Consider the following 122207-nt stretch of genomic DNA (forward strand, 5'->3'; position numbering starts at 1 on the left):
ATGAGCTCGGGCCCAGAGAAGCCGGCAGCGTTTCTGGGTGTTGTTGATAAATGGCTTATGCTTTGCATAGTAGAGTTGCAAGTTGCATTTATGGATGTAGCGCCGAACTGTATTTACTGACATTCATTTTCTGAAGTGATCCTGAGGTGGTGATATCCTTTACACATTGATGTCGGTTTTTGATGCAGTGCCGCCTGAGGGATCGAAGGTCACGGGAATTCAATGTTGGCTTTCAGCCTTACCGCTTACATGCAGTGATTTCTCCAGATTCTCTGAACCTTTTGATGATATTATGGACCATAGATGACGAAATCCCTAAATTCCTTGCAATCGTGCGTTGAGGAACATTGTCCTTACACTGTTCGACTATTTTCTCACGCACTTGTTCACAAAGAGTTTGCTTGTGAATGACTGCGCAATTCAGGGAAGCTCCTTTTATTCCCAATCATGGCACTCACCTGTTCCCAATTAACCTGTTCACCTGTGGGATGTTCCAAGCAGGTGTTTGATGAGGATTCCTCCACTTTCTCAGTCTTTTTTGCCACCTGTCCCAGCTTTTTGGGAACGTGTTTCAGCCATAAAATTCCAAGTTAATGATTATTTGCTAAAAACAATAAATTTTATCAGTTTGAACATTAAATATCTTGTCTTTGTTGTGTTTTCAATTAAATATAAGTTGAACATGGTTTGCAAATCATTGTATTCTGTTTTTATTTATGTTTAACAGAATGTCCCAACTTCATTGGAATTGGGGTTGTAGTTCAAAGTAAATGCAAAACCTGAACATCAAGGCATTTAGCTGCTAAATATGACAGGAGAAAAGGAGATTAGAACTCACAGGACGGGAAAAGTAAAAACACAGACAATGAATACAACCAAACCAATTGCACCACATGCAAGAAGAAGAGCCTATTTACACATAAATTGTGCAACAGCAAGAAACTCAGCCCAGTGTTATGTTCACTAAGAAAGATTGCTACAGTAAAGTCCACCCCGGCATTTATGAAGCAATCCTGTGGACGTATGTGTTAACATCAGTGCTTTGAAAGACTTCCTCTACTGTCTGGTGTCACATTTACACAGACAACCATACATCACGCACTGTACTTCTGTAACTCACTACTGTAATTGGCTTAACATTCTTTTATGCCTTTTAATCCCAATGCAGTTTATACAAAACAATGGGGTGCAGTCGTTCTCAAATTCCTGAAAAATGTGCAGTGCACAGCACAGCAAAGGTGCCAAGCGAATAAAAAAAAAAAACAGGGTGTAAAACATGGACATGAGCTCCATCGTTATTTATGTACTTGAGCTCTACTTCAGATCTGCTTTAAACCAAAATGTTGAAGACATCCTATCGAAATAAAAAACAACAACAACCACCGTCACTTCTTCAGCTGTGAAAACTGCCACCACTTTAAATGTACGGTGACAATCATGTCACTATGTGAACAACACCTATAATTTACCTGTCACTAGCAATTATTCAAACTAAATATGGGACTATTGTGTGACAGTTCTACTTAATTACTGCTCTCAAGTAACTTTATTGCTGTCGGACATACTTTGCTTTCATGAAGAGAGGAACGCCTCAAAGCATCATTGTTGACACATACTTGTGTCACGAAGCTAATGGGAGCAATTAACTTCCTCACAAAAAATATACACCTGCACAGGGTGGGAAAGCTACATCGTTCCTTCAAGTCAAGGAGGTAACGCAACTTAAGTAAAATAGTTTAAACGCAAGCTCACATGCAAAAGGTTCTTCGACAGTATGGATGTGGATGTGGAAATCAATACATTTCTATCGAAATAAAAAGTTTAAACGCACTAAGGCGAGCCAAAATATTCATTCTCAGTGTTATCATGAATCTCGAGAGTGCACTTTCAGCCTTCAAAAAAACTGACTAGTATGTATACGTACATACAATGTAATCAAAGTTTGCAATCATTTTTCAATGGAAATGCAATCAATTTTCAATAGAAATGCACAAATTTGAATAGCTCATTAGAATCAAACAGTGTAATGCATTCACCTGTACAGTATTTCTACACCAGCATATTTAATATTTTCGTTGTAGTGTTTTGCAGCCTATATTTTACGGTTAAGACATTGCCGATATATTCTGACCTTTTATTTGTAGCTTATGACTTGATTGGCAGCTGCTTGTTTTCAGAGTTTCCTGTGATAATAACAATAAAAAACATTTTTGAAAAAAAAAATAATGTTTCCCTGCAGCAGCAAGGAAGTTCGCTTTACGCACCAAATCTCTTGTCTCGATGAAATAAGCCTTTTTGAGGTGACAGTGCTGTCTCATCCAAGTGTGCCACTGTACACCCCGCTCCATTGGCATGCTATAGGCCAATCAGCGGAGCTCAGGGGGCAAGGCTTCTACTTGCAGAAGAGGAGAGCAGAATGTGGAAAAAAAGGTGAGCATGTATTTCAACATCAATTACGAGAGGACCTTCAGTAATTACGAGAGGACCTTCATAGTAGTATCAAAAGCTGATACACTCCAGGAACCTTTGCCAATTTTTTGATTTTTCTTTACCTGGCTTTAAAAGGGGAGTTTTTAAAACATTTTCACTTTTTGTCATATTTTTTTAAAACTGTCAGCATAAAACTTAAAGTAGTACATTAGTAAAAATGATCTGTTAAAAAAAAAGAAATAATCATTCTCGGGCCCCATTTTGACCTCCAATTTGATTTTTAAGAAACCACTGTGATCGACGAAGAACAATCAATCAGAGACAGAAGGGGTGACCAACGAGGTGTCAGTCACACTCATAGCAGGGTTTTGTCATAGCGGGCACACCCCCATAGCCTCGCACTGACCTGATAGCTTAGGCTTCAGGAGCTTTGTTGAAATTATGACAGAATAAACACCTCTGTGAAAATGCACATCTCTTGTTTGCTAACAACTGGGCTTAAGAATAACAAATCGAAGCAGAGCAAGGGACCTCAGGCAGTTGAAGATTCAAAAGTGATGCAGAATTAGCACCAATTCTGCTCGACACATAAATTTTGCATCTTTTTTTTTTGAGTAATAATTGATAGTGCATTTCAAAGGAGCGGCATCATCAGCAAGTGTAGCAGAAGCACACATAGTATAGTTTCGCCAAAGATTTAACTGAACTACTGGGTGTAAACTGGTGATGCTTTAACATCACATTCAGGTAGAGCCAGGATTTATTCACCAGTGCCTCTCAGACAAGATTGGCAGAAGTGTGCATTCACACAGCATTCGCTGTTTAGCTCATTAACACAATTTGATGCGTAGCAACATCAGGAACTATTACTTTCGATACAAAGAGGTGTGGATAGAATGTCTCGGTGTTGAACTTCACTCTCTTCACTCTCCTTCTGGTACTTCTTTTGAAGCCAGCAAATTCCTGGGTCGACTTCAATCCACCCTATCCTGCATCTACCCCTTATACACAGTACAGCGAGCCATAAAAAAAAAAAAAAAGAAATGAATGTGAAAGACAGTTTAGATGGACAGCTTTATAGAGGCTTGCGCTAGCCAAACGAACTCAATTAATTTCTGCATGTAAACATTATAGTAGGAGCAAAAGAGATGCAAAGTAAAAGCAAACTACTGCAAGGCCATGAACAGTTGGAAGTCGAGAGTGATTTGATGTGGATTATATTTGGCACAAAATGAAAGGTCGTGTAATATTTTAAGAGAAAGTTATATGTGTGTGCCTTCTTTTGATCGATGTGGCATTAAAGTACAGTATGAGTTTGAAGAAGAAGTCAGAGAAGGGGGAGTTGAGTTGGAGCTGCAGGGAAACATGATTTATATTGTGGAACTTTGATCTGCTAAAAGTCTTTGGGCTTTTACACAACAATAATTCCACTTGGCCTCAGTTTGAATGAATGAAGTGCTTGCGGCAGTTATCCAGCGGAGGTTTAAAATTACTGTTGGACACTGAAACAAATGATTTCTACACTACGGCCGTGCTCACCATTATTGGAACGACTTCATTTATTTGCATAACCTATATAATATCTTCAGAAACAAATGGAAATCTACCGAAATTACAGTATGTCATCAGGATCTTTTAATTGGAGGTCCAAAGTAATTTAACAAAGATGGGTTTTTTTAAACTAAGATATTGTAATTTCAAAGAAATAATATCCCACAGGAAACAGCATGTGCAGCAATATTGGCAACTCTCCTTAATTTGGTTGCACACCCTTTGAAAGCGATGCCCCCAAATGTTTCTTGTATCCATCTATAAGCTTTTTGCACTTCTCATGTGGAATTTTTTCCTACGCTTCCTTTGCAATTTGTTCAAGCTCTTGAACCTGGCAGGGTTCTTTTCTTCAATGGCAGTAGATTTCAGCACCCCAAATATTTTCAATTGGATTGAGATCAGGACTCATTGCAGGCCATTTTAAAACTGCATTTTTTCCCCTTTTCAACCATTCCTGTGTGCTTTTGGATGCATGCTTTGGGTATTTGTCTTGCTGAAGGACCCATGATGTGCACCTCAAACCAGGTTTTCTTACACTCGGTAAGGCATTTCTCAATAAAATCTCTTTATAATATTCTGATTTCATGATGCCTGTCATTCAGTCGAGGCCTCCAATACCAGATGTAGCGAAGCAGCCCGACAGCTTTATCGATCCTCCACCATACTTGACTGTTGGCAGGGTTTTCTTTTCCTCAAAGGCTTCATTGCGGCGTCCTGTAAACATGCTATTTGTGTGCATTGCTAAAACGCTCTATTTTTGTTTCATCTGTCCATAATATATTGTTTATCATTTGCTTTTTTCGTATGAAACAAGTTCTATATACAAAAATGCTGTTTCACTTGATTCATTTTGTTCAGGTGATAGTCCACATTTAGTACTTAAACTTCATGGGTGCCAAAAATGGTGAGCAAAATGGTGTGCATTTCTGTCTCTCCAATATAGCAGCTATCTACTGTATCTCTTTTACCTCTTGATCTACTGTATATTTGGCTGTAATAAATGGCATACTTTTTAAGAGGCTGCATTTATTTCAAGTAAACTAAGTACCGTATTTTCACGACCATAGGGCGCGCCGTAGTAAAAGGCGCAGTCTCCGTTATGGAGTCTATTTCTGGATTTAACACACATATAAGGCGCACCGTTTTATTGGGCGCAGGCATGCTAAAACATACGCTATCTTAAAACATATGGTAGCATGCATGCATGCGAAAACAATGTTTTTTAAAAGGCAGCGGGAGCAAAACTGAGTTCGGTTGTACTTTATTGAAGTATTTAACAATGTACTCACATTATTTTTTTATCAATCCTCATCCACACATCCATCAAAGTCCTCATCTTCTGTATCCAAAATGAACAGCTGGGCAAGTTCTCAATCAAACGCGCCAGGTTCGAGTCAGTCTTGTTGCCGTGCGAAAGCTCGAACAAGCATCCACAATCCATTCACAAATTGTGGCGTAACTCGCCCGGCGATGCCTCCTAGTCTTAGTAAAGCTGTGTTCGCCATCTGTCATCCATGGCTCCCACCTCGCTCACAACTTCACTTTGAACGCCCTGTTTACACCGATGTCCAGCGGTTGGAGTTCCTTCGTCAAGGCTCCCAGAATGATGGCAAGCTCCGAGTTATTGCACTCAGTCGAATGGTGACTTGAGACGCTTCTCCCGGCTGTTCTTTGATCATTAATCCATCCACCTCGCCTTGTTTCCGCGTTTTCGTTTTCTTTTTTTTTCCACGGAAACTCAGCTTGATCTTCTTGACTTGGCGAAGCTCGTTTTCCTGCTTCCTCCACTTGCGAACCATGGATTCGTTGATCTCTCTAAAATTGCTGGGATTGATTTTAGGGGTGCTTGAGCAAACCCAAAAATGGGCTAGAAATGTCTGTGTTCCAGTTTGCATGAATTGTAAAAGATCTTACACAAAGATAAATCTGCACATTATGCATGTTGTGCTATATTTCTATTGTGAATATGTTTGTATTCTGCCATTCCATTCATCACACAGCACTGCTAATTTGGGAGTACAGTAGTTACTGCATGTTTTTCAGCTTCCCTTTATTCAGTCCCCCACCAACAATGCTTTGTGGTCTCCTGTGACCAACTGACTTACCAACAGTGCAGTTTGAATTCACTTGAGTGAAGATTTTAATGACTTACCACCCTTCAGGACATTACACAGAATCAAACTGTCCTTTTCCACACAGTATTCCAGCATTCACCATGAATAAAGATGAAAAAGACACCAACGCGGTCGTCTAAGAGAGTCACACCTTACCGTCTTTCACTGAAAACGGATTCCAAAAAAGTGTCACTTTTTGTTCATTTACATAATAACAGCGTTTTGAAGCCTGAGCTCAAACATTTCAAATTGGACATTTTTTTAACATAACACCTCTGCATTTTCAGTGTTCATTTTGAATACTGTTGACAGTGAAAAATAATAGAGGACATGCACATGCGTGTCAAGTCAGTAATTAACAACAAAAACAACAATGGTAGACCACAATGTGATTGAAGTGTTTGTGCTTTTAACACTTCGCCAACAAAGCGTGCATTTACAGCACCACTACAGCTTCCAGTGAAGTTGCACTATGGACGTACAGTATTTAAATTCTAAAGTCGGATATATAGTATGTGACCAGCTCTGGCTAATAGAGCCTCAGGGGTTAAAAAAAAAAAATATCCAAATTGAGATATTCATATTTTCCAATTCTACATTTAATTTCCTTCAAAATTATGTACTGTATAATACGTGTACATTGAATTAGCTCCAAACTTTGCAAAGTTACAGCAATTTTAATGTTGTCAAGTTGGAATCCCTAGTTTTGAGAAAACGTTTTTAAAGTTTTGATTCATACATCTTTCAAAGGTCCATAGCAACCAGTACCTTGTTAAAAAGATATGGACCCCAAACTTTTATAAACTGTTGAAAGACCACTGGAAAGTTTATTCCAATAGCAGGAAAGGACATCATCAGAGATTTTAACCCGATAATAGCTGAGGAAGTTTGACCTCTCAACAGATGACATATGGTCGGATTAAAATGGTAATTGCAGCTTCAACCAAAACAATTATGTACTTTGAAAATCCCACTAAGCTTTGTAATTAATCTTCTGAGGCATCATCATCATCATCATCATCATCATCATCATCATCATCATCATTACAGTCTGCGAGACAATAGTCCCCCAGCATCTGACGTACCGTATGTCACCGTGTAGCAGTGCACTCATCAATGTATCGGCCACCTTTTTGGCATGTTTTTCACTTTTTGGAGGCCATAATGAATTGTTACCAACAGTTACGAATCATCCAACGGTTGATATCTTCTAAATATACTCGTTAGCATTCGTTAAAAAATAGATTACATGAGGGTGTCCAAACTTTTTTCTCAGAGGGCCACATACAGAAAAAAACCTAAAGATGAAAGGGCCACTTTGACATTCCAGCCATCCATTTTCTGAACGAAAACCACACATTATTCGCCTTACCACTATACAGCACTACTGATGATGTAGAAAACGTATCCTAGTTTTAATCACCACATCGCAGCGCAAGTACACATGTTACAATTCTGGGACATTTCCTTCCTGAATTTAGAGAAGAGAAACCTCCCTCAAAAACATCTAGTTGAGTAAGATCATTTTTAAAATCCATATGATAATCTGTATTCTGTATTTTTGTTATGTTTCTAACAAATGTGATATAAATAGGTCACTTCACACCGACATTTGACGGATCCTCTGCTGTCCAGAGCCCTTGTGCTGTTACTCTCACCCGCCATGATGGCTCATATTTTCCGTCGCTTCCAATGTTGATTTCATGAATATTCCATCCATCCATTCTCTTCCGCTTATCTGAGGTCAGGTCGCGGGGGCAGTAGCTTTAGCAGGGATGCCCAGACTTCCCTCTCTCCAGACACTTCCTCCAGCTCTGCCGAGGGGATCTCGAGGTGTTCCCAGGCCAGCCGAGAGACATAGTCTCTCCAGCGTGTCCTGGGTCGTCCCCGGTGTATCCTCCAGGTGGGACGCACCAGGAACACCTGACCAGGGAGGCGTCCAGGACGCATCCTAATCAGATACCCACGGCACCTCATCTGGCTCCTCTCAATGTGGAGGAGCAGCAGCTCTACTCTGAGCTCGTCCCGGATGACCGAGGAGGCCTGGACACCCTGCGGAGGAAACTGATTTCGGCCGCTTGTAACCGGGATGTTGTTCTTTCGGTCACGACCCATAGCTCGTGACCATAGGTGAGGGTAAGAACGTAGATCGACCGGTAAATTGAGAGCTTTGTCTTTCAGCTTAACTCCTTCTTCACCACAACGGACCGATACAAAGTCTGCCCGTAGGTGTGAATATGAATGCGAATGGTTGTTTGTTTCTATGTGCCCTGCGATTGGCTGGCGACCAGTTCAGGGTGTACCCCGCCTCTCGCCCGAAGATAGCTGGGATAGGCTCCAGCAGCCCGCGACCCTACTGAGAATAACCGGTATAGAAAATGGATGGATGAATGTTTGAGTGCCACATTAAACCCCACATCACCTGATTGCCATCTGCAAACTTTGTTTGACACGAGACCATTATTTTGTAAACTTGGGACCTTTTAGCTTTCTAAAACTACTTAAAGCGTTCCAATGATACTAGCCTTTTGGAAATAGGATAAAGATTAATAAAGTTATAAATGTTTTAAACTTGGATTCAACAAAAAGGTGGGCCGAAAAATGTTATTTTTAGTACATGCTGGGGCCACCCGAAAATGGACAGTGCGCTGGAAATGGACCGTGGGCTGTAGTTTTGACACCACTACAGTACAATGTACTTGTTTTTTTGGTTTTCTTGTAATACACGCTCATGGAATCCGCTCACGACTTTGAACTCCCTATCTTAGCGTTGCCGTAGGCACACAACTACTTACGTATTCATATCTGTTCTGCAGCGGCAGCGAGCTGATTTCTTTCATTGTTTATTTGTTTTGATGGGATTATACAGAAGCTGCACCCTCTCAATGGAAGCATTTTTTCAAGGCATTAAGGTAGGAAATTCACATAGATTCCAACTTATTTTTTCCTTTGGTGTTTGAATCTGAAGATCAGTTGTTTTTTACAGGCTCAAGCTCACAACAAGGCCATGCTAGTTCCAATTGGTTACATGCTGGAGGGTCACATTATGGCGTATTTTGGGCTTTTATTGGTTGCAATTTGCATTTATATAAATAATTTATTAAATGACGTCAAAGGCAAGGAATCCCCAGTTGTTTTGATATCAATTTGACTGGGGGTTCCCCAGACCCACTCGCTACGAATCAGTGAAGAGACATTTATCATGCACATTGTTTATGCATTGTTTACTACTCACTTATTTTCATACACTTCGGCTACAATTTTACCTTTGGGCTGTTGGGAGATGAAATTAACGATCTTAAGGAAGGTATTTTGGGAGAAATCTCAAAATCAAAAATATTCACCAACTGCTCTATTTTTTGACTCTTTAGCCAGAACGGGTCACATATTATGATGAAGTTTAAGACCCGAGAGGACAGGGAATGAGTGCCTGCACGCATTCTTTATGATAGTATATCACCAACTGCTGGTCCCGTATGCATAAAAACATTCCAATGTTTTTGTTGCTTTTTTCAGGTCCGTTCCTCAGGTGTAAGGGAGTGTGTGACAATTTTGCCGGCAGCAAATCTCATGGAAATGGGCATTATTTTCCCAAATACTATTGGTGTTCACCTTCAAACTCTCTGCTTACCTGGTGAAACAAGACATCACTGCAGACGCCACGTGTTAAAGAACTTTCTGGCTTCCTTTTTACTGGCAGCTGGAGGTACTCTGAGTCTGACACGGATCTTGAAATAGCAATCAATGCCTTTATAATGCTGGGAGGGCTCGTAAAAGTGTCGCTGGGAGGAATATATGAAGTCGTATTTCATCCTCCCCTCCCCATTTTCAAAGACTGAGTTATGGCTGTAGAAATGTGCACCCATTAAAGGTGCTATGATGTATATTCTGCCTTGTTCGAAAACTCATTCATCACCCTGGATGAAGAGGAAAACTGCACTTACTCTTTTGCTCCCTCTCCTTCCTCTCTAGCCCCAACGTCCTCATCCCACACACCCTCCACACCCCGCCCTATTGTATACTGTCTCAAGCCATTAATGTTGCTTCGAGAACCTTCGGGCAAGAAAGGGACTTTCTACTTTCTCTCACAGGTAACTTTAAAATCTTTTGAAGAAGAAGAAGAGAAGAAATGTCTTAAGAACCTAAATGGCTGTGGACATTTTAGCTTTTAGAAGAGTAAATAACTAGCATCTAACTTAATCAAGAGAATACTGAATTTGTATTAGCTTAAATTTAACTGTCTTTTTTTCAAACTATCAAATATACTGTTCTGATAATATCTGTATTAGCATTTCTGTTTGAAATCTAAATAAAAAGTAAACTAGGGTATTTTCACTAGACAGAAGGTGAGTGGGATGTGTTTGTGTATATATTCTATTGTTCATACACTTTTAGTTGCAGTGATGAATCACTTATGCTCCTCAGGCTTCCCCGCTGGCGCATCTGTTTTGGGGATTTATAGCGCTTCTCCTTTTCGAGATAACAGTCGGTTTGTGAATTATGTCAGCGAAAGGAACAAATGTCCTTCAACTGTTGCCGCCTTTTCCCTTACCCTCCCATGACCCATCAGACTTTTGCCCTTGTGCGCAAGCCCTCGACCTTCTCACATGCCCCTTAACCTTTTGGACCCACTCCTACACATATACTGTGGAAAAGGAGAGGCCACTAAACAGTTTTAATGATACACTTTGAAGGTATGTGATGGGGTTTGGAGCACACACTTTGCTATGTCAGCGCTGGAATGATATATGATAATGATTATATGAATACATTAATAATTAATGTGCGTGCGTATGTGTGTGTGTGTACAGACACGCACACACATCTGATTCTAATTGATTTTCAGGGTTCTGTATTTTTTGGTATCAGACTTTCATGTATAAACCCTAAAATTGAATGAGTTGGCAATTTGCGTTTTCATTTCCATATGTGCGTGCATTTTTATGCTTTCCTGCCTGCGCCACACTTATCAAGTACCACTGGAATAATGCCGGAGTAGATGTAATTATCACTACCACCACAACAAACCTGCATTTGTGTTTTGCAGTCACTAGAGTTAGCATATATGTATGGCCATGTGTGTATGTGTGTTTTACAGTTTGCTCCGATAGTGAATTAATCATACTCGCTGACTCAGTTGCTAAGGTCAGCAAGGAAAATATTTCATAAGTGTCAGCTTGGCCAGTAGCCTGTGTGACAATACACGTTCATATAACCCACATCTGTATGTGACTTTTTTTTATATGTGTGTGCGCGTGTGTGTGCGTGCGTGTGTGTGTGTGTGTGTCTCAAGAGGGTTGTTTGATATATTACCTTGCTTTTATGCATCCATCTGAGCCAGTGAATTACTGCCAGGGACAAGCAGGGTGCTTTGTCATCACAAGCATCCAGTTGAGGAAAATATTTTGGCCACTGTATGTGGAATGTGTTATCCATGACTGCCAGTTCTTAAAGCCTTCTTTTATGGAAGGTGGATCATTTTTAAATATATAGTCTCGACGTCAGCTAAGAAAGGGCAAGGTTTTAAAAATCCACTAATGTGTTGTTTTTCATTCAGTCTGCACGACAGGTTTATGTATTGCCTTTGTCAGATTCACTGTATCCACTCTTTTCCCGTTTTGTAGGCTTTCATACTCCCACAGAGAGATTAACAGCAAAGGTGGACAGCTTCAATAAATGTTTGTTTGATGTGTCGAGTTTGAAAGATTGACCTCCATTGATTTGTTTTAAAGTTAGTGAGGCTCTCTCATGTCTTTTTACAGACTTGGCAGCTTACATGGCCCAGTTTCACTTCAGCCTATTGACGACTGACTGTTGTTGCTAAGCCCCAACTCCTCCTCATCGTCTCGGATCATGTTTGGCGGGAACTCTGAAGATTGTACCTCCTCTGTTACCTTCTGTTGTTTATGTGGCAACAAATGGCAGAGTCATTCACACCCCTGCCAGAGAGGGTCAGCCATATCAGGAAGCAGCATTGACTGTGACAAGCATGATCTAATGTGCTAAGGAGAAGCTTGTCGTTTCCTCAACTACACCTATCACTATCTCCACCTTGTAAATATTTAAAGGGAAGATGAGAAGGATCGTCTGAAATATACGTCTCGTGAACAACAAAATATGCTTTATTTGGAGATGTAAATTATCAAACAGAATTACATTGAATTATTCAAAAGTTTGTCACGTTTTAACTTTCAAATCTGCCGCTCCACGGTGGACGACTGACTGACAAATTGATACAGTAGACTCATGGTTAACTATTTATCTAGCATGTTGATGAAATTATGATATTGATATTACAAGGTACATTCTTATAATTGATTGTCTGGCGACCAGTTCAAGGTGTACCCCGCCTCTCGCCCGAAGATAGTCGGGATGGGCTCCAGCAAGCCCGCGACCCTCGTGAGGATAAGCGGTACAGAAAATGGATGGATTCTTATAATGTACTCATGCAAGCCGCTTATATTATACACTAGGTCACAGGAGCGAGGGGTGCACGTGTGTGTGTGTTTTCATAGCAAACAAATACTCAACTACAACTGGCATTAGTTCACAGTTTGTACACGAGCACCTAAAAAAAAGATAAAACTCATGATCACGTCCCCTCCCTCTGGCTAAAGCATTCAACTGCTGACGTCACAACATGGGAGGTGCATTTTGAGCTGTTTTTTTGAATGCCATCAGGTATGAAAAAAAAAACATTGACTTTCGATGTCATCTGAAATTTCACACAACAATATGGGACAATCAGACACTGTCGGGCAGAACAAGCCAACTCTCCACCCAACTCCTCCTCCTCCTCTCTCTGTGCTCTAAATAACTTCTCCATGTCGAGGACAACAGCAGCTTTTGTTAGACCGCGCAGAGAGAGAACTTGAGTTGCGCATAATTTGGGCAATGTGCAGCATGCGCATCTGCGAATGTGTTTCAGGTGCAGCGGGTGCACACGGGCGGAACGCAGAGCATTGGAGGATTCGGAAATAAAAGTTCCATTCTGTGACTATAGAGGGGAAGCTATTATCCCGGTGTGATTATATTGCAGACAGATAGACGACAGGGAGACAGGGTGGATAAGAGCGTTAGCTTGTGAGTGGTGACAAGCCGACAAGAAAGACAATCTCCTTACTAAACTGAAGCGATAAGGTTGTCAGGTGTAACGCTGACACACACACACACAGAGATACAGCATGCGAACAAACGACAAAAAAAAAACACACACTCTTGTAAGCTTTCGTAACATGTGGCCCGTCATTTTTGTTTGTCTGCAAAGGCTATGTTTTCACATGTGATGCGCTATACAAGTATGTGCAGGTCACAGAGGCAAGCACACAAACATAAATGACGATGAGTAAACGCATTAAGTACACTGTCTAGATAGTCTGTGGACCTTTTAGCGCAGGGAAATCCTTATTTCAACTGTCTTGAATGGAATGTTGCCTGCAAGGTTGCTTTTAAGTATTTGGGTCTAAATGCCATGTCTGCTACACCCCATGAAACTGTCTTAATCCACTTTTTCCCTTCGGTTTTATTGCTGCTGGAGAAAACATGAGGGCTAAAGCAGGGCCCCAGCCTCAGGCCTCTATCCCCATTCCACACACCCCATAAGTCAGTCACAGATAATTAAATAGGAGTTATTTACACTCGTTCCCGCTGCTCTGCCTCCCTGGCACTTTTATCATTTCTCTCTCCTTCTCTTTGTGCCAAAAAACATTCAGACTCTGGCAGTGTCTGCATGACACCAGTGAATGCCTTTAGAAGTAATTTTAGCTTGGGAAAAGAAAGAAATTGGACTATTATGAGCTTGTGTCATTGAACAATCACAAGGATCTACACACGACACTAATCCCCATGCGTAGCACAAAATGTCTGGGCTTGACCAAACATGGTGCAAAGACAAGCAGATTTTCAAGAGACAGGCTTGAAGGCTTCAGCTGCCTAATGTCAGTGTTATACATATATACTGTGGAGTCAGGCAAACAGGAGCCTTTCAACACCAGGATGAATTAGGGCCCACCACAGAGCTATGGCGTCCATTACAAGCCTCGGCAGCTCTATAAATCTTAGGATCACAGGGACATGGAGGGTCCGGCCCCCCTCACTCCTCGTGAGCCTCAATCAGCCTCATCCTGGGGGTTTTGTTTGGTCTCTGTCCCGGCCAAACACATTGCTTTGATACGACCCTAGAAAAGCATGGAAATGGCCCGAGGGCCGGCGAGGAACTGAACATGCTGAGAATCCTCTTTAACTCAGAGGCTGTCCCCTTTAAAATATCCACAACAGGAAACAGTCATCCGTCATCAACACGCCAAAACAGCTGTTACCAGCCTCCATGAAAGGAGCTGCTCCCTGTTGTTTGAGCCCTCCCCTTGTTTCATTCTCTCACTGCCTTTGTCTGGCTTTTCCCAATCCCCACTTCTTTGGTCTACTTTTAAACACCCACCTCAGCCCCCTTTTCTTGCATGTGCAACCCCACTGCAGCCACTCACCCTTTTAACAAGGGGGTGACTACATGAGTCGGAAAGCTCACACATTAACTGTCAGTCTTACGTCGTAAAAAAACGTGTTTGAAATTATCAAGAAGCTCTCAGGGTAAATCTCACTTTGAGGGTCACCTGTTTACTTGTCTCAACAAGGCAGCGACAGACAATGTGTGCACTAAATCTGGCATGCATGTTTTCTGCCCTCACAGTTTCTTGGATCTCTGCAGGTCGCTGAGGCGTGAGTGGCGACGTGTGGGTGATGAATGAAGGCTAAGTCCAATGATGACAGGTCGAACAGTGACGCCGCTGAGTGACAACCAAGTGACGGAGCCTCGCCTCTCAGCTGCCGATAAACAGTCGTGCCGTTTATAATAAAGAGGTTGTCTCATACCACAAGGATTCTGTATGTGAAGACTAGACAGTCAAACCAATTTACCTATTAGAATTCAAAGGAAAGGTGATGATTCGTAGTGCTGCTTTAGACACTGAATCGGAATAAGTGAGTGAAGTAGATGTCCTATAACAAGAATAGAACTCTATTAAAAAATCTGCTTGTTCTTTGAGGAAAGTGAATGGGGCCATTCTTTATGTTTAACCGATGAAAGCTTAAAAAAAAGCATATTGTGCCATTAAATGGGAGATTTGGGAGTGTGTGAAGACTCAATATCACGAGAAAAGAAAGTTGAATCATGAGGATTTGCTGGAATGCATCCCGTTTGGTGAATTAAAAGCTCCAAGGCATCTTGTTATATTGATATCCCAGATATGTCCGAGTTAATCGAACACAGTAGGAATGATGAGAAACAGAACATGAACTACAGTGCAAAACAGTCTTGAGCAATAATTCTCAAAGTGTGGGACGAGTACCACAGGTGGTACGTGGGCACCCTCTAGTGGTACGTAAAAGAATCACTGCCAAAATACAGTTCAGTTGCATTTAACTTTTGAGTTCCATACATTTGAATTCAATCTTTAAGAACTGTTTGTTTTGCAATATTTATTTAGGTACAAGTCTGACTTAACCTTTTTCTGCTATACATTTCAATTAAAAAGCTATTTAAGTCCAGTTTTTAAAATGTTCCTATATTTAACCTTTATTTGGTTTAGTGTTAATGTTAAAAATGCATACTGTTGCAGTTGCTTAGAATAATATCCAATGTACTTCATAGGAATAAAACCTCGTTTTCTTTTATGAACACTTCGGCATACCAGAGATGAAGGGACTCGAGTCGACTCGAGTTGCCAACCTGGCAACACAGTCTGTATTTTTGCGTACTTGCCAGTGTGAAGTAGCCACCTGCAAGAGCTCCAAAGATGATAACATTTGGATTCAAGGATTATGTTGTCGAGGAAGCCCGCAAAAAGAAGAAGGCAACCTGCATGGTTTGAAACCCACGCATTAAAGACACAACAACAACGATGTCGAACGTCATCCGTCACTACAAAACTCACAAAGACAGGTACGCTAATTGAACAGTTTAGCTAGCTGGTCAAACATTAAGTTTCATAGACTGGGTTGACGTGATTGTGGACATTTTAGTACAGCTAAGTAATGTAACTAGGGGTGGCACGGTTTATGACAATTGTCCGAACCTTCGTTTTGGTTCATAGGCGCGCAAAATTCTCTTTTTTTCTCTCTCTCTCAATCATTTACTAATAAGGCGAAGTGGTGTGCACTCTAGAAAATACTTATTTTATATAAATAGATTTCACATCACAAAAAAAAACTGCCATTTTAACAGGGCTGTGCAGACTTTTTACATATCCACTGTAAATACTGTACAGCGACGTGCCAGTCTTGGCTTTTGTTTAATGGTGTTCTCTCGAGAGCCGTAGGAGTTACGAGGCTGTCACCGCAAACTACACTGTGTAGTTTGTTCGGAAAGTTGAGTTAAATTGAAACTTTAAAACAATTCAGTGCAATAAAGTCAATCAATGATCATCTCCGTTGTTCATTTGGCGAGAGGTAGACACAAATGTTTGCATATCAAACTGCTCACACTGGTGTTCATGACAGTTTTTTTTTGTTTTTTTGTCTTGTTTAGTTTAGTTTAGTTTAGTTTTGGGGAGGGGGGCAATTTCAAATTTGTCAGACTCACAGTATGGAGTGTAATTGGATAATATCCTCACAGTCCTCATGCTATCACGGGATGGACATGTTTAGGTTCTGACGCATTCCTGAAGTATCATAACATAATTTGGGGGGGACTTTTTTCTTGTAAGAAAAATTGTTACTCCTACTTTTTAGGTATCGTGTGTTATGCGTGTGGTATGTTGAGGTCACACATTTTCGGGGAGGGCGAGGCCACGAGGCAAACCACGCCCCTATTGAGCAATGAAGCATTGTGATTGGGCGGCGGCAGCCTGCTTAAAAATAGCAGCCGTCCCCTTGGAGATGTGCGAGAAATTGCAAAGCGACGAGCCGCAGCAGAAGTCAGACGGAGACGCGCGCCTCACAGCACCTTCGCCTGCTTTTTTCCTCCTCGGGACTATTCCTCACACAAGTGTCTCTTCCTGGTGCTTTTCTATTCTGAGAACTGGATCGAGGAATACAGAGACAGTGAAGAGCCTGTTAAAGGATGTCATTTCTTTCTCGATAGACATTGCGTGGTTCCGCACTGCGCACAAGCCGTATTCGGATTATCAAACTCAGTTCGGAAGAATTCCATCGTCGCGAAGCGTTCTGGTAAATGCATTTTAGTTCGGTGTCCACCCATTTTTTGACGCGTCTGGACCCCGATGAGAGATCCCACCAGTGGCTCAAGATCGTTTTTACGCAGCCAATCCCCGGATCGCAACGTCGCCAGTGGTAGTCCTCGCCGAAAAGCAGTGGAAACCCCGTCCGCGTGCAGAGCCAAGTCTCCGTTAGATCCGTCACGTCAGGCCAAACGGCTCCCCATCAGGATTGTAAAGATGTTGACGGCGCACGGCGGCCACTTGCTCCACCCGGAGTACCTTCAACCCCTTCAGTCCGCGCCAGTCAGCATCGAGGTAAGAGAGAGAGAGAGAGAGAGAGAGAGAGAGAGAGTAACTATACTATGACCTTAATCTGATGTAATTTATCAAATATTGAAGAAAAAAAACTGTAATAGAATGGAAAACTTTACTGTATCAAATGTATTAAGTGGAAGTTTAAAAAAAATATATATATATATATATATATATATTTTTTTTTTTTTTATTTGTGGATATATTCATAAATGAAATAAGGTATTTTTCTTTTTTCATTGATCATGATTAATTTCAGTAATTTCCTATTGCATGTTTTCAGAATATACACAAACAGGATCTATTCACAACTCTTCAGTTGTGTTTCTTTTAATATACGGCGTCAATACAATTTATCTGTATAGTACGGCTTAATAGTGTAAATTAAAAGTCTTACTATCGTAAAACATTGTGTGTGTGTTTTTTTTTTTCTTCCCCTTCTTTAGCTGGATGCCAAAAAGAGTCCATTAGCTTTGCTGGCACAGACATGCTCGCAAATTGGCAAACCGGACCCTCCCTCCTCTTCCAAGCTGGCCTCCCTCTCCTCAGGCAGTTTGGGAGACAAAGAAGCCACAAGCCGATCATCCAAGCCTGGAGAGCAGCACCAGTCTTCGGAGGACAAGTCCAGCTTCAAACCTTACGCCAAGTCATCAGGTGACTGCCGTAAAGAAGTTCAAGTGTCCAAGGGGTCTTCAGATAAAACTTTCAGAGTGGCCAATGGAAGCGCGAGCGGTGGCAGTGTTTCTTGTCCATCTTTTCCACCTCATTCCAAATCACCAAGCTCCCCTCAGCTCCACACTCAGAGCCACCCTCCGATACGAAGCCATTCCCCGTCCACTCAACCGCTGCCACACTCACAGGCCTCACACACGGACAACAAAAGTGGCAGTTTGGAGCAGCCCAGCTCGGACATCAACAACAGTGGAGACAAAAAAGACTCAGACACAGCGAAGTCAGTCATGGATGGGGCGCAGTTGGCCAACTCCAGCCACATACGAGCCAGCGCCAACTCCAGTAATGCCAGCTCTGCCAGTAGTCCGCGTCCTGAGAGCAAGGCCGACACACAGGTCTCTCAGGCTAACTTGGTCTCTGGCCACATCGCACCTGTCTCCCCTTTTAAACCAGGACATTCTGTTTTCCCTTTGCCTCCTGCTTCAATGGGCTACCATGGCTCCATTGTGGGAGCCTATGCAGGTTACCCCTCACAGTTTGTTCCTGGTTTGGACCCTACCAAGTCTAGTCTGGGGTTAGGACTTCCAAGTAAACACCCTAGTTCCAGTCCGCTCACCGGAGCCTCTCCTCCGTCCTTGATTCAGGGTTTGTGTCGGGACCCTTATTGTTTGGCCTACCCCAATGCACCCCACTTGGGAGGAAGTAACTGTTCCACCTGTGTCCATGACCCCTCAAGTCTCAAGTCTGGCTTCCCCCTGGTCTACCCTTCGCACCACCTGCACTCCTTGCACTCTAGCGCCTTGTCTTCCAGCACCACTCCGTCCCTCTCGCACCCCCTCTACACTTATGGTTTCATGCTCCCTAACGAACCATTACCCCATGCCTGTAACTGGGTGTCTGTCGGAGGCCCCTGTGACAAGAGATTTGCCACTTCAGAGGAGCTCCTAGCCCACTTGCGTACCCACACAGCTCTGCCTGGGATGGTGGACGGTAAACTCTTGTCAGCGTATCCGTCATCAATTTCATCAACATCCTCCTGCCATCTTCATCTACCCCCACACAGCAGCCCAGGCTCCCTGTCCAGCTCCTTCTCTCTTCGAGGGTCCCCTGGCCTGGGCCTGGCCCGCTACCACCCCTATAGCAAATCCCACCTACCTGGAGCACCTGGGCTTCCCATGCCATCCATACCCTCATCTTCAGCTTACTACTCCCCGTATGCTCTCTACAGTCAGAGATTGGGCTCAGCCTCAGCCCTCGGATACCAGTGATATCACAAATAGCAGTGACATTCACGGACTGCAGGCACCAGCTTGAACTCTCTGGAGCAATCCCGAAGAGAGACTGATCGGAGAGGAATCTTCAGCAGTCAGGATTCCTGATGGTCAGCCTGTCGGGAATACCAGCTGGCGCTCCAAAAGGGAAAATATCTGTGAGAGTTGGATAGACTTAAAGCTATTAATGATACCAATAAACAAAGCTTGAAAACGCTGAAATTATTGAAATTAATTTTTTTTCATCTGTCTTTATTTTTTTATTTTTTTTAAATTTACATCGTTTTTATGTGTCACCGAAAACTGAAATTAAGTATTTATTTTTCACACAAGCGCTTGCTTCAAATCTGGGAGATTTCCTTTTCCTGTCTAAAATAAAGTGTTAATTGAAAATCAAGAATGATTTAAGTATATTACCGTAATGACTATTACACACTAAAAAATAAAACTCTTGCACCATGATAAAGATGGACTATGATGCTTTATTCTGAATTATGTCTTTAGGTCTCCTAAGGTTTATTTTTCTTCATCTCTAGAGGCCTATTCAGACTCTGGATATGTGCATGTCAGTGAAAATTATTTTTATTTGTAAATATGCAAAGATGTAATATTTTTTCAAGCCCATGCGTGGGGTATTGATTTGGGATCACAAATGGTACAGAGGTCAAATCTGTTAATAATGACTGTAATATTCAACCAACTTGGGAAAGTCTTATTTTCTTAAATAAATGATACTTGATTGCATTTAACTTGTTTTCACTCGTTCTTCGGTATATTTCTACACTCTATAATGCAATTGAACAGCTGTTGAGCAGTCAGTCTCTCTTCGCTGCACTTACTAGGTCTCTTCATAATTCCAGCTGTTCTTCGTGTGGCAGTGTGTAAGTTTTCATGGCTCATATCAATTGACAGGGCTGTCCCAGAGAGGGCATCCCGGGTCACATTAGCCCTATTAGCTAGTCACTGAGGACTTCCACCCCACCTCCTCCTCCCTCCATCACCGACATTGCTTTTGTTGATGTGAGTGCAGGCAGCTTTTAATTGCTGATTCCTATTTGTGAGGCCTAAAAACAGCCTTCTCAGCAGACGAGATGGTGGTGCGGAGTGGCCACTGGGACTTCAATAATGACTTGAGGGCGGTGGCGACCCAGGATCGCCTCACACTGTGATGGATAGACCTGCAACACAAAGGCCATAGCTGACACAGAGATGTAGTTATTAGAGAAATATTCATCAAAGTCAAGATACCGCCCCTGGGGAAATTGGACGCCCTTACTGGAGTCTCCAACACTGAGGCTTTCTTCCTGTAGTGGGGAACCATTTTCTTGTTGCTTTTCTGCACGTCAGCAATACTGACTCGGTTCTAGCAGAGACAATAATTCAACAGGAAAGATCCGGTCCATCTTCTATTCGAGTATTTGGGTGCTGATAACGTATCTGTCCCTCCACTCTATTTGGCTGACATGCTGTCGCTGGCACAGTGCAAAGAGTCTACGAGGTGGCTATTGACCCCGACTCTCAGACTCCTCCACTCTCGCGGTTCATTAGCACTCCAGACAGGGAAAGGCAAGCACAGGTGTCACTTGACAGGACCATTAAGAAAATGGATGACCCTCCCAAACCACATCCAGCCCCTGCCTCATCAGCAAGGTCACAACGCCCAGATCACCAGCCTTGGCGGTTCTTTGGGACACTACACTTATTTTTCTTATTTAGAAAGTGGAGAGACCCACTCCACTTTACACGAAGAGTCCATCTGCACTCTCCTCCAGCTACTGGCTCTATTTTGATGGAATTATAAATGTGGTGACGACAAGCTAGCGCAAATATATGAGATGTAGCGCTTGTAGTGCCTTTTTTTTTTATATTCCTTTTTCCAAGTTGCTCATAGTGATGCCACTTTAAACACATTGGATTGTGTTGCCCCCTGTAGTCGTGCTGCAGAAGTACAAGTAGACGAAGCGCAGTCGGAAATGTAGTCAACATATGTACTGTACATTGCTATGTAGGTTTTAGAAAGGAATGTCACAAATTGCAGGTACATCTGACGAGCTGAGCTGGCTGGAGACGGTCTACAGCAGAGGTCACACAGAGGGGAGAACTTTCAATCATGTCTGGAGGTGGAATTAATTTCACTGTTGCCAGTTTGCACTCGTTCATCTCCCTATTCCCTTGCTCATCAGTCTCCGCCATCTATCTACCCCCACACACTCTCTTGCAGCTGAGTCAACACCCACACACTCCATTTATGTTGCCTGATGTGTGGGGCTGTGTGCATGTGGAAGTATGTGTACTCAGTCTCAAACCTTTGTCCGCAGTAAGTGACACAAGGCAGGACTAAGCATTTCTGTCGTTTTTAAAACCATAAAACACCACCCTTCATTTTTAATGTTTTTTTTTTTTAATTTTTTTTTTACTGTTGCTGTGGTGTCAGTGTAGTAAGTATCAAGTTGTTCCATTTCTGAACTAAAATCTGATCCTAATTTAAGTACATAAATTCTATTTAAATAATCAGCTTCATTTTTATTCATACTTTTTTTTTATTTTGGAAGATTAATAACTCCCTCTGAGATTGGCTGCGAACCAGTCTCGCCCAATGTCAGCTGCGATAGGCCCCAGGACACCCGCAATCCTAATGAGGACAAGCCGTAAAGAAATGGATGGATGGATAATACCATTATGAATGTGTGCCATTTAATATGAAGCTGTGAAACTGAGGATGCTCGAGAGCATGTGTGTCAAACTCAAGGCCCAGGGACCAGATTTGTCACGCTACAACATTTGATGTGGCCCGCGAAAGCACATCATGTGCTTTGATAATTTTGAGAAGACACACAGCAACCATTTTTGTTACCAATCCCCTTTTTAAACACATTGAATAGTAGTTGAACAATCACTTAACATCTGATTTCAAAACTAGTTATAAATCCATTTGTTGTGTATTTGTAATAATATGAGACAATTACAGTATGTATGCAATGGTATGGTTTCACAGTCATAATTGCAATCTGGCCTAAGATAAAAATGAGTTTGACACCCCTGCTTAGAGTAAACCAAATAAAACTAGAATGACCTTCTTCAATGTTGAAGAAACACCACTTTATTAAACAAAAGTGAAAAAAGGAATTGCGCGCCATATTTGTGTTCATTTGTGCATCTGTATACATTAGCAGATTACCTCCTCGTTTAAGGACGATAACATAAACTAAAGGGACCATACCATTTTTTTCCGATCATCACGGGAAAAAAAACACAACCATTTTTGTGCACTGCTGTATGTGTTTATTAGGAATAGATGAATTGGACTAACTACCTCAATGGCAAAAAGAGAAATTAAGTTCATGTATTCACATTTGCATCCAGTGTCTTGTGTCTTCCTCTGAATGGTGCCACCCATCCACAAACTTTTACTGTGAAATGCCTTGCAACGAACAAACTTAACCAAACAACAAACAGCAAAAAATATCCCTCACCTTTCAAACTTGCCAGAGGTCATAAATATATCATTCAATAACCTCTACCTGTTATGAAGAATGAATGGCATCGCCGGAGTACAGGTAAAATTGATAGTCAAAATGAAAGAAGTAACCGTGACAGATGGCGATGGGGAGGACTAATATTTTCCCCCCTGTGAGATGCCGGGACAGTGCACAGGGCCACTGTGAGGTCCTGAGCAGCCAGTTGACAGCGCTGGTGATTAATGACGACAGGGTGTGGAGCTGCTCTTCAATTAGAGCCAGCTCTTACTCAGCTCACCAATGCTGCTGACAGCCAGGACAGAGCCAGAGAGAAAGAGAGAGAGAGACACAGACGAGGGGGCTCGTATTTTTCTGTCTATGTCTCACTATCCGTGTCTCTAAAACAAAACATTAACCTCAACTCCATGACTACCACCTCTGTGTTGAACATCAGGACCCAGTACAGAGCTTTTGGCATCAGACAGTGACCACAGTGTTAAAGCGGGCCAGATGGCGTGAATACATCCCTCGTCAGGCTCTGTCACACAAAGTCTGTTCTGTCTCCACATAACTCTGCAACTGACTGCTTCAACTGCTCTCGTATGGTCCCATCAGCCTCTTGTACTGCTGTCTTGTTATACCGTATGTACATGTTCACTGTATTGTATATATACGGAAAAAATACGAGAGAATGTACGGAAATAAACTTTTTAATGAATTAATGTATTTTGAGACAAGCTCGAAGTCCCAACAACTGTGTGCCTGAGCTGTGTGCCTTTAAGGGGCGTGGCCTACGGCGTGACATCGGGAACACGGTGGTTAGTTTCTGTCTGGATCAAAGACCGACTGTAGTTGCTTGCTAGTGTTCTCATTTTGTATTTGTGGGTTTGACTGTTTCTCCCATTCGATAAATGGCTGAAAGGGCATTGGTGATAGTAATCTCTGGGTTTTTTTCCCACTACACTCTATCTGAAGCTTACTCGTAACTCCAATTCTGGCTTGCGACACAGGGCAAAAAAATAGACCAAGCAATTGGTTGTAATTAAAAAAATAATAATGGAAGTTGGGGCAGTTGTGCGTAAAGTACACTGCAATGCCTTGTTTATCGCGTGGATTAGGTTCGACACCACCCACGAAATAGATTAAATCCACGAAGTAGCGAGCATGCGTTCACATAATTCATTTTTCACCAAGCACTACATTTCAATTCATTTTGGTACAGTATACGGTTTTATGTTTCCATTGCCAAAAGGTAAGAAGGCTACAAAAATGGTGTATACAGTACATTTTGGCAACTTCTGCAGCCTTTTGGGGTATATTTTATTGCCGTCTTCCTTGTAATTGTTAAAACATTTTGTTTTGTCACAGATATGTTTTAAATAGAAGTAATTATGCAGTGAAATGGTGTCCTTCAAAATGCCATCAAGACAAAGAGAGGAAAAAGTGAGCTACAGACACAACAGAAATGACATCATCATCAAGTTAATTGCCCTGAACATGGGTAGACTTAAGGTACAGTAAGTCTTTTCTTCTGTTTTTCATATTTTTTCAATGTTTTCAGCCGTCACTGAGTTTTTCACTCAACCCCGATTAAACCTGTTGCTTATATTATCAGAAAAATACATCAATATCAAAGTTTCGCTTATTTTTAAATTGTATAGCTAAGTTTGTTCTTGACCAAATACATTCAAGCAAAAAAATACATGTTGGGGTTTTAAGCGAGTGGGAGCCAGAACGGCCACCGCGCTACCACCAAGCCATAGAAATAAAGTATATAAAGCATAAAATAACGTGTTTTACAACACTATTATTTCTAATGTGCCTGTGGATGAAAAAGCAAAGCTTGTGGCCAAAATGTACACCTGCCTCTTTTAAAATATCTCCTCTCGCTTTTACTCTCACTCATGTCCACTCTCTTTAGCAACTTGCTCCATAAAAATTAAGATGAATATAATATATAATTATTCATTTTAATCTGTATGGTTTGATAAATGTAATACTGCAATATACTGTATGTACAGCATTAAACGCCTATACAGGCTCGCCGTTTAGGGCGTCCGTATAGCAAATCGCTCAACGTGCAGGGGTGAGTCGGCCACTGTCATTTTTTGCGATGATCAGGTCCAGGCCGTCTCAACCGCATGGTGCTGTGTGTGGTTAGGCTTAGCCTACGATGTAGTGGTTTTGGTGGTAAAGAATATTTTAGTTTGTTTGTTTGCTTGTTTTGCTCCAGGGTGATTATGCTATTGATGAAAATTAAAAACATGAAATAATTAATAAAATAACAAGAAAATAAATCACTTTCAGATTGCGGTAGATAATCAGTGGCTGTAAACATGCATTTTATGGACAGATGGTGAACAGTCGGTCTATGATTCCAATGAGTATACTGTATACTGTACGCATTTAAAAAAAAAAAAACCTCATCAGTTATAGTTACAGTTTATATAAAAATGTCTTTTTAAAAATGTATCTTGTCTAAATAATTTCAAATGTACTTTGCTTCAACATTGTTGGGGTTGCTCCAAATTGCAGCGGTACAGCGACGGTACCTGTCCTTGCCCAGTTTACCGGGGTAGAGATCAAGTACTGTAAATTATGGTAAAGTGCATTGCTAGCGCCACTGTTTATCCATCTGGATTCCATTTATCAAGAGATTGCAGCAAGTCTTCGGAAATGAGCGTGCCCTGGCAGGAAATGAGGGGAAGTTCTGATCGTTTTTCGGACAGTCTGCACCTGTAAAACAGTCACTTTATTCAGTACAGGTCATAGGTCTGTTTTAATTCTCTCCTGAATAGATTCGGGGTGAAATTATGATCACGATCATCTCATCTGTTGAACAAGAGGGCAAACCGATTATGTGCTTTATAATTCAATCTGAGAGTATCGCATTAACATTCGAAGAGGATAGCATAAGGCAGAGATAGACATGTTCCATTCACCTGGATTGGGATTGGGTGTATTCTCCCCATGTCCTGTTAAATCGTTTGCTCATAGTAATGTACTGTTAGGTGGAATGTTGGACGACTGGTTAGCACATCTGCCTCATAGTTCTGAGGACCCGGGTTCAAATCCGGCCTCGCCTGTGTGGAGTTTGGATGTTTTCCCCGTGCCTGTGTGGGTTTTCTCCGGGTACTACGGTTTCCTCTGACATCCCAAAAACATGCATGGTAGGTTCATTGAAGACTCTAAATTGCCCGTAAGTGTGAATGTGAGTGCAAATGGTTGTTTATTTATATGTGCCCTGCGATTGGCTGGCGACCAGTTCAGGGTGTACCCGGCCTCTCGCCCAGAGTCAGCTGGGATAGGATCCAGCACATCCGCGACCCTGGTGAGACTAAGCGGTACGATGAATGAATGAATGAATGAATGAATGTAGTGTTACATAATCACTAAAACCATGTGGCTTTCCTCTGTCACACACAAGCAACTGACTGGTGGAAGGAAGTAAATGACCTCATCTGCTTGTACTGTAGTGTCAGCTGGGTGGTCCTCCTGGATCATAACATGTGTTTCTGTCCCTCTTGCAAAGTCATACAAGTAGTTGCCTTACCTTCATAGCAAATGTGTTAAATCAAGCCTTTGACAAAAAAAAAAAACCTTTTTGATAGAAAAGGGAAAGGACATATTTCAAATATAAGTGTGATCTCTTTAGGGCTGAACCTAACAACTATTTTAATAAACGATTTATCTGTCGAATATTATTCAGATTGATCAATGAATTTGATAAAAGAAATTTGAAAAAAAAATGGATTTTTTTTTTTTTTTTTTCAAATTAACAGTGCAGAAAATGCAAATGTCTAATTTTGATGAACACAAAGATAATCAGTATGCTTTCATGGAGGACCACAGAAATCGAAGAATAGTTACTGCTGAGAGACTGAAATTCCGAGGATTTGGACAATTTTAAGTTAATCGAGGTCTCTCAACGATTAATCGTTTAACAAATTAGTTGTTGATTCATTTGATAATTGATTAGTTGTCAATTAATCGATTAATTGTTGCACATCCAGTTATCTCTAGATATAAATATATCATATCCCAATGTGATAAAATTGATCAACTATGAAGTCGTAAAGTCAATAGTTCTTTAGCATTCAGCTTCATTTATCTTTAATGGCGCAAAGACTCTCCATGATATTCTACAGTTCTAATCACTTATTTCAATTTTCTTTAGTAATTTTAGTAAGACAATATTTACTTTGGGCTTAGTTTATTTGATAACATTTTCTCCGTGTTCTCTGATTAAACAGGATTCTCATATCAAACATTTTCCACAAAACGCCATGTTTATAACAACTGTTGCACACTAAAATGTTGGTGGTTGTTGTCAGTGATTCAGGGCCATCCAAGGGGATCTCTTTGTTCACTTTAGCTGAAGATTGACTCACGAGTACACACATTCACACTCAAGTTTATATTAGCAGAGGCCTTGTGGTTTCTGGAATAAGAGTGAGGAGAATAAGTTCCACAAGACAGTGTGATTATTTTTACTCTTTTGGTGAACCCTTTTAGATGTACAGAGAAACCCCTCCTCACCTTCACAGCCTCGTCCTTCACCTTTTCTTCCATTATTGTATGCTACCCACAAGCCCCCCCACAGTAATCATAGCCCGTATGGTATGAAACAAAAGAAGAAAAAACCCCTCCTGATATAGTAGGGGAAGCCAATGAGAGGGCGGGAAGGGAAGCGAGCTGATTATCCAAATACAGTCATTAAAGGGAAAATGTGTTTTTTAAACTGTCAAGATGATTAATGGGCGAGAGCAAATCCTCACAAATGCTCTTGTTTAGTCTAACTGGCAGACACGATCCTGGCCATTGATTTATGGCAGGCCTACTGCGTGAGACCACAGTGAGGTTAGAGGGAGTGAGTTTGTGAGTGTGTACCTAATGGTGTGTGCGCGCGCCTTTGAGTGCTCACGCTTGATTGTGTGCATATGTGCGGCTGCCTGTGCATGTAGGTCCTGATGGTAAATTGTGGATTTGTGTGCACGTGCATATGTAAGCATATACAATACTGTGCAAAATTCTTAAGTCACCACTGGCTTTGCTTTGTATAATGACCCTTTTTCACAGCAGTCAGTAAAACATTAACGAATAGCACACAGCAAGTTTAGACAAATAAATACAAATGTCATTGTCCATATAACTATGTGAAGGAATAGTGCAATCAATTGCATTTTAATTATATTTTAATCCATTTGGGTGATGACCTGGATAAGGGTGAATAAAAAAATAAAAAAAAGTCAATATGGTACCATTGTAGCCATCTAACCTCCATAATCATATTGGCACATGCTGTCTGTTTTTTACCCTCCATTAAACAGGCAGTCGCCTTCTCGCTAACAAACATGGACATATATAAATGCAACGCTCTATGAATTGATTTCACTTTTATCAATTGTTTACCCTTGGTGAAGGTCTGTGCGCTAGTGCGTTAGTGGCCTTCTAGTTCTATATGATCATTATGACATTGTTTAAACTACAAATCTCATGATGGCCCAAGACTTTTGCACAGTACTGTATGCAGAGGTAGGTCGTAAACGCGTTACATTTATTCCGTTACATTAATTAGGTTTTTGGATCAATTGTACATGTCGGAGTAGTTTTAATGCAACATACTTTTTACTTTTACTTCAGTAGTTACAGTATATTAAGAAGAAACAGTACTTTTACTCCATTACATTTAGCTACACTCCACTCGCTCCTTTTATTTTTTTATCTGTCTATTATTGCTTGCGCAATCTATTTCTATTGGTTTGTCAGCAAGACTTCTGGCTCAGCCGTTGTCGCCTGAGTCTGTTTCACCAATGCAACATCACCACGAATCATCTTTGGCTCCGTTTCGCCAATCAAACGGAGCCAGGCATTCACATGACCACACGTCTTCCCGAGCCCGCCGAAGTGACTCATCTACAGCACGTGAGGCTTGGCAGAAAAAAATTGAGGATAAAGTGGCATGCGACTCATTGCCACAAGAGGCAGAACACCCCTGGCCTCACATTCATTGCATGTTTACATTCTAGGCTATGAAAAGCTTTGACTTTATTATGCATTCTCATCTGTGCACACACACACACACACACACACACTAACTACAGTTGAGGTGCAAGTGTTGTACTTTATCAATAAACCTAGTCAACAAGCAGCTTCTTTGTTCCGTCATTTCACTGAATAAAGCAAATTTACAAATCATCTATTTGTGTTTGTATTAGAGGATGTGCACACCTGTGCAACCATATTATCTCGGTTGTTTGGGTTTACGTCCCCTCTCGAAAAAGTTTTTTTTTAATTTGTATAAGTTTTAGGTCACATTCATGTTTAAAAAAAAGTTTTAAAATTATTTATCTTGGTCTCATATTTTTCATCACGAAAAAACCTGGTTTTTGTGCATAGACTTTTTATATCTACTGTAGGGCGGCCCTGTTCCTGTTTTTGTCATCTCTGCCTCGTGACAAAATACAAAATACTACCTCGTGACAAAATACCTTAATTTGTTATTTTATAAAGACATTATTTATCATTGTTTGTTATTTTAAAAAGAGTTTATTTGTTATTGTTTTAGTTAGTGTTTTTTTTTTTTTACATTCATGCGCTGATTAAAAATTAAATCAGAAGTTAGTAACAGTTACTCAGCACTTGAGTAGTTGTTGTTTTTTCACTTTAGACAGTACTTACTGTTACTTGTAATTATATGGAGGACGCCTTTTTCGAAGAAGAAGAAGAATCTTATTATTCTAAAGTAACAGTACTCTAACTTGAGTGCAATCTTTGTGTACTCTTCCCACCTCTGACTCTATGTTGTGATATATAAAAGGAAGGCAAAAACACAATCTTAGTACTGCCATACAGAATTTTGGCCATGATGAGAGCAAGATTATTTGTATGATATACTGTTACAGCACGTAGACAAATGTGTTTTAATTTACTGTAATGTGATTTATTATACTGATTAAAATCTTTCAAGGGGAGTTTCTTGCCTCACAGTTCTGAGGTTTTGGGTTCGGATCTCAGCTCCAGTTGCTTCCTTTATGGAATTTGCATGTTTTCCTTGAGCTTGGATGTGTTAGCTCTCGATACCCAAGCTTCTTCACACATTCCCAGACATGCATGTTAGGTTAGACGAAGTCTCTGTCCATAGGTGTGAATGTGAGTGTGAATAGTTAATTGTTTCCATGCTCCCTGTAATTGTCTGGCGACCAGTCCTGGGTAATAACCGAATGAATAAATACATAAATAAATAAATAAAATGAGTAGTAAATGCATGCATTTTTCATTATTATCATAATTATTATATGCCTTTCCAAATGTAATCAAGCTATTTGCATCTCAGATTACATTTTCAAAGAGCACAGTCCAGTTGTTCTAAAATTAGCAATAGCATTACATACTAATTAACAATCCATATGTCTTTACACAGGCGGCACGGTGGTCCAACTGGTTAGAGCGTCCCCCTCACAGTTCTGAGGACCAGGGTTCAATCCCCGGCCCCTCCTGTATGGCGTTTGCATGTTCTTCCCGTGCCTGCGTGGGTTTTCTCCGGGCACTCTGGTTTTGAAATTGATACCTAAAAACTAACTTTAACTGGAAAACAAATTGGAGTTGTTGTTCAAAGGAATTCTTGTTCATACATTATAAAAGTTATTGCTTGGGACATTTATGATGTGAGAAATTTTACTCATCTGCCATTCATTTTTGTGTCTTCCTTCACACACGCACACACACGACAACTTGGCTCTAAATGTAACGTGCAAACCACTGTCTTCACGGCAAAAACAAAATCCACACATGTATTATATATTATATTTCTTCTCAGAAGGAAAGTTTCTCATCCCAAGAAGGTAAAGAATAAATATTTCATCGCAGTCTCGTCAAGCTCTCCTTGGCTGGTTTCAGATGGATGACTAGCAGCTGTTGGCCTTACAACCGACTCCCTCAGCACCACCATTAGGCCTATCTGTCTGCAATTTCCTCATTCTTCCTCAGTTCCCTCTGAAGTCCACTGTGATCGCTTTCCCACACCCCCACAGCTCAGCACAACACTGTACTGTAAATACACTGCAACACAGATTCAGCCTCAACAGACCAGAGCACATTCACAAGAACAATTTCCCTGTCCACCCACACCGAGGAATACACAATACACACACTTAATCTCACACGCACACATGCACACACACACCCCTCCGCTAATATTTCTTCATAAAGCAACACTAGGCAGACAACCATGAAGATGATGTTGAAGGTTGATTTTTGCAGCCAGAAGATTAACGTAGCACAACAGTGTGAGGCCAGTTTTAGAAGATTGTACTGGAACCTAAATCTCCAACGCTGTGGGCATTGGGCCATATTCTCCCATGTGCGTATGAGGGAAAACCTGCCCAATTGCGTACTTTTCTGGCGAGGCAGATTTTTCCATCGACTTGTTGTAAGTCTGTCATTTACACACCTTCATGCCAGATACGCACTCTCAGTGGAGCAACCCTAAAATGTGACCGTTCTCTATCAAATCTTGCCTTCCGCGTATTCTCCTGTCGACCTAATCACTTTTCCTCTTGTGCACTTCAGAAGCTGTGTAAGTATATACGCCATGCGTACTAATATATTGTAAAAGAGACTTCCAGAAAGCTATCAAACTTATTTGAACTGCCACTGTCATGAAGTTTTTTATTTTTATTTTCCATCTTTCTTTTTCCACCGCATTCTTATGCAGTATGTCAGCATTGGCATACACCAGGGGTGTCAAACTTATTTTTTTTGCGGGCTACATCGTAGTTATGGTTACCCTCAGAGGGCCGTTATGACTGTGAAACCATATAATTGTTTACATAATCGTCTCATGTTATTACAAATACACAATAAATGGATGGATAAGTAGTTTTGAAAACAGAAGCTAATAAAGTGATTGTTCAAGTACTATTCAATGTATTTTAAAGGGGGGAGTGGGAACAAAAATGGTTGTAAAATATAATCTGATATCTAATATCTATCAAACACTATTGAAGCACATAATTTGCTTTCGCGGACCACATAAAATGATGAAGCGGGCAAGATCTAGCTCCTGGGCCTTTAGTTTGACACCCGTGGCATACACCTATATTGACGTGAAGGCTCACATGCCTGACCGATGCTTAAGCAGGGGTCCCCAACCACCAAGCGCTGCCACACAGAGACTGAACCAAAAGATATTGCATTTAGTTGATCAAAGAGGCATTGTGAGTCAACGATTACAGTGTTTTAGTTGGGATATATTTAAAATATCGGTGCTTGCAGACTTTTTCCGCTGATTGTTTAAATCGCTCACATACAATTGCAAAGATCGATTCCACTTCAAACATCGTCCTGGCCGGCATTTTTGCATAAAGTAGTGGACATGTTTTGATATACTGTATAAGGATTAAAGACCTGATTAAAAAATACATGTCTTGATACAATACAAAGTTTTTCCTAACAGGTAACTGTCATGCTCTGTGTTTTAGTTTCAATGACATTTTGTTTTGTTTCATGTTGTTCGTGTCTCGTGTGGGTGCTCGTTCGGTTATTGTCGCCACCTGGTTGACGTCAGCCCGCTACCTTGTGTCAACCAATCAGCTCCCTCCAGCCACTCATGTCCTGTGCAGGTGTTCCTCCTCGTCTTGTCAGTTTGCTTGTATTTACCGTATTTTCACGACCATAATGCGCACCGTGTTCAAAGGTGCAGTCTCAGTTACGGGGTCTATTTCTGTATTTAACACATACATAAGGCGCACCGTATTATTGGGTGCAGGCAAAACCTACACGAGCTTAAAACATACGGTAGCATGCATGCACGCTAAAACCATGTTTTTAAAAAGGCAGCGGGAGCAAAACTGAGTTCGGCTGTACTTTATTGAAGTATTTAACAATGTACTCACGTTATTTTTTGATCAATCCTCATCCAGAAATCCATCAAAGTCCTCATCTTCTGTATTCGAAATGAACAGCTGGGCAAGTTCGCCATCAAACACGCCAGGTTCCCTCTTGTCATTAACGGAGTCAGTCTCGTTGCCGTCCGGCTCCTCAGAAATGATGCCGGCTTTTACGAAAGCTCAAACAACAGTGCAAGCAGACATGTTAGCCCAAGCGTCCACAATCCATTCACAAATTGTGGCGTAACTCGCCCGGCGATGCCTCCTCGTCTTAGTAAAGCTGTGTTCGCCATCTGTCATCCATCGCTCCCACGCCACTCGCAACTTCACTTTGAACGCCCTGTTTACACCGATGTCCAGCGGTTGGAGTTCCTTCGTCAAGCCTCCCGGAATGATGGCAAGCTCCGAGTTATTGCCCTCAGTCGAATGGTGACTTGAGACGCTTCTCCCGGCTGTTCTTTGCTCATTAATCCATTGCTCGAGTTGGTCTTCCAACTCGGGCCACCTCGCCTTGTTCCCGCGGAAACTCAGCTTCGTCTTCTTGACTTGTCGAAGCTCGTTTTCCTGCTTCCTCCACTTGCGAACCATGGATTCGTTGATCTTGAATTCTCTCGCGGCTGCTCGATTCCCATGTTCCTCCGCGTAACTGATAGCTTGCAGTTTAAACTGCAATTGTGGGCATCCCGCGGCTTGACGTCACGAATGCTTGTTTTTGTTAGCTTTAGCAGCTAGATTTGTGAACAATCACGCAAATAATTACACGTGATCCGCTGTCTGGGCTTCCCGTACATTAGTCTGGTTTAGTCAGTGGAGTATTCTCAAGAATCAATCTTGTATTGTGTTTCTTTTTTTAATTCGCTTTATTTACCAATCGATCAGCACACTACATTTTTCTTCGTGTCCTATTCTTTGCCTCTTTTTGACGTCGTTACATAGTGCCCCGAGTGTTCTGACTGAGATACCACAGTTGGATAAAATTGTACCTTTATAACAAGATGACAAACTTGTTCCTTTTTTTTTAAATTAACACCTTGTTTTTTTATATTGACAAGAAATGCCAATTTTAAACTGAAATCTATTTATATTTGTTTGAAATAGCCTCACTAGAAATGTTTGTAGACAATAAAATGCAGTAGCTATATGCACTACATGAATTTAAGAAAAATACTGTTGATTATCTAAGAGGAAACCAATTGGTCTTTCATTATTAAGTGAACTGTCTCATATGCTCGTATATTCATAATTGCTCTTTCACCAAGCAAAATTACATTTTATCCTTATACTTGATTCTTCCGATAGAATTGTCAGTGGAATATGCGATTACTAATTGCAGCACGACGAATTCTTATTTGTGACAGGCCTGTTTAATGTCACTTACGAAATAAAGTGAGGAAAAAGTCATAGCATAGCATTTTCATAGAATAACTGAAAACCTATCGATCGGTGTTGAAAGGGCCAATAAACTAAGCCCCCCGCCCCCTTGACGATTGACTCTGAAGGTGCAAAAATTTTGATCAGCCCCCGAGTTTTCTTATAAAGGTTCAAAGCACTTGTTGACCCGTTTGGCCATCTATCCGGGACATGCGCATGTGCGGCTGCCACCCAATCCTCATCCCTGGTTCCTGTATTGCCGTTTAATCTATATTCATGGCCGTCCGCCTGAACAACCCACTCAAAACGCTTGTGCTTGGCGTCGTGGCCGACCTGAATGTCCCAGCCAAGCACCGGGCGTCTGGCGTCCTGGACAGCCACCAGACTGGCCCTAATGGATGACTGTAAATTAAGAAATTCTAATAAATGAATTGTAAATAAGGTTGTGTCATGCGTGCTGTGGATGCAATGGGCAGATGATGTAATTTTGCATCTCACTGTTGAAATTATCACAGGGTACTATTCAAATCATTTATCAATCCATCCATTCTCTGAACCGCTTAACCTCACTAAGGAGCCTATCCCAGATGACTTTGGGCGAGAGGCGGGGTGCACCCTGAACTAATTGCCAGCCAATCTGTTTTTGGAATGTGGGCGGAAACCGCAATGAATTTGAAGCTGGGACCTAAGTTTTCAGACGCCCTTACATTTTTCACTCTTTATTATATTCCAGCCATTTCTTAAAATAATTTAAGTTCATTTTTTCCTCATTAATGTACACACAACACCCCATATTGACAGAGAAAAACGGAAATTGTTGAATTCATTAAAAAAGAAAAATCAAGTATCACACAGCCATAAGTATTCAGACCCTTTGCTGTAACACTCATATATTTAACTCGGGTGCTGTCCATTTCTTCTGATCATCCTTGAGATGGTTCTACACCTTCATTGGAGTCCAGCTGTGTTTGATTATACTGATTGGACTTGATTAGGAAAGCCACACACCTGTCTATGTAAAACCTTACAGCTCACAGTGCATGTCAGAGCAAATGAGAATCCTGAGGTAAAAGGAACTGCCTGAAGAGCTCAGAGACAGAAATGTGGCAAGGCACAGATCTGGCCAAGATTACAAACTAATGTCTGCTGCACTTAAGGTTCATAAGAGCTCAGTGGCCTCCATAATCCTTAAATGGAAGACATTTGGGATGATCAGAACCCTTCCGAGAGCTGGCCGTCCAGCCAAATTGAGCAATTGGGGGAGAAGAGCCTTGGTGAGAGAGGTAAAGAAGAATCCAAAGATCACTGTGGCTGAGCTCCAGAGATCCAGTCAAGAGATAGGAGCAAGTTCTAGAAAGTCAACCATCACTGCAGCCCTCCACCTGTCGGGGCTTTATGGCAGAGTGGCCCGACGGAAGCCTCTCCTCAGTGCAAGACACATGAAAGCCTGCATGGAGTTTACTACTACTACTTAAAAACACCTGAAGAACTCCAAGATGGTGAGAAATAAGATTCTCTGGTCTGATGAGACCAAGATAGAAATTGTTGGCCTTAATTCTAAGTGGCATGTGTGGAGAAAGAAAACAGGCATTGCTCATCACCTGTCCAATACAGTCCCAACAGTGAAGCATGGTGGTGGGAAGTATCATGCTGTGGGGGTGTTTTTCAGCTGCAGGGACAGGACGACTGCTTCTACTAAATACTGAGCAAAGGGTCTGAATACTTATAGCTGTGTGATATTTGAGTTTTTAATTTTTCATAGATCTGCGAAAATTTCAACAATTCCGTTTTCTTTTCCTGTCAATATGGGGGGGTGCTGCGTGTACATTAATCTAGAAAAAATGAATTTAAATGATTTCAGCAAATGGCTGCAATATAATAAAGAGTGAAATTTTTAACGGGGTCTTAATACTTTTCGTACCCACTGTATGTACACAAGCGTGCGTATGTATGCACATTATAAACATGTTAGTTGGGTTCATTCCAGCTGAATGCTCAGTCCCCAATCCCCAACCAAGTGTGTGTACGTGTCAAAAAGTGATGATTGATGGCCCACACTCTTCAGCTTCCTTTCTCTCCGGTCCAGTTGTGTCACACATATCAACACACATCACCATAATGGATGACGGCAGACAGCTTTAGTAGCTGCTGCTCAGGCTCAAACATGCAAATGGACCATAACTTCCTCCACATGCAAATAAAATCATCGTCACAATGAAAAAAAAAAAACACTAAGACTTTGTGTTTCAGTCATCTTTCAATAATCTGCTTATGACCTTCAAGCGGCGCACTCATGGCAAAGCTTAAAGTCGAAGGGGTGCAACTTGCCTGGCTGCTGCTGTCGTTGGACTATAATGCACTGTGAAGTAGCGAAATGTCCACACGACAAGATGACGCATTCTGCATACGTCAGCATGGGTCCAAGAGTACGACAATAAGGTGGTTGTGGATGAGAATAGCAGTTAGCGACGCAACCTTTGACTATTCCAATCGCCGCTAGTCTTACCAGACAAATACAACTCACGGTGAGTTGTATTTTTATTTGTTTTTGTTTCTATGCTGGTCCGTCGAAAAATGTATTTCGGCCTACGTCAAAGCGGACCTTGGCACAAATATGGTCGGGGACCACTGTACTGTGATAGAAAAAAAATATCAATGATGACTTGGACAAAATGTTCATCACATTAGCGTCGACTGCAAGAAAATCTTGTTCAAACCTTTATATGTAATCAAACACGTCAATTTTGCCGAGACAGAAATGATTGAACTGATACATGAGTAGAACCAAACCCGCCGAGGCCACGCAACATCCTTTGAGTGATAGAGCCAACAACTAAAGATGCTGTCAGCAAGACGGAGTGGCAAGCATCTAAACACGGGCGTCCCCCTGAGGAGATAGAGAACGCAACAATTATATCTGAATAGGACAACTTTCCTTCTGTGAAAAAGGGAACACTGGTTTGTCAAGATTGTACTTTGCTACTTTTTGATCTAATCTAATCTGAAGCTCGATAGTCCCCCGTCCCCGTCCCCGCCCCCTCCTCGCAGAATGTGTGCGGAACATTTGCTGCAAATAGGAAGGGAAATGTCTTCCTTTGAAAAGGTTAAGAAATCCCACGCGTTCCATGCCATGTTCACTGTGTGCCCCCTCTCAACTCAGATTGGCTGTGTTCAATAGAAACGAGCGCTTGATTTGTTCACCCAGACGTACGGACAGCAAAGTCTCTTACGTCGCTGGATTTTCATTTTCATTCTTAGATTGTTTTTTATCGGCGCTATGTTGATTGTTATCGGATTTATCGACATAACGTGATAAGTCTTCAAATCGGCCCGATAATTGTCGTGCATCCCTCGTACCGTAGCGTGATAAGTGTTACTTCTATATAGACTATATTAACAGAGCAGGCTGAACAAACTAGACACAGGCAAAGTACTGCAGTTCGATCATTCAATAATCCATCAAATTACTTCAGATGTTACAAAAGAAGTCCTATCGAGGCACACAGGCATGTAGTATACACTACATACTGTATATCCTGTTTATATACAGTATATGTGACAGAGCGAAAACCTAAATTTAAGTGTGTTCATCCAAGCATAATCCTGAGCTGTCTGCGATCAAGCCGCAATGAGCTGAGTGAGACTGAGAAGGAAAGACATATAAAACCAAAATCTGGGGAGTGGTACCAACAAAGAAAGAGAAGGGAGTGGGAGGATAAATAGAGGAAGGGAGAGTGGTGGAAAAAGAAAGAAGAAAAGAGAGCAGGAGAGAGCCAGAGCACAAGCGAGTCCTGCATGTGTGTAAGTTCCCAGCCCTGTCAGGACCCTGTCAGCCTGTGATTTATGGCACCGAGACTGGGAGCAGTCTTCGCTGCCAGCTCAGTATTGTTACAACTGACAGCTAATGAGGCCAGACTGGCTTTCAAGCACAGCACTTAACAGAGGCCTCCATCTTCCCCACTCACCAGTATTCTCTAACACTCTATTTCTCTCCTCCATTTATTCCTTCTTCCAGGGTGGCGGCATGCAGCGTGCGGAGCTGCAACAATGCTTCCGGGGGTCCAAGCAGAAACTTGTCAGGCAGACTTAGATATATGAGCGGCACTGTGTAATTACCATATTTTCTCTCTCGCTCTCTCTCTCTCTCTCTCTCTGTCTCTCTCTCTCTCTCTCTCTCTCTCTCTCTCTTCTGTTGGCTATTCGGCTCAGCACAAAAATAAATGAGGGTGAGATCAGCTTCTCTACTCTTTGACCTCTCAACTGATTGGTAGGAGTATCATTTTTTTGGCAAGGTTTTCCTGAACTTTACAGCATTCAGCAACCCAAGTCCGTACTGCATGAGACCCTTACAGACCCTACAATAATCACTAGCAGTCTCTGCCTCCTTTCCACCATCCTCCCTCAGCCCCTAGTTTCATGTCAGTCGTGATTAATGGCACCAGGGCCCCAGCACGGCTTACGCTGCCAGTTCCAGCGATGTTCCCTTGATACTTAATGAACTCTGACAAACTTCTTTTCCCTTGCTTTGTTGTTCCCCTTCCCTCCAAACTGTTTAAAATGCAAAGCACGGAGCTGCCACGGACAGCACACCTTGGGGTTAGCTCTGCTCCTCTGTGAATTTCTCAAGAGGCTAATGTCTAAAAATAAGGTGCCACGGCGACTTTAAGTCAAGACCCTTAATTAGGTTTGCAGGTGATAAATACATAAAATCCAACATGTTTTTCTTTCTTTTTTTTATTAAAGAAAGAAAAAATGCACTTTCTTTTTAGTAAGTCAGCACTTCCATTTTGTTGTTGATCAGATTCAGGTGTGTGCAAACACTTGGTGGAAGTGAAAGTTTGCAATGAATACACAGGCAAAAAGCACTGTACAGTGAATTGTGGCTCCTACAGCCGTAGCCACATGACATAATGTTGTCCGGTCTTTGCTGCCATCTGCTGCTTTTAGTGGGTAAAGCATTTGCAACGAATTTTAGCAGCTGGTTGTTTCTTTAGTCACTAATGGTGTCGTGGTACATTCGCCTGGCTTTGGTGCGGGCAGGTTTGGTGTGTAATGTAATTTTCCTCGCAGGATAAATAAAATCTATCTATCTATCTATCTATCTATCTATCTATCTATCTATCTATCTATCTATCTATCTATCTATCGTAGTATTGAACTGGCAATGTAGCTGTTCGTCCACTAGAGGTCAGTAGCGCGCCTATTCGTCGTTTGAGTCATTGTGAGGAAGAAGTCTTAGCAAGTGCTTGCGAGCTCTTTTAGTGTTTAGCATCGATTTGTACCAAATTGAAGGTAAGAACTTCACAGAAAGGACACCACGCGTTGAAATATACATACCGTAACAATATGCGAAGTAACTACCATCTCAATGGCAACTTATTCTGAAGACATTGCATGGTATCGTTCGCAAAGCTCAAAGACCATTTGCCCACATTTAGTGTTGTAATGGTGACGAAAAGACAAGGTTGTGACACCACGATAACTTGCGGTATGCATAACAACGTATTTTTAAAATACGGTTTTCGTTACAGAAGAGATAAAAACAATAAAACTTCAACCACGCAACCCCTGCTATATATCCCTGGAGACTAATTCCATTGATTGTTTTCGAGATTGTTTGTTAACTAATGCAAAGCCTGTTTAGTAGTCTTCCAGTGGGAGCAAATGCTTTAAATTATTACCATGGTTCGGCAGAAGCTTTATTTTAGTCAAGATCATGTTAACTTCAAATTCTTGGGTATTTTATGGGCGTACTAGTTCAGCGGACACGCGTGCAAATGCCTCTAAAGTCCACTTGCGGTGCGCTATCGCCACACCGTAAGTACGTTTTGGTAAAACACAGATGGAAATTGAAATGCACGCCGTTTTGTTTTTAAACCTTTGGCTAATGAGACCAGTCAGCTGCAGATTGATCAGTTTATCTCTCCGTGTCCCGAATAAGAGGTAAAGCAACATATCCACAAGCACCACAGTTCGAACTCTGTCCAGAGGGATTCCCCATATGAAATTTTTTCAATACATTTTATAGCCAGAGATGCTCTATAGCCAATCCTCTTTAAGGGTGACAAGGTTATTGAGTCCCAGCTAATGTCAGGATAAGCCTTAGCTGAGTGGAGATAAACAGTGCATATGTGTATGTGTTAGTTACGGTGTGTTGTTGAGTGGATGCAGGTCAGAAAGACAATTTTGGGGGGAGAGTTTCTGGTTCTGTCGCCTTTTTAATTTGGACACCACAGTTGAACTGGCCACTCATTGTCACATGCTGTCTGACTATATTGCTTTCTAGGATGGCACAGTGGGGTGCCATATTCTCAATTATTGTGGCTCTTGCTGGAGCAGCGCTTTTATCTTCGATGCACAAGATCGATGAAGGTCACACTGGAGTGTACTACAGGTGAGTGAGCACTCCAGCACGCTTGCCTGTTCTGTGTGTGCAAAGCAGTTAACCTGCTTAGCTGTAGGACAGCCATCTGTTTCAAATCTGTTTGCCAAAGACATCTTAATAAAATCTTTATTCAGACAGTTTACATTGTTGCATTCTTAGTCACATTCATGTGAGAATGAATGAAGAAATAAAAAAAAATTAAGACTTGACAACAAGAAACATTGTTTTTTGACAGAGTATGACTGATGTTTTTCTCTTATCATAAAAACCCCTCTTGAGACTGGCCCTTGTTTTGGAATCAATGGTGCCAAAAAAATAAATACATAAATAAATAAAGCAAATCACACACACATGCTGGATCCTCATGCCTGTTGGTTTCAACTTTTTTCGCTCCTCACAACTTGATGCTTTGAAAGCGACAGGGTTGTTTTCACGCCACCATATTAAGGATATAAGTCTAAGTCTGTGGCACTGCTCAGGTGTTATGAGAGCCCAGGTTGCTCTGATAGTGGCCTTCACCTCTTCTGCATTGTTGGGTCTGGCGTATCGCAGCTTCCTCTTCAATATACCCCATAGATTTTCTATGTGGTTGAGGTCAGGGATGAAAACAGGGATACCATGGTCCTTAAACTAGGTACTGGTAGCTTTGGCACTGTGTCCAGGTGCCCAGTCTTGTTGGAAAATGAAATCTGCATCTCCATAAAGTTGGTCAAAAGCTGGAAGCAGGAAGTGCTCTAAAACCTCCTGGTAGACGGCTGCATTGACCTTGGACCCAAGGAAACACAGTGGACCAAAACCAGGACAAGTCATGGCACCCCAAACCATCGGTGACTTTGGAAACTTCACACTTGACCTCAAGCAACGTGGATTCTGTGCCTCTCCTCTCTTCTTCTAGACTCTGGGACCTTGATTTCCAAAGGACATGCAAAATTTACTTTCATCAGAGAACATAACTTTGGACCACTCAGTAGCAGCCCAGACCTTTTTGTCTTTAGCCCAGACGAGACGCTTCTGACGCTGTCTCTTGTTCAAGAGTGCCTTGACACAAGGAATGTGACAGCTGAAACCTATGTCTTGTATATGTCTGTGCGTGGTGGTTCTTAAAGCACTGACTCCATTTGCAGTCCACTCTTTGTGAAGCCCCCCCACATTTTTGAATGGGTTTCGTTTCACAATTCTTTCCAGGGTGCGGTTACCCCTTTTGCCTGTACACTTTTTTTCTACATCTTTTCCTTCCCTTTGCCTCTCTATTAATGTGCTTTGAGACAGAGCTCTGTGAACAGCCAGCCTCTTTAAGCAATGACCTTTTGTGTCTTGCCGTCCTTGTCCAAGGTGTCGATGATCATTTTTTGGACAACTGTCAGGTCAGCAGTCTTCTCCATGATTGTGTAGCCTACAGAACTAGACTGAGAGACCATTTAAAGGCTTTTGCAGGTGTTTTGAGTTAAGTAGCTGATTAGAGTGTGGCACCAGGTGTCTTCAATATTGCACCTCTCCACAATATTCTAATTTTCTGAAATACTCAATTTGGGGTTTTCATTAGTTGTCAGTTCTAATCATCAACATTTAAATATAAAATATATATATATATATACATTATCCAAGTTTCAATGAATGGAATTTTTTGAATGGAATTACTGAAATCAACTTTTTCATGCTATTCTAATTAAATGACCAGTGTGTGTGTGTGTGTGTGTGTGTGTGTGTGTGTTTGCTTGTAAAGAAATGAGATTTGGCTACAAAGTTACCGTACTTTAATTTCTGAACTGAGGTGTAGTAAAGTGTGCTCATGTCGAGCTGACTTTTGAGCCATATTTTTCCTTGTAAATTTGGTTGTCTAACATTGTTCGGATTTAAGGCCATTGGGTTTTAATGGCTTCAGTGTCTTGCTTCATCGCAACTGAAAAATTTGTTACTTGTTTGTTTTATAATCTTTCACAAGATTCATTGAATGAATGCCCATGTGTTTGTGAAACAGGGGAGGAGCTCTCTTGTCCACCACGAGTGGACCTGGTTTCCATCTTATGCTTCCATTTATCACCTCCTACAAGTCTGTCCAGGTGATTCAAGTGAATTTATATTTCTATGATCATGTATTGTGTATTGCATCATTGAAAAAAAAACATTACAAACTCTAAATTAAAACCTCTATTTTCTGTGCAAAACATGGCATTATCAACACAACGCCAATATGTGATTGTTAAAGAGGACTAGTGCTGGGAAAATTCTATCACAATATAGGCCATTTACATCATGATAACATAATAGTTAGCCCTGTCACGATAACAAACTGTTTAGGATGATATATTTTCCCCAAAACTTTCACAACAAACAATAATATTGTTGTTTTTTTATGGCACTGATATAATGACATTAGAGCATAAGAACGCAAGCATAATAATTCAGTATAAATACAAATAAACAGACTCAGGCTCTGTGCACAAAAATTGCGCTTGAACAAATATTAAATATTTGGCACAGAGATCTAGAGACGCAATACCTTAAAAGCCAATATACTGCCAATCAACTTCCTGGCTGGTTCAAAAAAGTGCAAAGTAACTAACAGCTCAGCAACCAGAATAAGCAACCTATTTTGCAATGATTTGTACTGTCTTCAGCATTTCATTAAACAAACACTGCTTTCCCAACATGTTGAATAGCTGCATGCCTTTTCCTGTGAAGCGAGTAACGCTATACTATATATGTGAGCGTGCGCTATATATGCTGTCATGTTTACATTTGCATTGTTGGGCAAAGGCTTGCAAGCCGACAGGAAACGGGAAATGCCCCTTTTTTTGTTCTCAGCTAAAGAAATCAGGTGGGATGGTTGTGTTTTCAATTGATTTTGTTACGTTGAGGTTTATGTTGTTTTTGTTACAACTTCATAAAATTCGACATACCAGCTCATTGTCGTTGATATTAGCGGACTCGCCAGTCACCGCGTTCATCTGGCTTGAATTTAAGATATTCATAAAACACTGCTGTGGCATTAGACTTTGGAACTAATTCCATTTATGCCACTCAACTTGATGTAATTGCACAGTTGCTGACTAGCCGTCAGAAAACATAGCTTCGAGTACGCTAATTCTTTCTTTCAGTCTGCTTCTGAATGTCGATGACGTATGTAAACAAACACTCATGTAAATCTGTTTTTATCGAGTCCAGAAAAAAATATCGTGTCCATTTATAGTTATTAAATGATAATTCGATATAGTAATTATCGTAACAGGCCTGGATATAGTACATTTTCAGTTTTTATTTATAAAAATTCTATAACATGCTATGACTGCTAACTATTTCTCAGTTTATTTGGAAGTGACATTAAACAGACATTGTGTGTAATAATGTAAAATGACACAGGGGAAAAGTATTGAACAAGCTAACTGGTATTCATTTAATACTTTGTACAAAAGCCTTTGTTTGCAATGACAGCTTCAAGACGCCTCCTTTAGGAAGAAACTAGTGCATTGCTCTGGTGTGATTTTATTCCATTCCTCGACACAAGCAGTCTTCAAATCTTGAAGGCTTCTTTCCTGGATGTTGATTTTCAGTTCTTTCCATAGATTTTCAATTGGATTAAAGTCAGATGATTTGCAGGGCCATTCGAGCAGCTTTATTTTTTTTTCTTTGAAAGCAATTGAGAGTTTACTTGGCAATATGTTTTGGGTCATTATCCTGCCGAAGTGTACACCCTCGTTTTTCATCATCCTCGTAGATGGCAGCAGATTTTTGTCAAGAATGTCTCGGTACATTTGCCCAGTCGTCCTTGCTTCAATAATGTGAAGTTAACCAGTACCATCTGTTGAAAAGCAGCCCCACACCATCATGTTCCTACCTCCGAGCTTCACTGTCGATATGGTGTTTTAAGGGTGATGTGCAGTGCCATTTCCCCTCCAAACGTGATGTGTATTATGGTATCCAAATAAATTAAATTTAAAATTAAATTTAGCTCTCATCAGACCAGACTATATTCTCCAAGTATTTTACTGGCTTGTCCAAATGTTGTTCAGCAAACTTTGAATGAGCTTGGACATGCTTTTTTTTTTTTCAGCAATTGGGTCTTGTGTGGTGAGTGTGCATACAGGCCATGGCGGTGGAGTACATTACTCCAAATTTATGTTGGTATGATTCACTTTACACTTACATATTATGGCCCCAACCATGGTCACTGGAACGTTCAGAAGCTTAGATATGTGCCTGTAACCCATGCCATCGTTATGTTTAGCAACAATTACTTTGCGATGATCTTCAGACAGCTCTTTGCTCTTACCCATCATAAGATGTCTTGACTCACACCTGGGCAATGAGACCTTTTTGTAGGCTATCAATTAGGACTGAACCAGCTGATATTCATTTGCACTGACAAGGAGCTGGATTGCTGTTTATTGATGGATTTTAGGTGTTGTCTTGGTTTTCCCATGCCTTTTTTGCACCTCCCTTTCTTCATGTGTTCAATACTTTTTCACCGTGTCATTTCACATTTTCACACACTCAGCTTATTTGTTCTACTTTCTTTTTATATGTATGGCTTATTTGGGTTGTTCCCAACATCTGGTGAAATTTTCAGGTCAATAGCACCTTTGGAAGTACAACCCCAATTCCAATGAAGTTGGGACGTTGTGTTAAACATAAATAAAAACAGAATACAATGATTTGCAAATCATGTTCAACCTATATTTCATTGAATACACTAGAAAGACAAGATATTTAATGTTCACACTGATAAACCTGATTGTTTTTAGCAAATAATCATTAATTTAGAATTCTATGGCTGCAACACAGTCCAAAAAAAAGCCGGGACAGGTGGCAAAAAAGACTGAGAAAGTTGAGGAATGCTCATCAAGCACCTGTTTGGAAAATCCCACAGGTGAACAGGCTAATTGGGAACAGGTGGGTGCCATGATTGGGTATAAAAGGAGCTTCCCTGAATTGCGCAGTCATTCACACGCAAAGATGGGGCGAAGTTCACCTCTTTGTGAACAAGTGCGTGAGAAAATAGTAAAATAGTTTAAGGACAATGTTCCTCAATGTACAATTGCAAGGAATTTAGGGATTTAATCATCTACGGTCCATATCATCATCAAAAGGTTCAGAGAATCTGGAGAAATCACTGCATGTAAGCGGCAAGGTCGAAAACCAACATTGAATGCCTGTGACCTTCAATCCCTCAGGCGGAACTGCATCAAAAACCGACAGTGTGTAACATGTGTCACCACATGGGCTCAGGAACACTTCAGAAAACCAATGTCAGTAAATACAGTTCGGCGCTACATCCTTAAGGGCAACTTGAAACTACTATGTATAGCAAAAACCATTTATCAACAACACCCAGAAACGCCGCCGGCTTCTCTGGGCCCGAGCTCATCTAAGATGGGCTGATGCAAAGTGGAAATGTGTTCTGTGGTCCGACGAGTCCACCTTTCAAATTGTTTTTGGAAATTGTGGACGTCGTCTCCTCCGGGCCAAAAAGGACCATCCGGACTGTTATGGACGCAAAGTTCAAAAGCCAGCATCTGTGATGGTAATGGGGCTGTGTTAAGGCCAATGGCATGGGTAACTTACACATCTCTGAAGGCACCATTAATGCTGAAAGGTACATACAGGTTTTGGAGAAACATATGCTGCCATCCAAGCAACGTCTTTTTCATGGACGCCCCTGCTTATTTCAGCAAGACAATGCCAAACCACATTCTGCACGTGTTACAACAGCGTGGCTTCGTAGTAAAAGAGTGCGGCTACTAGCCTGGCCTGCCTGCAGTCCAGACCTGTCTCCCATTGAAAATGTGTGGCGCATTATGAAGCATAAAATATGTCAATGCAGACCTTGGACTGTTGAACAGCTGAAGCTGTACATCAAGCAAGAATGGGAAAGAATTCCACCTACAAAGCTTCAACAATTAGTGTCCTCACTTCCCAAACATTTATTGAATGTTATTAAAAGAAAAGGTGATGTAACACTGTGGTATACATGACCCTGTCTCAGCTTTTTTGGAACCTGTTGCAGCCATAAAATTCTAAGTTTATGATTATTTGCTAAAAACAAAGTTTATCTGTTTGAACATTAAATATCTTATCTTTCTAGTGTATTCAATTAAATATAGGTTGAACATGATTTGCAAATCATTGTATTTTGTTTTTATTTATCTTTAACACAACGTTCCAACTTCATTGGAATTGGGGTTGTATATTTAGTGAGAAAAATTGTGACCTGTAAACGTCTCACAGTATCACAAACACTAACCTTGTGCCTCATTGGCGGGTAAGGAAAGGAATCAACATTTTGTAGCATTTTGTTCCATCCATTTATTTAAAAAATAAATAAATAAAAATCATGTGAAGTTACTTTTCGTGCCAAAGGCTGAGCATACCCTTCAAGATACAAGCTTAAAAAAGGAAGTCAAGTTAAAACCTGCACATATAAACCATTTGACATGATAAAACGGTCCCAAATAACAATTTTAACAATGCTTTCTTTAACTTTTACCTGAAACATTAATTAATATTGTCAATTAGGTTAGTTTCACACACATTGCCTTTGAGTTCATAGGTTTGATATTGATACTGGTTATAAAGAACCCAGAGGCAAATGTTCATTTTAGTCTATGCTGCGGGCTGCTAAGAAAATTGATGCTCATACTTAGGACACCCTTTATTTAAACCATTCTAAACTTTTTTTGACCCAGCCCCGTAAAAAAATCGGAATCGAGAATCGTTTGAAACCCGCATCGAAATAAGGAAACTGAATCGGGACCGGAATCTCTTAATTTCAAACGATGCCCAACCCTACTTGCAACAAAACCTTTATACTCTTCAAATGTTATTTTAATATCACATTTATAATGCTAATAACAGTCTATCTTACGAGGCAAACCTGTGGAAACTGACTATTTCCTTTAACATGCTGTCATACACAGAGGTTTATACAACACTTAGTGAAAGTCTAGTGACGTTGGACTGTATATTAACAAATTGTACAGTAATTACTCTTGTGATATTTCCTCATATTAACATATTAAAGCATACCTTATGATTATATTTTATAGGTGGAGTTTACTTTTACACTGCTTAAGGGCATGGTGGTGTACATTGTATAATTATTCCATTCTAGAGGAAAAAAATCATTAAGACCCAAATTAATGACGTCCATGCCCATGATGAGTGTATGTAAACTTCTGACCTGTCTTGTGTACTCAGTTCTCTCCCTATGGGTCATGTCATTTGGTAAATATGATTTGACACCTGTCAGGAAAATGAGGAATTTTTCTTGCCTTGTAGACGACGCTGCAGACAGATGAGGTGAAAAACGTTCCCTGTGGCACTAGGTAGGGTTGATTGTTTTAAGTGGTTTCGTATGTGGCCTCATGATGTCTCATACCAATGCTCCACGACACAATGTATTCAAGATGCTTCAAACTGTAAAGAAAATGCTTGGCATCGTTTTCACTGTTTCACTAAATAAAAGTAATAAAACCTCTTTCAGTGGAGGAGTGATGATCTACTTTGACCGCATAGAGGTTGTGAACTACCTTGTTCCCACAGCAGGTAAACAATGAAAAAACTATTTGATCAGAAAGTCGGCATGTTGTGTGTTTGATGCCATGTCTCTCTTCCTCTACAGTGTTTGACATAGTAAGGAATTTCACTGCAGATTACGACAAAGCTTTAATATTCAATAAGGTTCACCATGAACTCAACCAGTTCTGCAGTGTTCACTCTCTGCAGGAGGTCTACATTGGCCTGTTTGGTAGGTACAAAAAGTGGCACGACTCTAATAACCAATGCTTTAATAGAACATTCATCCCCACACAGGAAGGCTGACTGGAGCAAAACTTTGAACTTTTACACAGACACGCTTTATCTTAAAAAAAAAATTAAAAAAGGGGGGGGGGGGGGGGGGGGGGACCAACTCAACACTTTTGGTCCACATACGTAGTCTACGTTGTTGTTGCTCTTGCTGCTGTTTTTATTGTTGTTGCTGTTCTGTGGTGCTAGTTTAAGTCCTATTCTCTTATGCACACCCACACTCTCCTCTTCAGACCAAATCGACGAAAACCTGAAACTAACATTGCAAGAAGATCTAACAAGCATGGCACCTGGTCTCATCATCCAGGTACAGTGAAAATGGTCACCACAAATACATGATGACTCAAGCACACAGTCATGTATTCGTTTTTGTTTGTATTATCTATGTATTGTAACACTCTTATGCTGCACATCAAAATCTGTTGCTGAATTTACCTTACTGGAGATTTCCAATTTCAGTAATGGGTTTTTCCAGGCTATCACTTAAATTTTCCTCAATACAGGACCACACATTTTGGGGGAAGTAAAACTGTCATCGTATCCCCTATTATTTTTGTTTTGTTTGCGGGATTGAAACATAACCCTTATTATTTTAAATGAGGCCATTATTTAACAAGTCATGCAATGCTTATAAAAGCTGGATCTGGTGCAACAGTGAAAGGTAACACCAATGTGAATCGGTGTGATGTCATTGATCAGCTCCGCAAAAGAGATTTACTCCGCGTCGCCATCTTGTACAGTATATTTGAATTCAAAAGCTAGTTTATTTTTAGCCTCGTCGCGTATCTTTTGACATAGTACCGTAAATATTTGACAACCAATAGTTGTTGTTTTTTTTAAACGTTGGTGGTGTGGGACCCATCCCACAATGGGTAAGAGCAGAGAGCTGTCTCAAGACCATTGCAAACTAATTATTTCAAAACATAATGGCACTGGTTACAGGCGGATATCTAAGCTTCTGAACGTTCCAGCGAGCACGGTTGGTGGCATAATACGTAAGTGGAAAGCCATAAATTTGCCTCGATCAGGTGCTCCTTGCAAGAGTTCTGACAGAAGAGTTCAAAGAATAATCACTAGAGTTTTCCAAGCGCCAAGGACCACCTGTGGAGAGCTTCAAAAAGACCTGGTAGCAGGTACTGTTGTCATAAGGAAAACAGTGAGTAATGTACTCCACCCCCATGGTCTGTATGCATGCTCCTCACGCAAGTCCCCATTGCTGAAAAAATAAAAACAATGTCAAAGCTCGTTTAAAGTTTGCTGAACAACATTTGGACAAGCCAGTTAAATACTGGGAGACTATGGTCTGCTCGGATGAGAGCAAAATTGAACAGTTCGATGCCGTAATGCACACCACTTTTGAGGCACCACTGCTAGATTGCTGTGCAAACCCATCGCCCGTTTCATTTCAGCAAGGAGTCTGTGTCATTGCCAAAAAATGTATTTGGCAATTAAACAACCTCAAGCTATAACCGTCATTGCATGTGGTGCAGTCGACTTTTCAGTTCAACACCTAGTCTGTGTGGTTTGGTCTGTCTGTGGTGTAGTTTGTGTGGTCAGATGTCACCGATGTCGCACAGGATGACCTAATGGTTCACAGTCGCTGTTGTAGTTCATCCCAAATGTTTGTGACAGTATTGAAGTATCCGCTGCTTTTATGGAACTCATGTCTATCAGAAATCTTTTGATTTAATCCATTTTTATAGATAGTGTTATACCACAATACTTTGTGAAAATATGCGTGACCATCACCTCAGAAGTTTTATGTTGGCTTAGTTCAGTTGACATAGTTCTTAGTTTTTTTTGTTTTTTTTTGCTAGTGTTAATATAGAACCCCATTCGAACTCATAGACACATTTCATTGTGTTTTACACTCTCCCTTGAGTTTTATTATCCAGGCCTGACGTTTCCTATAAATAACCAAAACCAGTTGAAATAACAATTTCTGCTCTTTCTGGGAAACCAGTAATCTTGTCACATTTGATGTTGAGCTTTTACATCTGGGCTCCTCGACATCTGCCTTTCCCTATTATACCTCTTCTTGTGGCGACCACTTCTTAGGCAACATTTTACTTAGAGCTAATCAGTCTCTTCTGTCTGGTTGTGCATTTCTGCTTTACAGGCAGTACGTGTCACAAAGCCCAACATCCCAGAGAGTATCCGCAGAAACTACGAGCTCATGTGAGTTTTCTTTAGTTTCATGTGTGAGCATAGAATGTTCCTTTGGCCCCGACGTTTGTATTGCATGTTTTGTCCCTCTACTAGATGTTCTTGTAGCACACACTGCCAAATCTTGTAGAGGAAACCACAGCTTGTTTATGTAAATCTTTTAGTGTCTTAGTTTGACTTGAAGAATCACCATAATGTCCTCTGTCACAGCAACTGTGAAACTGTTCACCCCAACCCGCTAACAACCTGAACTCTGAATGTAGCATCGGGTGCCAACTTAGTGACTTGCTATAGTATATTTAGTTAGCATTCAGATCCCTCTCCGTGCCTCTTTCTCCAAAAAGTGAAAGCAACTTTTCCTGGTATTGTTAGACATTTATTGTCTTAGACTCCATCCCAGCTACAGTCACAGGAGTGATTCACACTTGCGAACAACCACAGAAAAGCCACAGCCGGCTGATTCTCCCCGTGATTGACTCGTGTAGGCAGCAGCACTTCATTACCAAGCCATCGAATTCCACTTGCCAATTAGTATACAGGTTCGCCTCATATGTGTAGCTTGCAGTGAAACAAATGTAGACCACCACCCAATGTAAAGGTTATGCCACAACTGCCCTAAATTAAGAGCATTGGTAATTACCCAAATAATTTGTAGTGGTTAATACTGTACAGCAGTATGTGTCCACATACTGCTCTTTACCCAAATATTTGTCATGCTAAAATATAATTATTCATGAACTTAAAACAAATACAGTACTGTTTTATGAAAAAAAGGAAAGAAAACGTTCTAAATATATATTGATGAATATGTCCAATTATATTTATTTACGTAACCGAAATAAAAAATAGTTTGTGGTTGAATGGGATGGATAGCAATATTGACCATTACCAACAAAAATGGGAGCAACCAAAAAAGTAACAATACAACACAAAAGTAGCGTTTCAGGGGGACCAGAGTAATATTAGCATCTAATCTACTGTAAGCAGGAAGAAAAGACAGAGGTATAAAATAAGAATATAGTCCAATTTGCCACAGCAGTACCCATACAACTGGTGCAAAGGAAAGTATTTTAGTGACAGTGAATATATAATCTAGATTAATTAAATACACCTGGTATGCATTCATTTGAACAATCTTTTAAAATTAATTTTTGACATCCTGTGGACAGCATGGCCCAGAGGATAAGAAGAGTACACCCTAAAAGCGGAGGGTCACTGGATCGTATCCCTGCCCGAGTGCATGTTGTTGTTGTGTCCCTGGGCAAGACACTTTACCCACATTGCCTATGAATGAATGTGGTTGGATGTTTGGTGGTATTCAGAGGGGCTGTAGGCGCAGAATGGCAGCCATGCTTCTAAAAGACTGCACCAGGGCAGCTGTGGCTACACAAGTAGCTTACCACCACCAGGTGTGACTGAAGTGAATGAATGTGTCCAATTGTAAAGCGTTTTGAGTGTCTAAAAAAGTGTAATGCATTATTCTTATTATTATTGTTAGACTTTACACCGATCTGATGCGCCTGATCGGTATCGGCCCATAATTAGCATTTTATGCGGATCGGCTTTGTTATAATTCGCAGATCGGCTCCGCAAAAGACATTTACTCTGCGTCGCCATCGTGTACAGTATATTTGAATCCAAAAGCTAATTTATTTTTAGCCTTGTCACGTGTTTCTTGACGTAGTACAACCGCAAATAAAGTTTTATTTATTTTTTAAAAAGGTCGGCGGTTTGGAACAGTCAACACGTCTGAGACAGACAACACGTAGTGCCTGGCTAAGACTACAAGACAAATTTGGCTTTACCGATTTGTAGCCTTCAGTGTTCAAGGATGCATATTTCCCACAGGGAGAGTGAGAAGACAAAGCTGTTGATCTCCCAGCAGACACAGAAGGTTGTTGAGAAAGAGGCAGAGACAGAAAGGATCAAAGCTCTGATTGGTAACATGGGATTGTTTTAAACACTAATCATGTAAAAATTACAAAAGCTCAAAGAAATAGTCTGAATTTAGATTGTGTCTTTCAGAGGCAGAAAAAGTGGCCCAAGTGGCAGAAATCAAGTTTGGACAAAAAGTCATGGAGAAGGAAACCGAGAAAAGGATCTCAGAAATTGAAGGTTTGTATCCTAGGCTCAGATTTTTATATGAGATACTTTTTTTTTTTTTTCTCTGCAACAAAAGATATTTGGCAAGTCCCAGCAGGATGTGCACAGCTGCAATAAAAGTGTATTGACTAATGTCTGCCTAATACTATCTGTGGGTAACCCATTGCGACAGTCCGATTGAGACTGCTCATGCGGACTCACGAATACAGTTGGGGCTTTCAACAGATCCACATTCTTTCTCTGCTGTGGCAAGTGTGTAATTGTTTGGATCATGCAATCTCTTTCACGCTCTAGCTGATTAAACAAAGAAAAACTCTAATGATAGGGGGGGGGACATTAATATAGTCAATAAACCTTATGACTTCATCAATGTCACTTACCTGCAAGACAATTCAAGCAATGCACACAGTTGTAGTGTTAGGCCACCTTCCTGCTTTGTGTGTGGTTCCTAGATGGGGCTTTCCTGGCACGGCAGAAGGCCAAAGCTGATGCCGAGTTCTACACTGCACTGAAAGCAGCAGAAGCCAACAAGGTAAGAGATAACACATCTTCGGGTGAGCAAGTCTGCCGAAATGAGGGAGTCTCTCTTGTATGCCCTCCAAGGATGCTAAGAGTTGGTACTCTGAGCTGCTGTTTGATACATAGGCACAAACACCATTCAGTACCCATCCCCCGCACCTGAAGGCAGAGGAAGGCTACGCTCTCGTCTTCACGCGTGATCCCTAACCACCGAGCCAGGGGTTCGTAAATATGCCAATACCTGCTTGGCGCCCGTCACTGCTGACAACTACAGAATGGAAGAGATTCCCAAACTCTCTCAAAAGGACTAGTTCTACAGTCCAAGCTGTGCGTTAGCATACACACCAACTCACTGACTCCTTACTGACGAGAGGTGACATTCCATGTCTCTGGAACCCGCTTCTGTAGCTGAGGATCAGACCGCCAGGGTCCCCCCAATCTTAGGCTACCAGTAGCTCACAATGCGCCCGACCCCCTTGGCCCCTCTTACGTGTGGTGAACCCATGGGAAGAGGGGTCCGGCTGCCTCTTCGGGCAGTGCCAGGCTAGACCCTATGGGTGCAGGCCCGGCCACCAGGTGCTCGTCTTCAAGTCACACCCTCAGGCCATTGAGGGGACCTGCTGACCCGCGTCTAAATGCAAGTTCGTTTTATGACATCATAAGATCTTTCGAATCGTACTTTGTCTTGCCCCTCACCTAGGACCTGTTTGCCTTGGATGTTCTTCCATCCATCTATCCATTTTCCTCCGCTTATCTGAGGTCGGGTCGCAGTGGCAGCAGCTTAAGCAGAAAAGCCCAGACTTCTCTCTCCCCAGTCACTTCGTTGAGCTTTTCTGGGGGGATCCCGAGACGTTCCCAGGCCAACCAAGTCGTCTCTCCAGCGTGTCCTGGGCTGTCCCCAGTGCCACCTCCCGGTGGAACACCTCTCAAGGGAGACGTCCAGGAGGCATCCTAACCAAATGCCGGAGCCACCTCATCTTGCTCCTCTCGTAGCAGTGGCTCGGCTCTGACCCCCTTCCAGATGACCGAGCTTCTCACCTTATCACTAAACGAGAGCCTGGACACTCTGCAGAGGAAACTCTTTTCAGCCACTTGTATCCGCGATCTTGTTCTTTCGGTCACGGCCCACAGGTCGTAACCATAGGTGAGAGTAGGAACTTAAATCGAGAGCTTCGCCTTACGGCTCAGCTCCTCCTTCGCCACGACTAACGATACAGAGTTCGCATCACTGCAGACGCTGCACCAATCCACCTGTCGATCGCTTGTTCCATTCTTCCCTCACCCATGAACAAGACACCGAGATACTTGGGGCAGGATCGCCTCCCTGACCCGGAGAGGGGCATTCCACCCTTTTCTGACTGAGGACCATGGCCTAAGATATTGAGGTGCTGCATTTCATCAGTGCCGCGTCACACTCTGCTACAAACCGTTCCAGCTTGATGAAGACATCAGGACCACATCATCTGCAAAAAACAGCGATGTGATATTGTCACCAAACCAGACCCCCTCAAGATCCTGGCTGTGGCTAGAAATCCATACATAAAGGTAGTGAACAGAATCGTTGACAAAGGGCAGCCTTGGCAGAGTCCAACTCTCACAGGAAATGAATCCAACTTACTGCTGGCAATGCAGACAAAACTCTGACACCGGTCTTACAGGGCCCGAACAGCCCGTATCAAGGGAGTCCGGTACCCCATACTCCCGGAGCAAACCCGACAGGACTCCCTGAGCGATGCGGTTGAACGCCTTCTCCAAGTCCGCAAAACACCTAGACTGGTTGGGTGAATTCCCATGCACCCTCGGGGACCCTGCTGAAGGAGTAGAGCTGGTCCACTTTTCCACAGCCAGGACGAAAACCACACTGCTCCTCCTGAATCTGAGATTCAACGTCCTGATGGACCCTCCTTTCCAGAACCCATGAATAGATCTTACCAGGGAGGCTGAGATGAGGAGTGTGATCCCCTTACAGTTGGAACATACCCTCTGGGTCCCCCTTCTTAAAAAGGGGGACCACCACCTTGGTATGCCAATCCAGAGGCACTGTCCCTGATGTCCATGTGATGTTGCAAAGGCGTGTCAACCAGGACAGTGCCACGACATCCAGAGCCTTTAGGAACTCAGGGTGGATTTCATCCACCCATGGGGCCCTGCCACGGAGGAGCTTTTTAACCACCTCAGTGACCTCAACCCCAGAGATAGAAGAACCCACCTCAGAGTCCCCAGAATTAGCCTTCTCATGGGGAGGTGTGTTGGTGGAATGAAGAAGGTCTTGGAAGTATTTGGCCCACCAACTCACGAAGTCCTGAGTTGAGTGCACCGTCCCCACTATACAGGGTTGACACACTGCTTCCCTCTCCTGAGACGATGGATGGTTGACCAGAATTTCCTCAAAACTCTCCGGAAGTCATTTTCCATGACCTCACCCAACTTCTCCCACGCCCAAGTTTTTGCCTCAGCGACCACCAACGCTGGGTTCGTCTTCGCCATCAGTTGCCTCAGGTGTCCACTAACCGGTTCGGGGATTGCCGCCACAACAGGCCCAGAGCTCCGGTCGGCCGCCTCAACAATGGAGGCACGGAACATGCTCCACTCGGGCTCAATGTCCCCTGCATCCCCCTGGACGTGGGCGAAGTTCTGTCTGAGGTGAGAGTTGAAGCTCCTTCTGACGGGACTCTGCCAGATGTTTCCAACAGACCCTCACAATACGTTTGGGTCTTCCAAGTCAGACCGGCACCTTTCCCCCCCACATCGGAGCCAACTCATGTTGGAGATTCCTAACCGACACACAAAGCTTCCATCAGCTTCTCGGACCACTGGGACACACAAACTTCTCCACCATGATAAAATGCTGGCTTCTATGTCTGTTGAATTCAATTCCATGCCAAGAGGCGGTGTTTGGTACTGTGTGTAAAATTTCAGGTATCAGGTATCTTTGATAAACTGGGGATGTACGACACGAATCGGTCAGAAGTGTATTTCTGAAGGATGTGTCAATCAAGCCATGTTTTATTTTGAAAGAAAACTTCTTCTTTCAGTTCAGACATTAGTGCACTATTGCGTTGTTTAGAGATGTACTTTTTTGTTTTTGTCTTTGCTTTATTTGAGATCTTAAATGCACTGCATCCTTTTGACCAGTTGTCATTTTCTCCAAATAAATGCTCTAAATGAAGGTGTTTTTTTTTTAATGCACGGGTAATTAGTCAGTAGTTTATAGAATAGGACAAAAATATTTATCTCACTCAAACACAAGTATAACCAGAGATACATAAATACAGTATTGTTTGCTCTATTTATTTTCCAGAGCTGTCCACTATCTGTAGTAACTATGATGTTGTTTAAAGACAAACCTCAACCTCAGGCTGTTGCTTTTCATAGTTGTTGATTGTGATGTTACTTACCACACCAGAGTACATTTGTAACCATACAAATCTGAATTATGGATTTGGTCCCATCTAACAAAACAAACCACACCAGGGGCCAGCACAAACCTGAGTTTAACAATTGAAAATTTCCATTCTGTTTCCTCTCGTGCAGCTGAAGTTAACACCTGAATACTTGCAGCTGATGAAGTACAAGGCCATCGCCGCCAACAGCAAAATCTACTTTGGGAAAGACATACCCCAGATGTTCCTGGACTCTGCTGGGACCTCACTAAAGGCCTCTGCAGCTGTGGATCTTGTAGCAGAGCAGATCTTGGACATGGATTAGCAAAGAAGGTATATTGGGTCCTAGACATCCACCTAGGGGTGGTGGACTAGATGATGGCAGGCAGCTTCACCTCCAGCCCAGAGACTCTCTGCTGACCAGGGCCCTTATTTTTACAAGTATCTCAGAATCACTGCTTTAAAAAAAAAATCTGTGTTTCAGTAGGTATGGAAAACCTCAGAATAGGACCCTTTCAGGGTGGCCTAAAATGTTACATAGCATCACTGTTGGTGCATATGAGGTGGAGAAAAAGAGAGTTTATACACATGCACCCAATTCTTTTTAGCAAGCAATGAACACAGCTTGTGTGGCAACAAGCAATCGTTAATGCTTGCAATATATTACAATTATTTTCCACTTCATATAACCCCGTCCCAACAAATCTTACTCATCCTTGGCCTTTGAATGTTATTATAAAATGACCAATTAGTTGATTGGTTATAAAATGCATGCAATCTAGTTCTGTTTAAACTAAAAATATTGTAAACCCAAACTTTCAAGTGCTAATTTTATTTTTTTCTTATTTTTTTTAAGGTAATACTAGCTCCTACTTTGATTATTCCCCAATCCATTTCATCATCCAATCAAATTTCAGTATAAAAAAAAAAAAAAAAGATTATAATGGTGTTGTTGTGTGTCATATACTGGACCTCAGTCACAGTCTAGCAGCTCGTAGCATTTACTGATCATTTCCCATTTTTTTACATGAAGTAGACTAGAACCAATGCCAGCGTCATCACTAAATCACTGAAATTTCACTTTACTTGTTCCATGACAAAAGTTGTAAACTCTCACTTGCTTCAAAGTAGAGGCTGACATTTTTTCAAAATTCCCACTGGCTGCCGTGGGGTATGAGTGAATTTCACTGTTAATTATGGGATTGGGCAGGAGAGGCAATGAACATCACCGGGAGCGAGTGGGAGCTATGACAACAAAGTCACCGGGAGTGGAAACCATGACGGGAGAAGAAAACATGGTATTTGCGGGATTCTGTAAAATTTTTGGCTCGGGATTGGGATCAATCTCTGTGGGAGTGGGAGGTGTAGTGGGCATTGAAATCCACTCTCGTGTCAGCCTCTACTTCAAAGTACAAGTCTGGACCAATCGTGTCAGCCTCGACTTCAAAATACAGGTCTGGACCAAAATTGTCCCTACTCTGTCATCTTTTTTGCATCTTTTCTTTTTCTGTTTTACACTGCAGTGGGTACATATACAGTAGCAGTGTGGTAAACCCTTTTTCCCCACATTGGGTGTGATCTTTTACAAGTTGTGTATGAATGGGACAAATCTAGTGTGTTTAACCACAGCGATAGAGGCCACTCAGGAATTTTGCTTGAGCCCCTATTGTTGATGCATTATTCTATGCAGACATGAGGGTTCTGTCAATGGCAGACATAAGATGGTTTTGTTCCAGTCCAAGCAAAACAGTTCAATGAAGTATGACTTGGAATATAAGGCTTTAACTATAAAATTTGAGTTCTATTGATGGAACAGTCTGCGTGTTTGTGGGTATGTTTTATTGTGAATGCTAGTTTTTTTTTACATTGCAAAATTTGGTCAGGTGAAAGTGAGTGTGTTCTGTTGTGAAAAGCTGCCTATAATATGCTACAGTTGAACAAATATTTGAAATTGTACTTTTGTTATCAGAGCTACTGACAAATGACATATTCAGTTTTGTTCAGAAGTATTTGGAAAATGAGTTTTGTGCATTTTTTTTATTTTTTAATACGTCACAGTTAATCAGAATAGGATTCAAGTAATTTGTTGTACTTAACACTATATTCAGGGGCTCAGTAGTATTTGGACCGTATACTCTCAAAATGTTGACTGGCCTCAAGTATTTGGACAAAGGAAGATAAATAAGAAGTTATCTTTTTTTATGTGGATGGATGAAAAATTCTTTGCAATCTATGACTACCTCAAGTCTGGAGTCCAAGAACGTCACCAAATCTGAGTTTCATCTCCGGAGGTGCTTTACCAGGCCTTCACTTCTTGTCACCTACCCTTTTTTTGCTTCTTTTAACTTGTTTTTAGGTCATGACTTCTGTCTTTTGCCTTAACCTTTTTGTTCAGTAAGTGAAAATCATGCTCTGTTAAGTTGAGATCAGACAGAATCTGATTTATTGAAGAATATTCCATGTCTATATATATATTTTTTTCCAATATGTTTCAGGTAATCTACCACATGCACTACGTGCATCAATTTTGAAGCATTGGCTAAATGTGAGCAGAGTGTATGGGGCACAGGTGTAAAACTCAAGGCCCTGGGGCCAGATCCGGCCCGCCATACATTTTATGTGGCTCGTGAAAGTAAATCATGTCAACTTCCATTATTCTTGCTAAAATGTGTACCTAAATTGTAATATAAATAGTGTGTTTATATTGCAAGCATTATTTTTGTTACCAAACCCCTTTTACGGTAACTTGAACAGTAATGGAACAAATCATTATCCTTCTGTCTAAAACTAAAACTAGTCAATTATCCATCAGTTTGTAATGTATATGTAATATGATGAGGGGATTAAACATTTATATTGGTTGGCAGTCAAAATGCCCTTCTGAGGTATAGCGTAACTACAATGTGGCCCGTGACGAAAATCAGTTTGACACCCCTGGCCACACACCACACTATTTATGCTACTTCTGTCAGTAGTCGCATCAATAAAGATCACTAAACCCATTCAATTAACAGCCATTTAAACTGCTAAAACACTGTCTCCACCATGTTTGACTAATTATGTTAATTTGGATCATGAGTTGTTCCTTTTGTTGTTTGATGTTTTCTTCCAAAATTTAATCCGGCTTCGTGTTGTTGTACACACTGTATTTACATTCAGGAAGGCATTTGATTGTAGATTTTGTGTGGGGAAGATATGCCTTCTCCAGATTATCATCATGTACCTCTGTGGTCTTTAAGTACAATAATATGTATACTGTTTTTACATCTTAATGATGGCTCCAGTACCTGATGTCAACAGCAGACTTATCTGCTGCATTTGTCTTGAAGTTACAACAAAATAGGTTGCACTTGGCCATTTTAACCTCTTGTGAGTCAGTTGTCCAAATATTATTGAGCCCCTGAACATGAATGTACTCCGCATAAAATGGCTATACAGCGGAACCTCGATAAGACGGACTAATAGTGACAGGAGGTCGTCTGTTATAGCCGATTGTTCGGTACATTGAAGCACTTTTTCACCATACTACTGTACAGTACAAAATTGTTTTGTACTTTTTTCAGGGGCCTAAGATGCACAGTACAGTATGAAGCTATTGTAAATATAAAAAAAGCTTAAATGTTTCAAAAGTTTCTCAATTAATCCAAACTTACCGCTGGTGTACTTTATTTAGAAGTTGACGTACTCCTCATAGGCGAGTCGCTGTCATAAGCTGTAAAGAATAAGTGCTTCCTAGTTCCAACTCTGCTGCCAAAGCCAAAAGATTTGACGAGAAAAAAAAAAAAAATGTTACTCTACCAAAAATAGCATGTTCCAGACTCTACAGACTTGTCGTATTCCTCTTCGTGTTAACACCGCAGCCAGCCATGTGAGCGCTCTCTGCACCACAGAGCACTAAGCTCGATATGCTACTGTAATGGATGAACTCCTGACGTCATAGCAGTCATGTGGAAATGTCACATTCCACATGGCCACCAAGTTGACATGTCTGTTAGTTGGATCTAGTCATATTGGATATCTATGAACCGGAGACACGCGTCACCGCCAGTAAACCGTGGCCAATTATGGAACTAACAGACTGTCAACGGCCATTGAAGTGATAAATGGAAACTATTTTTGGACACATTCTTTGGTCCCCATGGTCCGTTTTATCCGATATCTGTTATATCGGAGGGTTTTATCCCGTTTCCACTATACTTCCTTAAATGACAAACATGGAAACTCTTCAAGGGTTAAAAAAAAAAAAAAAAAAAAATCTACACTCCTCTTGCATCATTTTCTTCATTCATGGTATATAAATGTAAATTCATAGTCTCCATCATTATCCAAATACTCCTGGACCCTACTGTAGCTTAAGGGTACCAGAACATAGAAATATATGAGACCTGTTTAAGGTATATCCCACAAACATGAATTCATTTGCTTGAGTGTTTCTGGTATCACGGTGAGCGGACGCAAGCAATTAAGAACAGTTGGAGTGTAACCCAGTACAACTGCCATTTAATGTCTGTTGTCCTGAACTTATTGTACTGTATGTTGTTGCCTCTGTTCTCTGGTGATCCTGATTATCTTAAAGGGGCGTGGTTTGTATTTGTGCTAAATTGACAATGTTATATAAGAAAGGCAAAATAAATACTGGATTTATTTGACCGAAGAAACTTTCAGTGAATTGCATCTACTCTTATCATTATCATCTTTGGCAAGCAAGGTTATCTGTCAGTATACAGTTGTGTGACGGACAATCTGAAAATTGTTTAGACAAAATATCCTGTTATCTATTGTCAACCATAATGTATAATAACTACAAGTAGCAGGCGAATAGTGAATTTAAAATCAGTTTTCTTCTTTGTTGATTTGCATCGCACTCATGAGATGAGTAAAGGTTTGCCTCGAGGAAAAGAGTTGCCTACTGAAGGTCAATAGTCCATTCTTACGATTGGCCCAAACGTCAGTGCAAAATAATTTCAAAGAATAAACTGAATCATGTGAATGAGTCAATTCTAATACTTGATCAGACTTTGAGAGGCCTACCTGTGACAAATCTTTTCTTTCTATTATGTCCCATGATAGAATGATGTGTGGGTTACAAATTCTTCAAGAGATTTAGAATTGAGCAATAAGTCACGATATGCATCGTGATTCTATCTTAGTTTTTCTAATCAGATTCGGGCTTTTGCTGCCTAAAAGCCGAGTGGTATTACCTTCATACATTTAATTAAAAAATAAATAAATAAATAAATCCTGACTTAATTTATCATGCCGGAAGTGCTTTCAAGTCCGTCACTTAAAAGCCACAATTGACCTTTTTTCAAGAATTCAGAGCCGTGTCTTGCAGTGTACGTGCCCCTCCTCCAACTGCTTTGGCTGTAAAACATTGGGGGGCGCAGCATCCCCACTCTCCTGCCAGTGGAAGCTGATGTTGGGAAATAGAACCACAATGTACTTTTTGAAGGAATACTCATCCTGACTTAAGGTGTGGTTTAGGCTGACTATTGCTCCGGAACGTTGACGGTTCCCTGAAAGTGAAAGTGACTCCGAGTACTTATCGGGAGATCTGGATGGAGATGCACACAGTTACCCCGAGATGAGCGCGCCTTTCACGCTTCGTGGAAAGCCATGTGAGCCAATGCTCCAGAGCCTCTGGGACTCCGTGAGGAGTGAACACGAGGGGGTTCTACTCTCCCCTTACCTGCCCGCGTTCTGCGCTCTTCTAACCCACGTCACGTTCTGCGCACCTTTCCTGGTGCTGGACCTCTTCGGAGGCGGCGAGCGGCTCCGCGCGTGGAGGATCTCCGCGGACGCGCCGCCGCCGCCTCTGCGCGCGTGGCTGGCGTGTCTGTGGAAGATCGCGGTCCAATACCTGACCGTCGTGCTCCCCGTCACCGCGCTCCTCCAGAAACCGATGGGTCCCGCTCAGCTCCCCGAGTCGTCTCCAACCAACTGGCAGATTTTTGTGGACGTCTTTGCCTGTTTGCTGCTTTTTGACACGCTCTTTTTCTTTTTGCACCTCTCCCTGCACAGGTGAGCAAAAAAAAAAAATGCCATGGGATCACGAGTAGACCTCTAGCCAACCAAAAGTACAAAAATAAATTTTAAAAAAAGAGAATATCTGGCACGTGCACACATAAGGGCACGTGCTCAAGCACCTTCCCTTTTGTGAGGGATGAAAAAAGTGCCCTTTTTGCTGCAGCCAATTTTTTTTCATTTAAAAAAAATATGTTTTGATATGTCTTCCTTTCCTTTTGGCTTGTGACAGGCATTTATTTGAGTCCTTGGGAGAGATACATTTATGATATATAACAATGCTTTGTAATTCTTGTATCCTTCTAATACCTTTGGACAATGAGACCCCTCTGATGCTGCGGAAGCTCTCTGCAGACCGTGCGTTCTATTGTAAGATGCAATCACAAAATGCCAGGGAAGGCTTACTAGAACAGCAGAGATTTATTTGGAGGTAATCCTGAGCACAGCCACATCCCAATTTATAAGAGGGTCTGTGCACTTGTGCAACCACGTTATCTCCGTAGTTTATGGTGGTCGCTAGAGATAAACCCGGGCGTGGGAGGAGTTCGGTGAGGCCATGGAGAACGACTTCTGGATGGCTTTGAGGAAATTCTGGTCCACCGTACGGCGTCTCGGGAGGGGGAAGCAGTGCACCATCAACACTGTGTAGAGTGAGAATGGGGCGCTGCTGAGCTCGGTTCAGGATGTTGTGAGTCGGTGGGGAGAATCTGACTAGGATGCCTCCTGGACGCCGCCCTGGTGAGGTGTTCCGGCACGTCCCACTGGGAGGAGACCCCGGGTACGACCCAGGACACACTGGAGGGACTATGTCTCTGGGCTTCCCTGCTCAAGCTACTGCCCCCGCGACCCGACCTCGGATAAGCGGAAGAAAATGGATGGATGGATGGATGAATCTTCAGTTATTTATTAATCCTGTACAATATTGGACTTTTTGGGCAAACATTGAATATTTATATACTATATTTATATATTTTTAAAAATTATTTATATATATTATTTACATATTGTCTTATGTATTTATTTATTTAAACAATTTACATATTCTGTCTTAAATGGCCCTAAACTGGTCTTCGGCAGTTAGATACTTTAGTGATCCCATCGGAAATTCTGACATCAACTGCAGTTACAAAACACCCGGCATCCGGCCGCGCATATTGCACATGCCAAAAACCGCCACTCAAGCAAACAGTGGTAGAATATGTGTAGCAAGTGAAATTTAAATGTAATCCTAAAAGTTACTAACATATCTTTTTCTAGAGAAGTGGTTCGCTTTCCCATGCTGCAGTGGTGTACAGAGGATGTGGCCAATGTGGCAAGCAGTGTGAATGAATGAAGGGAGTGATTGCAACTCCTTCCCCCACCGATGAATAGTTTTCCATCGGGGAAACTCCAACAGCACCCAATCACCACATCTTGGTTCTCCCCTGAGTTTATCTGGCCCATTAGGGCTTGCGGAAGTCAAAAGGTCTTTTAGTCTGTCTATTGAGCGATGACAGAAACAGCAACCCGCCACTGAACATGCTCCTCTGCCTGATCACTGTGTTGTGTAGGGGGTGGCTGACGTTGTCCAAGACGGATAGTAGTTCATGGAAGAAATGTTTAGCACCAATTCCTTAGTCTTGGAGGTCTATCACGACAAAGTGGTCCAACTTGCAGCACATGGCAATTTATTACACATGCCATTATTATACAGTACACCCCCACACACACAGGACTCTGTTGTATCTAAAGTCTGAGGTGCACATGGTGAAGACTGGAAAGTCCCCTGTGGTGCTGTGATGTTGCTCACACCTATGCTATGGTGTCCTGTGATTTAGTGACCCGGGGTTATGGTCCTCGTTTCATTTCCTTATTTTATTGTTTTGGCTTTGTACTTCTCTTTTATTTGCCTGTTGAGGAAGACAGCGGAGGAGGCGGAGCCAGAAGGCAACAGCTACGTATTGTTTGTATTCTCCCAGCAAAGTAGTTATTTACCAGAAATTCTACACAGATGAAAAGCAAATGGCTTCTTGTCCAATATTTTTAGTGCCTATTTGTATATGTAATCTCCCCCAGTGCTTTCATGACAGATAGAATGTAAATATACTGTAGCGTCACATGCAATTTCTGAGGGAATTGCTATTTCTCATCTTTGTTTTACTTTCTCCATGTTTATGTCTTTGAGATGAACAGAACCACTCAACTTCATATAATCAGGAGAAATTTCAATGTTTGCATTCTTTTAAGCAGAAAGCCAGCTGTCACAATGCTATACAGCCCCCGAAACATTTTGGCTGGAGGATGCATGTATCATGTAACCCGTAACCCGTTATTACTATTAAACAGCAGCACGGTGGACAAGTTAGGTTAGTGTTACTGTGAATTGTTCGTAGGTGTGAATGGGAATCGTTGTTTGTCTGTATGTGCCCTGCGATTGGCTGGCGAGCGATCCAGTGTGTACCTCAACCTCTCGCCCAAAGTCAAGCTGCTGCTCACCCGTGACCCTAACGAGGAGCGTCAGAGCGCCCTCCGTCATACTTTCTTCATGAGGTGGCCTCTGCACTCCACATCATAGCATACTGGTGGGTTGCCATGTTTGTGCGCACTGCACAAAAGAACTCTTCTTTCAAAAGCAAAACATGGCACACTATCTTGAAAATGTAAATTTTCAAATCAACACGCAAGACTTTTCAAGTCCTGTAGTTCATCAAGACCAAGTCAAAGTTAGGTTGAGTCTTTCTAAGTTTTAGCCAAGCCCCAAATCCTAAAATTGGGGACTGGCTCATGTGCAGAAAATGATGGCTGGATTACCATTAAACTATCCATCCATCCATTTTCTGTACCGCTTGGCCTCACAGGGGTCGCGGGCGTGCTGGAGCCTATCAAAGTTATCTTCGGGCGAGAGGCGGGGTACACCCTGAACTGGTCGCCGGCCAATCGTAGGACACATATAAACAAACAACCATTCGCACTCACATTCACACCCACGCGCAATTTAGAGTCTTTAATCAACTCACCGTGCATGTTTTTGGAATGTGGGAGGAAACCGGAGTACCCGGAGAAATCCCACGCAGGCACGGGGAGAACATGCAAACTCCCCACTGGCGGGGCTGGAATTGAATCCCGGTCCTCAAAAATGTGAGGCAGATGTGTTAACCAGTTGTCCACGGTGCCGCCCCATGAAACTAGTAAAAGGAATTTTATATTTGCATTTTACAGTATATTTACATTGGGCTTTGATGAGAAATACTTTATTACAATCATTCCTTACTTGTCTATGCTTCCCCCCCACACCCCCCCCAAACAATATTAAGTGAAAATATGTTTATTACTGTGGTTGTCATTTGTAGAGGTGCGGAACTCTCTTGACTGCGCTGCAACGAATGTGGCAGTATTGTTTGAAGTTTCATTTATTGACGGTAATTTTTGACAGACGATCGCTTGTTTTCTTTTCTTCAGGGTCCCTTGGCTCTACCGCAACATCCACCAACAGCACCACCAGCACCAGGCGCCCTTCGCCCTGCAGGCCCAAGATGCCAGCACCCCCGAGCTGCTCTCCCTGCTGCTGCTAGCACGTTTCAGTGCCTGGTTCGTGAACTGTCACCCCCTGAGTGAGGTCTTCTTCCACATTCTCAACACCTGGCTGGCGGTGGAGGACCACTCTGGCTACAACCTGCCCTGGGCTCTGCACAGACTGCTGCCTTTTTTAGGGGGAGCCCCCCACCACCACACTCACCATAGTCGGCACAATGTCAACTTTGCACCCTATTTCACCCACTGGGACCAGCTCTTCGGCACATACAGCGGAGACTGAGGGTGTATTCATGTTTCATCTGTGGGGCTGACATTTCAGTTTCAGGGCACGTGATTTCAAAATGTCCCATCTATCCATCCATCATATTTCTACTCCTCATCCCGTACAGGGTCGCAGGTGTGAGATTGTAAACCCTGGACTGGTCGCCAGTCAGGCCAAATAGAGCAAGCAATCGAGCAAGCACACCTCTGGATAATTTATTTTGTTCAATTCACCTAATTTGTATGTTTGTGTAATGTGGAAGGAAACTAGAACTTGGATTGTAACCTGCACCCTCATGAGCCCCAATGCTGCAAATTTTTTATTTCTTGTATAATAAATAAATAAAAAATTCATAGCAACAAAATATATGTATTCGATGTGTTTATTTTTTTTTTTTTCATAGCAACAAAATATATATATTCGATGTGTATATGTGGCCATTTAAAATGATAATTTCATCTAAAAGCAATAAACAGTATGTGGTTTCTTCGAACTTTGAGTTATTACTTTATAGAGCTCTGTTTGAACCAATGCTGCATCTGAGTTTGCTGTGACTGTCCTTTCCTACTTTTATGAATTACGCATTTCAAAATATATGATTTGACTGTCATCAATCCTGACAACAATCCTCATCTTCACTGGCAGTCGTCATTATTGTTTAAAATGCTGTATAGTTTATCTTCATGCAGAGAGGTTACAGTGGTATGCAGTCTCCGCACTGGTCAGTGCAGAACCGGTTGTGTTGACAGCTACTCTTACTCATACTGTAAATCTTTGTGTTCGTCTCCATTGGTGCTGCCGGTAAGTTCACAAGTCGAAACTCCGACTTAAAGCGACGTTCCCGTTCCAACTGTTGATTTGAAGTATCTATTGTGCAATGATAACTTTCAAATCGAGTATCATGTACATTTTATGACATCAACTATGGTTATTTAAAGTTTGCTTTTTCTGCCCCAGCTGTTTTCGGTTTCTGTTGTACTTGACAAGCCCGTGGAAGCATGAGAGCAGAACATGCACAGCACTTGTCTGGCTTTTTCTGCCTCAGTACAAGACCTCTGTGCCCCGATGGTCCTCTCTTGGCCTTGAGATGGACCCACAGGGACCAGATTAAGAAACCAAAAGCATGTGTGCTGCAGATGAGAAAGCCCCTGGCATGCCAGTTTTGTTGTTTTTTTCAACGACAGAAACACTGCCACCCTCATCCTCTAAACACAAAACAGCAGTCTGTTTTCAAAAGGCTGGGAACTATGCCAGGTAATTTGTAGAACTTAGTTGTCCAGCTGTGCGTCATTGCTATGTGTTGTGTGGGCCAGCATGTTATAACTCGCATGCATTTTTTTGCTGAGGGCAAACTATTTCGTGGGAGTTTAGTGTGTTTAATTACAATAATTACTGTGGCCAAAAATTGAGTCAAATGTCCCAAGTTGCATAACAGTGTCAACATCTGCTTTCCATTTCTGACTCGTTCACAAAGTCAATGTGAATTGTTCAAAGATGTCTCATGTCTAAACGTGTCGCACGAATCTACACACACAATCTGCGAGTCAATGTTTTCTTTGGGAAAGGAGGGGAGAGCAAGAGAAGAGTGCTGGGTGGTGGTGTTAGCGGGAGATGCGGTGATAAAAACGTGACCCAAAGCGGAAACGATCATTACAGGCCCAACGTCAGAGTCGGGGCGAGTCGTGCGGCTGCGGGCCCGCATGTCCACAGCGAGATACACGTCGGCAGCCAGCCAGCCAGCCAGCCAGCCGCCCACTTCGTGATGTCACTCAGTCTAGCATTATGGGATGTCGGGCACCGTCCGCACATTGTGAACGCCTCCCTTTGTTTACTCACTGTACACACCTAGATGGATCACGTAGGCAGCGAGGCTGAAATTGCTTCAGCTGATCAAGATACTGTAATGTCAAAACAAGAAAGAGAAAAGGCACAGAGCACTCTCCAGGATTTGTTATCATTTGAGTAAATACGAAACACTTCCCATTTCATCATATTTCCTGAACGTTGGCTCCTCACTGACAAAGGCCAGATTCTATTTCACCCCCGGTTTGTAAATATTCAATTAGTGAGCTTTACATAGCTCCGACTGCCTTGTTAAAAGTCCTTGCCCTCTGGTCTGCTACCATATTTACTTCGATCCTACTGCGCTGTCATTCTACAGAGAGGTTAAGCCCATCTTCAACTTTTTGCTTTCTGGGATTTTTATGGACTCTTGACATAAGTGTGCCGTTGTCCCAGCGGCTGTGGTCAGTACAGCGGATGACATCAGCGCAATTCGACTGAACACGGAACATCTTTTCTGGCGATGCCATGGGATCATTTGCACACATCTTCTGTGTCAGTTCTATGAGCTCATTTTTGTTCTCTGTGCAAAAAAAATACAACAACAACAAAAACATGAAGCTGTTGCCATTCTAATAACCTCCAGCAATACCTATAAAATGCCAGTAGATGACAGTATTGCTGTGCAAACGTTAAATAAATGTGTAAAACTTTCAGGTCTAGGTTTTTAAATACTGTCTATTGAAACCTTTTAAACAACTTCAATAATTTTTAGCTCTTGGGTTTATAATTGCACAAAAAAAGTCAAAAAGCACAGTCCATAACAAGCCACCCTCTCTATTACTTGTTAGTTAGGCATCATCAAAGAATGAGTTATTTGATTTGATTTTAGTTATGTTGACTTTTTGTGTGCAGTGGTTAACTTCTTTATGGTTGTATACAATTTTGGAGCGTTAAAGCGACGCTGAGAATGTTGCCTTGTTGCCAAGGACAGTTTGGAACTGATGAATCCAGTTTCAGTTTTGTTTTTTTGTTTTTTCACAGAAACAAAAATTGGGAGTCGATCTGTGTGTGGTCCGATCGTTGCGTTGGACCCAAGAGATACCACTTAATTTCAGAACCGAGTGTCCAGACTCAATGTTTGGGAAAGAGTCAAGTATTCTGATGACATATTTGATTTTCAGCCAGACTTTGCCTCGCCTACATAGGGTCGAAACGTGCGTGGGCCTGCCTGCTAACGTCAATGACAGAAGACGAGCACATTTCCTTATTCTAGTATGTCTTCTTCATTGTGTCACAAATTGATACTCTTGGTCATTCCCCACTTTGTTACTTTCGCGCAATGTTAATCCATTTAAATTGGTGAAAATAGCTTGAGAACAAATCTGTAGATGCTTTTCAATGCTATAAATGTTATTTATTTAAATGTAATAAGTGTTATGAAGCACTCCCCATTTCCTTGTTCTGTGGAAGCAAGTCGTGCAGCAAATTGTTGGCTGTATTGAAAGTCTGGATGTTTATTTTGTATAATATCGAGTGAAAAGAGCGAGCTTAGATACATTTGCGTAGGCTTGTTTTGTTATAATCGATCGCCGTTGCAGAAGGGAATAAATGCACGCAGATTCATTTCTGCCGAGTTACAGTCAATGTTTGATCCTCCTTGACTTTACAAAGCAGCCTTGGGTTTTCTGAAGCGCTTTGTGCATTGAAGTTATTATTATCATTCCATTAGCGTGTGCGTTTTGTGATGTCATAATGCATCCCAAAAAAGATGGGTTAACTGATTTATTGTTTTGCCTAGGTTAAGAATGTTAAGAATCTCGCTGATTGTATACTGTATTTTATTTCTAAGAAAGAATTTCCTGTTCTTGCTTGCACAAGTTAAAATCTTTTAGTCTGTGCTTTTGTATGTTTTACTTGATATGTCATCATACAGTACGTTTGTAATGAGAGCCAGGAGTCGACGGCAGGCAGTCCATTAAATCCACTCATTTACAGCGCTTGGATAATGGAACGTATGCTGCCAATATGTGCAAAACATCATTATGTACCTTAAGGTGAAGTTGCCCGTGGACAGCTGACTTTTTCTCTTTGAAGCCAGTAATCCGGTACCGATGCGAATGGTTATTTAGCTCTGTTGAACGCGATTTGACTTCTAAAAAGAATAGAATGTCCACTCCGCACACTTTGAACATCAATCATCTTTGAAATGTGTTTTGTTGGTTACGGGTCAAAAGGGATTTCAAAACCAGTGCGTTCTGTTTTACATGAAATGGGACTTTTTATACTCTGGTTTTATATGCTGCAGCTGCAACCGCAAACGCAACCGCTCCGTATTGTCCCACCTCATTTCATCACAATTGCTTGAGATGATCAATACCACTCTTTTGAAGGCTCTACTTCAAGACGGAAAGTTGAAACAGATGGCCTGGAAAATACAGTTGAAGCTCAAAAGCAGAATGGTCCGAGGGTTGAAATTAAACCCAAAATCCATTTCAGCCCAGCGGTTTTGACTTTTTGTGTTTCATTTAGTGATGCCACTAAAGAAGAGTGCACCTGTCATGGTGACCGTAAGACCTGACATGCAAATTCCCGCAATGTAGGAAACCGGTACACACGTCTCAATAAGTGATGAGTGATCATTGTTCACCCCTCAGTAGTCATTGAAATGTCAACAATAATAATGAAAAGAACAGAATGTGCATTGGAAAATAATGAAATGTGAAGTGACTCACCTGCCAGGCACACAAAATAATCATTCCACTGCATGTTCATTATAATGCACAAGGAATAAAAGGTCTTATAATGCATTCAGGGAGTTACTTCAATTTACCTGGTTTTCTATGAGAAAAAATATATATATTAAATACGAACAAATCACAGGTTGACCATGGAATGGATTGTATTCAACTTTAGTAGCTATACCGTATATGGGTCATTTTAATATAATTTGACAATAAGACACTTATACTAAGCAATAGAGGGGGGAATCCAACATATATTGCTTAAAAAAAAAAAAACTTCATTGGCATCTTCAGGCAACATGTTGCATCCATCCATCCATCCATCCATCCATTTTCTGAGCCGCTTCTCCTCACTAGGGTCGTGGGTGTGCTGGAGCCAATCCCAGCTATCATCGGGCAGGAGGCGGGGTACACCCTGAACTGGTTGCCAGCCAATCGCAGGGCACATAGAGACAAACAACCATTCGCACTCACAGTCACGCCTACGGGCAATTTAGAGTCTCCAATTAATGCATGTTTTTGGGATGTGGGAGGAAATGTGGGAGGAAACCGGAGTGCACTCTTCATTGTACGTAGAAATATAAACACTAATAATAGATGAACTTGACTAATGTCCCGATTGTTGTCTGCAGTCTAATTAAAGTGCCACCAATTCTTTACTAGCACAAAACGATGACAGGTTTTGTGTTTCAGAGCATGAATCGGATCACATCCTTTATTTACAACTTCATTGTGCGTCGGTACATGAAGAGTGAGACAATATTGCAATCTGTTGTCAGGATCCTACATTTTGACAGCAACGTCGTCTTCATTCAAATCATGAAATCATTTTTCAGCCTCATGAACAGGTTTTGCATCACAGTGTCAGTGTGAGCAGCACACTATCCATTTTCTTCATCAGCAGTCCCTCTAATCACTTTCCCATGCTTCTTTGTTTGGAAGCCATGCGTGAACTCTGACCTATGCGCTGATACCGTTGGATCTAGAAAGCAATGGAGAGGAAGCGGGCCAAATGATCCTTAACAATTAAGAGGGCTCCTTAGTTTAAAATCCACCCCAGCCTCGTCTTAATTTTGAATATTCAAATGACGCAAAATCAAATGAACAACATCATGGTGAACTTAAAGTTAAAGAGGCTTTAATTAGGTATGCATTGTTATAATTTGTCATTTTGTTTTAAGGTCTAAATGCTTTGCTCCAAGCATCAAACATGCTTATCATTATGTCACATGGAACATATACATACATGCATATATACAGTTAAGGCCAGATTGATTCATATCCCGGACAAATTTGACTCGATCTCATTTTATGTGTTGGATGGTTTTCTTGGAAATGAGCCACAAAAGTGAAAATATATTCAGAGCTCTGATTTTGAGGATCTGCCATCTTAAATCGTTGCAAATGTAGTGCACTGGGTTTGCATGTCTTGGGAAACTGTATGAACATATATGATTTGGTTAAATTTGAAAACAAAAGGGTCTCTCACCCTTTGCCACTTTCTTGTGTCATTTTCAGCTGAAATATACCCATCCAACAAATAAAAAGTCACAACAGTCCCAAATTTGTCCGCGGTATGAATGATCTGTTTCATAAAAAAAATAATAAATTAGAACAATAAATAGTAGTGTATTTATTACAAGCAGCACAGTTATCAAAAGCATTATTACAACAGAAAACACTTTTTTTCTCTTGGGCTTTATCCGGAGAACTTCTTTTTTTGCCCCCGACTTTGGTCCACGTATGATAAACATCCCCCCAAAAAAAAGGCAATTTTAACATTAAAAATGATGGATGACCCAAATGAGGAACAGGAGGTGCCAGGTCAGCTCGTTGAGACAGCCAACATTGTGAGTTGTGCAGGAATGTGGTCAACCCTCATACCGCCACCTCAAATAATCGTCTGGAATGACGTCCATGTTTGATTCGTGGAATACATGTTTCTCAGCCTCAAACACCTTGCTATCACTGCAGCTTTTGTGTGTGTGTGTGTGTGTGTGTGTGTGTGTGTGTGCGCAGTGGAAAAGTGTCATGTGAAGTGGGAAACCGGGTTGGTATAGATAACCCCGCCAGTGGGACCCCTGCGTGGTGCCTACGTATCAGGAGCCTGCAGGAGGCAAGCCTGGAGAGTTCAAGTCTTGTCAGATTGCCTCGAGGTGGTCATTTCGCTGTGGCGGGGTGCATGAAGTGCTGATTAGTGTTTGCATCGAGTGGGCAGGCCGGAGATAAGTGGAGAGGAAAACACATGTCAGGGGGATGGAGCAGGAGGGGGGAGGGGGGACCTCTGGCCCACTGGTTCCCACAAACACTGCATACACTGCAGAATGTGCTTAGTTAGATCCTTTAAGAACTTCTTGTAACTTTTAGTCACGCTGGCAAAAAGACACAAATGGACGTCACTCTTGCAGCATGACCTGATCTCCGCTGTCTGGCAGCTACCATTCACTGACTTGAGGCCTGTAAGAAGATATCGTCTTTTCTGTCTCGATGGACAAAGTCCAGCCACACAGGACTTTATAAATAGTGGTTAGATGCACTTTCAGTCCCATTGGGTCCCATCTCTTTCAAAGAGTCCAATTATTGTTGTCTCAGCTTCGTTCAGCTTTTCGGTCATTTTATGCCCCCCCCGCTCCCCTTTCAAAATTCAGCTATCTACAGCCACATTCAGCCACAGCCATGCCTTCGTACTTGTGCTTATACGTGACCACGCCTGTGTCGTCCAGGTACAGGAGTGAGATGGGATCCAGCTTGGTGGGCACGCAACACGCTCGCGCTGTTTTCTGAGGACTGTTGATGTTCACCAGCGTTTGGACGATGGCGTGTTTCGTGGGCGTGACGTGCTTCGTTAAGGGGAACGAACAAATCCCTGAGCACTCAAAGGCATCGTAACTGCTGGGTGCCAGGATCCAACTGTCCCATCCAATATCTTTGAACTCTACGTGCAGAGGTTGTCTCCTGCAGTGGTTTCCCTTGGCGTTCCGACGGATGCGTGAAGTTGTGTCGTAGATCAGATTGGAGCGCATTTGTATCAGGTCAGCTTCATCTGGCTCAGACTCATCCCGCTCTCGCTCGCCCCACAAGTCATTTTGGAGGATTACGTTGGAGGTTTCGTGGTCAATCATCTCATTCAGCTCATGCTTGTCATCTCGATGGTCGCCGCTTTCATCATCAGAGAAAACAATCAGCAGGGGTTTGTGTTTTTCCTTGATGTTCGTGTCAATCTTCATGTCTCCTTCAATAATCCAATTTTTGTTTCGGTTTGTTTACACGTTGAGTGTCATCCTCACCAGCCATGCTGTCAACGTGCACCTCCAAACGATGTGTGGTGCCGTGCTCAGCTTTACGCCACCTCTGGGCAGTAGCAGTGAGGTTGAATGCTTCCCAGCCATTGTCAGTGCCATACACTTGTCTCGAAGCCAACTCCACCAGCTCCATATGCTCCTTTCCGCCACTGAAGTTGTCTCCTTTCTCCAAATTCTCATCTGTGCTGTTGACATCTCGGTCATGACGTATCAGTTCATAGATAGTGACTTTGCGGTCGACACCGGCGAACAGGTGGCGGTCGGTCTGGACGAGCGTGTAGAGGCGGAGCTCGGCCGCGGTGATGCGTTCATGATGGGGGACTGACACATTGAAGAGGAGTGGGTGGCGCCTCACTCCCCCACCATCTACAGTGCTTGAAGAGGAATCTGGGGAGAAACAAATATGAGGAATGAATTCAATGTTAGTATTAATGTAAGGATATATTAGCTCTGGCAAAACTCATTATATTGGAAAAAGTCCCCCAAAAATACGTATAAGAAACTATATAGCAATTTTGTGCAAAAAATTAAGGTTTTTGCATTCAAATCTAAAGACCAAAATTGACCACTAAGCTAAAGTCCCAATGAATTCATTTCTGCAGGAAGGGAATTTAAAATGTAATCTTTAAAAAAAAAACAAGCACCTACAAAGTAATGGTTTACTACAAAGTAATGGTTTACTTTGTAGGTGCAACAACTAATCGATTATCAAATCAATCCACCATTATTTTAATAATCGACTAATCGTTTCGAGTCCTTGTTTAACTTTAAATTATCCAAATCCTCGGTAGTTCAGCCTCTTAATAGGAAATGTTAGCCAATTTCTGTTGTTATCCATGAAAGCAGACCGATTATCTTTGTGTTTAATCAAAAGTCGACATTTGCAAACTTTTGGAAAACAATGAAAAACATCGTTACCTATTTTACTGAAGGATGTTACAGACCAAACCAGAAACTGTCTATTTATCTATTTATGTTTGTGCATTTTATGTACTGTCAATTTCAAATAATGTACTGTTTTTTCATAAAGGAAAGAAATTTAAAAAAAAAAATGTTTTCTCTCCGATTCATCAATTAACCAAAAACATAATCAACAGATTAGTCGGTTATTAAAATAATAGTTAGTTGCAGCTATAGTTTACCTTTTTCCACTTAAGTTTTCATTGTTATCATCTAACACGCATTTAAAAAACAAAAAAAATGCAAATATGACAATAAAAAAAAAACAACAGTAAGGAGATTGACATTCTCAATTATTTAATAGTCTTCACTGCACCGTGTCCTCATGTCCATTCCTGTATAAGAGTTTAGATATTTTTGTTCTCCCTGTACCTCTTGTATTCTCAGGTGAAATGTCATCTTAATCCATTATACAAAGAAAAAAAGTCCTTTGAATTTGCATAATTCAAACATGTACATCAGTAGCACATGATATGACGTGTACTATTTCATTACTGTCGGGGAGAAGAGGGCATTCTTATAAACAATCAGCAAGGAAAACTGATGCTTGTCAGGAAAAATGTGCAACAAAATGTACATACATAAATTATAATGGGAAAAAATAATGATGATAATAATACAGTAAATAATTCTCTAGAAAAATCTATCAAAATTAGAAAATTCTGTTGTGTAATGTACTCCAGCGATTGCTAATGAACATTTTGGTCTTTCAATGAGTCCCCTATCCAGGGCTTGTTTTGATTTCGGTACACAATTGACGTTGCATGCTAACTGAACTGAATGTTAGAATATGGAATAATTAGAATTGATCAGTCATTAACACAGCTTCCTGTACCCTCATTCTTGAAGCTGCGGATGATGCTGGCGCTGGGCACAGACGTGCGGTCATTGGCAAAGCGGTTGTAGAGCTCCATCATGTACTCCGGTGGCTCCTCTCGTACACTTCCAGGTGCCAGTGGAGGTGGACCCAGGCCAGACAGGTTGAATTTCTGCAGGAACTGTTCTTTCAGGTTCTCAAGCACACCCTGCATGATCAGATTGTTATCCTGCTCCAACTGGGACGGGTCCGCTGCCCTTCCCAGTCCCGGAGTGGGTCGAAGCCTCTGGTCGGTGTTGGAGATGGGGCCGCTCTCGCTGCAAAGAGGCCCCCGGAGCAACAATATTGAAAATAGCAAGAGCAAAGTCTCGGTGCTGCAAATGGTTCCCAGTAGAGAAACCCAACTGCTCGCCATGGAGAAAAAAATTGCAATGAGCTTTTTGGAGTCACAGTCAGTAAAAAGTGCTGTCGACCTTTGCTGTGACAAGCGGGATCTTCTGTGGTGCCTGCTGTAAACCCCTTATGCAGCCCAGCATTGAGTCTCGTGCACACCTATTGGGCCGCAGGTCCAGTGACAGCGTGACAGAGGCTTGCTACCGTCCATCTAGTCATCTCGGTTGTGTTGGACTCTCGTTCTGTGCTTTGCTCTCCCGTCCCAGCGTTTTCTCCCAGTCTCTTATCTACGATATTGTGGGCTTTGCTTTGCTCTTTGTGTGGACGTGCGTGTGTGTGTGTGTGTGTGTGTGTGTGTGTGTGTGCGTGCCCTCCACTTTGCGTGATGCCGAGCGTGTGTTATCACACAACTTCCTTAATGAGGATTTTGTAAACACTGTCCCGTAGCCTCTTCCTTGTGGAAGCGCTATTTTGTTTGGGTGGGTGCACCAGAGTTGATTTATTTAACTTTTTCCCCTTTTGTTTATTTCGTTTGTAAATGGCAGAGTTCTGCACGCCATTGTTGATGCGCTACTGACCATTTGTTTTTAACAAAGTACACCAATCTGTTGATACCATTGCATTTTAGAGGATATTAACACACTTGTCCAAATGAAATTGAAATGTAATGAGCTGTGAGGCCCAATGACCAAGAATGAAGGCTGCTCAACTCCTTTTCACATTTCCTCATGAATACGCTAGAAGTGTGTATTGTACATTGTCAATAATAACTATGGGAATAGACTGTAAATAGGATATTGATGTATATCCAGGGTTTTAAGTGGGACAGTCCTTTATAGTTGTACTTTACTTTAAATCCAACGGACACCGAGTACATGGTATACCACACTGTGCCTGGTGCCGTCACCAGGCTGCTCGGACGCTTCCTGATGTGATAATATAATGCCCTCCCTGCCATTGGGAATAACATTCCTGCTCACCACCTGAACTCACATGCCAGCTCACAACTCTTGCTCTCATTCCAGAGCTTCTTGGCGTGACCTGGAGATACACTCAGTGCGTCACCCAGATGGGAAGCAATGAGCTTTTCCCGCGCCTGCCATTCATCTGCCAGGGTGACACTTGACAGACGTGCTCTTATCTGTTGCACTGTTAAACTGCTGTCGCAACCGACATCACACCTTCCTGATGACCCCTTGAAGCTTTGATAGGAGCCTGCTGCACACACAGCCACACACTACTAGGATTTTGTGGTACATTTCCAGAAATGTTCGAAAAGACAAGAAGATGTTTGGAAATTCAAAGTTAAAATAACTTTAACATTGATCAAATATATTTACCCCGGCAGCATCATCAAAACGTACTTCGGGGATGGGCAACTTAAATGACTGAGGGGGCTTCAATTTTTCAACAGCACTACCAGGGGGTGGGGGACTTCCTAACCATTTCAAATATGGTCAAAATATGTGCATGTTTTTGTTTTATATATATACTGAACCAGTGTACATTACAGTATCTTACTGTATTCCATGCTCAAATGCATGTATTAAAGATTCACTCGTCAACAGCAAAGGCTTTGAAGCAATCAAAAAATTACCATTTAGTACTGCGATTTTTTTTTTTCTGCTCAAAGGGCTCTCTTACATAAAAAAGTACCATTCAAAAATGGCACAAAACTGCTGAACAGCGAAGCAACATTTAGTGCAAGAACTCATTTTGTGCTCAAAATGTTCATTTTGTAACTCAAAATGTTGATATTTGTCGTGCATGTCATTCAAAGCCCCCAAATTAGGCTTCCCCACTTTGCAGGATTGGGCAGCTCACTCTGCTTTGTTGAAGGAGCCCTGGTGCGTCTCCCGTGTCCTGCCACTTGTCCAAACTACCGAAAGCGTTTGCAACACTATTAATGCCGTGCAATACGTTTTTGTTTTTGGAGGACACCAATTTTAGTAACTGCTCATGCACTTGCGACGAACTGTCAACGGTTCTTGTGAGGAAATCTCTGCTGTTGGTGTACTTTCGATTTGAGCGCTTGGCAGCTTCAGTATACTTCTCGCATTAACATCAGTTCCCAGCATGCATTACACCATTCAATGATTAAAAACATATCCGTAAAGGGGGCAAGAATCATTATCGTTCAAATGTGTTTATCTTACCTAAAGTTGGTTGAATGTGTCTTAAATAACTATCATCTTACATTTATGTTGCGCTTTGTTTGCATGAAACCCTGACTGTGAGTTGTGTAACTTCCCAGTCAGTTCAATTGCAGGCTAGGCTAGGCTAGGCTAAGCTAAATTGAGCTAAGTGTTACCAAATAGATAAGACTTGCCTGTAGTGACTTATTTCCACTGACTGGAGTGGTTTAGAAATTAGCTGTGCATGGGACTGAAAGATGCGCAGTGCAAGGTAAGCATTCAACGTAATTTGCATAAGGTCTTGTCATGCGCAGGTGTTTAACGACCTGGGTATTCCCATAAATGTCCATATAGTCGGTTGATGCCAGTAAATTTCCATGGAAACTACTGGAATTTTGAAACCTTACGTACCCGTACGATGATGATGATATGTTCTCTAGTTTGACCCCCATTTTGATCATAAATGCAACCACATTTGGGGTCAGCCAATATTTAGAGATGTATTGTAACTCCCACGATAGTATTATAATGTCTAGAGTATAATTTATATTGCGAATGTGTTAGCTTGCTGGCTAGGATTGATACTTACTTTGCCACCTTGCACTTTGTTCACTTTATCTTGTCAGGCCTTTATCTTATGTTTTGTCCCTGGCAGGATATTGCCTCATTGTTTTTCTTTTTCTTCAAAATTCTTTTGCTTCTCACGTCGTTGGACCATTTTGTGTCTGATTTTTTATTTTTTTTTTGCTAAATGGGCAGTCACTGACAGTAAGACGCTAAAATAATAGCAGATACAACACACACACGTTTACAATCCCCTATTTCAATGAAGTCGGGACGTTGTGTAGAAGGTAATAAATAAATAAATAAATAAACAACTGAATATAATGATTTCCAAATCCTTTTCAACCTATATTCAATTGAAGACTGGTATTTAACATTCAAACTGATCAACATTTTTGTTGTGTTTTTTTAGCAAATATTTTCTCGTTTTGAATTTGATTCCAACAGCACGTTCCAAAAAAAAAAAAAAACAAGGACAGGTGCAACAGAAGACTGGGAAAGTTGAGGAATCCTCAAAAACTATACATGCCATTAAAACTAACCAGCCCACGCGATTGCTGTAATCTGGAGGCTTGTCTCGCTGAGATTAAACAATGGATGTCCCGTAACGTTTTGCTTCTTAATGCCGAGAAACGTGAGCTGTTGATTATTTGCCCATCTTGACATAGCCACTCGTTTGAGGACACCACTCTGAGTTTTGATGAAAGTACCATTACCCAAAGTGACTCAGCAAAAAATCTTGGCTTTATATTTGACTCAACTTTCCCCTTTCAAAAGCAGAAAAGAATATTGTCAAAACTGTGTTTTTTTTTTTTTATCTCTACATTATTGCTAAGATACAGCCCATTCTATCCGCTAGTGACGCAGAGATCATCGTCCACGCATTTGTTACGTCTCTGAGGAAGTTTGATCATATAACTCCGATACTGGCCAACTTGCGTTGGTTCCTGGTCCACCTTTTAAGGTTTTGTTGCTTATAAAATATTGCATGGCTTAGCACCTAACTTAGTGGTACTACATGTGCTGTCTTGAAACCTACGTTCGCAACAGGATGGGATGTTCTTTTGGTGATTCCGAGACCAAAGAAGAAGTCAGCAGACTCTGGAGCATTTTCTATTGAGGCTCCAGTACTCTGCAATGTGTACTCTACCTGTGGATATTAGTTAGTCGACTGTTACCTCAGAAGAAATGTTTCAATCTGGACTTATTTTTATACTTTGGCATTAAGTTAAAATACAGGCCAGGTTTACTGCCGCGTCTCCTCTGTCCTCCCCACTCTTCTCCTGCGCAGTGAGTGGGCTGGGGGACTGACGATGACCGAATCCGAGGCCCGTTGTATGGATTCTGCGCTGACCAGCTGGGACAAGATCTGAGGTGGACCACTTCCCCGCAAGCCCTACTGTGGATGATTTTCCGAACGACTGGGTCAGCCTGGTCATCCTGAAAGGGGGATCCCTCCATCTGTGGGAGGAAACCGGAGTACCCGGAGAAAACCCACGCAGGTGGGGCCGGGATTTGAAACCCGGTCCTCAGAACTGCGAGGCAGATGTGCTAACCAGTCGGTCACCGTGCCTCCACCATGATGGTGCCACCACCAATGCTTCATTGTAGGAACAGTGTTTTTTTTGTTTTTTGTTTTTGTTTTTTGGGTGATGACCAGTGATCTGTTTGTGCCAAACTTGTTGTGGCCAAAAAGTTCAACCTTGGTTTCATCAGACCATAACACATTATCCCACATTTGGGAGGTTTCGAGTACAACCCCAATTCCAATGAAGTTGGGACGCTGTGGTAAACATAAATAAAAACAGAATACAATGATTTGCAAATCATGTTCAACCTATATGTAATTGAATACACTACAAAGACAAGATATTTAATGTTCAAACTGATAAACTTGATTGTTTTTAGCAAATAATCATTAACTTAGAATTTTATGGCTGCAACACGTTCCAAACAAGCTGGGACAGGTGGCAAAAAAGACTTTGAGAAAGTTGAGGAATGCTCATCAAACACCTGTTTGGAACATCCCACAGGTGAACAGGCTAATTGGGAACAGGTGGGTGCCATGATTGGGTATAAAAGGAGCTTCCCTGAATTGCTCAGTCAGTTCCCAAGCAAAGATGAGGCGAGGTTCACCTCTTTGTGAACAAGTACGTGAGAAACTAGTCGAACAGCTTGAGGAAAATGTTCCTCAATGTACAATTGCACGGAACTGAGGGATTTCACCATCTATGGTCCATAATATCATTAAAAGGGTCAGAGTATCTGGAGAAATCACTGCATGTCAGCGGCAAGGCCGAAAACCAACATTGAATGCCCTCAGGCGGCACTGCATCACAAACCGACATCAAAGTGGAAAGGATATCACCGCATGGGCTCAGGAACACTTCAGAAAACCAATGTCAGTAAATACAGTTCGGCGCTACATCCGTAAGATGTCTGTCGTAGTACCGACTGTCGGTATTTGTGAACCCCACTTAAGTCACAAACCTATCTTAAATATCAATGGGAATTCTTAATTTTATTTCAAAATTTCAAGCTGCAGTCATTTGTCATTGACTATATGACTGTATACTCCTGTCATCAATTTACACCTGATGATTCCATTTGTGACAGTTCACAGAGGTACAGTACTACCCTATTTCGCAGGCAAAGGCCTTTATTTACCAAAATGCAGAGTATAAAAACATTGTACAAAAGATTTTTGAACAATATTATAGCATATAGTTTTTCCACAAATAAATATTGATACTCAGTTGAAATAACATCTTATATAACACATCATATTACAGTGGGTACAGAAAGTATTCAGACCCCCTTAAATTTTTCAGTCTTTGTTATATTGGAACCATTTGCTAAAATCATTTATCATCATTTTTTTTTCCCTCATTAATGTACACACACCACCCCATATTTCACACCTGCATTTGGGGATCCTCCGCCATTCCTCCTTGCAGATCCTCTCCAGTTCTATCAGGTTGGATGGTGAACGTTGGTGGACAGCCATTTTCAGGTCTCTCCAGAGATGCTCAATTGGGTTTAAGTCAAACACCCCCACAGCATGATGCTGCCACTACCATGCTTCACTGTTGGGACTGTATTGCACAGCTGATGAGCAGTGCCTGGTTTTCTCCACATATAGCACTTAGAATTAAGGCCAACAATTTCTATCTTGGTCTCACCAGACCAGAGAATCTTATTTCTCACCATCTTGGAGTCCTTCAGGTTGTTTTTAGCAAACTCCATGCAGGCTTTCATGTGTCTTCCACTGAGGAGAGGCTTCCGTCGGGCCAATCTGCCATCAAGCCCCGACTGGTGGAGGGCTGCAGTGATGGTTGACTTTCTAGAACTTTCTCCCATCTCCCGACTGCATCTCTGGAGCTCAGCCACAGTGATCTTTGGGTTCTTCTTTACCTCTCTCACCAAGGCTCTTCTGCCCTGACTGCTCAGTTTGTCAAGACGGCCAGCTCTAGGAAGGGTTCTGATCGTCCCAAATGTCTTCCATTTAAGGATTATGGAGGCCACTTTGCTCTTAGGAACCTTAAGTGCTGCAGAATTTTTTTTTGTAACCTTTGCCAGATTTGCGCCTTGCCACAATTCTGTCTCTGAGCTCTTCAGGCAGTTCCTTTGACCTCATGATTCTCATTTGCTCTGATATGCACTCTAAGGTCTTATATAGACAGGTGTGTGGCTTTCCTAATCAAGTCCAATCAGTATAATCAAACACAGCTGGACTCCAATGAAGGTGAAGAACCATTTTAAGGATGATCAGAAGAAATGGACAGCACCCGAGTTAAATATGAGTGTCGCAGCAAAGGGTCTGATTACTTATGGCTGTGTGATATTTCAGTTTTTCTTTTGTAATAAATCTGCAAAAATGTCAACCAAAAATTTAACTTCAAGGATTTGGCTCCAATATATCAAAGACGGAAAAATTTAAGGGGGTCAGAATACTTTCCGTACCCACTGTATATCCACGATTGGTCGGCGAGTAGTTGAGGGTGTATAAAGGTCAGGTCTGTCTTGCTTTCTTTAGTTTTCTTTTCTGCAATTCTTTCCTCCTGAAATGTTAAACAGCCTTTGCTCCACGTAACCCCACACAGCAAACTCTACTGTAAATGTCAGCCTTCCAGATGCCATGTGCGCTCTGTGTGTTGTGGTTAACATGCCTACAGCAACACATAGTGCAATCAGTCATTGTAAACGTAAAGGCACTCATCTATTTGATATGATAGTTCTCTTGCAGGACGAGAAAATGTATCACAAGAAAGATTTCCTTATCATTTGAAAAGATCTATCTACTTAACAGCCCGCTCACAAAGGAGCCAACAAAAACTTCTCATCTGGGATCAGCAGCTAAGAAGAAACATCAACTCTAAAACAATAGCATTTCCTCAACGTTAAGTGGGAGTTTGGGGCTTTCGACTGAAGAACCGTTGAATGTCCCGTTGCAGTTCTTCATTTTGTCTCTGAGCTTCATCCCGGCTCCGCTCTGTGTTTTTTAGGCACGTTTCCAAGGCTGCCGCACGGCAACGCTCTGCCTCCAGAGTAGACTGAAGCTCAACGACAGTGGCCCTCAGCTCCTTCATCTCCTGCTGCATACTGCAAGCCAATGAAAATCAGTGGGTCAGATATAGCGGGTCCCCAAAAAAACACATTTGAATGCATATTTAGGTCCTAAAGCGTCTATAACTATGGCATGCAATACCCTTTGAAGGTTGTCGGCTTATTAATACATTTCTATCAGATAGATGGATTTTTTTCTAAAGGGCTTGTCCTCAATAGAGTCACGGGGCACATACACTGTTCACAAAAGTTAGGGACATTCAGTTTTCGAGTGAAATTGTGGGATGGACCGAAAATGAACTGTAATCTCTACAGGTGAACTTAATTTGACCTTCTCTTAACTTTTGAATGCACGTGTCCAACTGCTAAATCTATCAGTACTTTTGGCACAACAAGCTGTTCTCTTAGGAGCTTACCGGCGAAACGTACAAGTGTTTGATCCATGAGTTGACCAATACATTTCCAAGAATGTCCACATTGATTCCTTTCTATGACTCTTCCAGTCTCTCTTTCCTCCTGTTAAAACCTGTTGATCACGCTCTGTGGAAATGTATAGCTAGAGTCATGGATCAAACACCTGGTGTAAATGGTGCTGTGAGTAATGTTCTATGTATACTGGAAATAGATAAATAGTCATTCACACTCACATTAACACCTACGTGGAAGTTAGAGTTCAACGTGTATGTTTTTGGAATGAGGGTAAAGCAAGATTACCATGCAAACGCCACACAGGAGGAGGGCCTGAGCTGAGATTTGGACCCAGAACCTCTACACTGACTAACCACTAGCACACTGTGCTGCCTTTAGATAAAATAGCAATATTGATGAGACTAAAATACAAAGTCAGCCCTGACCTGTCAAGAGACTGCTTGCAATCTTTCTCCTGTTCAGTCCTGTTGTTGACCTCCTGACTTAAACCGAGATCAGCACCCTTTTGGGCCTGCGCAGACTGGGAGTAACTGTCGGTTTTTTGGGAGCTGGAAGTAGTGGAAGCCTTGTTAGCCGCTCCTTCTTGCACTCCGAACGCTTCCGCTCCCTCCTTGATGTTTGTCGGTGACCCTTTTAAAAAAGATCCTGAACTGTGGAGATCCAGGATCTTGAAGATGTCGTCTGACAACGTCCCACTCTTGTCTTCCACTTGCTCCTGGATGCGACTCCGGCGGTTGATGGTGCCAGCCTTTGCCGCCATCCCTGTGAGGGGGCAATTGAAGGTGGGCAGAGTTTGGGTGCGTTTGCGAGGGCTCCCGTACCAGTTGTCAGAAGATGAAACAGAATCTTGAAGAACATCTGGAGCGCTGCTGTTTCCTCTCAGGGAACCTGGACTGTCAATTTGATCCATCTTGGTTGACTCCGAAAAAGAACTCTCACCAATCTGCAACGGAAATATGAATAATGAAATGTTTTGTATGTGTTTCCTTTTAACTGGAAAGGTCCAGAAGTATTTCATTGCGCACTGTATTAAGTACAGCCAGAGGCGGCGGAACTTTTTACCCTATGTGTGTGATGTGTCCCTTTGCTGGGCCACAATACCCTTTTCCAGGACTGGAAAATTTTGATGGCTCCAATATATCAAAGACGGAAAAAGTTGAAATTACTACTGATTCTGCAGGTTCTGACCACATTAGATTGACACTGGCAGAGAGAAAAAAAGAGGCTGAAATCTGACTGGACAAAACAACTTACACGTACTGGAAGTAGTTCAGCCAAGAGAAACTCTTGGAAATAACATTTTTTGATTGACTGTTTTGAATAAGCTGACCGACCGACTGGTTAGCACATCTGCCGAATGTGAGTGTGAATGTTTGTTTGTTTGTATGTGCCCTGCGATTGGCTGGCAACCAGTTCAGGGTGTACCTCGCCTCCTGCCCAATGATAGCTGGGATAGGCTCCAGCACTAGTGAGGATAAGCGGTACAGAAAATGGATGAATGAATTCATGTTTTGAATAAATTATTACAATTTAATGGAACAAATATGAGTATATATGTTGTAAATGTCAGTGTTTTTAATAGACCGGCAGAGAAGGCCTTGCTGGCCCCTACTTGCCACCACTGATAGCTATGTACTGTATGTGATGAAGTTCAATTTGATATTTGATTTCATTTGAATTGAGTAATTTATTTTTGTAAAACGTGGAGAAAAAATATTGTATGAATTACATTGATTGGCCACAATAGTACGACTCCACTTGCACTATGTACTGAGATGCAAAACAAGAACTGGAGCAAGACAAATTCTGCCTTAAAAGCTAATGCTCACTTTTAAATGAGGTATGAAATAAACAATATGTTCATTATTTTGGTTGTAGTCTTCTTTCTTCTTGCATCAGACAATGATCGATGTCAACCGAAACTGAACATTACTCTACTGTCTTCTTGAAGCAGAATATTTGATACAGTTTATATGACTATTTACTGGCTTACTATTGAATGTATTTTTTTTTTTTTTTTTAATCAAATGTGTATTTAATGGGGCTGTCAAAATGTAAGCATTAATGCATATGATTAATCACCCCCCAAAAAATATCGCATGAAGTAACTCAGCTTAATCTTACAATTTATTTTAACCAGTGCAAAGCCTAGTGAGGAGACTGCGATTGGAGTGCCCGGTGGCAAATTTTGCTTTAAAAGTTTTCGATAAAACAAAGGTAATTTGCATACAGTGCAGCACTGAACTCTTTTTTTCATCGAAGCAAACGTTTAAAATACCATCGCAAAGCAAAATGGTGTATTCTGCGTTGTATAATTAGCGCCTGTGATTAATTGCGATGAATCAAAATACAAACGTGCGATTAATCTGATGAAAAAATGGATCTATTGACAGCCCTAGTATTTAAGCTAACGAGAAAGAGCTTGCAATATGTTCTACATAATATAATACAAAGTGTTATGGATTGCTGGAAATTGTGGCGTTTGTTTCTGTCCTTCTTATTTGTCAAGTATTGGGTTCACTTTTAAAACGAGCTCACGCTGCACCTGCATGAACCAGAGCATGCATTGAAAATAAAATATATTACTGTACCTCAGTAGACCCCCAGCCCACAAGGTTGCGAGGAGAGTTCTTCTGGTTCTCGGTCTTGCTGGAGGGAGGGGAGAGAGGCACGTCGTTGCAAAGGGGAAAGAAATCTTCGTGTTGTCGGATCATCACAGTCATCAAGCGCTGGATGGAAGGAGTTGCTGTTAAGAAAAGTAAACTCAATCATTAATGTTTCCTTTTTCTGATGAATTAAAATGAATATTGTTACACGTTGTCATATTTCTTCATTCATTTGAAGATTTGTATTGTTATTGTATTTGCAGAGGCGACTTCTTATAACCACCAATGGGAATCTAAGAGATTACAGGTGATATTGTTTTCCATAAAAGTTGTGTGAGCTCTCTAAACATATTACAACAGATTAGAAATGACAGCAAGCTTGGCATAGTCACGGTGCTGTCACATGTTATGAGCACATTAGAAACGGAAAATGAGTTTGGTTTCAAGCGGGTTTCCTCTGATTGAGTGACGTAGCTTTAAACGTCCAGGAACACACACATTTTCAACAAACCACTATGGCAAACAACAGAATGCGAGAACAGTGAGATCCAAAACAAAGATGAGGCAGCGTTCTGCCTTTACCACGATGATAAGGCTTAGTTTTCATCGTCTCTTCCCATGTTCGGAAAACGTGCACGTAATATGCATGTCTAAATTGCCCATAGCGAATTGTCTAGCTCTGTGTGTCAGTCCTGTGATTGGGTGGTGATCAGTCCAGTTTACGCGGTACCTTGGACCTTGGATAACTGGTATAGACAAGAGGATGAATGGAAATCTTGGTACCCTTCATCACTGAGATGGGGTCTTCTAACTGCGGTTTGAGCAGGTTGATTCCCATCACGGTGGCAAGGTTCTCCACGTTCATCTTGTTGGCTTTGGAGTTCAGCTGCACCTCAAACAAGAACCTATGGAGCCAACGGGTACACAATGGCAGTTGTTGTTTACATTGGTTTAATTGTGGTTGTAGTTTAAAGCATTTATACAGTTATTGGGCATACGTGTACATAGTTTTTATGTCACATCCCGCAATGCTTCAGCTCACCGGCAGACATAACTTAGGAGATTGTAGTTGATTTTAGGGAGGAGGGTGATCTGCTTGTCTAACCTTTCTTTACCCTGAAAGGACACATTTCGTCACAGAAGGACACACATGCTTGGAATTTCACACACAAGTGTACACAGTGTCAGCGCATATACTGTAGATGCGCAGACATGTTGGAGGTCAAACGTACTGCTTTATTGTCAGAGTCCAACATGTTGGTGCAGTCCAAAAAGTCTTGGTACTGAGTCCATGGCACCACAGGCTCTGGCAGCTCCCGCAAATACAGCTTGAGCAGTGACGCCACTGTGTGGACATCTGTGTCACTGTGGAAAATCAACGCACAAAACAACTTCACACCAACGACAATATGTACGCTTGCACAATCGAATTTAATCTAATGGCTGAAGCGCTGTATGAACCAAAATAATAATGCTTGGCTTGATTTATACTGTCAAATAAGTATGAATGCATTGTCTCCTTTAACTTTTAGCTGCAAATCTCATGTGATGGTTCAAAAATGTGGTGGTCAATGACTGTACGTTTACCATTCACTATGTTACGCTTAACCACCTAGACAGACTCAATGTTTTACTGATGTAAGCTGTACGGAAAAACAAAGCTGTTCAAATTGTGTAACACACGCTCGCATCCTCTTGCGTCTCCAGCCAGAACAGGATGTGGTATCATCTGCCCTTCAAGTTTCTCTACAGGTCTCCCATGTCTCTTAAACAAGAATTGTCAGTTTGATTTTGTCTTTCACCGCCTTCTTTGCAAAAAGTTTGGCAAGATTGATATGCGTAATGAGGAAATGAGCTCTCTCTTTAAAATGTGTCGAAGGAGTCCTTTGTGTGATTAACAAATCGCTGTGAATCGTTTATTCTCAACGCTCAACAAGTAATAATAACACAGATGCTGTACACAACTCACAAAAAGTTGGGGAATTCATTAATTCTGTGAGTAAATCCAATGAGTAACTGCACCCTTCCTGCCTTGTTATGCTAAACTTGAATCATTTTGGAGCTGATGACACACAAGGAGAACAGGAGCTATTCTGGCTTGCAGAAGAAGTAGGCCAAATTAAGCAGTCACTAGGAAGTACATGCTAGCATCTTACACATCTGATCAATCACCAGATTAGCATACATCAGAACTGACCAGGATGTCACTGTCGCACACAACCCACAGTCAGGGTTTCATGATAAAAATGCAACATTAGTCCTTACTACAGCAACATTACATGGCACAATGCACGCAGCTTCACAATTCACCATCGCTCCAGCGTCATTTAATCAAAGTGTGAATTGATTTATTTCAGCCACTAACAGTGAGATAAAGAGAGAATCAATACAAAATAACAAATTAGAATGACTGTGTTGATCATTTGCATATAGTTACGTCACTTTCTGTCATAGTACCACACACGTGCCGGGCCAAGTGTTGTGTCAGTTGACTGCTTTCAAACTTAGCATTTGGTGCCTCCGCTAATTTGTTTTATCACAGAAAACGGTCAATTACAATATTTTATTGTGAAATAACACAGTAAAATGGTGATTTCACAATAATATTATTGATATAGTACAACCCCAATTCCAATGAAGTTGGGACGTTGTGTTAAACATAAATAAGAACAGAATACAATGATTTGCAAACAATGTTCAACCTATATTAAATTGAATACACTACATATACAAGATATTTAATGTTCAAACTGGTAAACTTTATTGTTTTTAGCAAATAATCATCAATTTTATGGCTGCAACACGTTCCAAAAAAGCTGGGACAGGGTCATGTCTACCACTGTGTTACATCACCTTTTCTTTTAACAACATTCAATAAACGTTTGGGAAGTGAGGACACTAATTGTTGAATCTTTGTAGGTGGAATTCTTTCCCATTCTTGCTTGATGTACAGCTTCAGCTCTTCAACAGTCCGGGGTTGCCGTAATTGTATTTTACGCTTCATAATGCGCCACACATTTTCAACGGGAGACAGGTCTGGACTGCAGGCAGGCCAGTCTAGTACCCACACTCTCTTACTACAAAGCTACACTGTTGTAACACGTGCAGTATGTGGTTTGCCATTGTCTTCCTGAAATAAGCAGGGGCGTCCATGAAAAAGACGTTGCTTGGATGGCAGCATATGTTTCTCCAAAACCTGTATGTACCTTTCAGCATTAATGGTGCCTTCACAGATGTTAAGTTACCCATGCCATTGGCACTAACACAGCCCCATACCATCACAGATGCTGGCTTTTGAACTTTGCGTCCATAACAGTCCGGATGGTTCTTTTCCTCTTTGGCCCGCAGGACACAATGTCCACAATTTCCAAAAATAATTTGAAATGTGGACTTATCGGCCCACAGAACACTTTTCCACTTCGCATCAGTCCATTTTAGAGGAGCTCGGGCCCAGAGAAGCCAGCAGCGTTTCTGGGTGTTGTTGATAAATGGCTTTTGCTTTGCATAGTAGAGTTTCAAGTTGCACTTACGGATGTAGCGCCGAACTGTGTTTACTGACATTGGTTTTCTGAAGTGTTCCTGAGCCCATGTGGTGATGTTCTTTACACATTGATGTCTGTTTTTAATGCAGTGCCGCCTGAGGGATCGAAGGTCAAGGGCATTCAATGTTGGTTTTTGGCCTTGCCGCTTACATGCAGTGATTTCTCCAGATTCTCTGAACCTTTTGATGATATTATGGACCGTAGATGATGAAATCCCAAAATTCTTTGCAATTGTACGTTGAGGAACATTGTCCTTCAACTGTTCGACTATTTTCTCACACACTCGCCTCATCGTTGCTAGTGAATGACTAAGCAATTCAGGGAAGCTCCTTTTATACCCAATCATGGCACCCACCTGTTCCCAATTAGCCTGTTCACCTGTGGGATGTTCCAAACAGCTGTTTGATGAGCATTCCTCAACTTTCTCAGCCTTTGTTGCCACCTGTCCCAGCTTTTTTGGAACGTGTCGCAGCCATAAAATTCTAAGTTAATGATTATTTGCTAAAAACAATTAAGTTTATCAGTTTGAACATTAAATATCTTGTATTTGTAGTGTATTAAATTAAATATAGGTTGAACATGGTTTGCAAAACATTGTATTCTGTTTTTATTTATGTTTAACACAACCAACATCCAACTTCATTGGAATTGGGGTTTTACAACACAGTGGTAAATGTGTCCCTGTCTCACCTTTTTTGGAACATGTTGCGGGCATCAAACTCAAAATGAGTGAATATTGGCAACAAAAAAAAAAACATTAAAAAAAACATTATGGCTCATCAATTTTAACATCTTTGTCGTCTAATCAACTGTGAATCTAGGTTTAAAAGGATTTGCTAATTATTCTTTTTGTATTCACATACGTGTGTATGTGTATAGGTGTGTATATATGTATATATATATATATATATATATATATATATATGGGCTTTTTTTTTTTTTTTTTGCCACCTGTCCCAGCTTTTTTAGGGTTGAACATGGTTTGCAAATCATCGTATTTTGTTTTTATTTATGTTTAGCACAACGTCCCAACTCCATTGGAATTGGGGTTGTACTTTACTGTGAGATAATACGCTAAAACAGTGAGTTCACAAACCAAATCTCAATACAGTGTCATCAAATATTGTGAAAGCCTGGTAACATTTTACAGTGCAGTCCAGGATGTGGCCTACTTCTTGCACAAAGTCAGCTAGGATAGGCTCCAGCGCACCCATGACCCGAATGAGTACAACTGCTATTGAAACCCCGTGGATGTTTGGAGATATTGTAGTCAAACAGAAGAAGTGTGCATATGACCTGGGGAAGGACGGCCTCTCTCCTGCGTCGAAGGCATCTCTGAATTGTTTGACAGTGTTGTCCTGACCAGGGAGACGGAAGATGCCCTCCTCATTTAGACCGTGTTCCCTGATATATTCCACACACGTTTGGACCAGGATGGGCACCATCTGGGGCCCAAAACGTTGCTCATACATCACTGTGTCCCTGAGACTTTTTCCAAACACTACAGGGACACAGAAGACATTTAACATCTTGGACCAATAATCTTTCTCTCTCTGAAGAAGATATTTTGACATATTTCATCATTGCCCTTTTGAAACTAAAATAAATATATATAACATGCACATAATAACATCAGTTTGGACAACAACAACAAAATATTGTTTACAACTATACTTTGTGAGGTCAAGGAAAAGAAACTATGAACTACAAGAATAATGACGTGAAATAACTGTCACTTGTTTAATTTATTGCTGAAGCAAAGTGTTATCTTCAGTACCAATTGGAATTAGTGGATTTCCATGTCCGTTTTTATTTACAGGGCTGTTTCGGTTAATTGCATGTTACCGAACCTCCACTCGGAACACCGATGACTCTGCGCAGAGTGCGGACCCACTCATCCATATCAGTTTGGGAGTTGGCCATGAACACGTGAGGGCATCGCTCCTTGTCCCCACTGGTACCTGTTGGAAATAAAAGCTGAATGTTCAGAACGAGAGCAAGGGAAAATAATAGATATAGCTGTCCATCACTCTGGCTGGAGTTAGTTACGCAACCCTTTTATACCGCATAGTGTGTATTATATCATATTTGGAAGGAAATTAAAGGTCACCTCATGGAAATGTGTGTGTATATAGGTGAAGGTATTTATAATTACCTAGTATTTCGTCAATCTTTTTACCTGGTATGATTTCAAAGATGTACTTCCCAGGCTCATCTGAGTTTAAGGGGAGTTCATTGACCTTACTGAACTGAAGTTGGATAAAGCCCTAAAAATAATAAAAAGAATAAATACATAAAAGAAATGCTGTGAAAACAGGAGCATGGACAAGCACACATCGAACGCACTGAAACAGTGATGAATATTTTAGAGATGCTCAATGTATTGCAGTAGTTCTACTCCAAAAAATGAAATTCATATATCACACAAATTCATTAAGCACATTCAGAAAGAAATTCCTACATAATTTCTGCATCATAAGCTCACTTTGATTGTTACATATGAGTATTAAAATATCTGAAGATGGTGAATTTTAGGTTTTTGCTTCCTTCTCAGCTATAATCGTCAAAATGACCCCCAAAAAAGTGCTGAAATATTTAACATGCGCGAAGTGCTTTAATGTGATATGCTGTATGAGTTTCACTTTCCAAATTGAACAAGTGAAATGAGGTTTTCCGTGATATTCTAATTTATTCAAATTGTTGGTGATTCTTTTAAAAACAAATGTTTGATTCTCATAATCTACAGCCATTTTTGTATTTTATTTTTAGGGTTAGAGTCAAAATAAAGCATCATTTCTTACCAGGATGGCCGTTTCACGGTCATCTTTGTGGTAGGTCAGAGTGCTTCCCCTCAGCACAAAGTAGCGCTGGTGCCAGTTCTTCACTAAAGACCTTTGTTGTTTCTTGAGCCAGCCGGTCTTCAAAGGCCTCTCCATGGAGCGTCGTGAGCCCGCAGTCGAACCTGGGCTTCCCTCACCAGATAGTATGCTCTTAGCGCGCGCTAAAACACGGGAAAACAGATTGTCAAGAGGAACAATTCCCGCAAGACAGAAAAGTAACAGAAACATCTGCAGTGCTTGACTGCTGCAGGGCTCTTCCTCTTTTTGCTATGAATATTCACCAGCCGTTAAGAGTGAAGAGGCTTATTTCTGCTCTATGTTTATACTTTTAGGGTGGATAGAAACTGTTTCTTTTTGCCAGCCAACTTCCTATTGTGCCCGCCTGCACTTGGCTGTTATTGTTTTGCAGCAATATTATTGCAGTCGGACAATACACAAGACGGGTCTGCGATTAAGTGTTATGTCGTAGCAAAAAGCAAAACTATATGACACCCATTGTGTCCCAGTTTCAAGCGTTCTTGGTGTGACGAAAGAAATGAGCTTCGAGGTGTACGTGTCGTGATGTAGACACAGCAGGACAGCAGAGATGGTGGGAACCCATCCAGGCCCAGCTACTCACTTCTTCAATTCACAGTGTCTTTTGACTCAAAGATAGAGAGGAAGAGAAGAAGTAGCACCTCGCCGGTGTAAACAGGAAGTTGCCGCATCATTGCCTGAGGCCTCCACCTGCAAGCTTCAATACATTTTCTCGTTTTTCAAAAGCATCACCCTCCTTTGATTAGAGACAACACACACACACAGTCACACCAAAAACTGACATTCGTACTTAAGTCAACTGCCACAGCCCTTCAAATATGCATTTTTTAATTTGTATTTACTGTTTTTTCATTACAATGCAGCCCTGTGGGGGGCACAAGCCCGTGCAAACTGTCGGCCGGTCCCGAGCCCGGATAAATGCAGAGGGTTGCGTCAGGAAGGGCATCGGGCTTAAAACTTTGCCAAACAAATATGAGCCTTCATCCAAAGAGCTCGTTAAAAAAATAATATTCAATACTTGCCGCTTTATTGGTATGTTCTTATGCAGATGCTCACATTAAGGCACCGGAGCGTAATGTAAAATACTCTACGGTTTAACGTGGGACAATGCTCAGGTAGGTAGGCAACATCCTCAATGCAGCAAAATGCATTTTCCACACATACGAGGTACCGTTATAGCAAATGAAACACGGTCTGCAACATAGGCCTCCTGTATATTAGGGCTGCACGATACTGGGGAAAAAATGACATTGCGAATATTTTTTTAAACCTGCGATATATATTGCAATGTGAAATAATACAGCATCAGTGTTGGGAACGTTCATTTTCTACGTGAACTGGCTGAAAGTTCAATTTATCATTCCAAAAATGAACTCGTTCAGTTCATAATTCATAATTGAACATTTTGAACGAACATTATTATAATTTTTTTTCCAATATTGGCTATTACCCTCAAAATACTGCCATTTCATTTCCCCATTGTTGCCACCCTTTCAGTCCACACTAGTAGCCAGCTGCAGCTTTCACCCTCCAATGTCAAAAACATGAGGAAAAACTTGTTGCTTGAATGGTGTTTTTCAAAATGGGGAATTAAAACGGAAACAGGACTTTTGGCCTTAATGTGAAAAGAAAAATACGCAACACAGTATGGCAGGAACGATGATGAAAGGACATTGATAACTTTGCATTCCTCGCAGCTCTGGCTGACTATATTAACAAAATAATTGATTTGTTACATTACAAAACAAAACAAATTCCATATTATCACAGTGGGATCGCACAGTTTTACCTCAAGCATTCAAATAATAATAATTTTCCCAGTAATGCATTTTTGCACTTATGTACTGTATTACAAAAGAACATATTCCGTTTTATTTGCGCAGTGTCCCTGAACGCACCTCGCGCACTCAAGCTGCCCGCAGCTGCCCGAAAATGTTCCGTGTGCTGTTTGAAGCGTTACAATTTACCGGAACATGCAAGGTGCTAATTTTATTAGCATGTCCGAATAGGTCCCTCTACCGGTCACTTTTAATATTACACGATATATTACAGTACATCAGCATTATTACGCAAAAACAAAATATCGTGCAGCCCTCGCCTATATATATTTAAAAAAAAAAACGCATCCGAATCTTAAAGATCCCCGTATTGACTTCTCAAAGAAGCAAGACCCTCGCATCTCCCACGAGGTCCGACAAATAGTTGGACAGAATCACAACTTGCTGTGATTGCGCTGAATTGAAATTCCCCTTCAGTCCGAGTCAGCACTCAAATGTCACAGCACGCGTGCGAACCTCCTTCATCACAATGCTGCGAACATGCCTGAGGGGGGGACGAGGCGTTCTTGCAAGGGAGCGCAACTAAGGCAATTGAGGATTATCATACAAATACACGACGTCGTACTTCAACGTGTGAAAAATAAATATTCATACAGCAAAGGTCATTACCGACATTTAGAGCTATGACTACAATTGTATTGCATTTGAGCAACGTCCACATCGGCTAAAGTACACTTTTTACACATCACGTTGGATGGTAGATAAGAGTTTTAGTGTGGGCAAATTTTCCAATGCTAATGAAGTGTTGTCTGTCCTGCTGTCCGCGAAGGCAGCACGGCTTACCGATGCGAGCCGTCTCAAGTTTGAAAGTGCTGAAATCCCAGTTGCGAGGTAGTTTCAAAGACATACTGTAGTCGTCAATGTACAGCGCAGGTCACTGCTTCATTTTACACGCACGCGCACACGCGCACGCGCTCACACACATACAAGGCAGATATCGCAAACCACACTTCCTGCTTCCTGTGTGTTCATCTTTGCCTTTTGTTTCCCCCCTCTCTCAACATTTCAAACGCACGTTTCATCATAGTCCTGTGCTGCCATGTTCAGACTTGTTTTGTATATCTTTCGAGACGATTCAATTCCATTAATGCTGTATAATGGAGTCATGTTTTGGTTTGACTCCTTCAGTGATGCTGATGATGTCAAGTGGATTCCTTAGCACAAAATAAATGCAACGGAATGTCATAGATCAGCAAATATGCTGCATTGTGCTATGGAATTATTATTTTTTTAAATACACAAGAGAAGAAACCACGTGTGCAATAGCTTTTATCTTTTTATTTTCAGACAAGGCAAAGTACATTTTAGCATCAAGAGTACGTTTCTTTCTATTGACAAATATACAACACAAAGCACTCCACTGCCTAATAATAATAGAACATATATCAATTAATAGAAGAACCACACAATGAAATGTCCTTGAAGGCGAGCGAACAATATGTTGCGCCACTGTAATACATTTTAATAAAAGGTCCTGCTTGGCAGAATTGTCATTATGGTCCAAAATGGCTTCCTGGGTGGCACACAAATCCGATCTTCCTATTGAATCTAGTTAAACTAGCATTTATGTTTTTACTATGCCTCTATGTGCTATGAGGAATAAATATAATATATATATATATATATATATAAATTGTCACTGGTCAAATGTGTTTTCGAACATAAGCAGATGACGGGTACTCTGCCTCCCTCTAGTGGCCGCCTCGAACAAAGAGGGCTTGAGAAAAACCACACGAACACAAACGCTGTAACAACAACAAAATAATCCTGATGAAAGGACACAACAGCAGTCTGTGTAGCTTCCATTCTATTTTTGGCTGGGTTAATTGAAATGACATGAATACCATACTAGCTTTGCAGCGCTGAAAGGTTATTTTAAAGGCGTGTCGAATAACACCAATCATTATTTTTGAGTTATTTGCCAGAACGCTTTATGACTGGTCAAGTCTCAGAAAGAAAGCAGATATAAAAATAATTTAACTTTAAATGGACGTGAATGTATCCTTACGTTATAACAAATTACATTTCTGTTGCATTTTCTCCACTTACAAACTACAAATATAATTGGAGTGGCACATCTAAAACTGTGGGAAAATACTTAAAAATGCAAAATAAGACTCAATCTAACCAGTCAACATAACACTTGTGCTGCTGTTAATAAACCTTCCTTTCAGCCACTGGTTGTTTAAAAAAAACTCAGTATCTGCTCTGGAATTCTGATCTCAGCACGAGTTCAAGCAGACGATGGCAGTGATGAAAGGATCCAAATGTTCCCTTTGAGCATTGTAAGGAGCATCACAATTACCACTGACAGCCAATATAACAATGTAAAAAACATTGACACGTCCTGATCAAAACGTCAGCACAACAAAAGCTTAATGTCCAACAAAAACAAGCTGTTCGTGTTCATGCGGTTATTATAGAAAGTGTCAGTGACCCCACGCCTGACGCTGAATTTACTTTTAGAGGTCCTCCTCAAACTAAAGATGGGAATCACATAGCAGCACCTGGTCCTGCCGATTCATTCAGACTTTTTTTTTTTTTTTTTTTTATAAACGTGACAGAACATAACGCATGATGTGGTTAAGGTCGTGAAATGATGAATGGCATTGAAAAGACCGTTAAATATACTTACAGTCGATGTAACAGTTATGATCAACTATTGTTTAAATAAAAGAAACTCCCAGATATAGCTGAACGTAGCTCATATATATATATAAAAAAAACTGTATAAATAAGAATCACAACCAAAAACCTCAAAAGGGAGGAGGTAAAAATACAGTAAGTGACACGATTGAGAGCAGTGCATTAAAAAGAAAAGATGCACAATAAAATGTCAACACACAATTCAGGTATTCAGATAATATTGTGAATAGGATTAAAAAAAACAATGGGAATAGATTGAAAGGTTTGGATGGAAAGGTGTACAGTACTTGAACCTAGAAGAAACGCTTGTGTAACGTGATTCACATATAGTATGGATGCACACAACTCATAGCCACATTCAAAAAAAGAATGAAACAAGTGTGCCTATTTCTTCAGTTGATTTTCCTTTTTTTGCTCACTGAAAAGCATTTTGAGTCTCCCACAGAGCCTCCATGTGCCTCCCTCCACCACAAGCCGATACTGGCTGTGGACAGCTCTAGGCTGCCGCTTCCTCCAGCGCGGGGAGCAAGCCCTTCTCCGTTAGGTGAGCCTTTAGAGAATTGAAGATGTAGAGCTGCTGGTCTGCGCGAAGGGCCAGGAGCTGTTGGATAACCTTGCTGGGGTTGGGGCCCCTGAGGGGAACAGAAATCATGCCAATCATGCACGAGCCCTATGTGAAAGGACGTGCCAAACTCAGGCCAAAGCAATACAAGTATTACTTCTGACTACACATCTTGGTGCCAAGGAACTATGTTGACGTGTGTTGAGGAGTTCCGTTTAGACAAAGGTAGGACTTTGGCGCCATCTTGTGGTATGCATAAGGCAAACAGAAACCTTTTTTGTGAGGGGGCGAACCAATGATCACAGATTTCACTCAGTCCCGATCCCCTGCAGCTAAGACTTTGTCAAGGCTTGTCACGACCATAGTTTGAAACAAATATTTTATAGTGTTTACCTGATGAAACTAGCAATGTAGACATTTACAAATGTGGCCATGAGGTACTGGCAGTCGAATCGGTCCATTATGCCACCGTGCCCTGGAATAGTGTTGGCAAAATCCTGGAAAATAAGACATTTATTGTGCTTTTCCTTGGCAAGCTAGTGTACAGAATTCGCATGTTCAATTTACTATAAATGTCAGCAGAATACATGAACGTATTGCGAGCCAAGCCCAAGGCCAGGCCGTGCTAACTTAGTAGAGTACCTTTATCTTAAAGGCCCTCTTAAAGCCGCTGGCAAAGAAACCACCAAAGGGTCCGACGATGGACGCAAATGTGGACAGAGCGATGCTGTGGATCTGGAACGGGTAGAGACGAACTGTGGTCTGCAGACACAAGTGCTACACGATTAGATGGAAACAGTCAGCGACGCTACAACTTCAGAGACAATTAGTTTCGTGAAAGAAGCTCCAACATCAAATCTATTTCCCTCATTAGAATTTATAATAATGACATCCGCTGGAAAATCCCCTCAAGCCCCTAAAAATCCACCAACAATTTTTGTCACGTTTTTAATAAACGAAAATTGCACTGTACAGTATAAAAACTACACCTCAGACCCACTGTCTAAATCACCAATCGCTATTCACATTGACAGTAACAAACGACTAGCAAATCACAATCGAATTAACTTACTCCGTGTACTATTTTGAAATAAAGACGTCATTGTCCAACAAATGAAAAATCCAATTTCATTATTTGAAAACTATCGTCGCAGACTTTGTCACAACACAAGAAAAGACAGCTGACAATATTTGACTGGCGCATTTTAGCAACTGCTCAGTAAAATGTGGTTGCAAAAACACTGTTTTTTTTTTGTTTGTTTGTTTTGTTTTGGGGTGTTTTTTTAGTGGGGGGGGGGTTAAAAATATTTAAAATACTGGCTGAGAACATCTGCTTCTATAAGCCAGATAGTTAGCTTAGCTGCTCGTTAGCGGTAGCTGGCAAGCTCTTGTCGATCATCTGCCACGATGTGTTGAAAGAATGATGCATAACTTTATCCAATTTATCCGCCATGGTCACAATCTGCCACAAACATCTGCGGAGCTCCTCAGGCACAGCTGACGGACGCCTCGTTCCGCAGAAATTGCCGTCTCCGGGGAGAGTACGGCTCCGTGATCCATGGGATGGGCTACAGTAATGAACTGGATGTGCATACGCAGTAAGTCCAAATGGTGGTGGAGGTAAACAAAGAAAGTAATGCAGCTTTGCCGCATTGCAGCTCTTATCAGAATAAAATATGGACGGTGTTATTCTTTGATTCAAAAGTCAAAATTATGATTCAGGATTTGTTTTTTCGAGTGGACTGGCAAGTGAATCCGAATCACCACTCAGTTGTTCGTAGCGCTAATAAACCATAAGACACTGTAAAAAACTTGTTTTATCAAGTTTCATTACTGTACGCTTTGTCGTGTTATATGTTGGTGTGTTGGATGTGTGCCTTTAAAGTTTAAAGGTTCTCATTTTCTATTTGGGTGTTTCGGTGTTTGCCCTGTTCAGTTAACAGCTGAAAGTGCATCGGCGACTGGGGCTCGCCTTGCCTGACGGCATTACAGCACCTTTTAATTGTGCCTTTTTTTTTTTTTTTTTTTTTTTTTCCCCCCAACTCCACTTGGGCAGCAGCGTATCTGAAGATAGCTCAGAAGTCAAATTTTGGCTCGCAACGCAAAGCAATAAAACATTGAAGACTTGTAACTCGAAAAACTCTAAGTCGGGACACTAATAAATAAAAGGTACCACTTAATTTGTACAGAACACAAAGATGATTATGTTTGTGGCAAAACTTGCTCCTCAAAGTCTGAGGGTTTGGTGTTTGAGACTCTCCCCAAGACAACCATCTTTATTTTGGTATTTCAAATGTTGTGGACTTACCCATCCAGTGATAGACTCCAGGATGCTGGGAAGGGTGTAGTCCTGAAGCTGGAAAAGTTCAGGCGGCTCGCAGTCCACCTGGAAACTGTTGGAATCGTTGTTGAACTCTACCGGACATACAAAGTAGCGGTAGCCTGCCATCACGTAGGAGAGCTGTGAGGAAAATCAAGGCTTCAAATGACTTCCCAATCAATCAACTGATCTGATGACAGACAAATGTCCTGACCTTTGACAATGAGGTGGCTGGACTTATCATAATAACAAAAAGCTATAAATAGTGAAGCCAGGTTCCCGCCATGCTATAAAAGTTTTTTTTTAACAGCAGCCACTCTCACACAATTTCATTTGTGGCATCCTCAGCGACGATAGCTTAGAACAAAAAGGATCATTGACAGTCAGCCGAGAGTGTTAAGCTTCAAATTCTGGCCATGTTGCACCGCTGACATTACGACAGAAGCCTGCAAATTCCCGGGTTGACTTTAAACTAAATGTCCCACATCGATAACTTACACACAGGACAGCAAGTCGTGAAAATGACAGCTTAGATTGCTAGTGCAAATGGGCGAGTGAGGATGACGGCAGCTATTACGAAAACACCGTGACATCACAACAATGCACACAGTGTCACCCACGAATGAATTTAACAAAGAAAAGGAAAATAATGGAGGACATCCAGCAGTTGGTGCTCTTTCATCTTCTAGCTGGTTACAATTATAATTTTGTATTCAATAACACGAAGACAAGCTTTATGAAAAATGCACACTGCGTGCTATTCCAACTCCTTTTCTGTTGTTGCATTACGACAATTGTCTCTCAACCAATAAACAGGTTGCAGTGTCCCTAAACTCCACCTAAGGTACCATACCACTCCTGCTGGTATCCCAACTCAAAAGTGCCCAAAAATGTATGATATGGATCAGATATTTTTCAGATATATTTTTCAGATCAGATATTTTTCAGATATATTTCTCAATAGGAATTAATGATAATAATGGATGCCAAGTGTCAGGTTTCAAACAGAGACACAGAGTTAAGACAATTATTTCCAGTTGTCTACAAAGGCTAAAAAAAAAATACAAAAATATAAAATCACCATGATGCCAAACAAAATGGTAGCGAAGAATCCACCGATGAATCCCTCCCACGTCTTCTTTGGCGACAGCTGTAGAGGATACAGTAAAAGTGTATAGAATAGCTTATGAATACATATGTAACATTGCTTGTTTCGCATAAAACACGAAAGAAGAGATTTGCAAAGTGCGCTCAGTCGACCAACCTTAATGAGGGGGGTGCGGCCGAAGAAGAACCCAAACATGTAGGCCATAATATCATTACAGATCACACAGGAAATCGGCACGATAAACCTATTGACAAAGGAATGATGAGAATAAAACTTATGTTTCAAATTTGTTCCGAGTCAACCTTTTCTCGTTATCTCTAACGCTAGCGTGTCAGACTGATTCTAAAGCTACAATTCAAAACATCTTCAAGGCGTTACATTTTCTGCTAGTTCAACTCAACTTGTACGGTGCAGTGGAGGAGGACTGTATACATACCAAATCATTCCTTCAAACAGGTTATGAATGATGAGGTGAGACTGAGTCACCACAATCAGCAAAGTCACATGAGTCCACCCAAACTGATGGAAAAAGAAAAATGAAGAGGTTTGCGACATACTCATTACTTTGCATAAATGCACTCCAACCAGGTCTAACTACTGATACAAACAGAATGTGTACACCAATGTTCGTTTTTATTTTGTATTTATATTGTCCCAGAATAATGTTGGCTATATATTATGTAAAATGACATTTAAAATAGTGCACTTTAAAACACTGTACAGTGGAACCTTGATAAAAAGGACCCCGATATAATGGATATCGGATAAAATGGCCCGTCAGGACTGAACAATGCGTCCAAAAATAGTTTCCATTTGTCACTTAAGCTGCCATTAATAAAGTGTGTTAGTTCCTGAACTGGCCACTGATGTTTACTGGCGCTGTGGCGCAAATCAGGCACAGAATGGGACCGACTCATTTCTCAATCACAGATACATTGTACAATATGACTACATCCAATTCCAAAAGAAGTGTCTCTCGTGCCAACATAGGGCGTCCATGTTGAATGTGGGGAATTGACCTAACGGCCATGTCATAATGGTTATATCCATTGTCTATTGAGCGCAGCACAGAAAGAGAGGGGCATTTCTGCGGTGTTAACTCTGAGTAATACAAAACACAAATCTCTGGAGTCTGCAACATGCTATTTTTGGTACAGTAAAATGTTTTTGTCGAGCCGTTTGCCTTTGGCAACGGATTTGAAACTACGAACCATATTAATTTCTTGCAGCTCATGAAAGCGACTCGCTGATGAGTACTGTACATCAACGTCTCCACGACAAAGCACCTCGGTTAAGTTTGGTTCAAATGTAAAACTTTCAAACATTTTCAAGCTTTTTTTATATTTACAATAACTTTGTACTTTACTAGGCATTTTAGGCCATGAAACAAAACCTACAAAACAATATTGTACTGTACAGTGATATGGGTGCAAATGGCCTAAAAAATAAAGTGCTTCAATGTAACGGACAATCGCCTATTTCAGACAACCCGCTGCCCCTATTGGTCCGTTCTATTTCGGTTATTTTTGCATCCAACTGTAATGCTCGCCAAAATGTTGTACATACATGATGATTTGAGCAACACCAGACATGCAAACACCAAAGGTATGAAAAAGGTGACCACAAAAAAAAAAAAAAAAAAAAAAAAAAAAAAAAAAAAAAACATTGTAGGGAGGGTCTGGGGGGGGGGGGGGGGGGGATCTCCGCAGAGAATTTTTTTGATTTTAAACATAAATTAAGCAATCTGGAAGACTCTGAAGAGTACAATAAGGCAAAATAAACACATTTTCTTCACGCAGAAAAACATTTGTTGATGTACAAATTTATTATTTAAATTAATTTGCCTCATTTCTTTGCTTTTTTTTGTTTTGGCCTCCAAACTAGAGCCAGGCCCTTCCCCGCCTGCACCCGATGCCTGCTTCAAGCTGTGCCACATGAAAAGCATCCTCCTCTTTAAAGCACTCTAATTCTTGAAGAGAATTGACTAAAATCGTTGTCTGTTTCACTTCATTATTCACTATTACCAACTTCAAAGGCTAATCCCAAATGCATCCTCCAGGAAAACATTAAGTACATTATTTTTCTGTTTTTATTGCCCATTTCTGAAGTTAGTTCATTCTATGTTGTAACATAATCCCTAACATCGCTACGTCAATTAATACATTTAACATTAACATCCGTAAACAAATTGGATAATTGTAGGCGCGTTTCCTAATTAATACAAGCTATACTAGCGGATACACTCTTGTCGCCGATGTTACGTGTGCTTCGCGGTTCCGCTGGGACCGCAACCAGGGCCACGACCCGCAGCACCTCAACACGTAAATACAAAAGATCAGTGCAACAAATACGACACTGGCTTATGTTCAAGCAACAAAAATGTTGCTTGAACGTAAGAGTAGCAATAGAGGATGTCCGCTCCAGAGGTGGGTAGAGTAGCCAAATATTGTACTCAAGTAAGAGTACTGTTACTCGACAATAATGTGAATCAAGTAAAAGTAAAAAGGAGTCCTCCAAAAAAATTACTTAAGAGTAAAAACTGCACAGTGAAATAATTATTACACAAATACTGAGTTAATAACAAACAATAAGCGCGTCAGAGCGTCAGCCTCACAGTTCTGAGGACCGGGCTTCAATCCCCCGTCCCGCCTGTGTGGAGTTTGCATGTTCTCCCCGTGCCTGCGTGGGTTTTTTCTGGGTACTCCGGTTTCCTCCCACATCCCAAAAACATGCATGGTCGGTTAATTGAAGACTCTAAATTGCCCGCAGGTGTGAATGTGAGTGCGAATGGTTGTTTGTTTGTATGGGCCCTGCGATTGGATGGCAACCAGTTCTAGGGTGTACCCCACCTCCTGGCTCCAGCACGCCCGCGACCCTTGTGAGGAGAAGCGGCTCAGAAAATGGATGGATGAGTGGCTCAATGTAAACACGAGGCGCACGCCGTTGCCTTCATGGTAACGACGACGATGTGGAAGTTGAAGTCGTAGTCTCACGCACGAAATAGTTGATGAATAAGCAGTAATTGATAAATAAAATTAGCGAGCGACATTTAGATCATTGTACCGGAGTACAAGTACCGTTACTTTTTTCTGGTCTCATCAACTCATGTGACGTATCCAAAGCAGGTCCCGAGCACACAGGCGGAACCTCAGACCAATGCACTCGCATATGACTCCGCCGCGGAGTAATATTCAGAAATTACATGTGTGTGTGGATGGTGGATGTGTGGAATGGATCTAGCTGCCAGCGTTCAAGGAGTACAAAACAGCCTATGACATCAGCGACGGCAACACCCCCAGGAAAAACTCATCAGATGTATACAATTCACGTAAATGGTCTGTTTTGAGTTCAAAACAGCGAATTTCGCCGAAAGGCGACTGATTTGCATGTATGCAAGACATGAAAAACGCTGTTAATTCAAAACTGATATGAACTAAAAGTAGGAAATGATGTTGCTTGGGGCAATGTTTATTTGACTTGGGGTTTGTTTGTTTTTCCTAAAAACCTTCAGTCAACCATAAATTTACAGTAGACCAGTTTCTCAACATCTTGACTAAGAATGTCTAATTCTGTCTAAACAAACCAAGGACAGACAAGAGCAAGAAATGATCAGTCTGATTCCGACAGCAAATTAAAAACACTCATAAATAAATAAAAATAATATATAAAAAAAACACACACGAGGACACCACTTAAAATAAATTGCCAGAGAGGAGGAGCTAGAAGCTCCACATCAACAACCTAAAGAAATGCTGGAAATGACTGAATGGCTGTTGAGTACATGCATGGTGTCTGGTTTGTTTTCAATTGAGATGACAGGCTGTCCATGATTTCTGGGACAACCACTTCCCCACGCCTACAGAAACCGATTCCCTCTTGCAGCCCTCATTAATAACCCAGCATCCCTAAGGGTGAAGGGCTAAGAAGAAGCCGGATGCTACTTACCATGTAAAACTGAAGGCGGTAGTGCTTCTTCACCAAACTCAGCACAAACATGCAGAAACCTAAAGTGCAAACATGGTCATCAATGCAATGCCCATTAGAGGCAGATTAATTAAGTCAGAATACAGGTCATCTTTAGACAAATTGACTAATTTGAGTTTGACCTTAGCTAAAATCCAATGGTGATATGCAGCAGTGTCCCAAGGTTGCTCCATTCTATTCATAGTTTAAGGACTGAAGAGAAGGTGTCCTTGTAGAGCAGCATTATATTGGAAATACAAATCACTTGTCTCTTATCAGCTCTTATTAAAAATTTACCAGCTTCTATGGTTCTTTTTTTTCCCTGAGCCTGAAAGCCTCCATGGATGAAGAGAAAAGGCTTTCCAGTTGATCTAATACAAGGGTCTATTTTGGACATTCTTTCAAATGGGAATCCATGCGTGGCACCCTCAGAGTACACCCTTGACAACTCAAAGCCACTTTCTGATAACAGTACAGTATTTTATGAGAATAAATTATAGCATGGTAAATTACAGTAAGAAAACTATACACACGACTGCGAACCCATTCGAAACTGGGCAGCCCCACAATACTATAGTAACAGGTCGGTACGCTTGAGAAATCTTGGTGGTTGCACTCCACTAACGCGACATTGAAATGGATTAGATGGATCGCCAATAAGTATTGGAGATGAAGATGTGTGTCAAGTGTTGTACCTGTGAGGTAGAGGGCAAAGGAGATAAAGCGATGGTATTTGCTGAGGATGCGAAGAGGTTCTTCCCTTTGCACCAGTGTGAAGAAGTAATCTGTGACGGTCTCACCGTAGAAGAAGTAATTGACGCAGAGCAGGAAGTACCTGTCGGAAAGAGCAGTGATACACTAATCGCACAAGCTTTATGACAGCAGCGTGTTTTCAGTATGCCGAGAGAAAGAAACTGCAAAGCATCATGCCCAATGGGAAGACACTGAATTCTGAGCAGAGATTCAGGAAGGAAAGTTTTAGTCATTAGAAATCCTTCACCAGTTAGCTGCAGACTAACTAATCTGCAAGTAAGGAGTTTCCATTTTTCATGGCACGACAGGGGATGGTGTTATGATATCTACTAGCAGACTAAGAACTAACATCACAAGGAGTACAGATCTGAACTCCTATAGTACAGTATGTCATTGCAAGGTTTTCCCACATATACCATATACCATTTGTGGAGGGGCGTAGATTTTGGCTTTTGCTGCGCGGAAATTGTGGCGCGATGTGCTCCTTTTGTGTGTCCTTCGCATGCGAAACTTGAAAATACAGTCCCTCAAACGACTGAAGTATCAAAAGGATCAATATTGAATTTCGGGAATCGATATTCTGGTATTTTGGGAATCGATATTCTGGTATGCCCTCCTTGAGCCATCACCTTGTCGTGGTGGAGGTGTTTGTGTGTCCCAATGATCCTAGGAGCTAAGTTGTCTGGGGCTTTATCCCCCTGGCAGGGTCACCCATGACAAACAGGTCCTAGGTGAGGGACCAGACAAAGCACGGCTCAAAGACCCCTAATGATGACGACAAACATTGGACTTTGTTTTCCCTTGCCCGGACGCGGGTCACCGGGGCCCCCCACTGGAGCCAGGCCTGGTGGCGGGGCTCGAAGGCGAGCGCCTGGTGGCCTGCACCCATGGGGCCCGGCCAGGCACAGGGTAACGTGGGTCCCCCTTCCCATGGGCTCACCACCTGTGGGAGGGGCCATAGGGGTCAGGTGCAGTGTGAGCTGGGCGGTGGCCGATGGCGGCGATCCGATCCCCGGCTACAGAAGCTGGCTCTAGGGACGTGGAATGTCACCTCTCTGGCAGGGAAGGAGCCCGAGCTGGTGTGTGAGGTCGAGAAGTTCCGACTAGATACTAGTCGGACTCGCCTCCACACACAGCTTGGGCTCTGGTACCAGTCCTCTCAAGAGGGGTTGGAGTCTCTTCCACTCTGGAGTTGCCCTACGGTGAGAGGCGCCGAGCAGGTGTGGGTATACTTATTGCCCCCCGGCTCGGCACCTGTACGTTGGGGTTCACCCCGGTGGACGAGAGGGTAGCCTCCCTCCGCCTACGGGTGGGGGGACGGGTCCTGACTGTTGTTTGTGCCTATGCACCAAACAGCAGTTCAGAGTACCCACCCTTTTTGGAGTCCTTGGAGGGGGTGCTGGAGAGCGCTCCCGCTGGGGACTCCATTGTTCTGTTGGGGGACTTCAATGCTCACGTGGGCAATGACAGTGAGACCTGGAAGGGCGTGATTGGGAGGAACGGCCCCCCCGATCAGAACCCGAGCGGTGTTCTGTTATTGGACTTCTGTGCTCGTCATGGATTGTCCATAACGAACACCATGTTCAAGCATAAGGGTGTCCACACGTGCACTTGGCACCAGGACACCCTAGGTCGCAGTTCGATGATCGACTTTGTGGTCGTGTCATCGGACTTGCGGCCACGTCTTGGACACTCGGGTGAAGAGAGGGGTGGAGCTGTCAACTGATCACCACCTGGTGGTGAGTTGGCTCCGATGGTGGGGGAAGATGCCGGTCCGACGTGGCAGGCCCAAACGTATTGTGAGGGTCTGCTGGGGACGTCTGGCAGAATCCCCCTGTCAGAAGGAGTTTCAACGCCCACCTCCGACAGCTCATGTTCGATTCCCACGCCTCCATTGCTGAGGCGGCCGACCGGAGCTGTGGCCGTAAGGTGGTCGGTGCCTGTCGTGGCGGCAATCCCTGAACCCGTTGGTGGACACCAACGGTGAGGGATGCCGTCAAGCTGAAGAAGGAGTCCTATTGGGCCTTTTTGGCCTGTGGGACTTCTGAGGCAGCTGATGGGTACCGGCTGGCCAAGCGGAATGCAGCTCTGGTGGTCGCAGAAGCAAAAAGTCGGGTATGGGAGGAGTTCGGTGAGGCCATGGAGAAAGACTTCCGGACGGCTTCGAGGAAATTCTGGTCCACCATCCGACGTCTCAGGAGAGGAAAGCAGTGCACCACCAACACTGTGTATAGTGGGGATGGGGCGCTGCTGACCTCGACTTGGGACGTTGTGAGTCGGTGGGGAGAATACTTCGAAGACCTCCTCAATTCCACCGACACGCCTTCCCGAGAGGAAGCAGAGTGTGGGTTCTCTGAGGCGGGCTCTCCTATCTCTGGGTTTGAGGTCACCGAGGTAGTTAAAAAGCTCCTCGGTGGCAGGGCCCCGGGGGTGGATGAAATTCGCCCGGAGTTCCTAAATGCTCTGGATGTTGTGGGGCTGTCCTGGTTGGCACGCCTCTGCAACATCGCGTGGACATCGGGGACAGTGCCTCTAGATTGGCAGACTGGGAGGGGGACCGGAGGGTGTGTTCCAAATACAGGGGGATCACACTGCTCAGCCTCCCTGGTAAGGTCTATTCAGGGGTGCTGGAGAGGAGGGTCCTGTCGGGAAGTCGAATCTCAGATTCAGGAGGAGCAGTGTGGTTTTCGTCCTGGCCGTGGAACAGTGGACCAGCTCTACACCCTCGGCAGGGTCCTCGAGGGTGCATGGGAGTTCGCCCAAACAGTCTACATGTGTTTTGTGGACTTGGAGAAGGCGTTCGACCGTGTCCCTCTGGGAGTCCTGTGTAGGGTGCTTCAGGAGTATGGGGTACCGAACCCCCTGATACGGGCTGTTCGGTCCCTGTACGACCGGAGTCAGAGTTTGGTCCGCATATCCGGCAATAAGTCGGACTCATTCCCGGTGTGGGTTGGACTCCGCCAAGGCTGCCCTTTGTCGCCGATTCTGTTCATAACTTTTATGGACAGAATTTCTAGGCGCACCCAAGGCGTAGAGGGGGTCCGGTTTGGTGGCCTCAGTATTGCATCTCTGCTTTTTGCTGATGATGTGGTTCTGTTGGCTTCATCAAGCCGTGAGCTCCAACTCTCACTGGAGCAGTTCGCAGCCGAGTGTGAAGCGGGCCGGGATGAGAATCAGCACCTCCAAATCTGACCATGGTCCTCAGTCGCAAAAGGGTGGCATGCCCTCTCCAGGTCGGGGATGAGATCCTGCCCCAAGTGGAGGAGTTCAAGTATCTTGGGGTCTTGTTCACGAGTGAGGGAAGAATGGAACGGTAGATCGGCAGACGGATCGGTGCAGCGTCTGCAGTGATGCGGACTTTGTATCGGTCCGTTGTGGTAAAGAAGGAGCTAAGCCGAAAGGCGAAGCTCTCAATTTACCGGTCGATCTTCGTTCCTACCCTCACCTATGGTCATGAGCTGTGGGTCGTGACTGAAAGAACAAGATCCCGGATACAAGCGGCCGAAATGGGTTTCCTCCGCAGGGTGTCCGGGTTCTCCCTTAGAGATAGGGTGAGAAGCTCGATCATCCGGGGGGATCTAAGAGTAGAGCCGCTGCTCCTACGCATTGAGAGGAGCCAGATGAGGTGGCTGGGGCATCTGATTCGGATGCCTCCCGGACGTCTCCCTGGTGAGGTGTTCCGGGCACGTCCCACCGGGAGGAGACCCAGGACACGACCCAGGACACGCTGGAGAGACTACGTCCTTCGGCTGGCCTGGGAACGCCTCGGGATCCCTCCGGAAGAGCTGGATGAAGTGGCTGGGGAGAGGGAAGTCTGGGCGTCCCTGCTAAAGCTACTGCCCCCGCGACCCGACCCGGATAACCGGTAGAAAATGGATGGATATTCTGGTATCAGAGCAATTGACATTGGAGACAGTATCGAGCCTTCACTACGGCAGTGACGCTGCTCCAGCTGGCATAAAGGTGTCTCGTCACAGCATACTCAGTGATGTTTTTGTTTGCATTTGTGTGTATTTTTGCTTGGAAATGCCACCATGTTGTGCAAAGCCTACATACAGTCTTCAGAACCTTTTGAGTTTGGGTGACACAGCGAAGATTATAACGGATAGCGAACCAAAGCTGCAGCGCAGAGCACGCCGGGTCCCCCCCACATATAACCCAACTTCGTTGACTCCTTTGTCCACAATTGTACAGTTTAAAAGTTATGTAAATTATCTTTTTGAAAAGAATAAGGGTATATATGCAACTGTGAGGTCTCATGTCCACTATTAATATAAGACAGCGTCAGCCCCGCGTCCCACTTCATACTGCCACGGGACTCATACTGTAAACCCACAAGTTAATTTGAAAAAGTTCCAAAATAAGTATTTACTTAATTTAAGTACAGCATTTTTTTAAATTAAAAACAAAATACATTAATAAATTTTAAAAAAAAAACAATACATGAATACATACAAACACATGCATGCCTTTTGTATGCTTTGCTTTTATCTGGACATGTATCCATTATGTCTTTTGAAATGATATAAAAGAAACGGAGTCACTGATGGTGTAGTGGTCCACCCGCCTGACCTTGGTGCAGGCAGCGTGGGTTCAGTTCCCACTCAGTGACGGTGTGAATGTGAGTGTGAATGGTTCTCCGTGTCTATATGTGCCCTGCGACTGACTGGAGACCAGTTCAGGGTGTAGTCCGCCTTTCGCCCGAAGTCAGCTGGGATAGGCTCCAGCGCCGCGCAACCCTAACCAGGATAAGTGGTGTTGAAAATGGATGGATGGATAAAAGAAAGGACCTGTTAAGTCAGCCACTGCTTGGTGCAGACAAGCTTCATATTCACACTAAAATATTTTGCAGATATGACTCGAGTCACTGTCAATCTTTATTATATACAAAGCTACGGTATGGCAATTACGGAAGATTACACATCATGCATGGTCCAGTGCTACCAATGGAAACGTTTGTGTCGAGCCCTGTATGTGTTTTTGATTTTATATTATTAATTCCTTTGCAATTATGTATTATTTATTTATTTAGGCATTTGTATTTTTATTTAAATATGTAAATTTATTATAAGATCATTGGAAAGTGTCCGTTTAAGTTCAACAACACCATCCGCCCGATACCCACCATCACAAATAGATTTCCGGTCCTGTGGGTAGTAACACTGCATCTGTCCTTTACTTGTTGATTCACTTAAAATCTACAACTACTCTCAATATTTAAAACAGTTCAGACAACAAACCTCCGCAAATCTGCAACAAAATAGACAAAATATGAAACAATATGATAAGAAAAAAAGGTTTCATATACAACTCTAATTCCAATGAAGTTGGGACGTTGCGTTAAACATAAATAAAAACAGAATACAATGATTTGCAAATCATGTTCAACCTGCATTTAATTGAATACACTACAAAGACAAGATATTTAATGTTCAATATTTATTTTATTTTGTTTATTGTTTTTAGCAAATAATCATTAACTTAGAATTTTATGGCTGCAACACATTCCAAAAAAGCTGGGACAGGGTCATGTTTACATGTTACATCACCTTTTCTTTTAACAACATTCAATAAACGTTTGGGAACAGAGGACTTGCTTGATGTACAGCTTCAGCTGTTCAACAGTCCGGGGTCGCCATTGTCGTATTTTACGCTTCATAATGAGCCACACATTTTCAATGGGAGACAGGTCTGGACTGCAGGCAGGCCAGTCTAGTACCTGCACTCTTTTACTACGAAGCCACGCTGTTGTAACACGTGCAGAATGTGGTTTGGCATTGTCTTGCTGAAATAAGAAGGGGCGTCATATGTTTCTCCAAAACCTGTATGTAATGGTGCCTGTATGTAATGATGCCTTCACAGATGTTAAGTTACCCATGCCATTGGCACTAACACAGCCCCATACTATCACAGATGCCGGCTTTCGAACTTTGCGTCCATAACAGTCTGGATGGTTCTTTTCCTTTTTGGCCCGGAGGACACGACGTCCACAATTTCCAAAAACAATTTGAAATGTGGACTCGTCGGACCACAGAACACATTGCCACTTTGTATCAGTCCATCTTAGATGAGCTCGGGCCCAGAGAAGCCGGCGGCGTTTCTGGGTTTTGTTGATAAATGGCTTTTGCTTTGCATAGTAGATTTTCATGTTGCACTTACGGATGTAGCGCCGAACTGTATTTACTGACATTGGTTTTCTGAAGTGTTCCTGAGCCCATGTGGTGATGTCCTTTACACATTGATGTCTGTTTTTGATGCAGTGCCGCCTGAGGGATCGAAGGTCACGAGCATTCAATGTTGGCTTTCGGCCTTGCCACTTACATGCAGTGATTTCTCCAGATTCTCTGAACCTTTGGATGATATTATGGACCGTAGATGATGAAATCCCTAAATTCCTTGCAACTGTACGTTGAGGAGCATTGTCCTTAAACTGTTCGACTATTTTCTCACACACTTGTTCACAAAGAGGTGAACCTCGCCCCATCTTTGCGTGTGAATGCCTGCGCAATTCAGGGAAGCTCCTTTTATACCCAATCATGGCACCCACCTGTTCCCAATTACCCTGTTCACCTGTGGGATGTTTCAAACAGGTGTTTGATGAGCATTCCTCAACTTTGTCAGTCTTTTTTGCCACCTGTCCCAGCTTGTTTGGAACGTGTTGCAGTCATAAAATTCTAAGTTAATGATTATTTGCTATAAATAATCAAATTTATCAATTTGCACATTAAATATCTTGTCTTTGTAGTTTATCCAATTAAATATCGATTGAACATGATTTGCAAATCATAGTATTCTGTTTTTATTTATGTTTAACACAATGTCCCAACTTCATTGGAATTGGGGTCGTACATGATGCAAAACATGTGATTTTGTTCTGTATGTGTAAGATCTCACCAACTCAGTGTCCTGAACCATGGCAGATGATACGAGTGGTAAACGCTGTAACCAATGGTGATGATTTCTTGGAAGCATTTTATCTGAACACACAGGACCTATACAAGGAAACAGCCAATTACAAGGGAGGGACATGGTGACCTATATTAATGAAGCATTAGAGATTATTTGATTTGAAATACAAAATCACATAAACATTAAATCGGAATTGGGCACTGAACCTACAGTGTAAATAAATCCAGCCATAGTCAACTGTAAATACAAACTCCAATTCAAATGAATTTGGGAAATTGTGTAAAGCCTAAATAAAAACAGATTACAGTGATTTATGTGAATCCTTTTCAACCTCTACATTCAATGAAATTGCATTGTCCCCTTTCAAATAAACTGATTAATAATAATAATAATTGAATACACTTTGACGACGAGATATTAAAATGTTCAGAATGATGAACTTAAGCTTTTTTGAAAATATTCTCTCATTTTGAATTCATATTAGTTGAAAAGGAATAGCAAATCATTTATTCAGTTTTTATTGACATTTTACACAATGTCCACTGAATTTGTGGTTTGTATGATAAAGAGTGCAGACCTCTGCCAAGGCTGAACTGTTTGCATTGGTGTAAAAATAATCAGAATCAGAATCATCATTATTTGCCAAGTATGTCCAAAAACCACACAAGGAATTTGTCTCCGGTAGTTGGAGCCGCTCTAGTACGACAACAGTCAGTCAATTGACAGAGAACACTTTTGAGACATAAAGACATTGACAAAAAACAGTCACTGAGCAGTAAAAGGTTGCTAGTTATCTGGTAATGCCGGTACATTTATTTATTTTTTTTGGACAATTGTGCAAAAAGATGTAGAGTCCTTTAGCACTTAGAGCGGTTTGAAAGACAAATATTGCAATAGGCCGGTGAAATGACCATTGTGCAAAGGGCGCAGAGACTTCAAGCGAGTAGTGCGATAATCTGGGACATTGTTGATTGTGCAAATGTTGGAGATACTCCTCAATCAGTGTGCAAATGGAGCAGATACTCCTCTGACATGAGTGGCCAGTATTGGTCAACAACAGATATGCAAATAGTGCAGCGTAGCGAGACTACTACAGTGAATGCATGAGTAATGTATAATTGGCCCCACAGAAATGTGACAACAAACTCAAGTCAAAAAATTGCCAGCATGTTGTAATGGAATTGTAGGTTAAGTGTTTAAGAAGTTGATGGCAAGAGGGAAGAAGCTGTTGGAATGTCTGCTACTGTGGTACTGCATGCGGAAGTCTGGAGTGGAGTATGTTAGAATAATACAGAACATGTACGAGGGCAGCAGAACAGTGGTGAGGTGTGCTGTAGGTGTGACAGAGGAATTTAAGGTGGAGGCGGGACTGCATCAGGGAATCAGCCCTGAGCCCCTTCCTGTTTGCAGTGGTGATGGATACAGGCTGACAGATGAGGTTAGACTGGAATCCCCGTGGACCGTGATGTTTGCAGATTACATTGTGATCGGCAGTGAAAGCAGGGAGCAGGTGGAGGAACAGTTAGAAAGATGGAGGCATCCACTGGAAAGCAGAGGAATGAAGATTAGCTAAAGTAAGACAGAATATATGTGCATGGATGAGAGGGGTGGTGGGGGAAGAGTAAGGCTACAGGAAGAAGAGATAGCAAGGGTGGAGGATAAATACTTGGGGTCAACCGTCCAGAGCAATGGTGAGTGTGGTCAGGAAGTGAAGAAACGGGTCCAAGCAGGTTGGAACGGCTGGAGGAAGGTGTCAGAAGAGTCTCTGCGAGGATGAAGGGCAAAGTTTATAAAACAGTGGTGAGGCCAGCCATGATGTACGGATTAGAGACAGTGGCACTGAAGAGACAACAGGAAGCAGAGCTGGAGGTGGCGGAAATGAAGATGTTGAGGTTCGCTCTCGGAGTGACCAGGTTGGATAAAATTAAAAATGAGCTCATCAGAGGGACAGCCAAGGTTCGACGTTTTGGAGACAAAGTTAGAGAGAGCAGACTTCGATGGTTTGGACACATCCAGAGGAGAAATAGTGAGTATATTGGTGGAAGGATGATGAGGATGGAGCTGCCAGGCGAGAGAGCTAGAGGAAGACCAAAGAGAAGGTTGATGATGTCGTGAGGGAAGACATGAGGGTAGTTGGTGTTCGAGAGGAGGATGCAGTGATCGAGAGGAGGATTCCTTACATGGAAAAGGATGACGCACTCTGGCGACCCCTAAAGGGACAAGCCGAAAGGAAAAGAAGAAGAATTAACCTACCATGCATGTTTTTGGGATGTGGGACGAAACCGGAGTACCCTGACAAAAACCCATTCAGGCGGGGCTGGGATTCCTAACCAAAATTCTAAATTCTAAAAATGTCTCATTTGTTTTTGTGTAATACTGTTATCCGCATCTGTATACGGTTTCCTTATGTGATGCAGAAAAGTTTATTAAAACAACAAAGACAATGGTGGCCAAAGGCTTTTGCACGACACTATATAGCTTTCATGATGATGTTACCATGCCACTTGCTGCCAGCCGTACTTACAATCATCATAAGAACCATGGGGCCAAGGTAGATGATGAGGAAGAAGAAGGAAATCATAGCAAGTGTAAGGATCCCTCGAACCCACCAGTTCTTCCATCTGAAGGAGATGAAAACATTAACATTTTGAAATAAGAACAGATAAGGTGAAAATCTTCCCAACGTAGATCAGGCTTGCAGCATAGTTTCAGTCAACAAAGGTGCAGGGTTGTGTTTTTCTCAACGAATGTCCAGGACAGCCACAAATCTTTTTATTGCAACGACTAGTCAGTTATTGCAATGACTAGTCTTTGGATAACTAGTCAGTTATCCAAATACATCACAGAGTACAGAAAACACATTTCTTCATTTCAGGGATTCCATCTCAGAATAAAACAGGGATTCCATCTCAGAATAAAACAGATAATTTATAATTTACCACCAAGTTACTGGATTAGAGCTACATCAGCGGAAAGAAGGGTACTGCTGCAGCAACAGGCACATATTTATATGTTTTCATGCCCAGTTTTGAACAAAAATTAAATGCACCTTGAGGAGAGTCCGGACAGGGCTTTATTTAAAACCTCTGGTGTGTCATCAGGTGGCACTGGCACCTCGGGGATCCCTGAGTCCATTTTGGGGGTGCTGTCTGACCCGCCATCTTTTTCCGACCTTAGCTCACTGTCTGAACCCTAAAATGAAAACACACACAGAAGCAATTAAATTGTGACATACATGCCTGATCTACCTCAAAATTCGTATTATTGTTTTACTAAGTTGTGAGTTGAATGGCAAATGCAAGGTAGCTGAATTGCCACAATAATGAAGCATAAAACTCATCCAGTTTAAGAGAGTTGAACTTCTCTTTTAAGACCGTATCAATCCGTTCCGTTAAGACCGTATCAATCCGTTCCAACTTCAGCTCAGAGAACCGACAGCAGAATTCTCCATGCTGGTCGTCCAAGTTATCAGAGTTGTCCTCTTTCACCCTTTCGTGGATATTTTGTAGTAGCCCGATGTTTTTTCCAGTCAGATTTGGCGATCCATCTGTGGTAATGTTGGCGAGCGTACTCCAAGGTAGCTGGTGCCTCTTGATGACCTACGACACGCTGTCATACAAACCCTCTCCATGCGTTTTTCCCTTCATGGATTCCATAGTCATCTCAAAATTGTCATTAATCCCTCTGATAAAAATTAAAAGATGAGCGGTATCCTCCTTTATGTTATTACTTTCGTCCAGTGCCAAGGAATACAATGTAAATGACTCCGTTTTGTTTTGTTTAGCATGTTAGCTAAGTCTTCATCAATTAGCTCAACACGGCGAGTCACTGTCCTGCGTGATAAGATAATGTTTTCAGATTTGTTCTTGCTCTCAGGACTTGCTGTCTCTGACATGCATCATTTCAGAAACTCCGCTTGGGATAGAGGCTTGCTGGTCTTCGTTAGTTTCAATGCCAGCAAAAAATACGTTTTGTGACTGAATCTTGGATGGCAGTTTGTCGGATAAAGGTGTTTTGCTGAGCCTGCAAGCTGGATTTTAACCACTGAGCCGTAGCCATCGGTTCCTGCATTGATTGGTTGTTAGCATAATTAGCATGCTTGGTAGAAAAGTGATGGCGGATGTTGTATTCCTTTAAAACCGCAATGGTTTCTTGGCAAATAAGACAAAGCCTTTGATTCAATGAAAAAGTATTTAGAAGTCCATTTTCTATTAAACACTCAGCACTCACTGTCGACTTTTCTTTTCTTTGACGCACTCATGGTTGAAGATGGGTTCAGAGCAGTAGCAGAGTAAAAACAGAACAGTCAGTCAAGTCAATGTATCACTGTCTCTACAGCGCCACCTGGTGGAACCACTGTGCAAGCACAAGGACAAGGTCAAATGAATGTAGTCATGATTTTGATATGATTTGATTCTACACCAAACTTTGGTGGGCCAGATTGAAATGTAAAAATGGGGCGGATGTGGCCCGAGGGCCGTAGTTTGCACACCTATGCTCGAGCGTCTGTAGGTCTAGGTAGCTAGTGAATCACTAAGGATTAATGTTGTCTGTGCCATTAGAGTACTGTGTATATTTTCTTTTCCCTTTGGAAAAGAAAATGGAACTAGTATTTCTTGGAACTGCATCAATGATCTACAGCAAGCAGCTCACTAGAGGAATGCCTTCTAAACTCACTGATAATTGTGCTTCAGTTGAACAATCATGCGAGAAACACAGTAACAGAAAAAAGTAACTGTTCACACTGTGACCGACCCCTCTACTGCCGGTGACCAAATTAGGAGTTGCCTCATCACAACAGAGCAGATGGTCCACGGAAAGTATGCTGTGCAACTGGCAACAAAAAAGGCAGGACTCAGCTAGCTCATGTCACGATGCAAAGAACACCCATTTCAAATATTGTTTTACAAGAAATCCTGCTAGAATAATACATTCTCAGTTTGAAAATTCATAGAATTTCCTTTACACCATTATAATACATCCTCTTAATATGGAGAAAGACATGCATGTAACCGTTCTACAGCTGGTGGTTCCCATGGATACAATATCCTTGTTTCAGAATGCTTGAGTTAAAAATAGCCCACTGTCTCACATAAACACACCTCCATCCTCCCAAGTACTTATTCCTGTTAGCAGTGAACTTGGCACTGCTCTGTTTTTAGGATGTCAAATTTATTCCCCAAGATTTAAAAAAAGAGGCACCTTCTTTTGACTGATGCCATATGATATGATAAGATGATAAGAGTATATATCAACATACTGTAGACCCTTCACAAATAAAACAAATGGGAAATGAGGCTTGTGATTTAGTTTTCAAATGAGAGTTCATAAGCCAAAAATATGTCAACTGTTCTGAAATGAAAATACGACACATAATAATAAAATAAGACAATCCATAAAATACAAAGATTAGCTTACTGTCAGTTAGATATTTTATTGAAATTCAAACTAATTCCCATGAAACTGTGAACAACGATTCCGATGAGAATAAGATACTTATAATACTTAACAGGACACTGTCATAGTATTCATATATTCATTATCTCTAAATTCCCTTAAAAATGTAGCAGCATAGTTTCAACATCAGTAATGGCATTTGTTTTGACTTACGCCGCACTAAATATGAGCAATGTCACACTAGTGTCTATTGAAATATCATCAGCTCACATATTTGAAATATGCAAAGACTAGAAATTGTCTATTCAACAAAGATGTCACAAAGGTGAGGTGTCCAAGAAAGAAATGAGTGGCATCACAGCATTTATCAACCCGAAAATATCATGTAAATACTGTATGCCCCCCTATGGGATGTGAGTAGCATCACTAATGACATCAGAGCAATCTGATTGGACTGGAAGCCTCAGAGTTGAATGTCCAAAAGTCATATATTTCAGAATTTCATCAAAATACCAGGGGAAAATGTATTTGCACAAAAATCTACCGATACCAGCGCCAATACTGTACATCTCTACTCAAACTCGTAAAAATGTTCGTATACTACAACGCCAATACCACTTTAGCAGCTGACTTATACTACTCTGCCCTCCCTGAGTGTGCCGTGTACAGTTTGGCAGAGAGCAAACAGTTTTTGCGCTCGCTTCAACCTGCATATTGACACTCCCAGATGAAGTGTACTGTAAAACTAACAAAACAAAAATGGAGACTCACTCATTGAATATTTAACAAAACACCTAGCTTTGTCATACAAAAGTCTGCTGGCCTAAAGCTAATACGTAATGTGAAACACCATAGACGAGAATTTGAAATTTGCAAAGATGTTGCGGTATAAACTTTGAAAGATTGAATATTCAAACACAAACAGCACAACAACGTAAAGATCAATATTCACATGCATATACTATTTCTACTCTGTGAAAAACTTTATAATACTGCAGCTTAGCCGCAATTGTTATTTTGTGTTTTTTCATCAAATACACATGAGTACACTACACTGCACCCATTATTTCTGTCATGTTGTAATGTTGATTTGACCTGACTGATTAGAATACATGACCTGACATGAGAATATTTTTGAAGATACTCAGTATAGAGTACACAAATGTATACAGTAAATGAACAAGTCATTTAAATAGACAAATTGCTCCATCTTGTGTTCGGATTGGTGAGCGTTTATCATTTTTTTAAACTCGCTGATAGGTGATCGGCCCCAAAACTCCTGATCGTGTAAAGCCTATACGATAGTCTCTAGAGTTAAAAGTTAATTGCTCTTAAAAAGGATGTTAATTGAATTATTATGCTTGAATATCATTATATCAGTGGCACGAAAAAACAATGATACTATCGTTTCTCGTAATAGTTTCTGGGAAAATGTATTGTCCTACAAATGTGCTATCCAGACAGGCCTATTGCTACGACTCCAGAGGTGCTAACCTATATAAATTCACTTCCAGAAAGATTATCTAAATATCCATATTTTTAAAATGATGTCGTTACTACGGGGACACTCATTGCAGTATACCATGTAATAGGATAACAATAATTCTGTATACTGTCTAATTGCACAACATAATCATTACTCTATAACTGTAATCATTAATAAAGGCCTCACTATTTGTCATTATAAAGTATTTATTGCATCAACCTTGTAATGGCGGATGGAGTTGCAGCAAAATGTCTTCTCTAGCATGCCATTTTTGCATTTCTTTTTTCCACTTTTGCTCCTTAAACGACGCAATATTTCCCAAACACCACACACACTGCGTGGCGGCCTCAGCGGTATAGAAAAGATGGATGGCTAGATGGGTGGGATGGGACCTAACTGTTTGTAGACAAGACATTAAAAACTCAATTTACCATAATATGTCCCCAAGAATGTTAAAATGTTGTCTCTGAAACAAATTATTTCAAATAGAATTATTTCTATTACCATTATTTCCGATGTGGAAAATGTCATGCAGCTCTCCAGAATTTACCATGTTTGACGTCGTAAGTTCAAATGTATTTTCATAATTTTGATTGTTGTTGTTTTTTTTTAGGACTAATATTTCAGAACTGGCAAGTGTTTGGCCCATGGGGGAAAAAATAAACAGCAAAACAAATATTTGACATTCCAGCGAAAGTAAACATGTGTGAACGAATGGTAATTTGTTTTTGGATAGTTTTGTAACTCACCGTGAGTTCCTGTTGCATTTGACACTTTTGCAAAGGCTTTTATCTGAATCACGGTGCCCGCATCCATCACTGCACCACGCCCCCTCCAGCCCCTAACCCCAATTTGACAACAACAAAACATATTTCCTTCCTGTGTACATGAACAATAGTTGCATTACGACGCTGTGCGTCCGCAGCCGCCAAACTAAGGTTGCCAGGCAAATCCTATCGGCCCCCATTCTCAAGCGGCGCACAGTGGACGTAAAATTCAAAACGCACTCAAGAAATGATCATTTCTACCTTTACAAATAGGCATGTGCTTAACTGGCGAACAGTGAGTGACACGTGTAGAATAGACCGTGCATAGTTTTACCGTGCGCTCCAATTTTCGCATGACTTTCTGTACTAACGCGAGCCCAGTGCTAATTGAATTAGGTCTATCGGAAAGCTAGCTGGCTAACTAGCGTTAGCATCACATTGCTGAAACGGCAGAGCGGGTCCAAGCTAACGTTACCTTGTCTTCGGACGGCTGGTGTTGTAACGTCGCCTCGGTGTCCGCAGCTCCACGGTGCCTTAGCTCTGTCATCTTCGCTAGCCACGGCCGAAAGACAACAGCGAAGGTCCTGCGGTTCCGCGACACTACGATAGCCTCTGCCTGCAATTCTACACGGTTTTAGTTTACATTCAAACCCCGCCGAGTTAAGAGGAAGTGCAATTGGAACATAACTTCCGCTTTTCAAAATAAAGCAGCAAAAAGTGGCCCACAATTTCTTCAGCAATAATGAAATAATAATGTATGCTAGGCAACACAGTATTTGAGTGTTTATCACGTCTTCCTCATAGTTCTAAAGTTGAGAGTTTGAATCTCGGCTCGGCCTTCTTGTGTGAAGCTTTTCATTATTATTATTATAAATGGGCTCCACTGTCATTTTCATTTTTACCACCAAGTGGCAGCAAGAGTTCACTGAGTGCTGTAAACTTGAGCTTTTGTGTTGGCCCGTTCGCAGGCGTGCGTCAGCATTGAGTATCGTTATAAATACTTAATTGCTCGTTCAAACCGAAATGAGCGGGAGCGGGTTCGAAGCTGCACATTCGAACGGTTCGATATTATCTGACATCCCACAGCATTGTGTTAACGTGCTTGTTGAGCACTTCCCATGGGGGTGGGTGACATGCAAAAATTCATAACTTGAATAGATTGCGCAGTGAACTTGTAAATTGTCTTTCCAATCTAAAGAAAAGCATTTTTGAGTGAGTTATTTACTAAATTGTATTGCCCCAAACTATCACCCGTTTCATTTAACATGTAATACAAATGTTTTGAAAGTTTTATTATAACTTCCCCCCCCCCCATCCAGTCAATCTTTTCAATATCTACAGTACTCAATGATTACGACTGCA

The 122207-nt window shown here is 41.8% G+C and overlaps 6 protein-coding genes across 12 annotated transcripts; 3 read left to right on the forward strand and 3 right to left on the reverse strand.

Moving 5' to 3' along the window:
- The first annotated feature begins 16981 nt into the window (after positions 1–16981).
- On the forward strand, positions 16982–20241 carry znf703 (zinc finger protein 703). The gene is made up of 2 exons (XM_061672918.1): positions 16982–17563; positions 18007–20241. Exons 1-2 carry the CDS (start codon positions 17312–17314, stop codon positions 19498–19500), a joined length of 1746 nt encoding a protein of 581 aa, XP_061528902.1. The 5' UTR covers positions 16982–17311; the 3' UTR covers positions 19501–20241.
- A 19195-nt stretch (positions 20242–39436) lies between these two features.
- erlin2 (ER lipid raft associated 2) lies at positions 39437–66133 on the forward strand. Of its 2 annotated transcripts, XM_061672920.1 has the most exons (13): positions 39437–39514; positions 40509–40616; positions 42586–42667; positions 47883–47929; positions 48088–48149; positions 48226–48351; positions 48644–48717; positions 50530–50588; positions 52425–52516; positions 52602–52691; positions 53132–53211; positions 56733–56914; positions 66044–66133. In XM_061672920.1, exons 2-12 carry the CDS (start codon positions 40510–40512, stop codon positions 56904–56906), a joined length of 993 nt encoding a protein of 330 aa, XP_061528904.1. In that variant the 5' UTR covers positions 39437–39514; position 40509; the 3' UTR covers positions 56907–56914; positions 66044–66133. The 2 variants fall into 2 exon arrangements, with proteins under 2 accessions (XP_061528904.1, XP_061528903.1); XM_061672919.1 differs by lacking the exon at positions 66044–66133 and having other exon boundaries at positions 56733–60850.
- Positions 62166–66398, forward strand: ch25hl3 (cholesterol 25-hydroxylase like 3). Its single transcript, XM_061671140.1, has 2 exons — positions 62166–62602; positions 66044–66398. The coding sequence occupies exons 1-2, from the start codon at positions 62166–62168 to the stop codon at positions 66396–66398; spliced, it is 792 nt and encodes a 263-aa protein (XP_061527124.1).
- A 5249-nt stretch (positions 66399–71647) lies between these two features.
- Positions 71648–76632, reverse strand: LOC133399486 (bone morphogenetic protein 10-like). The gene is given in 3 exon segments (XM_061671034.1): positions 71648–74145; positions 74147–74595; positions 76004–76632. Coding segments are annotated over 3 exon segments (1437 nt in total). The 5' UTR covers positions 76401–76632; the 3' UTR covers positions 71648–73554.
- A 5086-nt stretch (positions 76633–81718) lies between these two features.
- Positions 81719–95964, reverse strand: arhgap25 (Rho GTPase activating protein 25). Of its 6 annotated transcripts, none has more exons than XM_061672922.1 (11): positions 95718–95964; positions 93022–93221; positions 92376–92487; positions 92071–92181; positions 91517–91721; positions 87911–88043; positions 87721–87794; positions 87462–87583; positions 86664–86818; positions 84498–85015; positions 81719–83679 (listed from the first exon to the last, which is right to left on the reverse strand). In XM_061672922.1, exons 1-11 carry the CDS (start codon positions 95779–95781, stop codon positions 83478–83480), a joined length of 1896 nt encoding a protein of 631 aa, XP_061528906.1. In that variant the 5' UTR covers positions 95782–95964; the 3' UTR covers positions 81719–83477. The 6 variants fall into 6 exon arrangements, with proteins under 6 accessions (XP_061528906.1, XP_061528908.1, XP_061528910.1 ...); XM_061672924.1 differs by having other exon boundaries at positions 92400–92487; positions 95718–95962; XM_061672926.1 differs by lacking the exon at positions 95718–95964 and adding an exon at positions 93680–95218.
- A 233-nt stretch (positions 95965–96197) lies between these two features.
- Positions 96198–121509, reverse strand: cds2 (CDP-diacylglycerol synthase (phosphatidate cytidylyltransferase) 2). The gene is made up of 13 exons (XM_061672928.1): positions 121321–121509; positions 116245–116387; positions 115720–115816; positions 113181–113278; positions 106229–106368; positions 105516–105574; positions 102007–102089; positions 101727–101814; positions 101544–101612; positions 100451–100603; positions 98785–98904; positions 98536–98639; positions 96198–98212 (listed from the first exon to the last, which is right to left on the reverse strand). Exons 1-13 carry the CDS (start codon positions 121390–121392, stop codon positions 98077–98079), a joined length of 1362 nt encoding a protein of 453 aa, XP_061528912.1. The 5' UTR covers positions 121393–121509; the 3' UTR covers positions 96198–98076.
- Positions 121510–122207: the final 698 nt, after the last annotated feature.

This window comes from Phycodurus eques, chromosome 3 (genome assembly GCF_024500275.1).
Source record: "Phycodurus eques isolate BA_2022a chromosome 3, UOR_Pequ_1.1, whole genome shotgun sequence".
Classification (NCBI taxonomy): domain Eukaryota; kingdom Metazoa; phylum Chordata; class Actinopteri; order Syngnathiformes; family Syngnathidae; genus Phycodurus; species Phycodurus eques.

Excerpts from the sequence above, each read along its gene's own strand:
- arhgap25 (XM_061672921.1), bottom strand. The coding sequence starts at position 93,288 with ATGTTTCTGTTACTTTTCTGTCTTGCGGGAATTGTTCCTCTTGACAAT. Across the intron at positions 92,488-93,021 it reads ACCGTGAAACGGCCATCCTG|GGCTTTATCCAACTTCAGTT; the intron begins GTAAGAAATGAT and ends TATTATTTTTAG. Across the intron at positions 86,819-87,461 it reads CCCCATCTCAGTGATGAAGG|CAACTCCTTCCATCCAGCGC; the intron begins GTACCAAGATTT and ends TTTTCTTAACAG.
- erlin2 (XM_061672920.1), top strand. The coding sequence starts at position 40,510 with ATGGCACAGTGGGGTGCCATATTCTCAATTATTGTGGCTCTTGCTGGA. Across the intron at positions 48,150-48,225 it reads CTACCTTGTTCCCACAGCAG|TGTTTGACATAGTAAGGAAT; the intron begins GTAAACAATGAA and ends CTTCCTCTACAG. Across the intron at positions 53,212-56,732 it reads AAGCAGCAGAAGCCAACAAG|CTGAAGTTAACACCTGAATA; the intron begins GTAAGAGATAAC and ends CCTCTCGTGCAG.
- ch25hl3 (XM_061671140.1), top strand. The coding sequence starts at position 62,166 with ATGAGCGCGCCTTTCACGCTTCGTGGAAAGCCATGTGAGCCAATGCTC. Across the intron at positions 62,603-66,043 it reads TTGCACCTCTCCCTGCACAG|GGTCCCTTGGCTCTACCGCA; the intron begins GTGAGCAAAAAA and ends TCTTTTCTTCAG.
- znf703 (XM_061672918.1), top strand. The coding sequence starts at position 17,312 with ATGAGAGATCCCACCAGTGGCTCAAGATCGTTTTTACGCAGCCAATCC. Across the intron at positions 17,564-18,006 it reads CCGCGCCAGTCAGCATCGAG|CTGGATGCCAAAAAGAGTCC; the intron begins GTAAGAGAGAGA and ends CCCCTTCTTTAG.
- cds2 (XM_061672928.1), bottom strand. The coding sequence starts at position 121,392 with ATGACAGAGCTAAGGCACCGTGGAGCTGCGGACACCGAGGCGACGTTA. Across the intron at positions 115,817-116,244 it reads CTGTCCGGACTCTCCTCAAG|ATGGAAGAACTGGTGGGTTC; the intron begins GTGCATTTAATT and ends CATCTCCTTCAG. Across the intron at positions 98,640-98,784 it reads AGAGGGCCTTTAAGATAAAG|GATTTTGCCAACACTATTCC; the intron begins GTACTCTACTAA and ends CTTATTTTCCAG.